Source organism: Tigriopus californicus, chromosome 3 (genome assembly GCF_007210705.1).
Source record: "Tigriopus californicus strain San Diego chromosome 3, Tcal_SD_v2.1, whole genome shotgun sequence".
In the NCBI taxonomy this organism is placed as follows: domain Eukaryota; kingdom Metazoa; phylum Arthropoda; class Copepoda; order Harpacticoida; family Harpacticidae; genus Tigriopus; species Tigriopus californicus.
Window position 1 is genome coordinate 9,852,913 of NC_081442.1, and position 140,303 is coordinate 9,993,215.

Consider the following 140,303-nt stretch of genomic DNA (forward strand, 5'->3'; position numbering starts at 1 on the left):
AATTATGACCAAAAAGGTCAATCCCCCATCCCTCCTAATTGAATAGGGGTCAAATGTCAGGTCGATCTCCAAGCTAAACAAATCATCTCACACACATTGGAGACACATATTTGTGGTGGCAAGGGTTTATAGAACGAGAAACTATTCCCGACCTTGGTCCTAGCCACTCTCAAGCGAATGATGACGGTGATGATCATCTTGCAGTCGAGCCGATTTTCTCATGGCTCGTCGCTCTTGAAATCAAAGGAGAACCAAAAAAGTGGTCAAAAGTTCAAGCAACGAAAGGATCAAGGGGTACTTGGATGATGGTGGGAAAAGAAGGGGGAATGGCTATATTGTATCCAACTATGCATGAGTTATAGCCTGAGTGACCCCATATCGGGAGAACAATGGCCAATTGACGGAAACATGTGACATACAAGTTCAGTTCCTCAAAGAGAGGATCCTCGTTGAGTTACGAGGCTTTAAGCCATATTCCGGTCACACGACAAAGCACCTAGAGTTCTCAATGAAAAGGAGCCACTTTTTCTTAAACCCTGGAGCAGACACGCTTTTAACGCGCCAACATTGTAGAGATAATTAGAAATTCCCACCACTCATCTCTGGTGGTGTTGTATCAAGCATCTTGGCTGGCCAAGGTATCACGACATGGGTTTAAGTCGCCCATCCAATGAGGGTAAGAAGGTAACGCTTCTTTTGGCGTTTCTTTCTAAGACAGATAGATATGGGGCCACGACCTTGACTCATTGGTCATGCATCCTCGTGTTAAGGGCCAAGGTGTGTTTAATGACCCGTGGATGGGTTTGTACTAATTGGGCCGAAACCGTGAGGGAACCATATTTGCTTATGAGCTTGAAGAATGTCAAGTGGGATCTGCACGATCTTTCTAGGGTAAGCGGCCAATCAAGGCCATGATGACATTCGTTGATCGAGGGAATGAAGTCTTTGAACAACGATAATCTCTGGCTTGCAATCAAAGCTTTAGAGCACGAACGATTGAGGGAAGGTGGCGAGGAGCATTCACTCTTTGATGCCTGGCCAGGTGATGCAATTCTGCAGCACTTTCTTTTCACATCACCACTTCAGAGCCACCAACCAACCATCCAACCAACCACTCGACTACAACTGTGATTAATAACAAGTTTTGACATTCCATCACGTGGAGTTGCCAAACCTTCTGATACACAATCTGACAGCTAAGACTTTGTTCCAGTCGGCCAAAAATATTCAGGGTGATGAGGCGACTTTCGAGAAAACACCCGAAAATAGCCGGATTTGATGCGCCTAACAAGCATCATCTGACTAGCGGGTCAAAAGGGCCTAGATAGACAGCTTTAATGATCTTTGGCATGAACGAGAGCCACGATCATTTATATTTTCGTCCCATCGCAATCCCTGCTCAACCACTCCAATACCAACCACCACCCTGAGCAATTGAGACGTCCATTGGGAAGGCGTATGTTTTTATGTCCATCATCTCGGAATCCCTTCCATTTGAGTTTGAATGGCTTGTGGGCCACAAGGCACACGGTACACAGGGGTGGGTGCAAAACGATAAGGTTGGCAAACGAGTTGCCAGCTATTGGCGTTAATCAGGAAACATTTAGTTTGTTAATCTGTTAAGAAACGGGTTCTCCACACCACCGAGGCATCAGATGTCCCTGGGAGGACGATGGATAGATTTATTGAGGCCATTCAAATGAAGTGGATTTTAATTGGGTACCAAATAGTTTTCGGTCAGCTTTTTTTACCCACCTTCTCCATCAAGATATCGGAAAAGGGACAGCTGCAGGGAGAACTACTCACTCCGCGATTTTGCCATTTTGCCGCACTCTAGTGCAAGGTTCCTTCCTCCCAAACCTGATCCCGAATGGACTTCATCCCCCGAAATGCTCGTCGGGACCGACGTAAGTGTGGATTCGGAAATTTCAAATTCACTTTCGGTAAAAATCTCTCCCTTTAAAAGGAATGACAAGCACGGCCCAACTTCGTAGCTAGTTTGCTCACTCACTCACGCACTCACAGACTCGCTCACTTGCTCTGTCGATGTTCATAGTGGATGGAGAAGAGGTTTGTGACTCGGGAGCTCATGACGTTCTTCTCCGACAAAGAGAGTTCGTACATCCACATCCAGAAGTTTGATTTCACTAGACGATAAAGATATTATTCAGCTCCTTTGGCCCCCGACTTCATGCCCTTAAAAGAAATGTTTAGTTGTAATTTCGAGTGGGGATGAACGTGCACGACGACAATGAGATGGCATGAGCCAAAGGTGTTCAGGGAGCAAGATTTCGCGCTAGAGAAAACCTACCGGATGGATGACGTACTGTTGGTTGTTACTTTAACTTTCCAGAGCAATGGATTGGTTTGAAGGAGAAGTGAAAACGTCCAAACGGTAATTGATGTAATCTCGGAACATTGGCACAAACAAAGCATGAAGGCTCGAGCATTACGATCTTGGCCAATTCACAGTTTGCGGTCCTTCCAATCCTCATCGATGAATCGCCAAAGACAAAAAACCGATTGCCAGCCAGCAAAGATTGGCATTGGAAATATTTACTAACCAAACTCGAGTCAAGGTTAAACCATTCGGCAAAGGATGATGTTGGGTTCCCTCATGTCTTCTATTCCCGGTTTTCCACAATGTCATCTCGATCAAGCCAAACATTGCATTCCCATCAATGAGCCGCACAATCAATTCACGCTCCTAAAAAGTCCACTTCGCTGACATAGTATGACGCTTACCACACAATTTGATCTTCTTAAAAGACCCTTTCCGCTTGTGCAAGAATCTAGCTCCGAGTATAAGAACATCATCAAGCTAAAACAAAACAAACTAACCCGTCCAAGCCGTAAAGAATGAGTAAGATAAATAGGATAAAGATCCTTTCCCCGAAGTTCGTACCTTCCAAAAAAGCTGAGCTAGAGTTTCATAGCGCTTTCAAGACATGTCTAGCGGAGGTCCAAGTGATAATGCATGTGTACATGTATTAGACATACCTACATAAGTGAGTGAGTGTACGTGAATGGACAGTGAAGTCCCTCCCCAAACCGGTTGTTTCAACTATCCATCATCGTGACCGGCTTTAGGTCTTCCAGTCTCCTCCTTCATCCATGATTCAAGGAGGGGAAGAAAGTACGCACTCTTCCGCCCTAAGAACACTGTTTTCGCCCCTCATAATAAATTCACATTCCCCAAAGTACAGAGGCTCTTTTCGATTGGATTGATATTAAGGGCCATCATCTCCCCTTCTTCTTCTTCTTCTCTCTGTCTCTCTTTCTCTCGTTTTCCACGTGGATTATATATAATCTTCGAAAATATCCCGCCTGTCTGATGCCTGAAGCCCGAAGGACCTCCATGAGAGACAAAGAAAGAGTCATTGGGATCAGATTGAATCACATATCATCAGTGCTATTCTTTGAAGTTCAAGCACAGGAAAAAGGTGAGATCCTTTCAGAGGAAGTGCAAGATCTTGATTTTGACTCGCAACTCTCAGGTCCCAACTAGCCAAGAAGGTAGAGATGATAATGTATGGTAGGCAAGTTTCCACATACATTGTAGATTCTACAGGACTGTTCTGATTCTTCTTGAGCAATACTTGTCTGATGATGTCACGGAGAGGTTAGACGAGGCTCCTTTTTTCGAGGAACCCGTGCCGAAGCACACCATCGTTTTGCAACATTTTTGCACGATTTCAATCATGGAAATGACATTACCGCGAGAATGCATGAAAAGAGGCGACGAAAGGGGAATCGAGCCCCAAATTACCGAACAACTCAAGGAAGATGAGAGGGGAGAGGGGAGAGGGGAGAGGGGACTGCNGGAGAGGGGAGAGGGGAGAGGGAGAGGGAGAGGGAGAGGGGAGGAGATGAGACCCGATGACATCCAGTTTGAAAATGGGCTCACCTTACAACTTGGAAACGCACACAAGGGCCAGACGCATTAGACACCACCAAGGAGCAATGACTAATTGATTCCGGACGTCAAAATTTCGGATTTCTCCTCCCCAGAAGTGCTCTTGTCGGATACTCTGTCATTTATTTACCTCCCCTGTCACCCACCGAGAAGTGTCATGAGCTCTAACAGGCCTCGACGATGAGCATGATTGGAAACTGAACTCCAACGATGAGAAGTGCAAGAACAGCTCCGATGTTATTTTTTTCTTCTCCTTTTCTACCCGGTTGATTGTGTAACATGCCCAAAACGTCGATCCGTTAAGTTGGGAATTTAATTGTGGGAACGCCACTTCCAACGGATCTCTTGGTGTAAGTGCAACGAATTGAAGCTCCCTTTTCTAAATAAGTTTTACTCAGTCTGAAATCCACATCCACTTCTTTTTCAGAACCTGTTCAGACCTCATCCGGAAATATTTGAGAGCCCGAGCTCGATTGCGGATCGGGTTCGAGGATGAAAATGACAAGGGCAGCAATCGAGTTTTCTTTTTAAAGGTCCCGAAATGAGTTTCCGACTTGAGTGCAAGTGCACACGAGGTCAGTCCAGTCAAAGAGGGGAAACCGAATTCTTACCTGAGTCAATGGAATCTCAAGTCGCTTGCAGGAAGCCTTCTTCTCACTCAAACTCAATTAGGACAACACACTGAACTTGAGCTTGGACGATGGTTTCACTAGCACCATGACTTGTGGGAATCCATTGGGAGCAAACAAATCACTGCTACTAGTACTGGTCTCCCTTTCACAAAGTGAAGGGAAATGGATTGCGATGAAATTCGAACAGACACAATTCGGTGTCTTTTCAGGGGGCGGGATCCAATGGGTGCACAATATAGATGGCACAAATGTTTCAGATGAACGTGAGCACAATTGGAAATCTTGTCAGAGCACTGGTCAGAGCCGAATCTCGCTTCAATCACACACGCATCTCACCTGAACGAGGACCAAAATCCAACTGATGAACACTCGGCCGGCCTAGGTGAAGCTTGCGCTCTTCGCTTATTCAGTCCAAGATGCGGTCATTGCTCAACCGGCCTGTGCGCCGCGACTCACCGTTAGAGGTTACCTTGTCGTCCCAGAACGTTCGAGACTTGGGAATATTCCGTGAACGAACCAGCTAACCTCTCTACTCGGTGTATATAACACATCACTTGGTATATTGGGTGAGTGCGAGTGCGCAGTGTGTGCAAGGAGGGATATCGCATGCATAAGATGCAATGGATGCTGCGGTGGGCGAGAAGGAACGACTCAAAAATGTCCGGGGAGAAAATAGTCGTCGAGTGAAAAAAAACTTCATATCCAATTTTCTTTGAGGTGGTCAGGAGGAAAAATGAATGTTGCCATTATGAGTGTACATGGTAATGGGTTTGTTGCCAAGTTGCCCCAAACTGGTCAAGGTATATGAAGTGCAACGGCCGTTTCTGACAAAAACGTGCAAAACGCTCGGTTTAGAAATAACCCCCTGGCCCAAAACAGTTTTCCGAGAGAATGCGAATCATCATGTTTTCGAGCTTTGACACAGGGCAATGTTCGCTCATTGGCGAAAAGAAATCGCATTCACATCTCGAGATAAGATGCGAGCGAGATGTAGAAAATCGGAAGATTGACTCAATTGCATCGGGGTTGAAAAAAATCACCTTGTGTAGAAATTGCAGAAGTTTGCACGCAAGTCTTGGAATGTTCATTTTTCCATTCATTCCCAGTGATCTCTTCCCAATTCAGGGTTGCCAAGAGTGCAATTGTTGCCTTGACAAGCTCAGGAGATCGCCCCAAGTGAGGTCTGTCGCAATTAAACCTTAATAGTCTGTCTCAACCCACTAATCAATCCATTCTGGCCATGCCTGGATCTGCGAGGTGACATGAGAAATGACCCAGGAAAGTCTAATTGACAGATTTTCATCTCATGGCATCACTTTGAGGGTGCTGCTAGAGGTGGAGGTGGAGGAGGAGGAGGAGGAGGATTAGGTTGGCTGCTCTTCTTCATATGGATTGCCAATTGCAGATCTCCAAGTCCCGATTTGGAATCTTGAATCGGGTGCACCTCTTAGAATCCCAGGCCTCTCTTGAATGGAGAAATCAGAGCACAAGGCGTCTTTCCTCTTGATATCTTGGCGACGACTTCAAAGAAGAGAATGAAGTCGAGGAAGATGATGGCGATAATAGAAATGTCGAGGCAACTGACTTCGTTTTGGGAATTCTTATTTTTTGAAATGGTGGCTGAATGAAGGTACTTTCCTTGTGCATTGAAAAGCTGTCTACCGGCCTTAGAACCGGGTAAAACATCCCATGGAAAACATTACCATGATTTTATAACACTTGCAATAAAATGATAGAGGCTTGACCTTTTCGGTATATTTCTGTTGCTTGAAAATGGTCGCAAGCTGCAAGCTTGGGAATGAAGACAAAAGAAAGACAGGAAAGTTCCGAGGATTTCAGGAGACGTTCACTTTTGAGAATGAAACAAATTCAAAAGGGACAAAAGGATCAGAAGTTGAACGACACAATGGAGTTCACAAAACTAGTCAGTCACTCTTACCAATGGATCCAGCACCTTCTCTAGATGTGGCAAAGCTTTCGTTTCATTATTGCAATGTGGATTATGAATGTCGATTTTAGAGCGTTTTTGAGGAAGAGAATGTTCTTCTTGGAAGCTCATATTCTTACCAAATGGTGTTGTTAAAAACGTAAAATTGCAATTAAGGGAATAGGTAAGGCATCCATATTGTATCAAGATCAATGCCAATACTAATTGGATCACCAACTGGACTCAAAATACCATTGATACAGCCTACCCTTAGCTTATCTAATGTTAAATCATCCCAAAATATTGGACATTTATTTCCAGACAGCACAAGATTTCATTTCATGGAGTCTGTTCTTGCCCAACTGGAATTCAAAATTTCCCAGTGTCCTAAGTCACTATCGAAAGCCACTCGACCAAAAAGAGCAGGCCATAAACAAATTTTTGCCCGTCTGCGTCACTTTACAGAATGAGCTTTTGCAATAATTGCAAGTTCCTTTGTTCTTTTTACACAGTCACGGTCGCCAAACGTTTTTAATTCTGCATTCTATTTTCCGTCAGTGGTCGCTGCCGTCAAAGGCATCCGATGACCCATTAAATGAATAGTAATGACACACATACATGCAAAAAAAATCCCACTCAGTTTCAGTTTCCGACATGAAGTATGTGCTACTACCTTTGTCATATCTGGTCACATGCTTGTCACCAAATTGACCCTCAACGAAATGTTTCAGTTTAACAGTCCTGATTCCAACCCGTTGAACTTCGGAAAGCAAACCCAGTTTGTAATGACAATTCCGATAGTGTACCACTCCAGCTGTTCAACATTGGGCATCCTAAGATTTCAAATGGGATGGTTGGTAAATCGTTGGTGTTGTCCGAAGCTCTCACTTCCATGCCAGCTCTTCGTATTGACAGAGACCCTGGACTTCCAGCTTCGTCTTCTTGAAAACGTGCCAGTAGGCTTGAGTGCCGGAGAATAATGAGCTGCATAGATGGTTGTTGTACATTGGATAGTGAATGTGATTGAAGGAGGTGAAGGAGAAATTCCATCGTACGTCTTCCGTAGAAGGGAAAATAATTACCATTTTCACTTATGCGGGACACCTCATTCCTGTCAAAGTGAGGAACCGCGGCAACGATCAGGCCGCTTGAAAAGGGTTGTTGCGTGGCAGTAGTCCCCAGTTTGAGGGGTTTGACAAGAAAAGTGAACCCAATTCCTGGTTTTTGAGGAAGCCAATGTCATTTGGAAGAGAGCGAGGTTGACGGTTCTTTATCGTTTGCGTGATCTACAATTAAAGATGGGCTTGCCCCAGATTTAAAGCTGAGCGAGCGAAGATATCTGTCCGTGTTTTGGGTGGCATTTCCTGGAAGGAGGGACGCAACCCGTTCTCTTAATTTGAGGGTCTGTTGTCTGGATTTCTATTAATGATGTCCAGACCTCTCTGGCCAATGTCCGGGTGTCCATTTCGGCTTTTGTCATTCCTAAAATACTACAAATTGCAACCTCTTTTGTGGAAAGAACCTGTTTTCCGATCCATCACTCCACTACATGTATGGTATCTCGTACAGTATACTAGTACAATGAACGGAGGAAGGATTTGGGTGGAAGAAGAAGAAGAAGAAGAAGAAGAAGTGGTTGCCGCGGTTTAATGGTACAGTAAACTAGGATGTTTTTCCAATCCACTTGTCATTGTATTGTCTACTCGGGTCGGTAAACTCCTATTTTGGACATTCTTTGCAACGAAAAAAGGGAGACTGTTTTCCAGATCATCTAGAATTGTAACACGTGTGTTTCTCTGAACCTGGTCGAGCCAAATTCAAACTCTGCATAAAGTAAGGTTCAAGTGCATGTCGTACTACGAAATCTGAGGACAAAGGTCACTTCCGGGTTCTGAAATTATACTGCAAAGCCATAACATCCAATCTCATCTTTCTATCATATCATTTTGGCCATGATTGCTTATTTAAGAAATATCAAAACGTCGTTAGAACGAAAAATCAAAGAAAACTCAATTCGTCAATAATAGCATTTTCTTTTGATAATAATGCAGAGCAATGGCTTAAAAGTTTCTGACGTGTTAAGGAAGAAAAAAACCGGCTTGTTATTCTTAATGAATCCAATTGATCGTTGTGAAATAACCAAGATGGTTTTGGTGTTTGGTGTTCAAAGTGATCAAGTTTCAGTCTTGTCTGATCATGTTTGGATGAAAAGCTTGAGATGCATGTTGTTGGTCTGGAACTCGATTCGAATACAGGAAAGGCCTACCACGTGACGAACGTTATGGTAGCTGAGCATTAGAAGAGTTTGGCATTTGAACACTTGAGCACTTTCACATTTGGACAAGTCAGCATAAATGACCAGGATCTTATTCCACTCACTGTCAGTGGCATGTCAGATGGGGCCTATCTTAAGCTTCAATCCAGAAATAATTGTGTAATTTGTATTCTGTCTGGTCACACACTCGTTATGATGCGGGTTGCTTCTAGGGACGCACGTAGTAAATCAAATACAGGGTGCATCACATAAAGCGTCAAACTCATTCAGTATCTTATTTTATGTCCTATTATAAGACAACTGCTCCATATTTTGAATTTCTTATTTATTCTTATCGTTAGTTTTTAATAGTAGTTTTTATTTATTGAGATTTTGTAAACACGTTTTTGATATTAGGAAATGGCTTGATAGACAAATTCAGCCTGTTTAAAGTGATGGTCAACATTGATGTATTTTTCATGCAAATAGAGACATGTTAAAAAATGGCCGGCTCAAATGTCTGAATAAAATGAGCAAGCCCGGTATGTTTGAGTCTGTTATAATTAGGGGTGGGGAAAAATAAGTTATGATTTTGACAAAATAGTTTGTTTGAAGACTACGATTATTTTCCAAAATCAGTTACAAAATCATAGAAATAGGCACAACAGGCGGAAAAGTTATAATTTGGTTGGTTACTGGAGTATTTTAGTGAATTCACTGGGCATAGGCTATTGCATTGTGTTTTTCATGACCATAGTATTGCCCAATGGGTGGAAAAATTCCTGCCTTAACTTATAAACGATGTATGAAATTTCAATGCAGGCTGATACCTTAGACTTCTAAGTTCAAGTTCATATTTTGAATCGTTCTGATATTCTTATCTCTTTCAGGAAAAATCAAATAAATGGTTTGTAAAACCAGTATCGTATCGTCATGTAAGACATTAGAGTGGATATGCTTTTCGGTATGCACTAGTTGAAAGGAAAAAAGTTTGATACGCCCTCAGTTTTATATAGTGCCAGCCACTAATTTCACAAAGCCCTTAAAACAACGAAAATTCATCAATTTTCTCCATGAAATATTTTAGTATGGTACAAGGTTGCTTTGACCAAAAACGATCGAAATAATTCAAAACTTAATCTAACTTAAACAAACTATGTTTCCGACCCCTATCCGACCCACTATATGCCAATTGATGAGTTTCTTGCTTCTAGTCTTGTCTAGTCAAGCGTTCTATTGAAGTGAAAGTGCCCAATATAAAAGAACTGCCCATGAGGACATTTTTCTCACAGTGCGCCAATATCTGGATGACAAGAAACCCATAGACTCATCCTGTTACGACGTGGAAATGAATCAAGCAAAAACCACTCAAGGCCCTTTTTATGAGCATTGTTAGCGGTCTTATCTAGATCTCAAGGAACGGATGGGGCCCTGCAAAAAAATCAATGACTACCCGAAAACTCATCCTCTTTGATTTGGAGTTTGAAGTCAAATTGAGCCCCAGTATCTAAGCGAGGAATAGGCTTTGGCAATAATAAGGTCCAAGAAACCCATCGATCACTAAGGAAGTTAGACCCTTCTCCCAGTTAGCACAAGACAATCCGTTTGAGGAACTCCAGCCAATGTTTTCCAACTTCATAATTCGCCGGTTTTGGACTTCCTGATTGGTCTGGGTATTGGAGGAGCATCGAAAGGTCAATGATTGCCTAATCCATTCGCACCTGTTGTCAGCACAATGAGACACTGAGATCGAAGTTCAAGGAATGGTCGGATTGCCAATACAATTAACTCATCCCTCTGTGTGTACAGGGAATCAGTCGTCAATCAAATCAGAGGATCTAGGAACGAAACGGGCCTTGGATCAAAATTCAAAATGGAGCCGAGCCGGATATTGTTCAATTTCTCAACGCTTTGGATTGAAGAAGTACGTGAGGCCATCAAACATAGAGAGGGTAATAGATCACGAGTTTCCGTCCACAACGTCATATTCAGGACTGAGGGGAGCAGTACCCACCTTAGAAGGTTGGTTAGCTCGCTTTGAAAGGATAAGTATGTGCACTTCTGGATGAGGGCACAAATTGTTTCAAGTGGCATTTTTTTGTGACATGTCGTAAACATTAATTAAAGCAGAATAACATGGTGCCTTGAGAGGTGCTCACAACTCAACTCATGTGGAAACACTGTTGAAACACACGATGACGAATGATTGTCACAGTTCAATGAAAATGATGGCCAAAGGTGATTGTACGTATTGTAGTTCAAGGGATTGACTGAGGAGAGGATTCTAGCAACAATTTGCAAAACTCCAGAATGGCCTCAAACATGGTCTGATTCTTCAAAATAGAGTTGTCCACCCGACACCCGACCCGGCTCTTTGGAAGATTCGAACTGGATTGAGCAATTATTTTCAAATTCGGATTTGGATCGGATTGGTCATTTGAATGGTGCGACTAAAAACCGGATCCGAAAGCCAATTCGAACTTTTGGATGTAGATTTTTTTTAACAGTCGTTGCTTTGAAAGCAATTCAAATTCTAGTCAGTGAAAATGGAAGTTCAAAATCGGGAGTTAAAGTGCTATTTCAAAAGACTTCTTAACGAATGAATGGCTTTTAAATACGAGGAAAATAAGGATTGAATTCGGATTTCGGATCGGATTGGGAGACTTTGTCGCATCCGATGCGCTCCTCTTATTCAGAGAGGTTGCCTGAATGAGCGCGAAAATTTGTGGGAACTTTCCACATGTTTTTTTTATTTTATTTATTCAAGTAAGAACTGAGAGTGAGTTCAACTCATAGTACTCGTTCAAAAGTAAAGAAAATCAAACATTCAAGCACAAATCATTATGACTTATATATTTAGCGAAAATCTTATTACATGATAAATGTAGATTCAAATGACTTTACTATAATATTTAAGACAACAAACAGATCGTCACTCATAATAAAGCCTTGTGCCTTGATTTCGGGTTTAAAAAAAAGTGTGCTCATATACTACAGGGACATTTTGCTTGGCAAGACACATCTTTCATTTCCATCTGGGTGTATGTATTTCAAGTTCAATTTTGTAATGATGTAGACGATTGTGCCTTAACCAAAAATAAAACATTCAGTCTGCAACAATTGATCTGCTTCCCAACCGTCATGAGCTTCTTCAGACATTTCTTTTCTTCAACAGATATAACGAATTTTGGGTTGAGCCATTTCATCTTTCTGTTTTCAAAGTAATGCGGAAAGTGATAGGGTATTTATTTGGTAACTCAAACCTTCTATTGAGAAGCCAGAGTATAAGGTAAAATTTGCCATCTTGTAATCCTGTTGGCCGACAAATAATCATGTAACGTAACAATTAACAAAAAACCTTAACGCATAATATCCACAAAAAAAACAAACTTTTGTGATATTTAATTCAAAAACGTATCTCGAAGATATTTTTGTAACCCCTTTAGTGTTGAATCAATTTTGCTCAATTTGTTTTAATGATATATGAAGGAGGAATACATCTATCATCTTCCAACACAACTCAACACGAAAAATGTTCGACATGGTTCCTGTTCAAAGTAAAGAGGGCGCCTTTGTTTTGAACTTTCAAACAACCAGCTATAGAAGCGTTACCTAGCGTCGAAAATAAGACATGTGAATATTTGATATAACAACGGACTTCTAGAGATGTGGATTGCGAACGAAAGCAAAAATTTCTTAGCTCATAAACCGTTCACATTGGACGAAATAAGCACAAAACACAATATAGACCACAATATCTCGTTAAGATGATGAACTTGGCCAAATTTGAGCCCAAAACTATACTTAGAGAACTCAGGAGATACATCTAAGGTTATGTGGTAACACTACATTAAAACCGAATTTTTGCCCCGCTGTTGGTCAGCTCCATAAACCCTCTAATAACATAACTTTGAAATAATCGCTTTATGATTATGTAATAGAAAAAGGACCTGCCTTCAATCCAGGAGATCTATGTTTCTTATTCTATTCCTTTTATTCGAAAAGTGACTCAGGTTTGCCATAATCAAGAGCAGGCCAATTTAGCGGGAACCTCGTTCACAGTCCATATTTCTAGAAGTTTGTCGTACAGCTGACCAGATACTTACTTGGTTGTCCCAAACTCCTTTTATGAGACATTAATTTGTAAGTGAACTTAAATTTGGTTGTTTTAAGCGCCAGTCAAAGAAGATGTGATTTACGCCACAAATGAATCATTTATTTTTCTTTGGTATGCTATTAGTAACAGTGCATTAGTAAATCGCTCTCATTGGTTTGATTACAGGTAAGAAAGTACATCATTTTGTTATATTTGATTAGAACGGAAGTTAGTGCTTTAACAACCTACAAGGGTCAGAGGTTTGTTTTGTTTGTTTTGTTTTGTTTGATACAAAGTCAGATAGCAGCTCTCTCACTTGGCCTCCCATCTGAATGATGGATGTCCCAATGTAGGGAGCTTCTTCATCATCACAGCCAGCATTAATTATTACCTCACCCTCAAGAATGACCGCACGTTTGCCCATTTTAGCTGTTAAAATAGCAACTTTTGCTGTAATGAGATATCGCAAAGAAGCTTAAACTCGGCTTCCTTGGGATCAAACCAGGATTCTCAAATTGGAAAGTGGTTGGTCTGTCAATACAGTACCCCAGCAAGGGCACAGAGGATTCCATCCTTGGATTTCAAAGCAGTGTCTGATGAGTGGTGACTGAATTCATGATTGAATTGAAACAAGCTCTTCTAGAGATTTGAACAAAGAGTTGAACAGAAAACTTTGTATTGGCTGAATCATTCATCTGATCTAGAGATAGGATCAAGTGTGATCAAAAGATCTAGCCAAATGAATTAACTGTGTCAAATATAGGTCATCAACCTGGCTTGGGGAACTCAGGAAAGGGTCTCAAAGTTGTGTTGAGATTTTTACATTAAGTTTCAATCCTTGATCTCCTCTATAAGTTATTAACAATCAACTTTGAAACAAAAATTGCTACAATAAGGGATGATTTTGAAGGCTGTTTGGCTCCATGATCTTTTTACTGCCACAAGCAAAAAACGTGGCAAAACGGCCGTTTGAACTGTTCTGGATGGCTGGGACTAGTTAGGGCCATTACTTGATTTTTCCATTTTTTTTACTACTGCCAAGGCCTGAATCATGAATGTTATAGATTTGATTCAAAACATAGGTGCCTAGGTGCACATTTCATTCAAAATAATATCAATTGCTCGTCTGATTTTTTGTGTGCTTCAAGTTCTTAAAACACTCGTTTAAGGCGATGGAACTGGTGACCGAATTGAGTTGGGCTTTGCTTTTGAAAATAGTGGGAGCTAGAAACTTTCAGACCAGTTAATTTAGCCTGACAACTTAAACCTGAAATGAAGAGATTTAGCTGATGAGCAAGCAAATAATATCTTTTGAATGAAATGTTTCCCTAGGTTCAATGTTTCCGATTCAAAACAAAAACATTCATGATTCAGGCCTTGACAGTGCTAAAAAAAGGAACAATGAAGTAACAGCCCAAACTAGTCCGAGCCGCCTAAGAGCCAAATGCCACCCATGACATGCTTTTACCGCTGGTGGTAAGAAAACAATGGAATCAACTAAACCTTCAAAATCATCCCTTATTGATTGTTAGTTTAAGCGGCTGGTCTTGAATTGTGACTATCTAAATTTCTTATTACGTTATGAGAAAAGGTACGGATAGCTTTAACATGAGCCTGTTTACAATCCATTACTCCAGAGGTCTGTTTTTGAAGGCAATGTCCCTTTCGGCTCTCCATCATCGAAATATGTTGCACGACATAAGTTTCATTGCAAAAGTTCATTGTCTCACAATTTATAAACGAGGGACCATGAAGGATAGTGAAGCCGTAACGAAATAAAGACCCGTCTTGGACCCTGAATGCAGAGACCAGAGAGGTTGAGTATACGTCATCAAATTTGTGCGATATGATTGGCTGCCAATTGTCAACGAACATGGGCTTTGTTTGGAAAATTTCTCAGCAGGGAGTCAGTCGCTTCCAAAAAGACCTAACATGTTTATATTGCATAAGAAGGCAAAGCTTTGAATGGTTTATGACAAATTTGATTCACTTTGGGTTCAACCAACTTATTCTACAGCATTAAAGTGTCTTTTGCCACTGGAATTACATCATTATGGTATTTCTCATTAAAATATAGTTGTCACGCTAATTTCTTGCATGCTGCCACTCTCAATTTGGAGTTGTAGCGACAGTTGCAGCGCAGAAAATCGGATCACGTTGGTCCGCCAACAGAGTAATACGCTTCATAAGACAGAGTACAACCATTTTAACAAAGTACATTGCTCAGTCTAAAAGGGACTTGTTTCTTGAGAGACTCAAGATGTTCACATGCCATAATGTTAATTTGAATAGTGGAATAAAATATTTTAGCAATCTAATCTTATGAAAAATGTTTTCAGAAAGTATTTAGAAAGTATCAAAACAATTCTTAATGATCTGAAATACCATATCTATGAATCAGCTTGTCATTGAGTAAAATTTCGCAGTGTCCTTGAGAAAAAAATTCAATGGTGCTTGACATAACAGTACCCTTTCTTATACAGCGCATCAATTAAAAATATGTTTGGAAACTTTTTAGTTAATCTGATCGCTTCTTTTGAAGTGTAGCCCCTTGGCTAACCTTGTGCGTCTCTGAATCCAGGGTCTCTAGACCAGACTGATTCCTATATCTAAGTCTGAGTCTGATTTAGCAAGTGTCTTCCGCATATTTTGTTTTCTGCCTTGGTTCTAGAATCGACGGTAAAGAGACGTGTAAAGTACTGAATCGGATTTCAAGTGTGTGAGCTAGTCAGGCTGCGCCACAATCGCGGCAAGAACTACCATGACTTTACCACTTTACCACTCCAGTGCTTCCAAATTTTCAATGACAAAATTGTTCGCCATCTTAGGAAATCGTTCGACTTCATGGTAGATCCAGAGGGCGCACTAGTATGAAATCCCAAATCTTTACACTTCTCTAAAGCGGTGATCCCTTGCTCTTTGTTTTCCATCCGCTGGGATGGTTGTGACCCCTATAGATGTTCAAGGCATAGATACGCGAGGTTGAGTATACGTCATCAAATTTGACCGATCTGATTGGCTGCCAATTGTCAACTAACATGGGCTTTGTTTGGAAAACTTCCCAACAAGGAGTCAGTCGCTTCTAACAAGAGGTCACACGTTTGCATTCCATAATAGGGTAAAGCTTTGAATGATTTATGACAAACATGATTCACCATGGATTTAAACAACTCATTCCACAGGGTTAAGAGTGTCTTATGTCATTACAATGGTATTAGTGTGTTATTTTCAATAAAATGTAGTTGATACACTGATATTTCGCATGCTGCCAGCCTCAACTTGGACTAAGCACTTCAAAAAATAAAGTACAACCATATACTCATAAGGCACTTGTTTCTGGATAGAATCAGGAAGCTGTCATGTGATAATGTCAATTTGAATAATCTCTTATAAAAAATTATAGTAATCTAATCTAATGAAAAAATGGGTTCAGAAAGGATTTAGAAAGTAACAAAATAGTAGTGGAGCTACTTTTCAAACCGCGCGCGTCTCTGAATCTAGGGCATCCAGGGTCCGTAGTGACCCCTCACAGGTTTTCGATTTGGAATGGGGGGAAATTCAAATTTTGCTACATAAACCTAAGATTTGCCATTCCTCTTTTAGATGGCCCTAGAGCGATATTGTTGGGCCTGCATCATGAATATTGATTGTTGATTATTGTGGAATTCTTTTTTCATCACATTTCATCCCGTATCTTTATCATGATGGGCCCTTATAGAAGGCCACTTAATATCTAAAGCATTCCAAAGGTGAAATTTACTTTATGGCTAATGCCTCCTCTGAACATGAACAAATTCATGATATGCCTGATATGTGAATTCAACAAGATGGTCAACCCTAGTGTTCGACAAACCCCTTGTTCCAACGAAGCTGACCTCATAGTACCATGAAAGAAGGGTCAGGCTTTCATGAACTTGTTTGAGACCCCATTTTGCATCACTCACTATTTGCACCAACAAACAAGCGAACCAGCCACGGTTTGCCAAAACGTCCCCGTTGGGCCTCCTACTGAATGACTCAAAATCCTATTTTCTAAAGAAAGTTCAAAATGATAGGAAATATTAGAAATCGATCTTTATTTGCAATGAATGGCTTCAATATAAAATGCAAGACTACTTGAATCCGGTTATATTATTTGCTGTCATCGAACAAATTCTTCACATCTGTCAAAGATTGTCCCAACATTTCAGCAAAGCGGCTTGAGCTCTGAAACCCCCAAAAATAAGTGTTATTTTTAATTTGATATGCCCTAAGTCATTCCGGCTTTGATTCTTACAGTGGTTGGGCAACTTTTTTTCGACGATACGTGGAAAAAGATGCGATCTTCTCCAATGATAATGTAAGATACGCCGTATCCGTCATCAGCCACGGGCCCAAAACCTCCACCACAAGAAATCAGGTCTGGATATTTCCGAATGTCCAGAAATTCCCCGCGGACCGCAGTTTGCGATGTGCTCAACCGCCACGGCTCACTTAACACTTTCTGTAGCAGACCACATGATTGACACAATATTTATTTAGCAATGTATTTTGGACTTTCACTCACCTCAAGGAATGGCGACTTTTCTTCCAAGTACTTGGACACCACGTAGAGACAAAACAGATGGCGATCCACACCTTTACCCGTCATGCAATCTTGGTAACTCTTTTGATGCTTGGCGCACGCCAATTTCAGCAGATCAAGTTTGGCTTGATTCTAAAATTGAGCATTTAAGTAATAGGTTGTCCAATCTTCTGAGTTAAAAGTGAAATATTACTCACATCTTTATTGGGATCATCCATGGCTCGAACCCAAGCAGCAGCCTCATTTGTACAAGGTCGGACGGTTTCGGTGCGGCCATCACGGAACAATCGTGTCATACAGGCTTCATATGTTTGGCAAAATTGTCCGGCATTGCGAAAATAAGTCAGTTGGAGCGATAACTGAATGAAAGCATCTGGACTCAAGTTGCATTTCTTGGCCGCGCCTTTGCCAAATTTGAAGAACGGCAAGATGTACAAATCCAAGTCGTCGATCATAGCTTCAGCGATCTACAATATCAATAGGTTTTGTGAGCTCTAAGCTAAAAGTTTCCGTATATTTTACTGTTTTGAACCTTTCCAAAAAATGAAGAAATTATGCTTTGTTTCGAAAACTTTTTTATCAAAATGAGGCTTTTTTAACCTCAGGTTCCATTTTTAAAAAGGAATAATGACTAATTGGAAGTGTGGCGTTATCAAGAAATGGAAACAGAACAACTCTGTAATTAAAGTAATCACTCACGGTCAGTGACTTTTCCATGACGTTGATGGCCTCCGTTGGAAACATCCATCGTAACTTAATGGCACTGGGAGGTGGAGTACAGACAACTCCTTTGCAATTGCCGTTGCCATCATAGCCTAAGACTTGTGAGTCGTTGACAAGTATGTACTCCCACAAGTGCCCAACAACTGGAGCATCAGCCCTGAAATAGTGGTCTTTCAACGTTTGAGTTATTCCCACTAACAAAAATAACTCGTCTAGATTACCAAGAATGCTCAGCGTTGAGTCCTACTCTTCCATTTTGTCCCACAATCAGGCAAAATGACTTGTCAAACCATCGATCATGGCCCTTCCCATGAAGCATCATTCGGCCAAAGTGGTTCAATTGGGATGGATCCTCCTATAAAGCATACACATTTTTCATTAAGAATTAGATGCAAGCAAAAAAGCAAAAATCTACCTACCGGGTTATAATCATAATCATAATCATCCAAGACCACAACAAAAGCTGCCGTGTCAATCACTTTTAGTGAGTTCTTATTGACTCCTAGGCAACAAAAATCCGACCTGAACTTGGCCCAGATCGTACGATTGGAAGCAGTCATGACCCCAAGTAACCTTTCCCCATCATCTTCATGAATCTTATCGTTTAATATTCCTCGGATCTGACTGAAAATTGATCATTTGCAATGATAAGAGGTTGCGTGGTAAATTGAACGAAAAGTACCGATCTCAAATTTCCCGCCCTACTTACTATTGAATTTCTGCTGGATCCAGCAGACGACCTTCATGGTAGCATCCCACCCGATAATAACGGCCTTTGTAAGCAACGACGACGTGCGTGGAGTCATCGTAATGCACTAGGGTATCCGCGACTTCACCGGGGACTCGAGTTGTGTTGAAAGTTCTTTCATATTGATTACTGCACATGGGTATAAACTGTTGTACCATCAGCGGGGCAGGTGCTTGTTTTTGCAAAAGCCGCCGGAAGGAGAAGGCCGAGTGGATCACATTTGCAGCTCTTGCTGACTGAAAAATAGCCGCAAAGATTAGACTTGGGTCCAGTGGGACCAGTATGTTCTCTTACCTGGTTGGTGGTGGGTTGATTAAAGATGGCATCGACAGCGTAGTAATTAGAATTGATCATTAAAGGCAATCGTCCCCTGAGGTAAACATATTCTTCCCACCAATCCGAGACATAGTTATCAGACCAGAGCTTCTTAATCCAGAGGTACTTTTGTAATCGGGGCCCTAGGGACTCTTTGAAATCTTCGGCCAAGGCCTTCATCTCTCGGAGTTCTTCAGGGCTCAATATTGGCGTGACGCTCTCCAAGTACCTTCAATCAATGTTGAACATGAGGTACAGTCTTGCGAATGGATCAAAAGCCTAACCCAAACCTGGAGATGGTATCTTGAACAGATGGAAGAGGTAAAGATGGTAAGGCTCCTTGATAGCTGCGTAACATGGCATGTCCCGGACTGATTTCCTTCCCAATCAGTCTGATCGAGATCAACCCTTTGATAATCAACATCCATAATTTGATCAGGATTGGAGGATTTCGCAATTGATCACGGCTCATGTATATCCACCCCGTGTAAGAGAACAAAAGCCTTAAGAGGAATCGAACCACACTCACAGTCAAGAGGGATCCCAGGATTGCTGAAACGAGGCAGGACACTAGCCAAAGAACTCCTTGGCTAATGTCAAATGGACAATAAGGATTATTTAATCTAGTTTGTGGTCCACAAAGCTGCAACTAAAACTATTTATGAGTCACCAAAACATGAAAATTACAAATTCAAGTCCCTTACAAGTTAAGTCCCTGGAGGATGGTTTGCGTGATGCCAAAGAAGAAATCCAATCCCGCCAGGTGGAGCACCGTGAGAACTAACGTGTTCCCAATGAGGATGTACGGTCCAAAAGGAAAGATCCCATTATGCAGCGAATTCAGGAGGCGGGCAAAGCGCTTTTTGTAACCACGTTCCACAGCATGGTAGATCAATTTCAAGACCTCTCGGTCAAAATTGATGTTCAAGTTCCCATCATGGGTCACGGAGAACTGAAATCCCACGGCTTGACGCGCTTCAGCCATTATCGATAACAATGTACGTCACTATGAACACATGACCTTGGCGTCTTCAGGGATAAATTTTGCGGAATGTGCTGGTTCAAAAGTAGCACTTGAGATGGTTGTCTTAAATAAAACTTCGTTCTAACAGAAAGAAATATCTTTATATTCGTTGCCACACTGCGTTAAAATCACTTTTGCATTGCAACCACATATGAGGTGGCATGAGAGTTCCTGAATGAATATCTTCGACCACTTGGAGGGAGATGCTGATGATTGGAGCCATGGTAAGCAGTTGATTTTGGTTGTGGAAGTGCAGGCCCCATGATGGTATCGCAAATGAGACTATACTTTCTGAGAAGCGACATTGCTGATTTTGCGGAAAACTCTTTTGTTGGCCCTTTGAATTCTGAACTTCGTCCATGTATCAAGAAAAATTCGTATAACCATGCATATTGGTTTTAAAAACATGAAATAAAATGTCATAGACCAAGGCACGGACTTCTAGAGATGTGGACCACAAGATCTTGTTGAATGGATGAATTTGGTCAAATTTGAACCCAAAACTATGCTTAGGGAACTCAGGAGGAGTGGTCAAAGTAATGTAGTAAACACTACATAAAATTCGAATTTTTGGCCAGTTGATGGTCAGCTACGTAAGCTTATGACAACATAGCTTTGAAATGAACCACTTCACAAATAAACAATCTAAAAATGGTCTGCCTTTAAATGAAGATATATACGTTTCTTATTTTATTACTTTAATTCGAAAAGTGGCTCAGAGAGGCAATGACCACGGGCAGGCCGATTTGGCGGGAAGCTCTGTGGCAGTCCATATTTCTAGAAGTTCGTGACCAAGGATACAATCTTGTTTTTGATTGTGAGGCCACCTTTCAATTCAAAAAATCTTATTCTAATATGCGCTTCAAATTATACATACCATTCTGAAAAGAAAGGATGCAGTAAATAAAAAATCCCGTTGATGTTGCTTTTTGAACGAAGTTTATGGCCACTAAGTTTCACATGAATTTGCACGACAATTCGGTGTCTTGTATAAGAAAATTCTTATGGCTGTCGTTTGGGAGTAAGGTCGAAACGTGTAAAAAGCTTTTTTTTTTATCCTAAAACACGTTTAAAAAGAGCGCTATATTGTCAAATTTTGTTAGCTGTCCGTCTTTCCCTATTCTCACTTGCCGCTCTTGCCCCAAAATATTTGGACAACACTATACCCTGCAAAATGTCCTATTTTTAAAAAAAACTTTGAATTTTGAACGTGACATACAAGATAAAATGAGGGTGAAATGACGTGTTCGCATTGCCAGCTTGAAAGAGAAGATATTCATAAAATTAAAATAGGTAATCTTGTAGTTCAGATGGTTAATTTATTCCTTTCTCTCTAGAGATATCCATCCACCAATTCAAATTCACTTTATGAAAAGTTTAGAGGTTCTATTTTCCAGACTTATTAATTTATGTGGATTTCATTTACGATAGTCTTTGGCAGTTGTTGGTGTTTCATCCGTTTCTTTCCTCAGAATGAGAAAGATCGCATTAGCCAATTAATGTTTTTTTTCTGTCAAATTTTATTGATAAGTTTATGCAAAATGCCAACACATTTTATCCAATAATCAGGAAATACGAGTTTTTCTCTGGTAAATCAGGACTAGAATTCCAAAGCCACTTTTTCCTTGTATGACTTGATTTAAGAAAAAAAAATTCACAAAGTCGTTTTCCTTTTTTTCTAAATATATGTTCAATTTATCTACAAAAGTCCTTTTTTTCCTGTCTATGTGAGTCAAATGAATCGTTTTTAAGGCAATTTGAAATTCTTCTCAGCAGCAATGACTTCGAAAATGTGTCCTTCATGGAAACCATTACTAAAGCTCCAGTTGCCTGAAATTATCTAACATAGTTTCTCTTCAAACATAGCCTTGCACTTGGTCTTGCTGCTGGTTCAGAATGCGATACAGCAGAGTAGGAGATGGCTGTGACGCACTTTTCAAGTCAGAAGAGGGGGGATGGATTTGACCCTGAATGTTCTCAAGTCAAGTGTTCAAACCCAAATACCTGTTCCTGAGTATCTTTATTTTTGTGAGGCTCGAAGAAACGCATCCATCGAAGCTCCAATCCGTAGGTTTGAGACAAGTAAGGACGGCTAAAACATTTGGCAGAAAAGTTTGTTGGTTTATTACATCAAGTCTATAATACATTCAGTTATTGATCCACGTTGTTAAGGTTCTTGGCAAGTCCCTATTGTTGGATCAAAGTAGTAGCTCCCTGGACAACCGAGTAATCTGGGAACAGGCTCTCCCGTGGAATATGCTCTTTCACTAATCCGGTCATCCTCTGTCGTTTCCGGTACGCAGACCAAGAAGTATTGGTCTGAGGTTCGATCCGCAGGGATCCCATTCACCTCAAAATCCACTGGCTTCAAATCAAAAGCACCCAAACCATTGCAATTGGCGTTGTATCCCAGATCTAGGGTATTTGGAAAGCACTTTTCACGTTTTGAAGATATCTTGCATTTTCTGTGACACCAAACCTTGCAGAGAACAACCCACTTCATCAGGCCAAGCGCATTGGTCCAATTCGGCATTGTAAACCAATCCCAAAATCCGGGTACACGGACCGGGTTGACAATTTTGGGCAAAAGCTAAGCACCGTTAGGCAATTAGTAATTCATAGTTGTAAGATATGGATGATGGATTGTCTTACCAAAATGTACAAGGAATGAGATTAAAAGGACCCTCATTTCGAGCTTGTTGGTGGGACAGCGGTCTAATCTTGAATGGGTGAATTGAATGCTGTAAGCCGTTCTTGAACGGTTGCCTCCAAACTAGTTTCCTGCTCATCTTCATTTCCCTAAGCAACATCTTGACCAATCAAAGCAAGGTCAAGCAACACTCCAACGACGTTGACTTCATCCCATACCTTCACAGTTTTATAGCCAGTGTTTTTTGTTCTGCGTAAATGTTGGAGTTTTTAAAATATCTACAAAACGTTTTTCTTGGAATCCATGAGGAAATTACAATTGAACCTAATTAACTTTGAGTACATCTTTTTTTACTGTATCAAACAGGGCTCATTTAATCAAACCCATAAATGATGCACAATTGACTTGTTTTTTATGAAGTTCTTAAATTTTCTAATCTTTAAGTGAAAGTATTTGCGTTTTCGTGCATGCAATATTCGTTACAAATAATCCATAATATTCAAGTAGAAATAAACAGTCAACATTCAGAGCGATCATGATTCCTAGATAGGTTTTGCAAGTATTCGAAATCAAAGACACTGTAGTAGGATAAAAAAATTGCATTCATTTATTCGATTTGGTTTGAGGAAATCTTTGTTTGGTTCTTCTTTTATGACACGCTGGAGTTTTAACTCTGACTAGACGTAACTCTCTTGTTTGACGCTGTATTCTAAGAAGGAGTCCACCAGTTTCGGTTGGATCAAGTCCGACGCGTTCAAGTCGTCGAAAACAGCCTTCATCTCTGGATTGTTCAAGTTGGCCTTCAGCCTTCGGAGGACGGCCAAGCATGCGACTAAGACAGCATCGCTATAATTTCGTTCACTAGTGTCCTTGCATAGCTCTACCAAACGGTCAATCCCACCAAATTGGATCACTTCCATGCACACCTCAGGACTATTGCACAATCTAGAAGGATGAAAAAAATAATATAAATCATTGTTACCTCTCTGTTTGATCTGCATCAGTCCGAATTAATCAAACACTCACCTTGACAAAGCAATGGCAGCCTTCTTTTGCACCCGTTCAGCCGCAGCTTGCTCGGCTTGGTTCAGTTGGCCGTTGACTTTGGTATCAAGCATGGATAGAAGGAACTCTACTCCACGAACTGAACAGATGTCGTGACGACAATTTGAATTTGCCGCCATATTTGCCAGCACTGTGACAACCTGTTATGTAGGTATAAGTCAGTTTTAAGCGTGGCTCTTGAATTCTTTTCCTGTCTAAAGTTTAATGAGCGATTATTTACCTGATCTTTGGCGAATAACGTGGTGAATGGAGAGGCTTCCACAGCTTTGACCAATATCTTCACGGTGGAGCACCGTTTCATGGCTGCCGATGTCATCGGTGACATGAAGGTCAGATTCGCTAATGCCGCTGTTACCAAAAGGAAAGTCTCCTCTCCCCCATTGATCCTAGCAAGATCTAAAAAAGGGAGTAATCATTAATAATTTGGCCATTTCAAGATTCTTATATAAGCGTTTTACCACTGAGAGATGCCACCATGTCAAGGGTGAACGAGTCGAGGTTGTTAATCTTGTGGTTGTCACTGATCCACGGGGAGGTGATCTGAGCTAGAACTCCTGCACTTTCGATACGGTCTTCAGTGGAAGACTGTCGCGTGCATAGCAGCTCATGTAACACATTTAAACCTCCGCGCTAAACAGAAAGCCATTGTTAGTTGATATTTGATGGTTTGCAATGATTCATTATTACTTTATTAGGCTATAATTACCTGTTCAAACTCTCGGATGCATTCTGCTACACAACAGATAGAGCTAAGACCGCGGAGAGCTAGGATTCGAATTTCATCGGCTGGAACCGTGATGGGACTAGATTGACTCGAATTGAGATTGGTCATGGATGGCAACGGCGAATATATGAGATGGCAATGTCTCAAGAGACATCTAACTCCACCTTCCCGGGCCAATAATGAGCACAAGTGGTTGGATCCCTCATTCCCTAGTAGAATGACAGTGTTCAAGGCCGAGCGAAGGCCAATTTCTGACGATGGTGTATCCAGTTCTCGGATGAGTAGCTGCATTTCTCGGGAAAGCATCATATCCACCAGGTTATTGAAACCTTTGTCTAAGGCAGCTAGAATGCGTTTGATTTCGGCAAGAGGTTGTTGTGGAGTGTACTGACATCGATGGGCGCAAAGTTTTAACCGGTCAACAATCTAGATAAAGCGAAGAGATTGATAAAATAATGACACTTCACAAAAGGGTAGGTTTTTAATGTGCATTTTACCTGTAGAACGGTGCGTTGTTGGAGTAAAAGGATTTCATTGAACTTCTGAGATTCTTTGGAAAGTTCTTGGTTGGCGATCAAGTTCCGACGATTTTTCAAACCTGGGAAATCCCAGCCCACATTGCTCGAGTTCCCATCCATTTTGTCCGAAGGTAGACCATTGAGGTGGGTCAAAGATCTCTTCAGATTGTATTCAAAGATGAATTCTTGCACTTGGGTCATCAAGGTGGAGAGCGTTTTACTGATCTGAATCAGGTTCATGGCACAAAAGTGACTGAAAAAAATGGATGCACGTCGCAACGTTACAGAATATTCTCGCAACCTACTGTTTACTAAAACCAGCCCGGGAATAATGTCTACGGCATTTTGAGTTCATTTTGAGCGTCAACTTACTTGCTCAAAGCATTGAAAGTGACATGCACAGCCCGAGCTCCCCGTTGAAGCTTGCGAATGATCTCAATCATCTGGTTCGTGTCAAGAATCTGGACCTGATTGGTTGAAGAACCTGGCTGTTGGGAATTGGCTTCTTGATGAAGAATGGGCTTGCTCTGAAGATATGTCATACACTCGGGTTCACACCAAATGTGAAGATCTCGCCACCACTCGTCCACGGGACTCGAATTCAAGAAGCTGCAACAGACCAACCAACCACGAACGTTAAATCAGTTTGATATTATAATGAAAGAACAACCCATGGACTTGCTTTCCATGAGCCCCTCATCTGCACTTGATTGATCAAGTGCAGGAAGCGTGAAATGCTCTCGAGCCGCTTTGATTGAAAATCTGGAGAATCATGCAAGCAATCGTTAACTCAAAACCGCTTGAAATAGACCTCATTTATTGGGTGTCAAAAGTTGAGAGAGAAGGAGGAGGAGGAGGGGAAAAATGATGCTTCTGAGATCTCCGACCACGGTCCTAGTTCCAATTCTAAAGAACTCTTTTCAAAGCTCCTCCGAAAAAAACGAATTTTTGAAGGATGGCCTTGGACTGATTAGATTACGGCTTCATTGAATCCGAACTCTCCCAATCATTAACAGACTGGTTTTGAATAAATCCATTGGATAGATTTTTGCATTAACATTCCAAGTGCCCATCACCCTCCAATACCCCTGGAAACCACTTCATCCATCCGGCAGCTTTAAGACTCGGCTATTTTTATCAGGTTTTGTTTTCATTTTGATGCAATCTTCCTCTTCTCTGAGAGGATTAAGTTTTGTCTCTCACCCTGATGAGATCTGTCTCTAGATACCACCACGTGCAATACTTTTCCTTCAATCGGTAAACAATGACCACACCATATCGATTGAGAGTTTGTCTGGAAGGATAACGGTCGTTGGACGCAGTGAATGGGACACTTCTCACACTCTCTTCAATGCAAAACCAACCATCGTCACATCACTTTTAATGAGAAAGAACGGCCTCTGCCGACTCAATTAGATATCAGTAGGCGTGAAATTGTCCTGGAAAATGGTTTCTAACCGACATTTAGAGTCCAGCTGCTAGCAGACTCCTCGGATCTCTATTAGTGGCAAGGCAACGTGTGCCATCTTAGAGCCCTAAACCGACGGCTTCGACTTCCAACTTCCAACTTCTAACAGCTCCTAAGGGTTTCAGTTCTGTACCAGTAGAGTTTAAAAAGCTTTTAGGCTTGGGGAGATCAAACCTATTGTAGCGAGAAGGCAACTCACCTACCTATCAGTATGCTTGAATTGGGGGAGGAGGGGAACCTCAAACAACATCTGCTTCCCAAAAGAGTGAACCTGGGTCTTTTTTCAGGATCACAATGAGGACTTTTAAACACCTCAACATGTAGTCGGACTTCGGACTAGTTTTGGCATTAGCATGACTCTTGGTTAACTTGAGCTTGCGGAAAAAGAGTAACCTTGTTTTGTTTTTGAGTGGATAAGCAAATGATAACAAGTTTTATGAGGAGCAGGTGATGATGAGATGTTTCGGAAAGCACCCCGGACATCTGTCAGCGGACACATTGCCACATCAAGGTGTTGCCGAGGCTTTTACATGGCTCACTGAGGGTGGGTCTCTTCTCTTTCTCTCATCTACGTAAAGCTCCATATTTGATCACAAGCACTAACTTTACTCGAAGACATTGAATTTTCATGATTTCCACAAAACGTAACATAGCATGTCGATGGAATTCTCCCTCGCTCATGTATGGTCGGGAAAAGCTGAATCCAGGAAGGAAGTTGTATTCCCGATCTTGTTAAGGATCGGCAAGTTAATACCTCCCAAATGACACCCGCGGACCCGTGGCAACCAACGACAACTATCTGAAGAGTTACGTACATCACGCAACATTGGCATTTCTAAACATAACTTAGGGGTGTGTTTCACTTCTTCTCGTTTTATGAACAGAGTCGAATTCTCAAAGGACGACCTAAGCTTGAAGTGTGGCACGTGTTTCGAGCGGAAGTTGTCATGACCAAAGCCACTCCCAGAATTGACAAGTGACTTGAAAGGCTTGTATGATTGGTGCATAAGTCATTGATAACTGGTGACACGGAATGATGAACAAGTCTTGACGAAGTCAATTAGTCAACCAAGAGGATCTCATTTTCAATCTGAACAACTTGTTTTTGCTTTCCCGCATGTCTTTAGAGCCCTGGGAGTCAAAGAAAGTGGTGCTTAAGATTGTTGGGAACCTGTTTTAAGATGGTTTCTCTCCCGTAGTTCTGGAGATAACCAAGTCCATGATGAGCACAATTTGTTTTTAGTTCTTCCATGGAATAAGTGCAGCATCACCTCAAGAATTCCAATCGTGGAGAAGATCATCTTAACGAGATGAGGAGGATGCTCAATCTCCTCGTCCAAGTTAGAATTCCTTCATATTGCTTGGGTGCTTGAACAACGCGAGTCGGTGATTAGTTGAGAATTGTCCAAATATTCCAAATTACTCAGTAGTCATTACTTAACACACTTTCTTTCCCTTCCCCTATTTATTGTACTGTTCATTGCTACAAAAGATGATGAACACGAAGATGATAAGACTGAATAGGAATTGGCCAGTCATTTCACGAAATTTCACTTGCCCCCCCCCCATCTCCTTCGGTAGTGAAAAATGGAACGCATGAACCCCCCAAATGTGGTTAGCAGTGCAATAATGGGATTCACGTAAATGGGGTTGGCAAAGTACAAAGCAGCTGGTTTCTCTTTGGAGATTTTTAAGCGCAGATGTTTGGCGTAAAATGTTTATAAATAGACGAATCAGTCTTAAGCACAGCAATGTCAGTGATGTAAGAGAGGAATTCAAAAACCCATGGGCATCTGCCCCTAGCTCCATATGTCAAACACCCCATCCAAATTTTGAGCTCTGCCTCCGGACTTCCAATGAGTCAATTCATTACTTGTCATCAATCACAGGGTGCGGACAAACAATCACAACTCGACCTTCCCGACATCAAAATCGAGAGTACACAATGAAATTATTTCGTTATATGTTGTCAGTGAGATCAAAACGTGAAGATGAGTCCCAAATGAAAAGCGTGTTGTCGTCGAAAAAACTGGATTGCAAGGGGCTGTGGTACATGATCATTCAAGATCCCCCTCAAAATTGTCTGAAGAGTCTTGTTGACTGTTTTTTTTTCGAGCGGTCAACTTGGAGTCTTATCATGTCTTGAGATCAGGAGGTCTTTTTCGTGTTATCCCCACGTGCAATACTGGCATTGTCTTTAAAGCACTTTATAAGTTCTCCCCCACTCCACTGAAGAGGAAGACTAAAAGTGAGTACAATTTACAACTACACTGTCAATACTTATGCCTCTAAAGCACTCTAAAGCCGAAACAGAAGACGAACGGCTCGAAGACCAAGAACAAAAACACCCCGTGGATGAGATGATATTTGACAAGAGTCCTCGGACAGCCGAACAGTGAGAGAATGATTCCAACTGAATGGAAGAGGGTGGAGATAAAACGCTCCAGTCTCCTAACAGCCACTTTTCAACAACCATTGGGGGAGACCAACTGGAGGGAAACAGTCGCCAAATTCCCTTGTCCCGTTGGACAAATACAATTTCCATATCAATACAGGATTACTGATACTCCCTCTTTAGTTTCGACTTCATGACAGGAGCTTTGGGTGCCTTCTTGGACTGATTGAGATGACATCAGAGCGCTAGACAAAAGTTCGTTACACTCTAATACATTCCCTTTGTTTGATGTTCGCAGAGATGATTATTCTTGGGGGACCCGTTTTTTTGTGCGTGATGGTGAATTACGATTAGATGCCTGAAAGATGTCTTTTCGTAGCTAGAAAAATGCTAGGCATCCTCGAAAGACTCATTCGCTGGCCTGTTTAAGAATTGAATCTTGAACAACCTTGTGATTCTGTTTGGCAGCTCTGAGAAAATCGTTTAAAGTGCAAATTACATTTTTCAACTTGGAACGATGAAGATTACCCTCATCAAAAGGATACTGCCATATTTTGGCTGTGTCTCCAAGAATTCTAATTCTAAAATTACACCTCGTCCAAAAGGTCTTAAATCGTTGTGAGCATTTGTGTGAACTCAAGTAGGAACCGAGATAGCCATGTTTGTGTAGGGTAAGCCCTCTTTTGAGTCTGAAACCCTGCTTAAACAGAGGTATGATTTCACTTGGCAGCCAACCTGAAGAAAAGAGCATCATTCTCAGACACTCTGAGAGAAGAACCAAAACATCGGTCAGGTGGAATATTGTCGTCAAGTTACCCTCCAAATCCCAATACTGCACCCTGTGTGCAAGTTGTGTTCTGCAAACGAAGAAGTTGCTACAGTTTCTACTTTCTGAGTCAGCTAAAGAGGTGTGACTTTTGTCACTATTGTTTCTGACCCAGCTTTATGACCGAGCCATCACCCTGCCGTCCGTTCTGGTCAGAGGGAAGATTCGTCCAGACACTTTTGTCCTGACAACTTTCCAGACTTTTTTCTAGAACGACTCTCATGAGTAGTTTACGGTCATGAAGTTGGACTGGGTTGCATTGGTTCAGACTTTGATGATGTCTTGCTAGCTAGTCGCATGTTGAAATGTTTGGGAAAATCCAATCAGCTTAAAATTAGAGTGTGACGTCATTAAATATCGTGACCTCAGTCACGCTTCAGAGAGCGTTGAGATCTCGGCTTCCTAAACCCCCATTTTTCGGGGACAATTACACTCTCAGTGATCTCGATTTTCGCTCAAAAAAAGAAAAGGTCCAGAAGACAAATGGTTTTAGTTGAGAATTTTCTCTCTTTCCTGAAAAGATGCAATTACAAAAAGGAGGAGTCTCTGTCCAGGAACCACAAGACCATCGGCCATCACATCACCCGGGTGATCTGTGGATTGGACCCTGCAATTTCGTGCAACGAGAATCGAGCTGGAGTCTCAAATGACACTCCAAGGGTCATTAACTTGATAACACGGGGGTCTAAGTGAAGTTTTTGCATGTGGATGGTCGATCCCTCCACTGATGAAAAGATGTCGACTTTCAAAGATCGATAACACTCATCCTGGCCGGCCATTGTCAAAGTCCCAATTTCCCTTAGTGCGTCGACTACACCCCATTAGGACTTCTGCAAGCCTCAATTATGTCAATGGAGATGTGCTTACCTGCTAGCTTCCGAAGAACTTTGAGACCTGGAATCCACCGAGGCAGAATAATGATGTTGAGTGATTTGCTGAATGTCCTTTAGGTATTGAAGTTGCTGTTGATGAAGACTTCGATTGCTACTCCCACTGCTGCCACTTGTCTCCAGTTCAATGATTGCCCCATGTCCCACTTGATCCGTGGTGGAGAGAAGAGTGCTCTGTTCCACAGGAGCCAGAATCCGTCGTGGAAGAGCCGACGTGTCTTGGAGTTGTTGGTTGTTGAATGACTCCATCATAAGTTGGGTGGTCGTTCCATCAACGGCCGCACCCGGTAAAAGATTCATTTGTGAGATATCTCGATCGTTTTGGGCGCGGCTGTAACTCTTTTGGAGCGACATGTCGGTGAGGGTGGGCTCATAGTTCATATACTGACTGTAAACCGCAATCAAAGACGGCTCGATGCCCTCAGGAATTTCGGATCGGTCGCAAATCCGCGGTTCAGAAATCATGGACAACTCTTGAGTCGCTTTCCCTGGCCCCACATGGCCCATTTGGCCCATTTGGCCCATCTGGCCTTGAAGAGCAGCCATTTCGAGGTTGGACCATCGTCTGGAGGCACTGGACGGTCCGTTATGAATAACTTGATGCTTGGCTTTGACCTCCCGGAGCCGAATCCGGGAATCGATTTTACTCGGTGTTCGAGCTTCCTCGATCATGGACCGGGGTCTACGTCGAAATGAGGCACGGACAGGGGTTGAAAACATGGGACTGGCATCGTCCAGTGTCTCGCTCAGTTGTGAGCTCTCCAAGTGGAACTCTTGAGATCGTTGCTGTTGATGAAACTTGGTGATTTCTCGCAGATAGAACTGCTTGCTGGCTTTATTGCCCTCTTCTTCCTCATTGACATGTTGAACAAACAGATTTGAAGCGCTGTGGGAGAGCAGATGTGAATGGGGATTCCTCTCTTTCTCGGACTCTTCGAAGATCTCTCGCTTCATTCGTAATCCTTCTTGGAGACTAGCGATGTTCCCTATTGAACTTTTGACATGTGCCACTGGACTGTTTTCTTCCTCTGGCAAAGAGGATGACGTGCTGGATCGCGGTCCTCCTTGAGGTTGGCTATGGGATTCGCCCGAATCGGAGAAGCCCGAATCCTGGCTCTTGGTACTGTAACTCGGCGAGCATCGTTTGACCTCATTTGGCGATGACGACGAGGAGGGGGATGAATTGCTTTTCTTTTTGAAGGACCAACTCCGACTTCGAAACAAACGGAAAGAGCCTTTCCTCTCACCCATGATGCCCGGGTCTTGGGTAGGAGAATGAGAGGACGTCTCGCTGGGCGAAGGACTCTCATTAATATCAATCTCAAGATTGTCCGAGTGGGGAGAGTACTGCCCACTGGACACCCTAGGAGAGCCGGGACTATTGAAACTATGACTGCGATTGATTGTCCCGTTTGGAGAGCTCTTTTTCAAAGAGGACGACGAGCCAAAATTGTCAGCATACAATCTGCACATGGACTGGACAATGCCATTGGGGATCCGGGGACTGGCACTTCTGTCCTCTTGCTTTCGTTGCAGGATGGCTCGCTCCTTCTCGGTGACAATTGTGGACATACACCTCGCACTTCGGAGGGTCTTCCGTTGGTTATTCATGCGCTTGAACTCTTTGGGCGAAGGCGTGAATGTGGTATTCATATCCCGGATGAGCCCGTCTCCCAAATCAAATCGGATTTGCTTTACAGGCTTGGGAGTCCTTTCTTGAGGGCCTGGTTGGGCGGGAGAGCCGGCTCCGATCATCCGTCGTACATTCTTCTCATAGCTGAGAGGCGACATCTCTCGTTTGTGGTCATGGATGTTCTCCATGCTCAAGTTGTTCTTTTTGGTTAATTGAAACTTCCTCTCTCGTCCCAAGGAATTCGCTCTGGAACGCCGTCGGCAAGTCAACAATGGTTCGGAATCGGATTCGTCAACCAACTTTGGCCGGGAATTGTTCATAAGTCTAGAATCAGACGCTTCCGAGATCTGGGCGCTTCTCTCCATCACTCATATTCATGATAATTACAAACGCACCCGACTCAATTGGTTGGTCCAATTCAAAGCCGACACTCCAGATTCGGCGCCTTATACGTTGGGGTGCATTCCTGAAATCAAAAGAGATGAGGTCTTTTTTAGGCACGTTTATTGCCATCAATGGTCTAAGGAGCAACAATGCCAAAACTGAAACCCGACAAATTCCTGAGTAGGTGGATTAGGGATCCGGACCTGGGGAAATTGGTGTTGTGATTAAATTCATCGAGATCACTGGTAATGAGCTCCTGAAGCATCAGGAACGATCGGTAGTCGGAAGTACGCATGTTGATCACCTTCAGTGACCTTGAAGTCCATTTACGTTTTACAATACGTGTACCTACTGTTCGTACGTGCCTTGTTCGTTGAGGGAAAAAAACTCCAAAATCCAGCCTCAATTGGGCCTCCTTGGGAGTTGATTAATGTCGAGCTGATGCAATATACAGTGCCTTCAAGTAGCACGCATGCACACACACATCTGAGTTATTTCGCTTCTACCGATTCGTGACTGATACACCATCTTCCATTTTCCCAACTAATCTGCTTCCCGATCTCACTTGTTCAAGGTCCAAAAGAAAATGGGAATCGGGTTGAGGTCTCGATCCGAGATTTTGGGTGCTAAAAGCAAGTCCACCTTGTGACCTGGAGTTACATCACTTGGCGGGTACTCTTTTTCTTGAACAAATCGCTTACGGCCAAGGGCAAAAGTCTCTAGAGTTGGTCACGACACCAAAAATAGGATAAGCTCGCGATTCTTCAGCCTCCCCAAAAAACTGTCCTCGACAGAAAAAATTGTAGTTGACAGGCCAATTGATCTCTACGATAACTTTTTTCGACAAAACCACGTGAAACCTTGATTTCACACTAATATCGAGGAACTAAACTTCGGATTAGCCGGACTTGAGTTCGCAGGTGATTTCAGGTAAAACTAATCAATTCTGTGGAAACCCATCGCAATAAATCACTGGCAGTTCTGGAGTTCAAATTGAAACCACGACAGATTCATTTCATAGCATGATGTGATTTGCAGCTTGAAAACCTAGATGGTTTTAGTGGCTCTTTGTTGAAAGAAAGGAACTCTGGGGTTGGAGGTTAATACCTAGACGACTTTGACGACCGACGAGGTTATCATCATCTTGTTCACAATTGATGAAGGCCCACTTGGGAGAGCAAAAAATCATCCAGATCACCAATGCGGTCACGGAGAAAACTCTCTCGAACTATTATTGTGGATGGGAAGAAACATTCTCCTTGGATGATGATCGGATGAAGGTTTCAAATCCGCTCAAAAAAACGGCGAAATGAAATGCAGCTCAATTCGTGAGCGAGTAGGGAAACTCGAAGCCGAAGACACATTGGGAATGAAACGTAATACATCATCAAAATTGTAGGAGTGGGAACTTGTTGCCCCAAATATCATGGGAAATTGGACCTCGCTTCCTTATCAGGATCAAAAAATTCACTCAGGCCTGAAGAGACCGACATTTTTGAACTCCCGAGGTTTACGTGTAATCAAGGGAAATGATGTAGAGTCATAAACTCTCCTCTGGCGGGGTCTTATTCAATGATGAGCTTTTAATGACGGTTCCAAACAATGTTCGAATCAACCTTTGAAATGCGGTAGGTCCTCCTTTGGAAACATCGCCTACTTGAGGGAGAGCATCTCTTCATAAGGGCGAATGAAAACTCGTGAATGTTGTGACATTTCGACACCAATATTGGTTAACCCAATTTGACACAAAGTGATCCGATGACACGTCTTCCGCCGAATCTCTTTGTGTGAGTAATGTGTACTTTGGACTCCCTTGAGGTCGATAGACAATCGTAAATCTGTCCAAAACACATCAAGAACTCCGAGAGCCTCTCCCAACCCCACGAGGGATGAAGATGAATGAAAAATTTCAATTATCTGCTCGCTCATCACACGCCTCCCTCCATTATTTCTTCCAAGAGCTCTCCTCTGGTAGTGAGTGCGTCAGCCAGTAGTACTATGATCAAGATGATAAAGGGAATAGAGCCCGGGATTTGAGGTGAATGTTGAGAAATCGAGACGTACGACAGTGGAATCCAATGGGAGATGAGAGTGAGCAACTCCGATATACTGGTTGACAACTCAAACTAAGATTATTGATCATTTCTCGCCATCTTGCGAAACATGCTGTTGCAATAAATGGTTTTTTGCGCAGAAAAAATAATAATTTTCAACCATGATCATGTCACGTTATAATGTTGAACAACGCATTTCTTGAAGTGGTTTGGTTTTTGAAAAAAAGCCAAGAAAATTGGAAGTCAATTTGCACTAAAATCCGTGTTCTAGAAGAGGCCGTCTTCTTATTCTTCTTCCTCCTCCACTCACAACATGTTTAAACCCCATCTCGAACCTGGATGGAACGAGGAAGATTTTGATTTTTTTTCAATCTCTCATGATCGATGCGCTTTTTTCCCTGACGGAGAACATGCCGAGCCGATGGACAATGACTCCGTGATTTAACAAGACCATCATAAAGATTGACTTTTTGACTTTCATTGCCATCTCCAAGATTGGCTTCGCTAGGGCACCTACCCACCAACCAACCAACCAACCAACACAGCACCTCTTTATGGCATGAGAACAAATTTTGATCACACCGACCGGAGTCGTGGTACTCGTTGTCGGCAATTCATGGACCTTTTTATCTGCAGCGGCTTATATATGATCAATTAATGTGGAAATGAGCCAATGGGACCCTAACGAATTATTCGCATGTGCTTCCATGTCATGATGAGGCCAAAATCAACGACATTTTCGGTCTATTAAGGCAGGAAGGGGACCCTTTGGCAATTAGTAGAGAAAGGAAATGATTCGAAGAAACTGAAACCAATAGACCAATATGGTACTTAAGTGCCAACAACCTTGATGACTTACCTCAGGTGGGGATTCTGAAGTTTACACAACAATCGTCGTTATTCGATCACTCCTCGATTTGTTTCTTTCGTTTTTCGAATTTCACCTCCAATCTGTCCTGATCGGCTGGAAAAAACTAATAACATGTGCCTACACTTTGTTGACACACGGACTGAACTTGTTCAACGGCTTTTTCGAGAAGGACACACACAATCCAGTGATATCGATTAATAACGATCCTCATTCAAACACACACTCGCTACTCAAACGAGATACGAGGAGACGAACTCTTTATTCCGCATAACCGTTATCGCTCGCCGAACATCGATAATTTTGAGCCACTCTTTCTCGCTCTCTCTCTTCTGCTCTTCGGGGATGATTATACGCACTCTGTTCGTTCAAGGCTTCCCCCAAGGGAAAGTCCTCTCGTCCCAAATTCAAACTGCAGCTGCCCTTTGGCCTCTCTCTCGTCCGGGTCCCAAAAGAGATGAGGACATCGGACACTCTCTCACTTACAGCTCACTACACGGCAGATGGATGGATGGTGTTCGGGTGCTGCCTTTTTTCCATCCCCCGCGAAAACTATAACAATCCTCTTCTCTTTCTTTCCGGGTTTGTTGATGAGGTTCATTCACTTCACTTGGTTTCGTTTCGTTAGCGCGAGATATGTTCTCCCTTCCAAAGCGCCAGATCAACTGACACACAACTCGCTTGGTGGTGGAGAAGACTGGTCGACGAGCTCTCGATCGAGCTTCCAAACCAGGATCGCACGAACATTGGGCGGGTTTTGTGGAGGGATTCAACGGCCTGAAAACGAATGTTGAGCGAACTCGGAACGACGGAGAGCTTCTCTGTTGGAGGTATTGTTCGGGTGTACTTGGGGAGGAATAGCCGAGTTTTAGAGCCCTTGAACAAAAACTTGCTACACATTGCCTTCGTTTGAATTTTGTATAGAGGAAACTCAAAGTTGAATTGTTCTTCAATTTTTTTCTGAGACACTAGCTTTGAGTCAACTAAGCCTAAAGTTTTAAAAAACGTGAATTCATTTTCTTTAATTGGAATCCAGCGTTTTAATTCGCTAGAAGTTTCATCCACAATCGAATCACCATTCATCCATAATTGAGAATTGTTCAAACAATGACCACTCATATTGTTCCTTTTGTACCAGGTTTAGTCTCTCATAAGATAACTCTTGTTCTAGAAGCCTTTCCTGAATGAAGTCAACGCTTTGGTAGTCTTATTAGCAGCTGGTTTGCGAGAAATTATCATCGGGGCAAAAACTACACGTATTTAGTGAGAGTAATGGCATGATGGATTTGAGTGGCGATGTCCGTAATTTGCAAGAGCCACCCAAAGAAAATTTCGTTTTGTAGGAGGTGCAATTAGAACTCGGTCTTGTACTTGGCACATGATGGTCTCAAATCCTCCGGATTGAATCCCCCCCCAAATCCCTAGACATCACTAGTTTTTAGGTTTTATAGGTGCCCCAGAGCGAAGCCAGTCCATCTCCAAAGAGATGTTGAACTTACCGAACATGATTGGATGGAGCGAATCTCCGCGATCAACATCATCCTCGGAAACCCAGGATGGAATGCTCTGAAAAGGTCTCTTCGATTGTGGTTAAGCCTCAATTAGGGGTGGTCGGCCATTTGTGCACACACTCTCTATTGAGACATCCGATTGAATCCAAGCCCATTATTGACGATTCCACTGTCCGGGATGAAAGTGGATCTGTCAATTTTCTGAGAATGAAAGAAAGAAGTCTGAGAAGTGCTCGTCGAACGAGGAAGTGAAATAATGTGGGGCTTCAGATTTGGGAAATGGCCAGATTGCCTCACTCACTTCACTCTCGCAGAAAGTCGAGATTGAACCCTCAATTTTTGACAACGGATTGGTAATGCTTTCCCTCCAGTTCCACAAGATGGCCGCCAAAATGAGTAGAACGGTAAAAAATCTAAGCCTCCCCTTGTTGGGGATGGGAAATTCGATGGTTGAGCAACTCCATTCCTTATTGTTCATTTAAGCTCAACCATATCCCCCTCCAAAATAGTACGGAGCTCCCCGGGTTTCCAAGAGCATAATTCATTCACTACATCTAACTGGTTTTCCATTCATATTCAACTACCCAAGTTTCCAAGTGATCACGAATAGCCTCTCGTGTGAATGATCATGAAGAACGAGAAGAAGTCAGAAAACTTCCAATGGAAGCTTGTCCTGTCAAGAATCAAGAGAGAACCAAGAGAGACGATCTTCACCGTTGAAGAATTATGGTTTGAGAATTCCATCAGCACGGTCTCGTCGAGCCATATTGCTCTTCAACATGGGTGTCAATGGAATTGCACGATGATGATGCACCCAGGGTATTGGCATGATAAGAGTGCCCTAAAGACAGGGCTGAACCGTCAGTCAAAGCATTGGACACCCTCACCTTGGCTCCTCGTCATAGTAGAGTACAGTGCACAAAAAACGGATAATCCAAAGGGCCCCTCAGGATAGAAACTGTGAGGTGGGTCCCCTCTCATCGTGGATTCTCGGTACAGGATGGTAATGTCATTGGAGCTCTTTAGTGCTCATCCTATTGTGAGTTTTTAGGGCCACTTCATTTTCGAAGCACCTCTCCGTGAATATGCACGTACTAGTACGGTACATGCTTTTAAGAACTTCAATCGCTTGAGCTTGCAAACTTTGGGCTCTGAAGTATTCGAAGCAAGGTTTCCATTCATTTCGGAATATGAAGTTGCTGACGGTCGATCCACTCTCAGGACGGTGTTTCATAGGTGGGCCAGAAGTGGTAACATTCTTACAGCTTATAATTTGGATTCTTCTACAATAAAAGGGACCGCCGTTGTAATGAACTTTGAGAAACATCTTATTTTAAAGAAGGCACCTAGTGGTTTGTCTCTTAAGTGGGTCAATATCATGCAAATCTAGTTTGTCATCGCCCTATTCAATTGGCAAATATTTTGCGTGGCAGTCTACTTTTATGACTCTTGCTGCAACAACTATCCTTCGAATGATGACTCATTTCCCAATTGAGATTGGAGATTTAAAAAGTTATCGGTTTTTTTTTCAAGTGACCACTTAAGTTTCCACAAATGTTAGAATGAGCTTTTTAGTCAATGACCAAATGTTTTGAAGCAAAACAGTAAAATAAACTGCACTATCTAACGGGCAAATACAACCTGAACGAAAAATGGAAAGTACTGTTCACAACCTAGACTCTTTAATAATTGCCTTTGTAAATTATAGCCAACCACCAACTTGTTCCTTAAAGACTGGCGAGACCAAGATTGATTGAATTGAATTCCACTGGAAACCCATTCCAGGTTGGAAACTAGCAATTTACAATTTTGCCTCCAAGCTTCTCTCCTCGCCGCGCTTACCTTGTGAATTGCACCTGTAAGGTTTACACTTAGATCGAGGGAGGCTCTCTTTCGGGTCCTTGGGGGCTCTTTTGTTGCCATTTGAATGCCGGTTGGAAGTCCTGAATGAAGGAGGTCTTTGACTTACACGTACTCACTGATGAAGCTTTCTGCTGACCCCAAGAGGTTGTGGGCAGTTATAAAGTGCCTTGTTTTTATTCAAGTATGCCTGGCGGCGGAAAACAAGTTCACGTTGATAACAAGGTGCAAGTTTAGGCCTCGACAACGGTTACATTGATTTACTCAAAATACTAGACCCGAGGCCAGATTCGTGTTTTTTTGGGCATCTTGTATCTTGATTCTGCCCTCTGATATCAGAACCGTCTGTCTCATTAATCAATAGCTATTGCTGAAGGGAGATGGTCTCCCCTGTATAATGTGTCTTCCATCCAGACAACTCACTTGGTTTCGGTGGAATCCTAACGAGCCTCATTGGGGGACTTAATCCGCCTCTTGCGTGCTTGCAAAAAACAATCTCATAAAATTGCTTGAAAGCCATGATTGAAGACATCCCTGCACTCCGTCCAACCATTCAATAACTATTCATCATGAATACCGCTTTCGGGAACTCTCCATCCAGGTCTATTCCGGGCATTCCAGCTGTTGCAAGCAAGGACGGCGCCCCTCATATTGGCATCCCTGACACACTGATTGTTGTCTTTTCGACGTCATTGACATTTTCACATGGCCGGTGATTAAATTATCATGCAAGTGGGAAATACCAGTGACATTCACTAAATTTATGGTTGTATTTTTTGCTAGTCCATCATTTGTACACTCGGGTAAATCGTGTTGGGAGTCAAGTCTTTGAGATAAACTGTTGGAAGATCGATAATGATCTGCAATCCAAGGTGTCTGGAGTCCATCTTCCCAAGTCGATTTGTCGTCGTTTTCTTGACTTTTGGGCATATCAGATTGCATTTCAAATCCGATTCTGGGGTGAGTTGCGTGCTCTCCTGGCAACTGACAAACGCCATTACTCAAAGTTTTCTGCTCAATCATGTCCGAGGGACTGAACCATTACTGTTTGTCTGCTTCACATTTCTTCCAAGATTTGGACTGCCACCTTTGGAAGATCCCTTGGTTGTTATGACATGCTTGCCAATTGTCCAAATTGGAAGTCATTCGACTCAGAAATCATTCTGGCTCCGGAATCAATTCCAGCACTCCAGTGCTCCAACCGTCTTTCTCAGGCCCTGGATCAGTGCCACATTCTTCATCAGCACCCTCATCGCCCTCCATAGAGTCTTCGGTGGCTTCAGTCGTTTTCCGTTCATTTCCCTTGTTTTTTCAAGCAACTGCAGTGAGACCAAGCTTGAGTTCAAACAGAAGCTTTTACATTGAACATCAACAAGTGCGACTTGCCATTATGGGTTGATATGCAACATGGAGAGCTCCACTTTGCAGTCATTTGGTTAAAAAGGATAATCAAACTCTATGTTGAGTGTAGCTTTTTGGAGAGTGTTGTGCTTAGGATCTTGGTGTGTGGGAAGCGATGTCATTGTTGGGTGGTAATAGCATAATATTAGATGTCACGGTAGATATCCGGTCTGAGGTGAATCAAGGTGCATTAAGGGTGAGAGAGAAAGACCAAGATTCTCTTCTTCACATTGGAGAGTGGCAATAGTAGTAGTGGTTGTGGTGGTGTTGCTACTGAAAGGGAAGCGATGGAAATTCGTTGGACAATCTCCCAAAAGCAACCTGATTCGTTTTAGGGTGAAAGGAAATGAAAGTTCTACTGATTACTTTCTCAACCTAAAGCAGTATGTAAAGGCAATTTCTTCATTCACTTTTGATGTGAGTAGTAGCCGAGTTGTGGTGGATCATACAATGACATTGAATTTCCGCTTCAGTGATTTACATGGCTTTTTCATCAAGCTTGAGACAATTCCTGTCATGCAAAGGCATAAACAAGATGATAAATCATTTTGGAGTCATCAGATCCTGACCACGCAAGGAGTGCATTGACATCAAAGGTAAAAAACTGAATCCCTCAATAATCGTCGGAATTGAAAAGTTGAACAAGCTGTCCAAATCAAGCCATCATAAAGGTTTTGAAATCTCTGACATTCAGTAACGTCTAGTTTCATTCCCTAGCCAGTTATCTCCTGACGATGTATGTGGTTAGACATCTGGCATCTGGCCCCAAGGGGGTGTTGCCCGAGAGTTACTAGTGCAATACTGTCTGTACATACGCAAGTACGTACGTTCATTCAGTTTAAGAGGGTACCGTTCGTTATGTGAATCATGTGACCCCATGCCTAGCCAGCGTTTCTATGGAGATAAGATGACTTATGCCAAGTGAGAACACTGAACGTGGAGTTAGACGAGGATCAATTAGAGCCTGGGATTGAATTTCATTCCTCAAAAGCAGTCGGCTTCTTATGATACTGACTCAATATTCTAGTCCAGCCCGTGACAATACAATCGTTCATGGCGGTAAACGTCCACGAGGAAAAACCAGATTTTATCTCAACGTAGTTTTGCTTGTTTGCCAAAGTCTAGCTACATGAACGAATTTGGCTATTTTCAGATGCGTCTAAAGATTTTTTTGTCGCTTAACGGACTCCTTCAGGAATAAAGAATAACATAACATACAAAATTCATACTGCTTGAAATTGAAAAGTTCAACTATCATGTGGCAGTAGTGATTGTAAAGATTTCCGCAAAAATATGCCGCTTTTTGGCAGAAACTGTTAATCTCTAGGACGCTTTGAAATTGATATAACAATAAATGTGCATTTAGATTTTCATAGATCAACCCTCAAATGAAAGGGATAGCCTCTTATCTTGTTCTTGTCCGGTAAGGGAGTCATCTTAGTGGGCATTATTCTGTGCTCCCGGTATGCTTCAATGTTGATTGCTCGACGACCTCCACCTCAAGTGTTTTTTTTTCGCCCGAAAGCTATTGTCTAAAGCAATAAATTATGATCACACATCACGAGCTGTACAACAGAAATGGTCTTAATTAATTTCGAAGCCAATCCAGCTCCCCCTTTGTTCCAAAAACAAGTCGAAGAAAAGTAATTTGTGTGCGTGCACATGTGAGGGGGAGAAAAAAATGCCTTACTCCATAAATAATGTTGTTCGAAGATGTTCTCGTCGCCAGATTAGGAGCATCAACTATATTGCTTCTCGTTCTTCTGCCACCTTTTGACTCACCAGGGGGTTGTAAAACATTCTTGTTACACACAGACGAACCATCTTCGGCCTCTTAATATGTATCCCAAAGCGATGGGGTTGACCTGTTACGTTAGGTGTCCGTGAAGGAACACAAAATGTTTTTGGGGGAAAATCCTAGAGAAGGTGTGGGAATGATTTTAATCTAACTTCTGTGTTTTTGACCTGTCCAATTTGATGCAAAATGGTCGCGACAACTAACTGCGAACTGAAGATGCCCATCCCGATTCGCTTTGGTCAATTTGTTGTGAAAAGAATCCTTTTTTTCTCATTCGAAGACTAAGCCCTCAGCCACACTCTTACATTCTGGGTTACTCAGAAACTCATTTACGAAAGAAAGGACATGGATTAATCATGAAAAAAAAATATGTTTTATTTCTTTTGAAGGTATATTTGCTTTGAATGGATCAGTGAGTGAAGGCTAGCTGCATCCCACTGTCAACCATTTGAAGATAGACTTGCCCATTACTTCGAACTCTGGCCTATCCCTAGCAATTCACTTCAACAATCGACAACTAAACTCCTCGCCTGCACTTTATGAAATAATCATAAAACGTTTACGTAACGTAAGCTTTTGTGGGGTGTGGTGATATTTGTTCTAAAATTGTCTTCCATGATTCAAAATCTTACGCCCTAATAACAACCACAAAATATGACATTTGAATTGATAAAATCATAGTTTGTTCCCATTTCTATTTTTTGAAGAAACTGGATGTAATGACAAGCTATCAATGCCTCTCATTATGTGACAGTGGAGCTCAAGCCAATATTTTTGTTGAAAGGAACGATTTGAGGTTCAAGAACAACAATGTCTCAAATAGGTTTTGTCTTTCATGTACAAAACCAAAAGAACAACAGTTTTCACACCAAGTGTAGCTGGCAATCAAAACTCTCCAGGATGAAAGCGCTTGGAAGGTCGTTTGTTTCATCACCAGAGAGATAGAGAGAGCCTTTGGCCCCTCTAAATGAGAGTAGCAGCTATCGCGCCTCCTAGGTCTCGTCGAGATGAACCTATACTTATCTGAAATCTCTGCAATTTGTTGGTGTCAAGACTTTTGCTCACCTTTTGTTTTCAATGAGACCTTCCAACGAACGTAGACTGCCATCTCAACCCAATGATGCCACCGAACCTTGAAATGTCGAACAATTACCTCGTAAATGATTCATAAACCCATCCAGCTTCTGCCCACTGCAAGTCGGGCTCTAAACGAAAAGGATGGATTAGTATAGCTTCTGCTTAATCATTCGAGAATTGGAGTTATCGTTGAGAGAAGAATTGGATCAGCGACTGAAAATGGGTCACAGGGTTAAGACGTGCCCATTCAAATCAAGTAAAAATGGCTTTCAACAGTTTTGAGCCCAAAGTCAAAGAAGCAACGGACCGGAGTCAAAGTTTGGGAAACATTCCTTTTCAGCCCCTTTCAGAGCCCCATTTTATAGGCATTCAGGATGTTACGAATGGGCAGATTTGAACAGAATGGAATGAATAAGTCTAGAAATATGTTTCCTGCTCTCTCAACGGCTAAAATATTCAACAAGTTGCTCAAGTGACAATGAGATTTCAAATGGCTATTTATTTATTTATACATTCATTACCAGATCCGTAGATGTCTGTCCGTTGTACCTCAGATATGCGTTTCTCTTCGATCCAATAAAACGGACAATAGACCTACAATACCTTTGTAGACAAAAAGAAGACCGGGAAGCTACTAATTTTGGTTTTTATGCATACAATGAAGTATGCTTGGTTAGCTCAAAGCGACCCGGATTGGTTTTTGAGTTGGCGGTTTGAGGAAAAGTCTCCCCTGTGTTGGAACAAGTGTTGCCAATTCGTCGCAGTCGGTCATTGATACATTTTCCGTTTCAGAACTAAATCACATTGGACTTAAAATCTATGCAAAGCCTCTGGCTCATAACAGCAACGTTTGCGGAGTGAAAACATTCAAAAGGCGTCAACTCATTTTCAATTTCATTCTTTTGGTTCAATATACATCATCAAAGGAAGAAATGTAAGGAATCCGTTGTAAATTTGCAATTCTGATTCAAGCAAGTTGGCAAAATCATTTCAAGTTATCTCTTTTATTTTTCTTGAACTGATTTTTTCCACATCATGCGAACAAAAATGATGGGAAATATAGGGATTGATTGATCTTTCAACTACATATATTCTAAAGCAGTTGAGGAACGGCAACACTTGATTGACAGACTCAACGAAGGAGTCATTTGTATGCTCCCTTTGCTACCGCTACTCCTTTTAGATCCTTTTGACATGACACAATAAAAGGAGAATCCTACTTACTGAACACAATCTGGTAGGACATACATGGCCATTGCCACACTGGAGGGGTAGGGAAGAAAACTGTTGAAATCACCAGTGACGGTTGCAACGAGATCGCCCATTTGCATGACAAGAACGAATGAATGGAATTCTCACACGGCAAACCCAGATCAAATCCTAATAGGGCAACACTTTCTCGGTTATCCTCATTTGCCACTGCATTCGCAGAGGGCCTCCAATGATAACTAAACTATTGTGCATTAAACAAGTCTTAGTTCTTGCTTGGGTAACATTTGTGTCTATTTAAGGTCAAAAGGTCAACATCCGTGTTTCGGCAATCTTTCTGGACTCTTAGAAGGAACTTATTGCCATAACTCATTGTGGCACCAAAAACCATGTGCTCGTCGTCTAAAGGGCAAAATTGGAATGGGTTCTACGTAGGCGGTTGTCCATAATGGCTTAAGTGATTACTTCCAAGTTCAGAGAAGAGATAAAAACGCCATACAGCACACTCCCTAAGAACAGTTGTTTCACACGGGATAATGGAATTTTCCCTTATATATTGAGGAGTCTTTGCTGCCCAATATCACCAATCTCTTGGACAAGTTTCAGCCTAAAAGAATCGTCCCAAAGAAACTTGGCAGTAGAAAGTTATGTTAGTGGATAAGAGACCACTAACTGACAGTGATGGTGGTCCATTTCCAGCCGTAATTGTTTGCAAATGGGGCTATTACGAGTTTTTGACGGACTCTAGTACTAAAAGATGGTCTTGACGAGTCAGAAGCTTAGGCACACGACTAATTGTTGTCTGCCAACCATCTTGAGATTGCTCTTTTTGTCTGTTTATTTCCAATTGCGAAAAAGCAGGGTGGCTGTTTTTACTTAATTTTCAAGAACTCGAGCAATGTGTTTAGTCCATCTTTAAAACTAAAGCTACCTCTTGCAAATGTTCGCTCGAGCCAATAATCCCTCCTTGAAATACAATTGGCTTCTATTTTTTTGACAAGCCCAATTCGAAACGGGGTCTCGGCTCTCTTTTTCTCTCGAGAGGGTTAAGGGGGGATAGGAGTTTGATGAAGAGATTGTATCCTGTCTCAATATACCTGGGAGGTTTATGGCAATCAAGGGCAGGTGATAGAGGGATCTTGGCGCCCACTTCTCTCTGGAAATATATACAACAATGGAACTCATTAAAGCCCGAACAAGCTGATTTCACGAGTTTTAAGACTCCTTGAAAAATTAGCTTCCACCTGTTGAAGCGCTTCAATTTCCTTGGCCCTATAATCTGGTGAAATGGCTCACCTTTGCAAGTTGGGGCTACTATGGTCGGCTACTGCTGTGGTGGGATGAGGTCTCTAAGAAGTGCCCATAATTCCACCCTTTGGGGTTGGTGTGCTTGAAAATAGGGACCTCAATTTTTATGGTCTGGCGAGATCTTAGATTCTCTTCGCTTTCCAGGGAGAGCTCCCCATCTTTCCCTTGCCTTCCCCAACGTCTTGTTGAAGCAGACTTGAAGTAGCGCCCATATTTTGCCGAGTCTCTAGGAAACGAACTTGTTGCATTTCATACACGGTCATGTCAAGAGTTAGGGAAATACAATGGCTTATACCAACGCTTTGAGGTATAAAAATGCTGTGGTTCATCCACACATTTTGTATTTTTGTCAGATATTCACAAATTGAGCATAAAGGGCCCATGTCAGGGTATCTTCATGTGCACTCTAACATTTTGACCATGCTCATGTCTGAAACCTTGAATGAACAACGGCTGATTCGTCCGTAAGCACGCGACGCCTTCTCTTTTCAGCTACCATTGAAAAAGTCTAGGAGCTTGAAGATCCCAGATATGCAATCTTTTCCATCCACCTTCAGAGCGTACAAAATGATTCGGAGCCTACTCAAAATGAGCCATAGTAAGTGCACATAAACGGAGCAAAATATTCCAGTTTATGGTCCCCCCCATTATGTACCATTTCCCAATGCCCAGAATATCACCTCTATCCTCCATTCAAAGATGGCTAGTCTACGGTAGGTAGTGGTGAGTTACATAATGAGCTAGTTTTCTTGGAAACGAAACGAGGCGTGTCATGTTTCCACATAAATCATGACTTTTTTGAACTCATCAGCCCGAACATTCAGATGCGTCTGACCATCGAATCAAAATTGCTCCCTTTTTTGGGCTGGATGAAAAAAGGAACATTTTTTTCCACTCCAGAGTTACTCCCAATGAAGAAGATAATCATCTCCACATTTTAGGTAGTGGTTCGTTTTCGCTCTGATGGAGAAAACTCGTAAATGAGTGCCAAAGAGATGGGTTGATTAAAGCCATTTTAGGATGGGATTCAACGGATATGACCGACAAATTCTAGCTGGCCATCATGATACGGCTGCATTTTCAAACCGAAAAACTAGGGTTGGCCAACCATCTTGGAGAGAAACTAAGCTTTTCTTCCCCCTCCCAAATCGTCCGTCTCCCATCATTCTTTCCGCTCCAATTGTCCTCAAGAATGGACTCGTGTTTAAAAGTTCATCAAAATGTGGTGCTTCAAGTCAAAACAGGTGTCGAATTGCAGTTTTTTCCTCTGGAAGTAAAAAAGATCCAGGACCTGTTCCCGTCTTCAGCCCCAAAGCCCAAGTTCGGACAAATAGCCCCGAGATCCAAAGATTGAAGGGCAATGACTTCAATTTCCTCCTTCCCGATATGATAAGTCTGGCCGTTTTTGCTCGAAATCCCTCAACCCCTTGAAATTGATTCATGGTCCTCTTCATCTTATGCACCATGAATAACGAACTTTGATGCCCGGGAGCGAATCTCCTATGCTCAATGATCAACTAACCACCCGGGTAATGGCAAAATAGAGCGAGAGAGGATCCTCTTTTTACGCCCTACCTCTATCACGATCAAGGCTTCTATTATGATTGAGGACGACTCGAGTCATTAAGGATCGAAGATACGATACTCACAACTACAGAAAGGAAGGGAACGTTATCCTGGAGTGGTTTTTATTGGAACCTTTCGATTTCTCTTTCGCACTGACCGATTAAACTCGTTTGAGGAGTGGAATGCCTTGTCAATCGTTCAAGCTCTAATGATTCGCCTTAAATAAGCATGTACGAGATTGGGGATGTCTTAGCAAGTTCTTGAAGTTGGAATCGTATTTGTGAAACGTTTCCAATTGAGAAACAAGTGTTTAAGTTACTAATTGCTAGTTCGGATGGGGTGTCTTTATCCCTGGTCCGCCCCATATAATATTGTCGGGTCTTTCTCAAGCAATGAGTTGAAGGCGAGCAAGATTTTGTTCCTGGACAGTTTTTACCAAGAGCACCAAGGCAGGATCCTAGGACCGAGAGCCAATTCCCAGGGAAATAAATAGTTCATGTCAATCCTCAAGCTCTTTACTCCACTGTCTGAAACACGATAGGTCGTGCTGATTAGTTTCACAGTTCTAACTTGTTAGTATATGTAGCTGGCAACTGTCTTGAAGACGTGAGTAAGTACGTACGTTTGAGAAATACCACCACCACAAAACAGGCTCACCAGGAGCTCGAACTTACGTCAGGTGTGCTCCAATTCGTTGGCGCAGATCATTGTATAATATATTGCACAGTACTGAACATAGGCTTGAACTATAACGCAGTACGACGAGATTTGGAAACACATAAAGATTGCCTTTCGAGAAAGGAAGAGTCTTAATCTTCAATTTGAGAGTAAATAGTTCGGAGGTTTTGTCTTAAGTCTCGGAATGTTCCAGCCCACACGTGGTGGGGTGTCAGCCACTCAAGCAGTTAGTCAGTCGACGAGGGAGTAAGCAACCAAGTACAGTTCTTGTGTGTGAATGAGGCAGTCAGTCACTCAGTCAGTCGTGCTTCTCCGTCAAAGAGTCAAGACCTCCCTAGCTCAAGTCTTGGATTATGACAGAATTTTGAGCTCTGTGCATGTGGCGATCAGACACCTCACGAGCCCAACTTTAGCCCTCCAAGTTGGTTTTATTTTCATTAGGCGACGACATTATTTGTAGAACCAACAGAAAAATTATTCCAATTTATTGGGACTAACATTGACAAAATATACAAATTATGCAATTAACCGCACGTTCTGCAATGTATTTTTCATTAGTTAGTTAGGATAGTTTCTCAACATTGAGATATGAAATAAGATACATTGATACATCCGCTTATCAAAACTTTATCATACCTATATTTGATCTTACCACAGGTGTATAAAAATAGGAGCATACCAAAGGCAACATGAAATTGGCTGTTTTTTGAAATAGGTTTGACGAGCTTTGAGAAATGCATGTTAAGGTTCAAAAACTTATCAAAAACTAAATGATAAATATTGTAACCGTTTGCACGTTACTGACCTTGCCCATGTCAGCAAAGTAACGACCCAGTTCCCGTCATATGTCCACTTTCACGCAACCTCGCCCTCAAAGCAATAATCACGACATAGGCTAAAGTGTGGCGCAGATCATTTCAAAGTAGCTGTGGTACCCCCACTGGATAGATGGACCGTGTTTGAAGAAAGTCTGCCTAGGGGTGAGGGGTGGTTATTAGACTGACAAAATAGCCTGAATTATCCTTCGTCTGTGTTGCTTGAAGTGCTTCATGCACCATTTCTCGACATTCACTACCCGTTCACTTGTATCAAGCAACACTGCGACCAACATTGTGCCAGAGGTTATTAAGGTGGAGAGTACGAGAGTTCGAGAGCCCGGGTATCATTAGCATTTGCCACTGGAGACCATCTCCAACCCTTGGCAACGGGTCTCATTCCTGATTTGCTACAAAGTCTGATACCAAGAAGATGATCGTGAGGAAAGTCCTCCTACTCCGCTTTTGGAAGCAGTGAACATATATTGCACGTACAAAAGACGAGAAAATGGATCCCAAATATTGGATTTCAAAGTGGGTGTTCCGGATCAGAATCGTTAGCACTTCGTTTGGTTAATCTCTTTTCGGAGGATTTTCCCTTTGATCTCGAGGAATGTCAATGTTCCTTTTGATTGGGGAAAACTGAAGGTGCCTGAGGATAGATTTCTTGGATTTCCGTCATACTCCTCCCATTCATCCCAAGGACAAAACTCCAAATTCAACATACTCGCCAATGCTGGCAATTAAACTTTTTTTCCACCCGGATCGAAATCGATTTTCTCAAGCTCATAACTCGCCTCGTCTTGAGACTTTTTTATTCCCCAAAGATTTCTTTTATGGTGGCTTGGACCTAAACATCTGGTTATTCCGTTACTTCAACATTCCTCACACACAACTGAAAAGTTCACAGGCATTCGATGTCTCAAGGGGAAAGAAAGCCAGTTGAGGCTCAGCTGGGATCTGGAATATGCAACATGCACTCCGGAAAAAAACATATTCAATGATAACAGCCAAGTGTTACGAAATTTTGAATTATGACCGTTGAAGTTTGGTCTCTTGAGCCTATTAATTGTCAATTAAAATCCTGCTTATTGCAATCCAAACACGCCACCTTTGTAAATAAAGGAGATGTCCATTCCCTCTAGTTCAAATCCAGCTGAGTCATTCATAATTAATGAGGTGTCTGAGACAAGCCAGGATTTGGAAGGGCAATCCAGTGTGATCATATCAATCAAGACCTCCCAAGCATCTTCAATCCTCCATTCCTGACGCCTTCGATCCATTTTTAATTGGCATTCAAGGTGACAAGGCACATAAGCCTTTCAAGGTCGAAAATTAATTGTTATTGAAGATGAGGACTTTTCTTAGGATAGGCCAGCAAAATTGGGGAAAAAATATTTCATAATTTGGCTCCTAGGTCTCCAGCTCAACTAATGAAGCTAAAGGTGTGGTAGGGGAAGTCTAAATCAATGCCTAGTTTGTTCACATGTCACACAAATGGAATCATTGATCACGGGAATGCGCCCCAACCACTACCACTAATATTATCGGCAACATCGTCATCATCCATCATTACAGGCTGAGCTAGCAAGACCTCAAACAACTCAAATCACCACCGACTAACTGTTTGCTCTCAATATTTTTGGGCCGTACGTTGTTCAAACAGAAAGAGAGCATAACCTGAAGAAGCGACACGAATGTTTTGTTGTGAAAGGACACTTTGTGACATTTTTCAACGGACTAAAAAATAGCCGTCATTTACGCAACCCCTGTCCTATTTGGAGGTTGCTAATTTCTCTACCCGTATTAGTAGGTTTGGTGAACAACTTCTCAAACATATAACTCATCGATTTTGGAATATCTTGCAAGGCATATTAATTGACTTAGCTTTTTTTCTTAATCTACCTGCACTGTGCGTTCCAGGTTTTGATACCTTTTTACCTTTTTTGGACAAATGTAGGACAAAACGTCATTTAGGAAGAAAAAAAAACTCCAGTTATTTTTCCTTTTTCGAGTATTTCATGCTAACTTGATATAATAAAAGAATTGAGTGGCATATCTATTTTTGCTAGTATGTAGTCACTTGCACTCAAAAATGAACTTTAAGTTAGTTACAAAAGTGAGCAACATTTTTTTGACAAGAGACATCCAACCTTACTTGATAGAAAAATGATTGATTGAACTTTTGATTCCTTATTGATTTCAATGTTTCGCTCTTGAAAACAAAACACAATATGCGTTAGCCTTGCCTGCTTCTTGGGAACGATAATATTTTATTAAGCAAGATACTCTCATGAACTAAGCTGCAAAGGTTTTTTGTCAAAGTCTTTGGCAAGGATAAACACCATTAAATAGCTTTTAAATTGTATTTCTTCAAGTAGATTTATAATTACCAACCTAGGGATCCTATTTTCAAATTTGATAAATATCAGTTGATTTCTTACATGCAGTTGAAATGTTACTCCATTCTATAACTTTTTAAAACCACTTCAAATGATTTGCTTTGATAATTGGATTTAACATTAAAGCAATCAGCATCTGTTTTGTTTCTGGATGGATTGATTTTGCATCTTGTTTTTTTTATTTGACATAACTGTACCAAAAAACACATATTCTGACTTGATCAAAAGCTTTACATTTCAATTTGGGCTTTCTTTGGCCAAATCTATTGTCACAACAGTATTTTGTTTAAATAAATGAGCCAAAATCGGCTACCCTTTTGGGCAAACTTTAAACCATATGGTATCTTTTTAAGCCTTTTTTCCTGTTTTTCCTTGGTTTAGGTTTGGAAAAAGGACCTAGTAAAATAGTAAAAAGTCTAGCTTGTTCAGTAAGTCCATTCTAAGTTTGGAGACATGCTCACAAGCAATAGCATACAATTACTATGCATTACAAACCAAAAATTGGCAAAATTTCATTTATCAAGTGAATCAAAATACACCCCATTTCCAAGTAAACTTCAGTACTGTTGTCAGTCAACTTGCGCTTGACTTGATTTCATCGACCTAAATAATTCCTAAAAAAACTGACTTCTTATTAGAGATAATAAAGACCTTACTTAGTATTCCTACCTCTTTTACAATAACAACTTGCTTCTGTGTATCATCCTATTTGATCTCCTCTCATTAATTTAATGAAATTGCGCCAACCATTTTAGTCTAACAGATTGAATTCTGAATGACACGATTTGGGCATAATTCAATTAAATTTACCTTATGTGCTCAAAACCATTCTTGTTCCCTCCTCCCATAACGGAACTTTAGAACAGCCCCATCTATGTACAGGTAAAGCCTTTGAATGGGATCCATGTTCATTATGGTGGATAAACTCGCATTCATGGTGCCATCTCGGGTTTCCTTTAATCAAGGTTGGATTGGTGGCAACGGCTTTTTTCTGATCATTGTGAGCGTGAGCAAATGAGGCATATTTACGTCCTCAACCATTAACAGATGGTCAACGGGACCCAAACCAGCATGGTTTTCCCTAGAAAGGAAGTGAGAAAGTCAAGATCAGCTACCCTTTTTCCAGTTTGAACTTCGTTGTTGGAGAGGTCTTATTTTGGAATACAATCGAATTTGATACCTGCCAAAATTGGTACAAAAAAGCTCGGGGAGACTTCACAAGTGGGGATGGATGAGATTTGGATTACATGGGCGGCGATCCCGCGTCGGTTGGTGACTCCCAAATGTGCTAAGGTCACAGGGCTCCCAAACAGTCCCATCGCCTCTGCAACCGGAAATCATTGTGAGCTTTTTCTCAAGACGCCTAAAGACTAACCTGCAAAGTTGACTTGATTGTCTCACACCATCTTGGTCGGGACTCCATTGAGCCTCATTTGTCAGTTATTTGACTTTTAAAGTGGAGCATTCTTGAAACACGACATGGTTGTTTTGGATAGAAAAAGGTTTTGATTCTATTCTTTGGGGGATTTTAATTTGAATTTGGGTTGCATTTTTGAGACTTGACTTTTTAAATGAATTAATCTGTTAGATAGAAAAAGGGTTTGATGTTAGTCTTGTTTCTTTTAATTCTAATGACTTGTAATTTGATTTTGAAATTTCTTGGTTGTCTGATTACAGTTTGAAGTCATCTACTTGTTGTATTTGGTTTTGGTTCTATCTTTAGGGTATTGTACTCTATGTAGTTTTTGGAATTTATGACTCGACGAATACATTTCAGTAACAGTTTTAAAGTTCACCGCCAGGGGAAGGTTGACCGCGCCCGAAAGAGAAACCGGGTTTCTCCCGCCGGCAGCGCCACCTAGTGGGAGGAAATTCAACAAATGATTCGTCATTTTAAAAGAAATCAATCCCCCTTCAGTTTCGCAGGGAAGACAATTAAATTGGAGTGAATACAATCAAAGATGGCCCATTTGCAAAGACCCGTTTGAATGCACTTTTCATGTAAGATTGTTGAATCAATCAAGCCGGGGACTTGATTTTGAATAATCGTTCAACTCAAGCGGAAAAATTCAAATCAGTCTCCAACGGAGGAAACCACTGCAATGTGATTAAATGCCCTTCGAATTCGTCTATAAATCAATGTCGTGCAGCTTATTAACAAGTCATCAACTCGGACGTAAGAGAGGTGTCGGTCCAGTTTTAATTAGTCCGCTATAAAATTCTCTCAACTTGATTTGAAGCTGTAATTTTGTTATCACAAGGAGCTGCATTCAGAGAAACATAATGATGGCCTGAAACTTTTCTGATGAGTAGACCTCGGAAAAAAGGTAGACAAAATCGACAAAAAAGATAGCAAAAACGAATTTGATTTTGACTTATTCATTGAAATGAGTCACTTTCATGGCAATATAAATATGCAAGCATGCTCCCAGGTTTCATTTGGTTCAAAATTAATACTGATTGGATGCAATTATGGATGGTATCCAGCCGGGATGCAAATGAGATCCACAGAATCTGCATCCTATATTTTCAAATTTGATTATTAATTCCCTGAACAAGTTTGCCTAAAAGCCGAAAATGTTTATTTATTGAATGTGGACATATTGACTCTTGAATCACGTCATTGTACCACTTGAAAAAACTATCATTTATGTGCGATGAACAAAAATGAAAACAGAAACAAGTGCTTGATAATCGCTTATCAATATGGAACGCATTTACTGACTCAAAAGGCATCATTGAATAGAATAAGTATATTTTGGAGCACTTTATAAACATAGTTTCAAAAATGATCACGGCAGTCAAAACAATATCTAAATCCGGACCATTTGTTCAAGTTAGTGAAAAAAACTTTAAAAAAGGTACATGAAAAGTTACATTTCAGGCAATGTGTCCAAAGTTTGACATAAAATAAAAAAAAACTATAAAAAACAAGGGTTTTAAGTATTTGCCTTTTTATCCTAGGTCTACTGATGAGCCGTCACATGCTTATGTTGTAATCAACACGGCAGATCTATGCAAAACTGAAGGTTTGGTACATTTCCAGGACACATGTTGGCTTTGGTCGTCACTTCACGAATGTCAGTCAAAGCGATCTGGTGGACGGGGAAGAACGCATCACTGTAGTGGATATTTGTTGCTTTGAAATCATTCACCAACATGTGTTGATAATGATACTTGAACGGCATTTGTTCAATGACTTTATTTTTGTCCTTATTTTCAATCATCATGTTTACACGCAATGAAGAGATATATCTTTTCGGATACATTACTACTGCATATATCTAGAAAAGATATGAAAAAAGTGCATCGCATTTCTTGAGTGTTGGCTTGAGCTTTGAGTGGACAAAAATGAAACATATAATACCAGAAAATGAAATCCTGAAAGGTATTCTACAATAGTTTTTATCTCGACTAGTCTGATGTATTTGTTTCGATTCCAGTTTGGTTAATCAGGGCCTGGATAGATAGCACAAACAGATGGGAATGAAAAAAAGCATTTTGGTAATGTTGAGGTAATGATTTTTTCATTTCGGGAAACTAATTTGGAATAGGAAATTGTTCAAATTTATTTCACGAATAGGTAATTGCAATCGCCATTGCTTATGATTGCCATAAATTTATGATTTCACTCTAAATCAATAGGATAGTCTTCATTCGCAATGTTTACATAATCCAAACCGAATTCGAACTTCTAACCCCACCAATGTCCAATTATCGAGTTTATGTTTGGTTGTGTTGATGTTTTGTCGAGTTAAAATCGGTCGATCTGATGTATCCGAGTAGATGTTGGTTGAGTTCATGAAGATTCCCTTTTCTTTCAGTTATACATTTATGAACAGGCATTGTGTCTTTGTCGGAAAATCTTACGCGATGAGGTCAAAATCATTTTTCATTTTTCTTTCTCCTTTCCCTCCTTTCGTCGTTGCGGACAAACAAATGGAAAATACAAGAATACGCTCTAACGTGCTTGAGTTTAATAAGGTATTTTCTGCCGAACAGCTTATTGCTGATCTACGTTAACACCATAAATGCATCAACAACCCTTCTGAGAGACGGTTCCAATCTTATAAGGTTAATAATGCGAACTCTTTGTACATCCAAATATTGATAAACATAATGTACATTTGTAGCATACCAACAACTCTTTATCATCATTTTTTTCCATAAAATTGCGCTCAAAAAGCTGATGATAACTTGAGCAAAAGATAATTTTTTTTTTAAATAGTCACCAAAAACTTTTGAAACGGCTTTTCCTAGGAATATTTAGTTGGAAACGATGATTGCCAAAGTTTTGACGAGTTGTCAATCTTACAGTACTTATACAAACTCCCGTAAAATGATGATTTATATGTCATATTTGAGAATTTTAAACATCTCCCAGAAGAGATGATGGCTTATTCATTTTATCACAGTACTTGGGCTATGAATTGTTCATTTGATAATTTGTTGATAAAGTCTGGCATCTAAGAGCGTATTTTCTCGTTTCCACGCTTGTTTGTCCGCACCAAGACAAGGCAGAGGGCGCTTCCTCCGCTCAATGAACAGGACTACAGCCTACTGATGGGATCAAATAAATAATCACGAGAGGTTGCGACTAGGGCTACCAATTTACACTTTCAGCGGCATATGGCATCACTAGCAGAATATTGGAAAACCGTTAGTTAGTCACAAAAGTAACCCTGTTTTTTTGGATCAAACCTAATCTTTTACGTTACGTTTGCAACGGCTAGTGCTTTGATTTTCTTAGCTTTCCAGCAATCCTGACTTTGAAAATTTATTTGATCCCATCACTACGTACAGCCTCAACTATGGGCCATTATGAATATTCTCCCATTTATCTAAACATCTCCATCTTTTACAAACACATTGCGGTAGATACTTTACATGATTGCGGACTAATTTCACAATCTCCATGCCAATGTTCAAGAGCAGGAAACCAATTGTTTTGGGTGATAATAGCTTCCAACCAACATCAATGGCGTTCATTTGGTTTCGAAGATGAAACAAATCTTTGGCAGTGAATCCCGTGGGTTCCTCTGGAAGACCGCAAAGCTTGAAGAACTCATTCACATCTTCCGACACGACCTGAATCAGGTGAGGTAAAAAGACCTTTAGGTGCTGATGTTGGCGAGGCTCACAAAAAGTGGTTTTCCACCAATCCAACCGAGCCTTGATGAGGGGAATCGAAACCGACGGACCATGAAGAACTGCTCCCTGATCAGAGCCTCCTTTTTCTCCTCCCCTCAAGCCAATCGTCATCATTTATTGGTTCACCCATGCTAATGGATTCAAAATATGCTTATCACCACAAGCTATACAAAGAATTAAAGGGACAATTGCTTTGCTCCTAACATTTCTCAGAACGATCAAATATATCGATTGTGCCATCAAACTTGGGCTTGGATCTCCCAAGCCAGTGCGGTTTCTCATTAAGGTGTCCACATTTTTTATTTGATGTATAAATCAGAATGAATTACAATTGTAATTACAAGCCAGATTCGTTCAATCACATGTCATTTAGAATTTCCCCATGAAAGAGCCCAGCATTTAAGCCAAAATCATAAATCTTTAAGCTACTGCTAGGCATTTTGTGGTACGAATTGTGGAATAATAGTATGCGTATGATTTGATTACGTGGAATTTAAGTTGGCTGTAATTATTGGGGAAAAAATCGATTTCTATCTAGCAATAGGCCCAACACAACAATCTAAAAGGCAAGGTTGTCAACCCCTGACGTTCTAAATAATAATCGATTTGAAGCGAATCGTAATCTAAAAACTTTTTATGCATGATTAAAAATGTAATTCTATTATCAAATCAAAGAATAGCACTGCCTTTAAGAAAATCTCCCTTTAGTCTTAAAATTGAGTGTCACGTGGGGGTATTTCGATTTTGAAGGATCTTTTTTTATGTTTTCCCCCAATGGCGTTCAATGGACATTAGTCCAGGCCTTATGTTCTTCAAACTCGTAAAAGGATAGGTCTTTCCTTCTCATGGAATGCAAATCTCATACCAGCTCCAGAGATCCAACATCGATGATGTACTAAATGTGCTCGTAAGCGATCAGAAGGGTTAGGTTACCCCTGACAATAACATATTCAGAAAATTTACGACTTTTATGCACTTATAATGAAAATGTCACCCAGGGTGACCTTATTTCTTTGTTTCTATTGCTTCCAAAATTTAAAAGCGTTCTCACATATATACTTACCATTCTACTTAGATAGATTTCAATTTGGCTCAAGCGTGAACGATAAGCTTAAAAACGTAAAAGTACGTAGGTAGAAAAATTCGTGAGGTAGTCTTTTTATTGTCAGCAGAATTTGACGTAATGACAATTGACATCTGCGAAGCTAAGTACGTTTTGACAACTCTCGACAGCTTGACCATAAACGCACCACTTCGCTCTAATGCCGAGTTCTAGGATGAATGTGAATGATCAGTTTTCGTTTAGAATACCATACCCTTCTAAGCATTTTGTTATTGATCGGAGTGGAGAGTAGTTAATGTGTATGCAAGAAATGTCATCCTGAGGCAAGGTGGGCAGTAATCAGATCGATTAGTTCGGGATGAATAGGTGGGCTCGCAACCAACAACTGACAATTATCAGAGTTTCTTTTTCATGCCAAAGGGCAATACTGTTTTGAAGCTAGAGTCGTCCAAACAAGAGCTACGGTATGGTACCTGTATGTATGTACTGTATACCATCTGTGACCTCGTCCAAAACAGACTTATTTTTTGTTCTGTAAAATCGTCCAAATATCAACTAGAACAGAGCTCTAGAGGTAAAAAAATGAATGGTGATGAAATTGAACCAATTGGGATTTCGCTTGGAATTTAAGCTTGGAATACCAATGGTTCTTGAGTCTGGGGTGAAAAGCGTACCAATTGTTTTCAAGGTCATCTTCGCCAATTTTGGAAAACTTGAAAAAGCTTTCAAGAGCTCTCTTGAACTGATAACACAAAGAAGACGACAATAGGCCATTTCATTCAGAGCTAGATCATCTAATGTTTTATGCACACTGATCATCTTTCTTTATGCACTCGCTCAGCGGGTAACAATCTTTATTCTGTTCAGTAATTTCTGGAAAAAAAGTATTAAATATGTACTCTTTCAAAAGAAAAATACTCACGAATTCGATGCACAAATTTAACCGATGCATTTGATTTATAGAATTGTAAACAATCCACAAGATTTGCCTTATGCATGTTTTTCAACTTCAACTTTGAAAATGAAATTCACCTCGGTAAAGACACCCGAAGAAACTCTCCAACGTCTGTACGAGTATATATCATCTAACCAGCACGTAAACTCAGTCACAGTCTGTTTCAAGCTGAGTGGAGGGTATGCAATTAGAAAAAAATTCAACAAATTACCCTACCCGCCCCCTGTTCTCGACAAGTTCCCCTTCCCTAACCAAACTCTGCGGCCATTCCAAAGAGGGTTTGTTGTAATGATGAGGTGAGCACAGGCTCGAGTCGCGGTGACTCGAGTCTTTTATTTGCAAGAAGCTCGAATTCAGCCCTTTTTCAAGGGACTCGTTTCATAACGTGGTTTGTTACAAGTTCACTTTTTCCTTTTTTACAATACAATTTTTTCTTTATTACTTCACACCTTGTAATATATACATATACCTTAAAAATAACCAATACCGGCGGTTTTGGGAATCGAAGCAACCGCTGGACGGACTTGCGATTCGAATCATATGAGTTTTTTGGAAACTTTATAGACTTGCGAGAGCTAAGATTTTGCTGGACTCGACTCAGCACTAGTTTGTTGACCGGGTAGATTGTTGGTGCCAAAACTCTCGGTCCAAACATTATTACAGACTTCAGAACACCCATACGGAACTTTGAGCTTGGTACTATTTACGCTCTAAACTGGCTTGGCCAACAGGCCCAAATCTGGAGATTGCAGAGGGGTTGTGCTCATATTACCATAAACACTCGGGGAGATTCAAAACAATGCCGCTTGCTTGTTAGCTGAGAAAGTTGTAAAAGAGACAGAGGGAAAGAGTTTCCAACAAGATCCAGGTGTTTCAAGATCACATTCAACTTCCAAATGGAACAAACATTGCCAACTCAGAGATGCATTCGAAGTTGGTATTGGCTTGAATTGCAGTCAGAAGTGCAAATTATGCAGCAATCACGCAGGAATAAAGCTCTTTGGAAACCTTCTTGTTTGGAAGAACTGTTTCCCGATATGTTTGTCGTTTAACTTATTTGTGCTTCTACTCAGACTTGTGTTGCAAATGGCCATTCCAAGGCAAGGAAACGATGGAAAACAATCTCGGACTTGCTAATAACGCTTTTGACCTATCCAAAAACTCCATGAAATTACCTCTTCGTTTATTTAGCTGCTATTTTATTGTTTTAGACTTTATGACACTGTATGCTTTAAAAAAAGTGCCGTCGAAAGACATGTAAATTAAGTCTGCCCACACAAGGAAAGTGAGAGGAGAAATCCCTGGGTGCAAATTAGTCAGTTTTGGTCGTCTCCAAATTCGATACCAATGGCATTTGCCGCATTTCCATTTGAGACAAAGCATCGTCCTTGAGTGCCTTGAACTTGTGTGGTTCCATGGCATATCTTTCAAAAAAAAAACAAATCATCAAGTCTGTCAATCTGAAACTTAAGACTTGACCCTCAGACGGGGGACCCTATTAAAGTAGGTCCTTCTCGATTGTAAAATGCAGTTGTCAAGTGCTGTTTAATTGCACCCTAATAGAATGTCAGACAATCCCATTGACCATGGCCACCCAAAGAGCGAGAAAGATGCAAATCAGATTGGGTTTCGACTAACCTTCAGCGTCTCATTCTTTTCACGAAACGAATTGGGATCTGTTATGTCTGAATGGCATCAAAAGGGCAAAGGTGAGGAAGTTACCTTACCTTTCAATATAAATAGTATACCTACCTGTCTCAAAACGGGGTATCAGAACTGGTCCCTCAGGTTTCGATAAAACATTTGGGCGTTTTCATCTTGGATGAAAAGCCCATATCGGGTCAAGCGAGTTATCCATCCTCCTCTAGAAATATCTTAGATCAGTCCTTTTGTCCACGTGTTACTCGTACGTGTTCCCTTAGTTCAGAATCCCCTTCAGATTTATGGTAAGTCGACATTCAAAGACGTAAAGTCGGCAATTTGAATTCTACAAGTAGTTCACGTTACAGTTTGATTTGAACTGAATGGCTCGCCAAACGGACAAGTAACAGCCGTGTCAAATCTGGTCTAATTCAATGCCGTCAAAGTTATTTATGAATGTTGTTCAACTCAGATGGGTTCTCGATGGCTCATTGTTTTCGAACCAGTTCTTCTCCATTTCCACATGTCTGGTTCTTCGATTCAATTGACCAATGTACCCACTTCGTCCGCACGCACTGTAAGCCCAAGACTCTTGATTTGATTCCAGATGTGGGTGGTTCCACAGAAAAATTAAATGAACCAAAGGGGTTGGTTGAAAAATGTATAGCCCTCTCGCAGTGAGTGTCTCACTCCACTATCAAATACCTGATTCCCCAATGTTGATTAACGTCTTCTAAACGAATGACATGTCGGACATCATTAACCGCAAACAAAGACGCGTTGTGGGTTGGAGCTCTTGTACCCACTTTTTTAACCCTTCTGGGAGCATGGTCCAAATGGCAATTTCGGATCCTCCACCCAGAAGTATTGGATGGATTGTAGAGCTCGAGAAAAATACATTCCTGACAGGACCATTGTTGTTCGTGAACAACAGTCAAACACGTGGCCAAGAGTGCAAAGGAATAGTTTCGGAGAGAGGGGAGTTTTCACGGCTGTACTGTGAGAATGGGGATTTCATGGAACTTGAGAAAGATGTAGAGATTTGCCTCAGTTTTTCGTTTGAATTGATGAAACACCGACGAAATATTCCTGTCGAGTCTCATCGTTGACAAAAGATCTTGGGAACACTGATCTCCGTGGAAGATAAAATTGACTCAAACAAAGTCGGAGAGAAATGAAACCCAAACAGATCGCTGAACGAAAATCATTTAGACCAAGAGAGGGAGGAAAAATCTGACAATTTGAAAAAAATGCTTTGCCATGATATTCAATGCATCTCAAAGACCCTGAAGGACTTGCGGTGAAACGAAATTCCTTGCATTTTCAATGGGGTCTGACATGCGTCTGAATGACTTTCCTGTCAGTGCCTTCCTTCATTTCAAGTTTTTGATCTGTACATAATCCACCTTCAATACCTTTGTTATTGTTGTTATGCCTTCATTCCATCTCCTCTCTTTTTCTCTTCGCAGCACAGGTTTTATTCAGAATCGGTCGCACCGTTCAAAACGTCAACACCCCCTGAACGACAACATGGGAGCGAGTTGTTGCCCCCTTGCGGGAGGCCAATTCCGGGCTATTCCCCATTCCACCCCTTTGATTATCTCTTTGGCCGTCAAGTCAAGACTCAAGGGGGGAGCATTCCTTTCAAGAACTCCCGAGACCTTGCTCACGAGTGAGCCTCACTCACAACAGAAACTCGCTTAATTCGTGTTGAAGAACAACCCCGAGTTGAGTAAAGCCCTGCATCTAGAAGAGCAGCGCTTGGATGACTTGAAACTGGTGATCAATGCTCACGAAAAATCATTCGAAAATATAGATAAAGTCTAGAAATCCAGTTCAAACTCCCCAAAAATACTAGTGGTGCACAATTGATTCTTCATCTGTTTACTTTTTGTGTTTCTTTTCTTCTTGAAATGTAACATTGCACGTCAGACTATTGCTCCATTTAACTGAACTCTTTACAGATCGGCCAGCCGTGCAATTTTATATTCAACCTTGATTGAGTCCTATTTATGATAAACACCAATATTGATGTTTTTGCTTTTGATCTCATACTGAATAGAATATGATTCTATGGTAGTATCTGAATTGACCTGAACAGTTCAGACAATAAATATGGTGCAATACATGACTCTGCCAAACCTATAAGGGGGGGGAGATAATTGCCTTTTTCATCAAGGCGACACACTCCTGGAAGCATATTTGTGTTTATCCTGTTGAACGACATCACTGATATTAGCTTGCTCTTTTTCGGCTTGTTTCCCAATTGTGTCAAACTTCATTCTCCCCGTTCAAAGCGCTTTAGAGAAGCTATGGAGATGCGGCCGTCCGCGAGTCAGAAAAGGGCCGGAGCGAGCGAGATGAGCACGCCTGCCATTCTGGTTCAGTTGTAAATAAGATTTCATCGAGGTGGGACGGTGAGATACGCAACTCTCTGCGATTTCATTGGAGATCTGTTACGGAATTGATTGAAGTTTTGTTGTGATTGCGGGACTGGTATTTAAGTAATGACGGGTTATTAGTGGGATCATCTCTGCACCAATTGTTCGTGTGATTTGAAGTGATTGCAGAACTGTGTTCGTGTTTGATTGTCCAAGGAATTATTGTGTTCTGTTGAAAGCTCTGGAATTAAGAAGGTAAGACAAATGCTTGGAACTAATTAGAAATCCCTCGGATTTAGCCACATCATTCATTAAAGCAAAACAAATTTTATAATTTTCAAATTTCCTTCGCAAAGTGCTCGGTCATTGTCTTCTGTCTTTCTTAGCCTCGTCCTCCTTCGTTTTCTTGTTGTATCGAAGCAAGGTGCTCTGGTTTTGGTTCATTAAGTCAGGAAATTTTGCCTCTCATTCCTTTCAAAAAAAAATATGGTCTCCTCACCTATCCACCTTTTTTCCATTTCACTGTGACATGGTATCACACAAAAACCATACACAAGTTTCACCGCCAGCTTCGAAGATGCAATGACACGCTCTGAATAACGGCTAAAAAGGTGGCATTTCACTAATCCCATTCATCTATGACACCATCCACAATCAAAGCCAAGCGAGAGTGCTCTATTAAATCCAAGCGCAAAAGTCCTCGCAAAACCTCTCCCTAAAAGGTCAAGTTCAGCACGGCCAAACGATGAATTTCGAGAACTCTTGTTTTTCCCATTCCGTCGTCTCTCAGCGGGATATTTGCTCAAAATTCATCTCTGGCCAAGAAATGATTGTCTCGAGTTCGGGCTTGCTCTGCATAGCAAATGAGCCAAAAACTCAGCGTACATATTGCCCGTACACGAAAAGTGGAAAGAAATGCCGTGGATTATTGGAAATTTCACGCATTCAAAATTCATGGTCGGTGACCTTAAGTGGTGTAACGAGATCACCTTCGCCTTATTCCAATCTCTCTTGAACTGTGATCCGTTTTTTGTTCAAAGAGTGGATACAAATTGTCGGAGTCAGTTTGAGAGATATTGAGGATTAGGACGAGGTCTCATCTTGTCTCAACACATCTCCACGAGATTTCACAATTGGCTCATCTCGCATTGTTTTGAAATGTCCGGGGACTGCTCGAAGTCCCGGTGTTCTCTTTATTAACTTATGTACGGGTTGGTGTGAAAACAAATTGGCCGAGTAGTCCCACGGAGAGAGCTCCGTCGAAATTAGCACATTTCCCATACATCTCCGTCTATGATTGACATATGAAAGATGGTTTTGACAAGTCTACTCAGAAGTATTGGTTCATTCTTATCGTTTTGTAGTTGGTGGTTAAACGTCGAGACAAGATTATGACCAAGATGCGATCCGTACTTGTTAGGAGAGAATTAGAGGAAAAGAAATCTAGGTCTTGTCCAAAGAGGCCACTGTTACGCATTAATTACAATTCCACGAGTTTCTTACCTTGTTGCAAGAAGATCTTTTTCCCAAAACCAATGGATAAAGAGTGCACATGGGAACGAAGATCACTTCCTAGGATGATGATTCTTTTGCGGAGGATTTCATTGTGGACGTCGCGTTTGAATTGTCGAGAAAAGAAGAAGCCCTTGGACGGGTGAGGATGGTCATTGGAAATAGGGCCCCACTTTGCATGTACTTACTCAATGGTTGAAGGCTTCAGCGAGGCCTATGCAAAGGAAACCTGAAACGGTGCATTTCATTCGGATACCTACGCTGAACTCTTGGAGTGACTTGCAGGTATTTGGATGGAATGAAATTCCGCCTTTGTGATGAGCTTGGAAATGGATGTTGTGTTGACGTTGTTTGTTAATTTGGTCAGCACGATGGCATCCAACCTATTCACACTCGTACAACAGTTATCTCATGTTCCCAATCTTCCTTGGATATTTGGTTTAATTGTGCTATTTGAACAGGAGAAACTGAAGAGAAAGAGAGAACGATCCCGGTCAAACACAGGAAATCCGCCGACCTGATTGATCATCAAGCCTTATCAAATCGGCTTCCTTGTCTCCAATATGTAAATGAACGTATCTCTCTTACCTTGTACAAACTTGTTCCAGTTAAACTTGAGTAGGCTTAACGCATCACTTTGAAAGCCATTCAGGATTGCCATTAATACGGCCTGTTGGCATTTTATTTATCTTCATTCTCCTTTGTGTTGGTTCACCTTGAACAAATCTTCTTTGAGTGTGAAAAGGTTCTGACATCAAGCTCACATCCTCCCATATTCTTTACACTCGATAATGTCCTCATTACAAGTGACAATGGTGATCTGACATGTCCTTTAGTCTGGTTTTAACTCAACGAGCTCAAGAATTCCAGGCATTATTAGCTTTACCAATTGTTGTCACAAACACACTTCCATACGGAACCACATTGAACCAACAAGTCTTGGCCATCCATCAACTTGTCTATGGTGGTTGCATCTTCTGAAAGAGCAAGCTCATCAGAAAAAGTGTCATTTACTTCTGCCTCGTTGTCTTTCCTTTTCCTTCCTGATTCGATATTAAACGGCGTGTATCCATTTTCAAATGATTTGAATGTGAATCCCCCGTTGATATGGACTTACGTTGAGCTTCAAGAGATGCCTTGGGTAGGAAAATAGGAGTAAATTTAGAGGAGACGGCAGTAGTTTGTCTCTTTACCCGGAGTAATTTCTGATGATTTATGAGAAGTGGCACTCTTTTTCCACAACTTTCGGCAAAGCTGGATCCCCCTCCCTCCTATTTTCCGCAACTAGGAAGCATGTTCGTTTGGCATTGAAAGAAACAATGAGTAGTTTCGAAAAGGGCTCTGTTCTGAAAATCGTTCAAGTCACTCTCAAATCTGCACTTCTTTCTTGGGCACCACCACTTGTCGAAGGTCTAATTACGGAAGGATAAAGCAACTGGAATGGCTAATTCTGATTTCTATCGCCACTTTGCAATCAAGTTCATTCAAAAAAACTGGTTACTTGAACGTGGTCAATCGTGGCAGTTGGCCATAAATCTTGGATCAAGAGAGAGATGTGCAGATAATCTTGGACTTGAAGGTCAGGGGTAACAATAATTTAGTGTGTCAGTTCGTGTTGTTAATATGCCTTGACAACGACACACAAGACTCCTCAGCTCAGTCTGTGATTAATGATATCAAATGGGACAGACTGTCTCGCATTAATTATCTTCCTTTTTGTCCATTTATCCATTCTTGCTAGTTCCATGCTTGTTTTGCCTCATCTCCACACACTTCTCATACTCGGCAGAATGACGAGGTGAAGGCACATTCTCGTGGCCAACTTCAAGTCGCCTCCTGGAGGACGGATGGTAGGAAAAATTCTGAAAACAATGATCAATTTCAATGAGATCAAAACGAGCATGTGCACAGCACACTCGATCTTCATGTGCACAAGTACCACGTACTTCCATCCAAATAGAGTCACCAGATATAATTGATTTTGGTCATGACGCGACCTTGCTCAAGCTCTGCATGAAACCAGAATTGCAATATTTATGTCACGACTGTCTCTTGTCATGCCACGTGAAATCTCCAAATTGAATGGAGGAAATAAAATAGGTAATATTATTTTGGATCTTTTAGCTCGAGGTGGATCTTTGCAAGCACATGGAGCCTGACTGTCCAATGTGATCGATGCTAGGGGTTGCATCAGATGTGCGATGGCTTTTGAAACGGTGTCGGAATGTTTGGATAGTCCACTTGAGGGACAATATCATATCAATGGTGGTAATGAAAATGACACCCCTTCCAAAGCCATTGATGTGTTGCCGTGGCGATGATAATCATTTATCAATCCTGTCCTATCCATCCCTGATATGATAGAGAGATACGTACACATGCTCGAGAACGCTTTGCGATTCGTTATTGGCCGTTCTTCCAAACTGCCCCGATGCCAGTGTCGTTATGGCCATAGATGTGTACACTATACAGCTTGGACGCATCCACGCCTTTGTTTTCATTATCCCAGGTGCATTTAAAAGTTTTAAGATTATCACCATTGGTGAGAAATTCAGGCCTTGTTCCCAATTGGAGTGATGGAACCGGGACGAAATATATTCGCTTTGGTGTGCGATATCAGAAGCCCTGATACCATGCAATAACCTTGACTTTGGACGGTCTACTCACCATTCGATGGAATCAAGTTCTTAGGAGGCCTACTAAAAGCATTTATTGAGTCGAGATATCGCGCCCTTGTTTGATGGTCTCCTCCCCACCAAATAGCTTGATATTTGCTCTGAAGAATGGAGATAGACTCAAGTGTCTGGATTTGACACGAATCAACTCTTAACTTTGGATGGAAGAGCCCTCTAAACTGAACAGATCTTGCCTTGTTGGAGCAAAACGTCAGGTTAGCGATCTCGTCCAGAATCGAAATAGAGAAAGATGATCCAAAAAATCCAACAAAAGTTCGTTTTTCGAGTTCCTTCCAATTATTGTTGATGACAAGAGCTCCTAACAATGTTTTGTGGTCAGGAATTGAAGCCATATTTAGGCAGCTCTTCGGTCACGTTCAAGCGAAAATTCCAAATTAAATCTTTCCAAGAACATAAAACCAGATTCGGTCATTTGGCTAAGGTTTCCATCCACTTTGCCACGTTTGTTCATTGAAAGTCGAATCCCTTATCCTTACCTAGATAAAATCTTGCACAAATTACCCATGGTTGACCAAATCTGTCACATATAATCCACAATATTTAAACTTGTTTGACCCTCCTTAAGGCCACGCAGCTTAAGCCAAGCTTATTTTGGCTTTAAGCAAGAGTTGCACTAATGTATGCTAAAAAGTTACGGATTTTAAATGGTTGAGATCTGATTCTTCACAACGAATTAACATTTTGATAATCCCTTTCAGTCGTATCGTTGATCGTATTAGACCCATATGGCAAACCAACGTGGGAGTGTCTTTAGGAATATTAATTGAAAACATACTGAGGTCAGGACCCAATTATTTTTTGGCCTCATTTTCCGTCTTTCAAAATACGAACCTGTTTCCTCGCAGAGCTAGAATTTCAGGAACAAGTAGATCAACTCTCAGCAGTTTTAACATCAAACTCAAGTGGATTGTGATCAAGCGGCTTTTGGAATGTCTAGTGGTCCACGGCAAATAATTAGAATACTTGTACATGTGGCCTCTAGTTAACACTTCTCTTTGCTGTGGAATGCTTTCAAGAGGATCTTTTTTGAATTCCTCATCTCTTCTGTCTGGTCATGTCATTTGGGATTGATTTCTATCTCAGCTTTTGGAGTTGTATACTTATCCAAGGCAGACAGTCAGCGAGAAAAACTAATACCGATGTTATCAGGATTCAAGCAGTCGGCATTGAAATGTGTTATTGATTCTTGAAAGGCAGATGCCGCCGAAGAATTATCGGTTTTAATGACCAACTCACTTTGAATCGGAGATGAAGTCAAGTCACGCCCTCTGAACCTGAATGAAGAGGGCACACAATAAGCTTTAGGCATTCTAAAGAACCTCATGAATGGAAACTTTTTTTAAAGTCAATTTCAAATAGAAAAAAAATCTTCATCGAAACAAATCATTGAACATTTAACAAAAAAAAACCCAGCCAATATTCCGACTCAGGATGGCTTGGTAATCCCTTTTCACCTTTGTGAGCAGTGAGCAGTAATGAGCTCCCTGAAATTCATGAGGGAATAATTGTTGTGCAAATTGCAATTTTCACCTTTCAGCCTGAGGAGTGAGAGGACCCCACTCAGCTTTAGCATTGAACCTTGCAATTGGATCGTCGAGTCTCGAATTCAAAGCAAAAGCACCAAATTGTAACCGAATTGCTTGTCTAGTGTGTTCGCAGATCAGGACGCAAGATTGCTAAATATTTCGTTCAAGTTTAATCAATTCCGACAATGAACATATTCCAGCACATATTACAAAGTTGTGACTGGCGTCCTTTCTCTAGCCTCACTTCGTCGCGTTGTAATGGGTCTCAAATGAAGCAGAGGGGGTGCTTCAAGGTACTTTCCTCGGTCCATTTTTGAGCGAAGTTGAATCGCCCAGGGTTGGAGGATTAGGTCGACGAACTTCTCGTCTGTTCCTTGGTCTTGTTCAAATTAGCCATACATTACAAAGAGGCTCCCAAACTAGAAATTATCGTTGGGCTGGAGATGAGTTCTGGGGAAAAAGAGGTCAAGTTTCGAATTCCTCCCGAGAAGTATTTCCATAGAATTCCAAACTTAGCTGATCATCATGTGGTAGAAAAAAAATGTATACCTAAACCACAACCAACAACCTCTGGCCCGCTCCATCATCATTAGTTTAATGAAGATGCTATTAACCTGACCAGCCTTGCCTTGATTAAACCCAAATCTGGCCTGAAATGAACCCAATGTTTACCTTGGCAGCGCTGACAATGTGTTCATGTTTATAACGCCCTGCCAAGGATTAAGGAGGAGTGCACTTTTCATTCTTGGTCTTTCACACCACGTTTTAAGCGACCCTGTGTGGCTTTGTGAATCAGTCATATCATTAAATTTTACAGCCACAAAATACCTCAATCTTCATAAAGAATATTTCCCCAACACAAATTAGCCACATTCTCCCCCTGTAGTCAAGGTATATAACCAATAGATTTATCATAACGAAGCGATGGCAGGACTCGAAGCCTTGTGGAATTTCCTTGGAACTCGCATCGTAATTAACAGTGATCTCAAATCAATTTTTTTATTGGCGAAGAGACATGGCGATATCAAAAGCAACTAAATTGAGGCTCATGAGTCAACGTGTACGTATTATCAAATTATGTTCATTGCTTCTCGTTTTGAAAAGTTTGAGATCACATCTTTTTTTTTATTCTAGCAAAGTACAGTGTAGTAAATACCTACAATATATATCCCCAATATCAGAAGTAACTTAATAGAACTGCAATGAATGTTGAATTAGATACGCACATAAAGCTCCGTCGGTTTGGAGATAGCTAGCAATAATCTTCCTTTACATGTCAAGACTGAGAGCAGAGAAGAAACAGAAAGAAGGGCTCAACCAATTATTTGCGAATCTAAAAAAGACATAACGCTGAAATGTGAACGACCAGCTTTTGGACATGAAATAGTAATGGGACAAGCTCAATAATTGCAATAATTGTGGGCTATCCACCAAAGCTAACCCGGAAATTATTCCTGGCTGCGCATTGTTTTAGGAACTTGATCTTTAGCTCCATCAATGTGGATGCTCACGTGTGGTTCACTATTTACTTCCCTCATTACTAATAAACCCCCTGATTGGGATCTATCTCTTTTGAGTTCTGGCAAGGTCAACTAATCAAGTCGAATAGAAAATAAATCCACCCAAAGCTACGACGGTGCATTCATTAAACTCTTATAAATTTAGATACGAACCCACGTCCCTGACCAAGCCTCCAACCTTTATCAACGACCAGTAGCTATTTCATTCATTTATTTATGGCTAACTACATCCTCTGTGCTGGATGCTCCATTCAAAAGCGATCCTAACGAACACTGCTTAAAAAAGATGGTCCAAAATTCACTCCTTCGGAATGTCTTTAGGAGACGGAGGTGGGTTGATGATTCGCGTCCGTGTTTCTAGACTTTGTTCTGCGTCATCCTTGTTGGTTGATGAGAAAGTTTGTTCAACGATGTCTCGAGGCCTAACCCGAAAAATGGTCATTAATTACTTGGACGCAATGCTCCAATCCTGGTCTTGTCCAAGAATAGCACCATTAATTGCTACTACATACATACAGGACTCGAGGATCGTCTTGAAGAGGTGATTAATTACAAACAATTAGGCGGGTCTTTAAAAGTGCACCCAACGTGATCACCGGTCTCCAATCCCAATGAGACATTTGGGCCCTAAATTGCTTGGAACCTAGCAGGAAAATGGAAGTAATGCCTTAAGTGAGGAAATACAAATTTACCTGACAAATAGTAGTGTTTGTTAATGAAGCGCACTCGCAAGAGGGATGATTGTCCTCCAAAGGTCAGACATGGGGCTTGAGCCACTCATTATTTGGCGTAGTCAACGTGTTCATGGTCATTTTTAGCGGAAACTAAATCATAAACTACGCTCAATTACCCACTTAGCACTATGCATGGAACAATGAGCATGTAACTCTGGGTCCGTGTTTGACGGGTTTTTTATTCTTTTTTTCTGGTGGGCAACCCTTTCTATGGCTCAAAGTACGCGACGTCCGGTCTCTCTGGCCCTCACCGAGGTTTTATGTTCTGTCACAAGCTACAATTGAATCATAATTTTTGCTCACTTCACACTTCACAGCAGGAAAATAAACAAGGTTATTTTTGAATTCAAAATGCGAATACTTTCTCCATCGTCCATCCGGAGCGCATTCAAGTGAAACCCCTCAAAATGTTACGCTTCACCTCAACGAGCAAGAGTCACATGAACAAGTGAACACGCAAACCAAATGATTAAACTATCCATAACTGTCCGCACTTGTCACGACACATCTCCCATCTCAACTTCATTCCACTCACTCAGAATTGAGGGGCAACCGCAATTGTTGGTCACACTGGTCATCCTTCAGCTGGTTGGTCATTGTTGACAAAATGATAAAATGCCTAGGGCCCCTCACACTTGAAGGTTGACCTCAAAGACATCCTGATTGTTTTTGGTCAAACCTCAATTTACCATATCTCTATGAATCAAGATCAAGGTTAGTTGAAGGGTTTGAGATTGCATTCCGTTCATACTTTCTCTCTACTATTGATAACGACAAGCAGGGTGATTAAGAGGAATTGCCTGGACCCAAAGGGTTCGCGTTTTGAAACATCCGTTACGAGATCGGATGTCTATTCGAGAGGAAACCCGAACTGTTATGTGGCTTGTCCATTAAAAATCTAGACCGACATATGTGAGTGAATCTAGATGTGTGAGTACAGTTTGCTATGTTTGTGGTATGTGTAAGGATTTCGATTTGCCCTGAGGATCTTGCTTTGGTTCTCGGGTGAAAGTAGATCACCCAAGCCAATGGCCGCGACTTTTAACCGTGCCCTTTTCAGAGCTGTCATTCATTTGAAAACACATTTTCACTCTTTTTGATGGAGGATTGTGGCATTTTCTAAATCTGTTTCTTTTCATTGTACCTCATCGGTTATTATTGAGCAAGGTTCTTTTTGTTTGTCTTTTCAGGTGAGACGAGCTCGTGCAAGCCATCAAGTGTAAAACAAGCGCCTCGAGGAGGCCCTATAAATTCTCAGGAGGTAAAATATGGGCCATATCAAACAAATACAAGGCTTTTTAGTGAGACAGAACACGGATTCCCGTTGAAAGCACGATGCTGGAGGCTCAATGTTTCATACATTTTTCCTCTTTCCTTCACTTCACGTGACACCTATCTTGGGCGTCTCGGTGAGGAACCGACACTTTTCCAGCCAAAAGGTCGCACCAACTTTCACAAGGAAATTATTTCCGAGCAAAAATCCTAAATTGGTTCAGAAATTACGTGGTTTCTTGTTCGTCGCACCCAAGAAGTCTCTCGCATTTTGAAAGTTCACTCACTCATTCTGAACGATGGCACTCAGCATCTGAACAAGTTTGAAACGTCAGTCCAGGAAAACGACATCCCCAAGACGAAATATTTTACCGACAAATCCGCTTTCGATCCCAGGGTTTCAGGCTGGGCTTTGCATATAGTTTGCCCACGTATAATCTCGATTTGAACAATGCTTAAAGTTTTGATGAACTTGATCAATTAGCTTGTGCCCTAATATGGAATTCATTTCAGAATTTCATGGTCCAAATTTAATTTAGAATTACGGTCTCCTGAGCCAAACGGGGTACTTTGATAAGATCAGCCGAATCATCAAGCACTGAAACATGTACTTAAGTTGAATGCAGCGGAAAATTTCTCTCGTGTCTTGAATTCTATTGTTGGTTTAGTTGACACATTTTTACCTTCATCATCACGATTACAGAATATTACCGTTGTCGCGGTTATGCTCCACAAGACAGGGTGGGCGTGTCCAGGTAGAAGAATGTGAAATTGTTGCATGCAGTTCGGCCACATTTGAATGACAATCATGCGAAACCATGTCTCATTCCACAAGAATATCTAGGACGTTTTATTTGCAGATTTCTTTCCGATCATGGCCGAGATTGCGTACACAGAACGGTACAAGGAAGTTTCGTAACCACCGATCTAGATCAATATTTAAGAATTTTGAAACAGAAGCCTCTAATTTTCAAGTCGGTTCAATTCCCCCGGCAAGTTGCTTACTGATCGGGAAGAAAATGAGCAGGTTTGTCGATTTTTTGGCCCAAGCGATTGAGAAGACCCCAGGTATTTGAAGCTCCTACCAACTTCTGCTTAAGGACCTTTCTAAGGGTGATTATTGCTCCATATCAAGAAATGGTGAGGCCCATTTACCTATAAATAACTCTATGACCTCGTCCACGTACTCCGATCTCGCTCTTGTTCATCCTGGAGTTCGAAGCCAATGTTGATTGAATCTACCTTAAAAAAGGAAATAGACCCTCTGGAGTCAAACAACTCGTGATGACGACCTTGCACTGGATTTGCACTTTGAGAGCGGCTAATCAAGATCAAAGACAAAGTCTTCAAACAGAGTCCCCTTGAATTGACTTCACAGTTCAGATCCACCCATGGAATATCGTGAATAATGAACCTAAATGGCTGTCTTCGATCAAAGGAAAATGACCCATTGTCTCGCACCCCATATTTGAGCCACTCGTAGATGGGAATTTTCAAGCCATGACAAGGACACATGGGATATCTTAGTGATCATGAACGATTTCTTGAGCACGGTCCAAGAATATCCATAACCTGCCCAATCCAAGTGACACTGAGAAAAACGGTTTAATCCGTTTCTGAGTCATTCACATGGAGTACTCACGCCATCCACAACTCAACTGGGGAACAGCCACCAAGTTTGACTTGATCAAAGTAATGGTAATTCCTCGCAGTGAGGCAAGGAAACGATGACGAAGGTTTGGACAAATTGGGTGTCTGACATTATCGCTTACGAGTATCAATATCACACTACGAAAGGATCCGTTTCTGTTATTGCAGCAATTCATTCAAATGGACATCCGAATCTAGAACTTCCTCTATCGATGCCCACTCTTGATTGAACTCGTGACTGGCTTCGGAGGGATGAAAATCGAACCCTTAAGTGCACATGTAGGCGGTAGGGACTCTTTTCTTCGTCCGATTGTTTAAAGTGAATCCCGGGAAAGACTGTTGGTTTTGGGGACCCAATGATTGACGGAAGGAAGTGGATTTGGTGGGTTAATGGGGTTGTAGGAATCTCTGTTAAATTGTTAATTGGCCAGGTCCAAAACTGGAGACCTTTTTTTGTGAGACAAAGATCGTATCCATCCGAGTTATAAGCATCAAGCCTAATCTATAATCCACTTCCGACTGCAACACCACGGAAGGCGAAGTATGTAGGAGAGGGGTCTCTATTCATTGAATTCAATGGAGATGCTCTTTTATCCAATGCCAAATTTGGATAAATTCATTAGTCGAAGGAGAACCATCTTCTCTTTTTTTTTATCGGCCCTTGCCATATCTGATGGATTCGGCTCAAGAGTATTAATTTACACCCTTAAAGAAATACAAGGACTTTGATTTCATGGTATCCTTTCACTCTAAAGCGACCATAAATTTATTCCAGTTTGCTTTACAACCCCTTTGACATTGACCTATTCGAAATCCCGAAGAAGGCAAAGGGGCACTCCTCGATTTCTGAGAGGCGTTTCAAGTTTCATCTTAATTCAGCAATGAACTTTCTGATCTTAATGCGATAGCCATTTAGTTCAATCACGCTAATGAATTGGGAACCACCCATAGGGATTGTATCCTCTGGCATTGAACTTGACTTTCCTGCATTGGTAACAAATTGGAATGACAACTCTAGGGCGAAGATTTACGATGGGGTCTTCTTTATTGTTGAGATCTCCCCATAAAAAGAGATACTGCGTGATCTTCAAATGATTGTGTGTATGTATGTGTTTTAAGGGAACACTCGTGAGGGGAGAACTGCAGTTAAGACAAATTGGATATGGTGAACTCGCTACAAATGAGTTTTATTGAACCTACGCCATTGTGATTTGTCTTCGTCTTGGGGAATGAATTTTACGACTCCTAAAATATCCTTAGAAAAGTGGGTCGTCAAAGGTTAAGGATGAATCAACCACCTTCTCACTCCCTACCGCAACTGCCAACAAAACCTAAACCTCTTCCTTTTAGAATGAGGACAAAAAAAAGAGAAGGCCAAATGAAGAAGGTTATTAAAGGAATATCATCCCTGCATCTTCTTATTGACACATTCAAATAACGTAAAACCTCAAGTTACTTTGAGCATCTAAATTAGTATCTGTGGTCGGACATGTACGTCTGGCAGAATCCGACAAGATATAGCAATCAAAGCCTGCTTTCTCGTCAATGTCGATTAATTTTGTGTCGGAAATGCATATGCAGATATCAGAAATGGAGAAAAACCTGCGTAACGGGACGGGATCTGGCTTCCAAATTTGTGGTTTTTGCTCCGAGGACTTGCTTGCATGAAAACAGAGGACTAAATTGTAATGAATTCGTGCAAGATCCAGTTGGATTTGATTACGCCATTGATCCCTGAAGCTAAGCATTATGGCTTTTGCATGACGATATTTGGCCCTTAGTAAGTCACCTCCCTGAAGTGTCTATTCAAAGTCATTTCCTAATTTCTTTTTATGAGTGAGTGGTTTTCAATTGACTTTGCCACAAGCCACAATTATTAAGAAGGCCAGTAGCCGTCTTCTGTATGTACATGGAGTAGGTAGGCAGGTTCAAGTCTCAAAAAGTGTCTTGCAATGACGGCTTGATTCTAATTCCTGAATGAAACAAGAAATGGCCAATTGAGGAATGCAAATGGAACCATTCAAATGCGGACCTTCTGACTGACTTGAGGCCAAGTACTGAGTATATGTGCTTCTTTTGTCCGGATTTTACGAATGTCATGGGTAGTTCGAGGACTATTTAAAGCCCATCTGTCTTTCTTCGGCAGCACTGACTTTCCGGGATAGATGAATGTTCATTCGATTCAAGTCCACTGGATTGAAAGTAATCGTAAATGAGGGTCCGAGGAGTCGCAGATGTCATCGCTTCAGGATTTAGTTCCGTCTTCCAGCTTTGATTTGATTGGGTCAATTTCTCGTATCAAGCCCTCTCATCTGGAGTTCATGTGGTCTTCAATCACTTTGTTTCTTCACAGATAAGAAGAGATCCGAGATCCGAGCCCCACTGCTACTCCCTTGTCTTAAAAGGAGGCGAAGCGGGCACATGGCACGAGAAATCCCTCAATCCCTCCCCATTCATTGCACAAAAGAGGTGTTACATCATGAGAGCTACTTTCTCAAACTTGAATCCCTCGTTCGCGACCTGGACCAGGCATGGCGTCGATCTTCGACGACCTCATCCAGGAGCAGATTGGATACCCAATGGGACCAGTCATTCAAATCTTGACAGTGAAAATTGGAAAAAGAACAATACCCCGATGTTATCTCGAAATTGGGGCCTGCGAGCCTGCAAAGCCATGAGAATCCGATTTCTAAGGCACTCGCATGTCCCATTTGCATCCTAGAAAACGTCTGTCAGTTCAGAATGCAGTTTCGCTGCCAGCTCTAAATTGGGCGTCTGTTTTGAAGAACACGGATGGCTAATGAACCATTTTTGTGGAGATCTAGGGTGGGAGTTTTGACTGTAAAAAGGTCCATCGTGGCTGTCCATCTTTCCAAGCTGGTCGGCTCTGATTAATGTTCAGGTGTCAAGATTCAATTTCCAATACCCCCTGACCTTATTCAAGAATCCCCAGCCTCATAACTTCTCTCCTTTTCTCCGTGGGTGGATGACATTCACGCCTATCTCAAATGAACCCTCAAAAATCGATGACTGAATCAAAACTCAAACAAAACTCGCTCACAACGAGGTCGCCAAAGTTGGTCAGGATTTCAAGAAGCGAATGAAATATTGATGAAATGTCGAGCACATCAAGCTGATTCGACACAACTTGGCCAGAAACGCCATTTTACATGCGATAATGTTGTTCAGACCAGATCACCGCTCTGTAATCAAAAAGGCATTACAAGTGACAAAATATTATCGATCTTGGTTCCAGATCCTCCGATTTATTAATCATCCCCAAACACTCATTGGTTTGACAAGACTTGAAAGGAAATGAGAGATAGAGGGTTCGAAAAATGCCAAGCTTGCCAATGCGTTTTAAATTTGCAGCACTCGCTACAAACTCCAACACATTTTCATGACAGCAAAAGGCTATCAGGTCTGCCATGGGGTCAGAAATGGAAGGCGTCTGTGCCACGCCCAATGCTCTGACGGGACTGTTGGTGGCGAGTTCATGAATTGGCATAATGGCACTCAAGCCATTTTAGTTGCCCTGAAGAGCATTACCGTAGCCTTTGTAAGTGGATTACTATTCAAGATCTGTATTAGGCATACAAAGTATCACCACCACCATTAGACCATTGTTTCGACGGACCATGGTCTATCCGGCCATCACCACGTGCAACCATTCAGAATAAGGTATTGTGTCAGAGTGTTATGAATTCCACATGGTTTATTGACTCGACACGATAGGTGTAGTCTCGTAAATGAATAGTTCCACATACGGGGGTTAGGTATCGCTAGTACAATCGCAGCCTCACTTCTAAGTAGTGACGAGGATCTTTGAATATGTCTCGATTGCAAAACCTGGGAGGGTCTTCTTTACTTATACTTCTTCTTCTTAAGCTCCCTCTCAGTGTGACAAGTCTCCTTTGAGGAAAATTTCCATTCTTGTCTTCCTACACAGATGTTGCACAAGGATCATGTGCTGAACTTGCTACAGGTCCTCCCAGACTTTTGGCTCTAACAAATTCTCATGCAAGCAAGTGGTGCCTGTTTTTTTAAACGAATTACCTCAAAAATGATGGACGCGGGGCTTTGCTTCGAACGTTAGTGTTGGTCAAGCCAGCTGTCTGGAACTTGGGTGAGTACCTCTTCACTTACCAGAGGACACGAACCACTTAGATAGGCTAAGATTATCGTGATGGTTGTAATTGTGGCGGCTTTGAAAGGTTGGACGAGAGCAAAAACCACGCCATCATTATTTTGCTAAGGACTTACCAAATCTCAGATTGTTTGTTCTCAAAACCGAAGCCAAGGGCGATCACCCCTCCCTGCAAACCATTTCCAAGGATGTGGGGTGCTCCAAGATTTGGAAAGGTCTTCGCCAAAGTTGTCGTTTCACCTTCCAAACTCGATATGGGCAGTTCATTCAGGGATTCACCACTGAGCCGTGTTCGGGGACATTAAGTTGTTGCCTTATCAAGTTGGTTTAAGGGTGACGATGACTGGCAATTTCGCTTTTATTCTATTCCGGTAAGGGCTCATCTAGCTAGCGCTAGATCCATTTTGACTCCGGAGAAGCGTGCAATTGCTTCTTTTCCTCCATTTTCGATGCTTCCTCTGGATTTGCATTTTCCTTCGAACTCCATGATTAGGTAATTGATCTATTGCAATGGTCAGAATTGGGGGTCAAGAGGTCTAGGCTATAAACACTATCTCGAGACGAGCAAGTGAATGCCTGGTCATCGTTGTCGTGCCATTTTTGGGAGCGATGGATTCACAGCATGATTTCAAGGTGATGTGCTTAAAAACCTAGTGGGAGTTACGGTATAGAACTGTACAGATGTCGACAAAGAAAGAGATAGAGAGAGAGGGATCGCTTTTTTGGGGGCCCGAGAGGGCAAGAAGAAGAAATGAAAGCTGTCCCTCTTCACTTCATTTCCTCATCGCAGGATATGTCAGTCAAGCTCCCACCGACATCTGGCATGACGACGATGCTCAAACCCGAGCTTATTTCTCACTTTTCCCACTTGAAAGTTCAACGAGCTTCTCTCGGGAGGTGTCAAGTGCAATTTTACGTCGGGGTGGAGCCTTGGTTGATGATTGGCCACCTTGATGGGTCTGGCCAAGCCAAGAACCGGATTTCATGGGAAAATAACATGTAAAGTTGCGTAGTGGCTTGAATGCACATACACAAACCCCAGGTGAAGACAGACTAGAGGGCAAGTCATGTAGTACTTCTCGTGCCTCCTACGAGAAGCGATTCAAAAACAATCGAACTTTCAACAGGAAGAACAACTCACTTTTGCAGAATCATCTCGCCAGGCAAAAGGCATTTAGATCTCGACGCACCTGGAAATCCATAATGACATCAGGCATTTCTACCCATTGAGCATGGCTCAATGAGAAAAATATGCCAGCCCCCTCCCCCCTTTACCAAATCTGAAGCAAGTTCAAAGCTTCCTCACTTTTTGATCACTCACAAACAGGTACAAACCTGGCCTTGTTATAAATTTGCATAAAGCCTACGGATGGATCTAAGACTTGATGATTCTTAGACCTTTTTTGTTGAATCCCCTATGACAAGTTAATTGCCCCGTTAATCCTGCTGAAAAGGCCTTGTTCCCAATAGCCTCAATTCGAAGATGACCCCGAGAAGAGGTGAAGTTGGTACGTGGGCAGACTTCATCGTTTAAATGTCAGGACCGCGAGTGGATCTCATGTCTCGAAGGCAGGGGCCATTTTTAGCTCCGACTCACCACTGGTTCTGGCAACCCTGTTGGAAGAAAATTAATGACAGCCTCCTTCAAAAGCGAAAAGAATTGACGATACCCGCCGATCCATTGGCATTGGTACATTCCAACAAAGCGTAAAAATCATGACTGCGGACTGTTCCATTAGGGCTCGTCAGATCTGGATGAGTTCTTTAACTTTTGTGAACCGTACTTTGTATAGGACTGAACCATCCATACCTCCTCCATGCTCTTTGACCAATGCACTCGTAGAACAAGACAAGATGGGGAGTGTGCGGAAATGTCTTCCCAATTCGTGTGAGCGTTCCCATCCATATTTTGGAGTCTAAGGGATCTCCTCCATCGCATTTCAATTTGGCATCTGTACACTCAGCACGGGTTCGAATAGGCGGATGTACGGTACAGCAGCGGGTTCGAATTTATATTCCTCGACCATGTAGAGTACGTCGTACACGAGGCATGCCTCGTTGGTCTTTTTTTCTCTTCAAGTGGATGAATCTCCCCATTCAAAGGATAAACTGCTCACGATATGAGGAAGATGAACTGGATTAATGAAGATGCTTGTATATTGGCCTCCATTGTCTTGGCAGACTCATGCCATAAATCCTTATGGTCATTCAGGGTTGACAAGGTCACCTGCAAAACGGCCCCTACTTTTTCAGAGCATTCTGGGTATCGAGAACCCATTAGGGTACACTATCCTGGCGACATGGATGGAGAGGATCTCCACGAGTCTTCCTGAAACAATTAGGCTTGATATCAGTGAGCGTGTATCCGGGACCCAAATGACTTGGATGTCCTTTGAAAGGGTCCGGATTGATCAAGGCATGCTTCCTTTGAAAGTCGCTTTTTTGTTTATCTCTATTCCAAGAGCCGAGATTGGCAATTTGAGTCCACACTTACGAACCGATAACCGACACTCAGGCAGTTCCTTGGTCCTCCCTCACTCTTCATGTGCTCGGTCCGGTTGATGGGTGCGTAGGGTTGATTGGAGAATTCTTGAAGCTTTTTTCTCTGGCCCTCACCCTCTTATTTGTGGGCTCGTGAGCGCATCTTTTCCGGTGTCAATGATGCTGTCAAGGTCAGACTTTTAGGATGGCTATTCATCTGATATCCCTTATCTCAAATCACTTTGTTTTGTTTCCAAGTTTTTGCCCAGAAAAAACGCTAGGGTGCCAAAAAAAAAGTCGAAAACAAACGCATCTTCTTCCTATTGTGACTTGCCGACGACGAATACCGGCTTTTGAGTAGATTGACGTTGGGCCGTGCGGCCACGTAAGGGTCCGAGAAATGGGTTTATTGTTGGGGCCAAGGCCTCACTTGCCCTTGAGAAAAGTGCAAGCCTAAACTCATATTTTGAAAATCATGACTCCGCTTCATTTTCCTCTTTTTATTTTCAATTAAGACTCGTTGGTGGAACATGTCATTTGGGATAATTTAGCTACCTTAAGCATGATACCCTTGGCAGAGCATGCACCCCTAATGGTAAATGCCGTCGTCGACGTACTTGAAATAGTAGCAGTAGTATTCTGCCTCGTCTGGCCAACTAGTCTCTATCTTGCATCAATTTAATAAGAACATTACAAGTAAATGGGCAAGGCACCAACAAGTTCGGTCTGCATTGAATGCATGGGCTTGTAAATTTGCCAAAAGAAGGGACGATTTCCGTATCCTGTTCGCTTCCATCAGAGTGGTATTAAATCAGGATGGAGAATGTGAGTGATGGTTAGTGCCCATTGATTGGTTTGAATAGTGATGCAGGTGCATATTACCCGATGTTGGATGTGAGCGGAGGGATCTTCCTTATTGACTTCGTGCTTTGGAAACAATCCCAGAAATGCTGGTAAGAGGTTCATTGTGGGCAAATTGGCATTTCGGGTGGTTTCCGCGAGAGGCCAACCAACGTATTGGAAATGCTAGGACCTCTTTGCATGTTGCTATTGACCTCTGAGAACGAATTGGTATTTAATCGGATTGGAAGCAATTCTATATTAATAATGATAATGATGATTACTTGGCACCTCCTGTATTTCAAGAGGAATTATAAGTGACCTTCGTAATTCTGATTAGTTTATCCCTCATCAGTTGAAATCCACTTCTTCAATCAAAGAAACGCTGGAGCCCCATAACTTGCGCGAAACAAGAACGAATGAGGTCTTTAGGCCAAATTTGAACTTTCATTCCCCCATCAGGATATTAAACTTGGTCAGATTTGCTGGTCATGTCCAGTCGAGTTCAAATACTGGGGGCTACAGTAATTAATTCTCAAAGGTCGACCAAATAGGCAGCGATGCGAGTTGGGGCCGACTTTGTCCCTTTGATCCGTGCGGATAAGATGGGGCATCCATCGAGCGGTGTTTTTGATGTTCATTTTGGCATTCCTCCTCCTTCCTCGATCTTCATGGCGTAAACTGGGAGCATGGATAATTTTTGCACGTGTTGTGGTTGTGCTTACCTTCATTAGTCTCTGAGACTTCTTTAATCTTGGACAGGACTCCAATGCATAAGATAGTAGTATCCTTCAAGTCTGCATTGCTTGGTTACCCTTCGAGGCAATATCGGATCGTTTGAATCAATTCCGGTTTAGCTTGTTCGGATCTTGAAGTTGCCATCTCATCTAGGTAAGGTCACTTTTTGGGGACACTCGAATTGATGGTCAATTTGGGGCTCGGGTAATGTGGCAAGCAGACATTCCTTGCCTACCATCACGCCTTCCCACGACCGGTTCACAACCCTTTTTGTGGGGTGCAAATAAGCATCTGATAATCAGTTTCGAATGAGCTGGATCTCCGTTGGGGAGGAACGAAATGCGAGACCATGAGTCATGGGCAAAGTTGTCGTTGCCGTCTGATAACTTTCAAAATTGATCAACCCTGGAAAAATTGAAATTGGATCAGAAAAAATTTCTTATTACTGGGCAGCAAATAGCTCCTGGTAAGAGTATTACCTTTTGAGATTGAAGCCCTTGGTACCCCTCTCTTCCGAATCGGTGGTTTTGCATGAGAATCAAGTATTAACAAGAAAAGAAAATGATGATATTACTTTATGCATAAACACGGATTCTTTCGAATTTCAAGACCTCGAGAAATGTTTGCCTTTTTTCCTCTTCAACAAACCTTTTGTTGCACTTATGGTACAAGGATAGAACAGACATATTTTTAAAACAGAATGAAACATTTTCACGCTCACATTTTGAGTACACAGATGATGAGGGTTTTCCCGAGAAAATAATCTGATCGGCTTCTAATAGCATTAATTTTGGACTAATTCTCTGTTAACATATTAAACTAGGAGGCTTTTTCTTCTCGAGTCATCTCGAAAGTTGACAAAAGAGTCATGGATGCAACGGCAAACACCTTGAACCTGCTGTGTCAGACCTCGGCGAGGATGACCTTCTAGAAACTAATTATTCACGGTGATCATTATTCTTAGGCGAACCCGGGTGACCAAGACTATTCAATCCTACTCATGTTGCACAATTTTCTGGTTGAGAAAACGAAGAAGCTCTTTCTTTAGCTTTGTCTCCCATTTCCCACACAAGATCATGAGAAGATGGGAGCCTTCACCCCAAAGAAAGTTTGATCCTTCATTTCATTCCTGGCGCCCTAACACGCCTCTTCGTAAAATCCTTCAGAAGCTGATTTGGTCATGCTTTGAGATTTATGAGCAAGATGACACATCAAATGCTGAACTTTTGAGTTGTAACGAAACTTTAAAGAGTGTACCTTTGGAACTCAAAAACGAATTTTGTTAGCGCTCAAATTTCATAGTTTTCACGCAACGGTGAAATTTGAGCAGCTTAAGGAACTAATAAGAGGTCGTTTTTTGGATTTAGCAAAGAGGATTAAGGGTCAAGTGTTGCCACGACGCTCGCTTATGGATCTTCATTATTGGACGGAGGAACTCATCGTGATGGGATTGCTGTTGGTGGAATACCAATACAAAGATCTGACATTTGGTATGCTAGACTGAGGGTAAAGCCGTGCAACCCATTATTAAGTCATGTGCACCATAAATTGTTGACAAATTGTCTCGGCGACCTTTACGGGACTGTCGTACTTAAAGAGCCGTTCCCTTGTACCCTGCATAGATGATGATGATGTTTTGATAGATTCCTGATCATAGATTATTGGTCTTCCACGTCATATCCAACCGCATTCTTTTTTGAGAAACCAAGTTTTGTTCAAGGCTATATTCTATAGTTTAGTTTATTCATGGTAGATATCTGAGGCTTCCATAAGTACGTCTGGTCTCTTTTGAACTTGGATATTCGCAACCCTAAAGTCAGATCTCGTTGGTGCAACAAAATGTGAGGCGGACTTTGTCGTAAATTTGTGAATAGCATCTTGTAATGATGCTCTTTGGGATAATCCCAATTTGTCGTCCAATTCAAACATAACTTTTGCCTTATCAAGCTCGAATAATCTGCGGAATCAGGTGGGAATTCAAGATTACTCAAGATTTTGATGTCTTCATAGCCTTTCAATGAATCTGCGGACCCGCCCAGACATCAATTCACTTTGATATCCATGAACTTCTTGACTCGTCGCCTGATTTGAATACACATCTCCAAACCCGGCACCCGTTTAAGTGGTCCATGGTCCACCTACGGGGGTCAGCATACCGTTTTTGCAAGACGATTGAATGCCAGAGGAGGCTAGTGAGCCCAAGGCATGAGCTGTAGGAACGATTTGGCCACTTCTTGTTGATCAAATCAAAGAATCGTGGTGATATTTACGGTTTCATTCCCAAGTGCCGACCCGACCGACTCTGTTGTAGGATCCTCTGGAACGAGTTGATTAAGCAAAAAAGAGGTTTGGAAAGGGGTGTGACGACATCTTGATAACATATTGCTCGCCCACTTGAGTTCATGAGCTTAGATGGATGGGGATGAGGGTTGAGAAAGAAACCTTCTTCATGGGTTTATTGCATTGATTTCATGACGTTCTGCGTAAAGCAAAGTCGAAATTTGGCGGCAAAGAAATATTCAAGCTGCGAACACAGATCCATTTCTTTCTGAATAGGCAATTGCCAGTTGAAAGTTGGAAACGTTTTCTTTTCCCACCTTAAAAGGGATCTGGGCCCACCTCTAAAATAGGAGAGAAATGCACACTTGCAGCCAGAGCATTGTCCATTTTATTTTTCGAAGAGCAGGCTATCAGGGTTCATAAATCATGAGCCAGAGTATATGTAGATTATTTAGACATCCGAATCCACCCACTTTTAGTTTTGACTGTGGTAAATAAGTTCGTTTCAGAATTCAATTGTGAGAAACTTTCCTTTCTTTCCCTTAATGAGCTAAAGAGATTTGGCCATCTAGAGGTGGAAAGTGTACAAATTTAGTAACCAATATGAGAGATTGAAAACAATTGCTTTTTGGGATTAAAAAGGGTTATTCCATATTTTCATCTCAAAACTTGCCTGAAACGAGATCATATTCCTGAAAATGGGAATTGCATCTTATCAAGGACGCTAACCAGAACCATTGATCAAATAGTCGTAGTTCAAACTTAGATAATCAATTTCGAGCAAAATGTTCAAGGTCATCAATTACATTCGAAGCTGATTGCTTGTTCCGCATATTTGTATTGCATTACGGAAACCAAGGCGATTGAACAATCTTGGGGTTCTTCTCTGTGGCTCTATGGCGCTGTGTAACTACTTACGCTATGGTTTTCGCGTCAAGTGTGGTCAAAAATCCGAACTCGCCATCTGACACGACATTGCCTGCTTTGAAATCACATATGAGCTTGAGTTTAATTGGGGTGGGAAAATGGTTTGAATTCAGATGAAAAATCGAGTCCCTCCTCCAGGTAATACGCTTTCCAAGGATTCAGCTACGCCACCGGGTGTGCAGAACAATCGGTTTTATTTGAAAGATCCTAATTTCGAGATGTGCCGAATCTTTTGGCAGCTTGTGATACGTAAAAGTTCAAGTTCATGGGGATTGAGCCTTTTGCCAAGGTAGTCTGATAATCATTAGGATGCTCCTGCTTGGATCGGGATGAATCTTCAAAGCGAAACATGCCATATTTTCGAGCAAACCGTCGATCAGACGCAAGACGATTCATTAACGATATCATCAGCCACATTCTACATGATCCTAACTGTAACCGAAGTTGTGCTTCCAGCTACCAGATTGTTCCTAATGAACAGTCCTGCTTAAGAGGATTGCTCCGAGCTACAAGGAAATTCTATAAATGTGACAATGCTGGATATGTTGTGTCAATGGATGTCCTCTGTACATAATGGATGGTCCCCGTGCCCCTGGCACTCGAAAAGATCGGAGGTTAATTGAACTGGCCTAATCCATATTGCCTTTGGAGGACGTACATAAGCCACCCCAAGCGTTCGCTCCTCTTTGAACGTGAATGTGTAGACAAGCCACAACAATGGTGCTTTAAATCTTGGCTCTAATTGCATGCATTTTTGCTCTTTTTCGCCAAAATGACTCTCACCGTTACCCTTCCAAGACATATGAACGCTAGAGTATGTCATTAACCATTGGTAAAACAATGAAAGCCTCCCATTTGGAAGCCCAGTTTTGGGCATTTTACGTCTGCTGATAGGTAGGAAACTAGGAAAGCCCGCCCACCGTTGGTTGCTTTTAAAGAGTCGCCAATGATTGAATGTGTCATTGTTTGGGGGAAACGCCAGAAGAGACCATCTTCGTCTCAAGTGATTTGGTGGTGGGCACAAAGGTTTCTTCATGGAGAAGCTCAATGGCAATGCACTTCAATACCACTTCATTGACCATTCATAAGAGCTTGAATGGCTTGAGCAAGAACAATATTATTAGGGGATGAAACTTATTGCACTTGGTCGTCGTCGTCGTCGTCCCTCCTCCTTCACTTGAAAGAACCAAGGCCACGGACTCGACCCGCTTGCGGCAGGGTTACTTACTAGTTACTACCAATGTGGCTCCAAAGTGCATTTGAGTGCAGATCCATGAATGAGCAATGATAAGATTTTGATGTTGCGAAGCGCCCATTCTGATTTTTGATGGAACGCGTGCCGATTGAAGGACGGAAAAGCTTGGAGCGATCAGATCCCGTGATCGAGACTGGTTTCGGCGTCCCTGAATGAATTTTGAGCTACACTGCTTGCAATTCATTCCGCGATAGCGGCATGGAAATGAATAATTGTTTTGGGGATGAGACCTGAGAATTGAGGATGGGTTGGGTCGGAGCTCTTTACGATAGTGAGTGGCTCGTGTTTAATTATCCGAGCCATTATTTGACGAGCAAGCTTCGGCCGCAGCAAGGCAGTAAGCCCTCATACTCTATTACAATGTCTTAGGAAGATGAAGAAGATTCCTGAATGCTGCGTACTGACTGCAAGGGAGATGATGTAGTGGGCTGTTATAATACAATTACATGGAGGCTCATTGAACTTATCTGGTGTCGTCATCTTGCATTATTTTCCTCAACAAGACCACGATTCACTTTTATTGTTCTTCTCTTCCCTTTCATCCGGAGCTCATTCAAAGCAAGGAATTTCATTCACGACCCTCTCCTCTCCTTCCTTTCAGGCATGTCAACTTGAATTTCCCGCACGTTTCCTACTCGAGCGAAATTCTGGAGGGAACCGAAGGACCAGCCCGGTTTAGACCGGATATGAGCAATTTTCAGCGTGGTCCAAGTAAGATCTTTTACGACTCTCAACACACGTGGGACCCCGGCGAGACGGACTTGGAAGTTGAAGAGGCCATCACTTCATTTAGTGCTCAAGGAGGAGATTTCCCACCTCCCACATTGGCCAAACCTGTCCCTCTTTTAGGCCATATGATGCTTCATCAGCGGCTAAACCGCTCTGCTGAGTTGGACGACATTTTGGAAGAATCTTTGGACGAAGCGGACGATGACACCACCATTCATCACCTTTCGTCCCCTTCACCGCCAATGATGTCAAGTCCGGCCTCGTCCAACTCTCCGGAGGGCTCCTTCCGACTCCCAAGAGGCTATATGACTCGAAGGAGTAAAGACTCTCAAGAATCCACAGATTCCTCCGAGTTCTCCTCACCAAGAATGTCAGAGTCGAAGAGCAAATCTTTGGCGATCCCGCTAACTTTGACAAGTCAACATAGGAGTCAAGACTCGGGCTTTTCAGATTCAGGAGATTCCAATCAAGGTACAGGGTTAGAGGCCAAGAACAGCCGTCGGGCGCAAGTGCAAGAGGTCCACTCGGAAGTGGTTCACGAGACCAGGACCAATAGTTTTGATCAGAAACCATACCACGTGAGCAAAGTGTATTTTTACTCAGTAAGTGACATCCTTTCCCAAGAACACGAGGAGCAGAAAAGGCGTCGAGACCACGCAGGCCATGTGTCCGTATTGGCTTGCGATGATTTCCGGGCTTCCTCGCCCTGTTTGCCTCTTCTCTCACCGCCAAGGTCTCCCCCTTTGCCCCCAAGGGATCCCAGCAACCCATACTACGACTCGTTTCATATGGAACACAAGCCGATCATGCCTTCTCAAACCACCTCCACCCAGACCAATCTGGGGGTCAAACGTCCGCAGTCCTCCCCGAACAGAATTCACACTGGCACAAGCTCTTTGGGCCGATCAAAGAAAAACGCCAAGAAGTCAGGGATGACGGATGCACCCATCCCAACTAGTTTCCCAAAGACGAATGGATCTCTCTATGAGAGCCTGAGCCTTGGTAGGCCGGACAAAAAGACCGAAAGTATGAAGAGACGATTGGCGGATGTTCCCAATGCTCCACCCTCCCCTAGTCTCAGAGGCTTGGGCTCAACTGGAAAAGGTCCACTTCCTCTGCCGTCCCATTGTGCATATGACGGTTTTGATGACCCACTCTCGGTGTGGAGGAATAGCATCAGATCATTGAATCAGAGCGTAGAATCCATGGAGGAACACCTTGGCATCCGGAAAAGCGACCTCGACCTTGATAGGTAAGAACTCTTATGAACGCGATCGAGCCACCGAATAGCCAACTCATTATTTATTGGTGGGTTCAGTTTCATTTATTCCCACGACATACAATGCTCCGTGAAAAGAAGAGAACCCCCAATTCAAGGGAGTCATTGGTTTGTGTGACTCTTGCTTCTCCTGTGTTTTTCCCTGACCCCAATTTCCTTCCTGAAACCAATGACTTGATGAGCCTTCTCATCATAATTGTTGGGCTGTCCAAACCAATTACCTTACAAAGACAACTGAGAAGAAATAGGAGCGGTGGTATCTGTCATTCTACTTGAGAGCTCTGTTAAGGTCATGAGATGGTGTCCATTTTTACTCTTTCCCAAGGTAAAACCGTTCAAAATTGGGAGTTAATGGATAGATTCTGCAGGTGTGAAATCCACTTGAATCTCTAATCGCGGATCCCACTTCATTACCCAATTTTGGGCCCTTGACCATGTAGGACTTTTTCGGGAAAGAAATCGCGTATTTGGTCAGGAGTCTCCCTCTCTTTCGCTTTTTCTGAGCAGATCATTTAGATCAGATGGATCGTAAGTAATGAGATACCACCACCCTGATGGGAGGATTCGCCAAATAGAGTGGACATCATCGACGTTTTAGGACATCCCTCCACGACCTTGATCGGTCAATCCATCGAGGGTCTCTGCTTGCTACAAAAGACATGCGCTTTTGCCCTACAGTTCGCTTTTGGCTAATGGTCATCCGCCAGAACAGTTGATTAAGATGAAAGAGTGTTATCGGCACTAAATGACCTCACAGTAGCTGCCATCGTTTTCCTCGGGAACTTCTGCATAATTATTGGGTTTGGGCTCGAAAATTGTGCCTTTAAAAATGTCGGGAGGGTAGAAATATTTACCACGGTGAGTCAGAACACAACAGTTCCCGGTGGTCAACCATACTAGGTTTCAGAGAAGGGAGTCCTTGAGGGATAAATCCTGAGACCCATAAATGGCAGGATGATCAAATTGCACTTATCCATGGAAAATTAGATATTGCCGAGAATCATTAAACATGCAGGTGGAAGGTCATATTCTTCGCAAAGTACAACAATCGGGTGTTTAATGAACTCCTCGGTCGGTCTGAAAGGTCTACAATACTGATTATCAAAGGCTGATCATTCAATCTTATGTTGCCTCATTAACTTTTAATACCACCTCGTTCTGATTTTTGAGACATGTTTTCCTAATGGAATGCTATAGTAGTGGGTGGATTTGGCTAATTCGCGGCAACATAAATCCTTGAAACGCGCTAACGACCCATCATTCAGGAGTGCTGGGATGAACATATGAATGTTTTGCAGTTCTTTTTTGTGATTTGCCAAGACCTCGGCCTCCATTTGTTCTCCATTCCGATAACACTTCACCCAAATCTGAACCCCCACATTATCCATTGAAATAACGCGCCATTTTTTACCCAGAATTTTTGCTCATTAAATCCATGTTTCCATGTCCAGATGTGTGTTTGATCAATGGCGCCTTCATATGGGCTCAAATTGGTCTAAAAAATTCGCGATTATGACAAGCCAAGTGGGTGAACCGATTCTCTCAATTTGCACTCTCTTCTAATGATCAATGAATACTATTGACCAGGTCTGTGTACCTGGTTTACTCGTACTCGTTGAACAGCAGCTGTAGGTTAAGGCGGTCGATTCAAATAGCTCTCACCCTTGATGCCGTCATGGTAACTGCATATGATTAACACCTCTCACTGAAGTTTGCACCCCGTAACATGTTGTTGAACATGCTTCGGATAGTGGTAATATTCTTGGCCCTGGGTGTTCAAATGTTGGGTGGAGTTGCAAGAATGGATTTGGCGGAAAACACGCAAAACGGGCATTGAAAATTTGAATCGAGCTTCTGATGCAATGAAATTATCATCAGAGGGGAGACCGTTAGTGTAGAGAACTACAGATTGTGTTGCCGAGCAAAGTTGGCGTGTGGATGTACATGTATGTGAAGTTATGAATCTGTAAATTATGGCCAGCATGAGTTTTTTCCCTCGGACTCGAAGTGAAATTGTAGCCTTGAGCGAGCAATGCTCCAGTTGCAAAACTCCTTAACACAGTTTCTGGAACAGAGATAAGAAGAGGCAAAGCAGAAAATTGTTTGGAGGGAATTTTCATCTTCGATCAAATTCTTGTCATGACCTCAAAGAGCAAACAAAGGGAACCAAGTCCCCCACCCTTGACCTCATTTGTAATTAAACTCAGTCCCCTCTATTCATTGGAAGAGCTTCATCAAGCCAAAGCCAAGGACCAATCGATTTTTATTCAATTACAACAACTTGTACGAAACATGAACAAAAAGGCCTCTTGATCCGCTTGCTTCTTTTAGGCAAGCCAGTCCACCCTCTCATCAAATATCCATTCCTAAGCTAAATAATGAAGTTGATAAAGGAAGAGACCACTGGATTTCTATAAATCAAATGGTCTCGAAAAGAAAAAAAAGTTTATCCATCCGTAAAGACCCTAGACCTCATTTTTCACCGACTAACTTCCAACCTGTTCAATAAACAGCGACATTAGAAAAGAACCTTCTCAAGTAGTTTTGTGTTAACCAAGGACTCGGTTCAAGGAGCAGATTGTTGCACCTGTCAAGGTTTTAACCTAAGGTCCAAAAACCTTCAAATTAATCGGTGTTTTGCATATAATGTATACCAAAATGTCAAAGCAAAAGCAAATTCAATCAAAATTGGGTTATGGTCATAGTTCAAGCTCAAAGAAAATGACTACTCTTTGTGTGCAGGAAATTCAATTCAACTCTGGTTCTTTCTTCTTCCTCTTTTTTTTCAATTGAGCATATTGCGTGTTGATGGTCTTTTGAGGCATGTTTGAAAAATCATTAATTATATTTTCTCCGGCAGTTGCACTCCTCGGTCACAAAATCTGTCTCAGAATCCTCATCCATGAACGTAATTCGATTGGTGTTTTTCTTGTCACGGTACCCAGAAGTCATTCATAAATATCTACCCATGTAATATGAGGCGGAAGAGGATTCTGATTTACGCGGAGGCTCAAGCCTGTCCAAGAGTATTTGGGACGCAAGCGTTTTTTTCTCATGGTTTTTAACCCCCATGGCTTTCTTGGATGTTCAGTAGGGACTGTCGAATGGCTTGTTGGGTCGCTTGCGCATAAATTTCCTCGTCAAGGCGTGTATGATTGCAGCCTAGAAGGGAGGGTTGGGAGGATAAGGGTCAGGCGGGGTCATATTCGGAAGAAATTCGGAGAAAACCAGCTCTGATTTTTGCCCCCGAGGAGAATGACAGATCACCACAACTTCATTTGAACATTAATGTGGATTATGAGTGGGGAGTTATGACCCCGAGAGTTCTCATCTGAGAATGTGGCATTTCTGGGGCGCTGAAAGAGTAGCGGGGCTGAAACGGTCTCTCTATTGTGATGTACAGTACGTAGATCAATTGGTGGGGATCTGGACTCATGTCCATTATAGCTTGACATTGGCTTGTGCTTCGGTATACGGTTAGAATCGATGGATCTGAATTCCGTGAGCCACTCAATCTCTTTAGTTGAGAGACACATCATGGCAAGAAGTGGCAGTACAGAAACAAGTTCTTGACATTTGGTCCGAAGGTGCTCTTGATTTTGTACACTGCGCACCATTGCGTTTTCATGTAGAGGCCATTAATTATTGATCAATAAATCTGACGCTCAAGCTTCCCAATACGGTCACAAATAAAATTTGTGGCGAGGAAATGCAATTGGAATGCATCTCATGTTAGTTCACAGCTGTGTCACATCTATCCGTTCACTTTCAGCGCTGGGTTCGTCAAAATAACTACTTTTTTATTCTTCTTTAAATTGTAATTGTTAGGGAACGCCAGACCCTTAACGATTTGGATGGCGCTTCTACATGCGTTTTACGTAAGGATTTTAACGTGTTGGCCTCAATTCACGTATGGCTCATCAGGGTTACTATAAGACTCCAAAGCTGAATGAGATCATTGTCAGGCTTCAATTGACTCAAAATCAAATGATTTAATCATCAAAGCATCAAAATGGAAGCAAAATCATTACAATGTCTGCCCTATTTTGTTCATTGTTTGCCTCTGTCAGGGAACCACCTATTGCTTTAATGTAATAAATATGATTTGACTCCATAATTTGAGCAGTTTTCCCAATATTTCTACTTACATTTATCAAACAAATTCGCTTGCTTCGTAAGTTTGTAAACATTTGAATCTGCTTGTTCTACCATTTACAGGTACCATAATCCAGTCAAACGATTTTACCCGTATGTCATGTAAAACATAACTTTCCAAAATTAGGTCGACAAGATGACTTGAAATGAAACAAAATTTTCAACCAAAAACAAAAGGCTTCTGTAGTTCATACTTTCTTAAGGTGTCCGTGAATGCGTATACTGTGTGCACTCGCTTATTTGTGTCGACCCATACGAACAGTTCACGCGCTGTCTTCTCCCACATTGGACATGATAAGCTCTTTTGGAACTTGTTTGTAAGATGGCCCACTTCAAAAAACAAACAAAAACTTGCATTTTTCCCACAGACCCTCAAAGTGGGTAGGTAGGTTGTTGGTCAGATATGGTACTTGAGTTGGTGGGACATACTGCTGCGAACTTGGCGTAAGAGAGGAGCTTATTTTGGCTCGAGGTCTGCTGATCAACCGGGTTTATCCATTTGTATACTAATGCGAACTAATTAAAGGGCCCCATTTACTTCAAATGATGCTCGGCGCATAAATGTAAAGAGAGAGAGAGGACCACGTGTGCTGGTATGCGTTTTGATGAATCGATGATTTTGTAACTGGCAAGACGTCATCAGTGTCTCAGCAGGACATGAATTCGATTTCCAGGCCTCTTTCCCCACTTCTCTAATGACCACTAAATGACACGAACAGGGGGCCCTTCGAAACAAAGTCAACCCTGATATCTCTGAAGATATCCTAAAAACCAGCTCCGCGAGCCAAAAGTTCGCCTTTGTCTTTAAAATGATGAGAAACCATAAATAGGATTCTGTGCAAATCGCTGAATGACATTCTTGCGGCGACCTACAATATGCATGTTGTGAGTGGGTGTGGGTAGATATACCTGTAGAGAAGAGCGAGCGGGAGCAGATTCGTTTTTGATGTTGTTCCATTTGCTGAGTCATTGTTTTGGCAGCTAGGTGAGTTCCAATCAGTCAAATCTCCTCATTCATTCACATTTTATGCCAAAGCTGCCTCGCCTTAATTGAAAGGTGTCACTTAAGCAGCAACTCACTCGAGGGAGTCTTGTTCTCAGGCTCAATTGGAGAGGTTCGTTCATCGGGTTTTATCTGATGTAAATGAATTTTTTGAATGATTTAACTGTTTCTACAGACGGTATGTACGCAATGTGTAAAAAGTACTGTTCAACGAACTTTTGGACCCACACATGATGGGGACTTTTACGCATTGCTCCGAAGAACATATGGGAAGCAAAAGTGAATTATGAAAGCGAAAGTTCATATTCGTCATGTCACCATCAAGGAAATGCCTGTAATATCATCTTGTTCCCTTCTATCGCCAAGAGATATGGACAACTTGGCTTCCAGAGAGGGCTAAACAAGTCACAATTCGCCTTTTCATATAAAACTAACTTCTCTTGAAAATTCCATGTGAGACTCCTCTCAAAAACAATATAGTGCCCAAAGGCGGAGAACAAAAAAAATTCACGTTCATACGAAGTAACCCAGAGGTTTTTTAGCCAACCCAATCTCTAGATCGCAAAAGCTACTTCCAGGAACATAGCGGTCCAGGTGAAAACGTTCCATTAATTCATATTTACCTCGAGCTAATGCGGTTTCTGACTCGAGCTCATTTGAGCGGAGTCATCTCTAGTTGTCTTCCACGACGTGAGCTCGCTAATGAATTGGAAAATGGGTGTGAAAGTCGTGCCGAGTGTGAGGAAGCCAAGATGATGCTCCCAATGATACCCCTGACACATTGGGAGTGCTGGATGATCTTCAACTTTAGGTTCTTTTTTATGCTCATCGAAATTGAATTAACACGCGAACCGTTCAAGACGTTGAATATCGACAAAGATGAAAGTTCCATCGCGTGAAGGAAGGGAAGAGCTCTTTATTGACGATGAGGATGAAGATGACTTGGAGCAGCCGCCATATGAAGATAGATCACTACATTCACACTCATCTATGTACGTACAAGTGCCTGTGGTACTCAAGCGAATCCAGGGAATGATGCTGAATGCGGAATGTGGCGTTATAATGGTAACCAGTTCCGCTCAAACAATTTCCGCTTTGCGGTGCAGCCAAGTGCCGCCATTCCGAAAGTAAATTCAATCATCTTCCAAGACAACTCACTAACTAGAACTTGAAAAAAAATGGCCACAATTTGACCCCTAAAGGGACTTTCATCACCTCACCTCAACCATGTATCCTCAAAGCTTTCCCCCTAAAACCAAAGGAATATCGAACGGACGTTAGTCAAGAAAAATGAATCGGCTTTTTAAAAGGGTCCTTGTCCTTTCTTTGAATGACTTTCCTGTTTCTTGACGACCCGACAAGTTATTGAAACACGGGAGGGGGGCCAAAAATCCCATTCAACCTGCGCAATGACCAGCTAATCTCTCTTGACGAAACCAATCCAATTTTCAACGTCTCTCGGCTAGGTCGAGTGATTAATTGCATTATTCGAGAGTCCTGGTCCTTCAACTCAAAGGCAAACGCTTCTTCATCTCTGGAAATTATAGGGGCTAAGGAATTCTTGAGTCTCGGAAAGAAGCCAACATCCATCATCCAGTGTCTCTCTCCGTTTGTCTCACGCGTTTTCCAAGTGGAAAGCAGGTTTTATCTTGCTCTCAAGGAATGCAATGCAAGGAGAGAAGAGACTCTATTGTGTTCGGAAAGAACGGGCCCTAGTGCAGTCATTCTCAATTCTAAATTTGATACCCCTTTCAGGGCTACGAGGGGCGTTTTCCCGTTTCTTTGTTGGCGCTTTTTGTTGGGCCGATACCAGCATTTTTTGCACGATGTCAACGGTATTCCCATAAACTTTGAAGAAAAACCGTCCACCCTTGGTTTCTCGACTCTCCGAATAGTTGGGCACTTTATTGCCCCAATTTTAGTGTTGCTGGAGGCCAGACTGGACTATTTTTTCGACCAAATTCGTAGAAGTCTTGTTGCTTGGGTGTGAGTTCAATCAGATTCGAGGGGTAGGCTAATAACGTCGAATGGCTATCGGGTGTGCAGAATCCAAAAAGTGCTGCCGCCCACGCCTCAAATGAGGGAGAAACAGACATGCAATCAATTTAGACACCAAATATTCTGCCCATAGATATTAGACAACCAAGGATAGCCAGGAAAAGACACCTGAGGCCAAACGAGCTATGAATCATTCATTTGTAAAGAACACGGTTAGACTCGCCAGTTTTACTTGGGCAATGACGTCGTTTTGTGCTGTTGTTGTTACTAGCAGAAATGTGCCTGAGAAATATATGTACTTAGTTTAAATTCTTATCCAGTGAACACGTCGCAGATTTTTTTTGGATTTGAAGGTCTTCGAGTCGGATACACATTCCACAATACGGACTATCTTAGATATTCAAACCAATTATCAAATAATTTAGATAGGTTTTCCCCAATTAAAAAAATCTAAACCGCAGATCATGACGTTGAAAAATCATCAAAACTTTTTATGCACATTCTAAATTTACCATTTGCGATTTGCTTTACTTTTGTATAAAGAAATCATGACGAAAGGTCGTTTCGATCAATCACATATGTTTAAGCGTCAGACGACGTTTGTTCACTTGGTCGATTTCAGCCATTCAGTTTCCATCACCTCCTCTTGATGATTGGTTTCTCTTTGGCGAAACTATTGATGATGGGTTTTAGGTTTGGTTGCCCAGTGAGGGGTGCCCATAAGTCACAATCGTTGTTGGACACCGACTAACGGATGATGCATTCGTGAGAAGGAAAAGAAAAAAACAAGTGGATTCTTTTCCAATTTCTTACTTGAGATTCGAGAGTCATCGGATTTAACGTCCTTTTAGATTCCTGGATGATAACAGACCAAATGATTTGGGAATCATGATTTCCACCGAGTTGCTGTTAATTCTAACCACAAATTAAGCTAATTTCCCCCGAAGCTCTCCGAGTCCCTCAAAAGGCAGAAGAGCGGTGGTTTTCTTGCCAAGTAAGAGTTTCTCGCTTGTCACACTCATAAACAAAAAGTCAAGACGGCGTTTTTTGGGACTTATTTCTGGTTCTGAAATGGGAGCAAGATTGCCTGCAGGAAGGAACATTTAAGACCAACACTTGAGACCAGATTCAACGAGAAAGAACCTGATATTTGGCGCCTGTTTCTGTCCACAAAATGAGCTTATCATCTTCGAAATTACATTTCCAACCACCAGGGGGCGTAGTGATCAATGTTCTTGATTATTAATGCCCCTTTTATCGAGATCTACGTTAATAAGTTCCTGCCTTATTCATGGAATGATGACATTTTGGCATCAAAGCGGCTTTAAAAAAACAGTCGTTATTCCTTGAATCGGTTTTAATTGCGAATTCCGGTCTTTTGTGTATCGGCGGGAATCCATTCTGTGATATTTCCTTGATCCTGAGTCATGACGAGTCAGGTCGGTGGCCGGTTATTTTCGGCTTTTAATTAAGGTCAGAAAAATTCATTTTTCGATCAAACCTATTATGAGCTCGAGCGAGAAGTCCTTGGGTGCTTCCTGACGACAAAAGATGATGGCCTCATCACCCTTGGTGGCATCAGGCTTGGTCAGAAAAAAGGAATCATGCCCATTGCCCACCCAAATTGAACGTCAAACCTTTTTTAATTTGGGCTTTTTCGCCCTTGATCTGACACAGGCAGAATAAAAGTCGTGATGGAAACGGCATTCTGGACATCGATTTGTGAATGGGTCTGGTCTAATTAATCCCAATTTCTATTCATGCGCCCTTGAAATCCATTGTTTCCTCTAAACTCCCTCCCATCTGAACCCGGAAAGTAGCACGGAGCACGGAATTGACTTCTTCATAGGTCGAGATGATCCCAATTAGTCTGACTCAAATAACAATTAGTTCATCCGCTCCAATACAAACATGGAGCCGGCGACATCGACTTAGAGGCCATAAAGCAATTGGCACGTCAAGGCTAAGCAATCACATTTCCAGAAGCCCCATATGAGATTGTAATATAGTACTCACAATTGGATTACAACCTATCTAGCCGCAAGATCAAAGAGAGTGAAGTGAGAAAGAGGGGGGGGAAAAGCATCGTAAACACGTTACATTCCTTCTTACCGGCTTGTTAGCTCAGTGACCCGAGATGTGATGGCTAATCCGGGCTGATTTGTGCCGAATGGACGTGAGAGTAACATATGTGAGAAGGTGACAGGTTTTGCAATTTCTCCACGGCCCTAAATTAGATTTGAATTTTCATGTCTACAATCTCTTATCTTGTAAATTGCCTTTTTGCCGCCGAGTTGGACGTTGGATTGCAAGACGGGTTGAGTGGAGGATGGTGGTTGTGTCCTTGCGAGGAAGGATTATGAACAAACCCAGTCGGTGCTTCTCATCAGGGGCCATTTGCACGAATTTAAATTCAATTATACTCAAAATCGTCGAATGTCAACGAGGCTAACCGTAGAGTGGAATCAAGAGAAGCCGATATTAAAAGATGAGGTAATCATCAACGATGCAATAAGAGTATTACCTCTGTGCCTTCGTGCAATGGCCTGGAGATAGATTCAAATCTAGTTTTCAAGTGTTCGTTTACGGAGTGAAAAAAAGACGGTCGGTTGCATATCTGCTTCGGAATAATTGGAGATATAGATTTTTACGATGTTTCATCCTGGAATGAAGTCGTTGGATAGACTTAGAATTGGGTCGGGAGTGAAGTGGGCAAGTTTGGGAGGGGCTCCAGATCATATTTTGCAGGTGCAACAAGTCGGAAATTATTGTTATGTTCATTCGTGTCAGTTTGCATGAGTGAAATACTACTTTGCACCCATTGTAGGCTGCTGGGGGTACTCCAGGGGTTACTCTTGTCTCCATTTCAGGGGCAGACTAGCTGTGGCAATGACCACACTCTTCGGGGAAGAGTGAAATAATTAAAGTCAGGCCAAATGGCCATTAAGATTCATGATAAACTCACTTTTCGTACGGGCTAAACAGTTGTTTACAATAAAGGACAAACTAGCTTGGGATATTGAATGGCAATCCTCAAGATTGGAGTTAAACCTTTTCCAATTTGTTTTTCATAAGCGCGCCAACCTCCAACCGCTTGGAAAATTGGGTTGGATGAAGTTCTGGAAAATTAATTTATCGATCCGTCACAAGAATGTGAGATATTGGTCTTCCCAGATGAGGCCCAGAATGAGGCAATGTGTTGCTCAAAAATCTCCAGGATCTCTAATGGATGATGCTTGGATCTTCTTGGACTGGTGGGGGAGGAAAAAGAATTCCGCATTGTAGTCGTCACGCTAGATAAAAGATGAGGCTGCATTGCCGATAGACCCTTGGAATCTTGATCAAAGTGTGAAAATCGGGATAATTCATCTTCAAAAATTGAGGAAGAGTTTCCGATTCCCAACAACGTTGTTGACCTTATACAACAGCACTTGCATTTTGGATGGACTCAAAATTGAGAAGCGTTCAATATATTGAGGAGGGGTCACACTGACGTAACTCGTTGGATCAAAGAGGGTAACTTTCCAGAATGGAAACAATGAGATCTAAGAACAAAGAGAGAGAGGTAATGCCTTCCAAGAATGCAAACAAGTGCCAAGCAAGAGCAAGGGGACCCAACAACATGTTACATTCCATGTAAGGCTATCCATCAAGTCACAATCACCGTGATTATGTTTCAAGAGCTTGTTTTGCAGAGTGCTCCCTTGACGAGCATGCTATTGAATCAGGTCTTGGATGGATGCAAATTAGGTTTTAATCAAATATCTGTTGTTGAAAGCCGTATAACCGCGGGCCCTTCCCCTTTTGCATGATATGTCTCCAAGGCCACGAGCAAGTCTTTACCCACCAATTGTTTCAAAGTCAGATGAAATCATGAGTAAATAAAGTACTTCCTCTCTTATCACAGTTTGCCTTAGTCCATATTTACGATAGTCCACATAATTTGGCCGTGTGGCTCGCCGGGGGCCAGGTCAAGTTCTAGAATATGCGATTACTTAAAGCAACCCATGGCGTCCTTGACCATCTGAGTGATGATCAACTCCTTGAGTTGATCCAACGGTTTTATCCTATCTCATGATTTAATTGATCATTCAAAGCAATTAGTGCCTGTGATTAGTTTTTGCCTGGAAGTACCTAGGAACTTCCCCCAAACTCAGGGTACAATGCTTGCTCCATTTGTCGAAGACAGATTCCTGAGTCCTACCAAATACACAAGAGTTGCCGCGATTGTTTTTGTGTCCAAAAAAATCTGAACCTAAATGCTTAGGGATCTTAAGCGTGATCTTAATGACTCAATGATAATGAGTGGTAGGTTTGACAATTGTATCTGGCCAATGTCACGCCAATAGTTCCAAGACATTAAATCAAGATGATTGGTGGTTGGAGGGAGGCATGAGTGTGGAGGGTTCTTTATCTCTTAATGTTGACGTCCACTTTGGAATTTTGGGGAGGAAGAAATGAGTAATCGTCACATATTCTGGGCCTAAATTTTAGCCATATTTGACAAAGGTTGCTCGAAGATTGTAGGGCCAACCTTGGCAAGGAAATGGACGCTCATCCGATTTCCATCTCTTCTAGCATAAATATGCAAAATATATTCCATTCGTATGAATGCGGGAAATGATTTCCCCTTAGATAGGCGGCTTATAAATATGTTTTAAGGGCCCAGGACAGACCCATTGCAGGGTCGCCGCCATGTCATTGTTCAATTCTTTCAAATTGCCCAGGGGTCTTATCTAAGAAACTATTTCAATCCAATCATCTCGGACAGGCCCCATTGAATACACATGTATAAGCAAATTCAACTTGTCTAAGGAAGCACTTAGTTTCTCCCTTGAATGACATGTTTTAATTAGAGAGATCATGGTTGATGCTCAAAAAAATTGAAAAGAGTGGCCATTTTTGGGAATCTATTTCGACTAGTACCACATGAGTTGAACTAGGTCTGTATTCAGTTCGTTCCTTCTTGATTTTTTACCTTGTTGAATGGAGCTCTTTTAAAGTTTCAAAGCAGTGTGTTGGTTCTGACTAGCTTTTCGCTGTCCTGGACCCAAAGAGTAAGTGAATTTACATATAAATGTCAAGCCTCAGGCTTCTTTAACCATCTAAACTACCCGAGAAATATGGTCACTGCCCCCACAACAGACATGTTCTCACTGGTTTTATCGACCTCAATCATGGTGGTTTGGATGGTTAGATGTACTTGGGACCGACACGTTAATTCGGCAAAAGATCTTGAAACAAACCACGCGAGTTGAGTCATAATTTTCCAAGGCTTCGTTATCTTCAGGAAGTAACAATTAAGTCATTCATTTTCCATAAATTACGGCCTTCTCATCTCTTCAGGAATGGATATGTTCTTTCCGTATCAGATTGGGAGAAAGATCGATCTTTTTCTTATTATTTCGTTAGATACCCCAATTCTTCAAATGAAACCCAATTTAAATGCAACGACATGATAGAGCTCTATGAATGTCGAATGTTTGGCGAAATCATTACTATCCCATTCCGGACACACATCAGGGGGTAATAAAATAGGATCTCCGGTAATCTCGTTTAAGTTGGGCCCCCCCTTTGGGCGGCTAATAAGGATGATCCCACTTGGAAGACGAAACAAGCATGGACAAAAGTAACAACGCTCTTTTCTCATCTATTACCAAGTCTGACTTGTAGATGTCTATGGGGGTAGATCATGAGATGACACCTCGTTCAAGTCTCTAAGCTCAACCGGCATTCAATAAAACGTAGAATCATCGTGGTGATAAGCAAAAACACACTCACCTGCATCGTTCGTCGAGCTCCAACCCCTTTTTCTTGTAGTGACTGTTCTGGAATCCTGATCGCCGAATCGCTGGCCAAGATTCATTAGTGATCGTTCGTTTCTCATTCTCATTCCAGCCTGACCACGGATCCCGTGAATTTTTGGCTCCGAGAACTGAGCATGGTTCACGAGGCGGAATGTACGATCATGTTGCAATCGAAACCAGTGGCTGGTCCAGAGGTGGACACGGGTTCGAATCCCCGCGATGGAAGAGAGGAATCGCCGCCCAATGGAATGTTCTGGGCGGGCAACGTTAAGGATACGATTCGAGCCATTCAAGCCCGAGCTCACTCCATATCAGCTGTTTTCGCCAAGCTTTGCCGGTAAGTCACAGAACAAAACAAACCAAAGAGGGATGAATGGCTTCCTTTTCCAGCTGGTTTCTCCTTCAAGGCGCTTTTGTTGTCGAATGGGGAGAAGGCAGAGAAAATGCGTACTAAAAGTGCACGAATCTATTTTTCCCATGAAATGGTCTGGAATCCAAATGTATTGTGTCAGTTGGTTAACGTGATGTGATGGCTTTGCCAAAAGGTCTGTTGAAAGAAAAAAGTGAAACTGGAGTAGATTCGTTGATCGATTTAAAAAACGCTTCCATTTGCCGTCTGGCCAGACCGCCAGAATTTCTATGTGTACGTACTATCTGTACGGATTTCCTGTTTTCGCCGCAAATACCTATTTACCATATTTGCATTTTCAATCAAATTCACAATCTCGGTTTTCGAAACATTTTAATGAATGAGTGAAACAAGATCGTGTCTCTCAAGGCCATGCTCGGATTGGAGGTGTTCATCAATGGCAAATGATAAGAAGGAACATTTCCGACCAAATTGGCAAGGGTGCGATCTCTCCGATTCAAACGCGGTCCTAGATGGGCTCGGGATCTGTTTATGAGCGGGCAACTTGATCGTGTTGCCTTGAGTAATGCTTCACTGTCCTGTCGATCAGTTGAACTGATACCTACCTCTCTTTCAAGGAAGTCAATAGTTTTGAAGCGAGGTGTATGCATTAGATAGTGGGTTCGAAATGTTCCCATAGTTGGTGTTGAAAGTTCAGTGTCAAATTGGATCTAGTTTCTCGGTCGAGCAATTTCCCGAGTCGTGGGATCCCTGTCAGATTTTGCTCATTATTTCACAATAATTTTCCACTTGATCCACAAAGCGCCCATCGTTTTATGTCTTACTGATCGATCTGGTGGCTCCCATTGTCAAAAGTTTTAAAGGACACCCCATTTCAAAAGTCTCAGGCTTTGGAAGTTTTCTGTAACCTACAACCCATTTCAAACCAAGACAAGGTCAAAGGGGAGTTTTGACCTCATCCCCAAATGCTCTATTGATCTAACTGTTAGTTATACATACCTACATTGATCATACGCTATTTTTCTAAATGCATAGGAAAACAAATGAACAGTACTGTGGATGGTTGGTGGATGGAGAAAAAACAGCTAATTTTCTGTCTTATAAAGTTCAAAACGTGCTGATCGAAGTTTTATACTAAACGAAATAAGAAATGTTAACGATTGCTTGAGGCGCCTGAAAAAAGCAATTACACTTGTTTAGCAATCAAGTTGGATACATGATGTTTTATGCTCCGTAAAATGGTCCCAATTGGATCTGAGGTGATGTCAAATCACATGTATTTGTCCAGGGGCTCTAAAGTGTCCTTGATTTGTCTAACACAATCCACATCAAATTTACAAGTATATCAATAACTTGTTAGAAAACTGTTTTGAAACTCTCAAAGTTGTTTTCTAGCATTGCACTTCCGAGTCCGTATGGCTTGGTGTGATGTGAAATGTACATCATCATCTCTGTGGAAAGAGGCATAAAAATCGATGATGCGATAACAATTTGCACGACTTTCAAAACGCAAAATATGTCGACGTACTTGCTTGCTCTTGAGCAAGACAGGAAATTTGTGAGTGAGTTATCTCATAAACGCGAGGTTTTGACGCGGTTGGGATCTCTCTCCTCTTTTTTATCACGTTCATAGACTTTTATTGAATCACCTCTGCCACGATAGGACCAATGTAAATGCATGCATAAGTGGGGAAGTGGACAGTCCAACATTGGATTTAAATGGTTTCTCTCCATCTTCTTGGACAGCAGAATCGAAGCACCAAGGTCGCATGAATTAATGACCACAACCCGACGGTACTTAATCGAAAATGAGTATCGTTTATAAACGCATGTACAATTCGTCTATCAAAGCATGGATCAGACAGTTTTTCAAATCTAAATGTCCCTCCAATAATGGTTGCTCCACGAGCCAAAGTTCCTCCGGTTCCTTCGGTTGGTCTATTCAAATTAGTCAAGGCTGTTACAACTGATTGCATTCATTCATCCTTATCATAGGCACAGGAAATTGATTCTCCGATGAAGAAAGAACCCTCGTGGATGTCATTTTGAATTCAGCTATGTCTGGCTGGACATGGTCATACATTCAGGATCGAGCATCTCGATTGTGAAAAGTAATCTCTAAAAATAAAATCGTCTGTTCCAGTTTTTTTAAAGCGTACTACGCTCAAGATATTGAAGCTACTGCTTTGAAAATATCATGGAAAAAATCGTGAAACTGGATAGTGTTTTAACTAAAGCTCCATCGAACACCCTTTGAATCAATTTGACGACAGTGAATTCAGTCAGGCAGGATGCACTCGCTCGATCGAGACCAGGGTCTTTTGAATTTGTAAAAAGGCCCGCAGGTCTTGCCAAAGCATGCACACAATTCGGTCTCAATGGTCTGTTCAAGCCATCTACATAGTGCTTATATTTATGTTATTGGCTCTATCAGAGTAAATGTGAGGTGGAATAGCGAATGGCTGGATGATGACGGTATAATTCAAGAGCGAGGAGCAACGCTATCACACCACTAACACATTCAGTACCCGTTTGGATATGTACATGTGTATGCTATGTATGCTATGTAGCATGCTATGAAGGGAGAACGTGTCTGTCCTTGTTTAGACAAGTTTGGCTGACGTGCATGCGTGGAAGTAATTCTTTGGCAAGCCATGAAAAAGCCCTACAAAGGCCTTTTGACATCTTCAACCACTTCACATTCACCAATGACACTTCAAAAGGATCTTTTGTCCACGGAAATTGTTCGGTAGCTCAAGCAAGGATACAACACATCTATTACTGCTATCATAGGTTTCCACTCCAAAATTCTCGTACTCAATGGTGGTGGTGATCACATGTGTGATTTTCCTGAAACTCGCTCGACATAACAAGAACATGCTTGGCTGGCATTGATCAAGTTGCTGGGATTCATCAAGGATTTGGTAATGAATCCAGGGAGAATTGATTTTGGTAGATTACAGCAGACAAGCAAATTTGGCATGCTTGTCCCTCGGATCGTCGAGGATTTCGAAACCGATTTTTGGACATGAAATTGATTTTCCTCCTATATAAAGACCATGGATGGGCTATTGTTGGGAGAAAATGGCTCAAACCATATTTGCCGTACAATAACTAATTGCTTGCCCGTTTTTCAATTTCCAGCCAACTCGGCCATCGAGGTGGTGTGCAGAAGCTGGTGCCTCTAGTCCAAGGCCTGTCCCATCAGGTCCATTTGTTCCTCGTGGAATACAACAAGTACAACCATCTGCAAGTGAGTCTGCCCGGGTATCGGCCTCGTAACTCGAGCAAATCCCCGGGCAAGACGCGAAAGCCTCTTCGCTCGAATGGCAGCAGTACCTTGGAGATCCCAGAGGAGATCCTTCATCAGCAGAGATTGCTTCTCCAGGCTTGTGACAAGCTCAAACTGACCATGAGCCGGCATCAAATGCAACAACAGAGCAATACCTCAATGAACGAGATCGTGGATGTGATCACGCAATTGGGTGCTGTTTTCACCAAGCTCATTGAACTCATGTTAAGTAAAGAGATCAAGGTAAGTACAGAGCAAACATCCTAATACGGGGGTAATTAACCTCTCTGGCTTTGATGGATTTTACGCGGGGAGATGGTTGGATGATTGTGGCAATTTTGCTTTTGGGGTGCGAAGAAGGATGAGGAAATGAAGTCGGAAAATGTGTCTTTTTTGCCGTTCCGCTAGCGGGGCCGAATAATGATCACAGGCTCACGTATTAGTTTCTATGTCTCAAGTTGTGATGATGATACATGTCTGGAAGCACTCTTTATCCATCCCCAAGCCTCCCCAAGGTCGTCTCAGTAAAGAACCCCCTCTTGTTTTCTCTCCATCCAGTCCAGCGTTGAGGCCTTAGATGAGCGCTCCGTTTCCGATCTAGTCGTCCTCCGCCAATCTGTGGATTCCATCATCACCCTGGCCCTTGAGGGCAACCATCTCTGTCGGCTCATCGCCAAGCATGGGGGTGTGAGATCCCTGCTGACCATTGCGGTGGATGATAGGCTCCGCAATGTCCGGGTCAATGCATTCCGTGCTCTCGGCACCGTTTGTTGTGTCCTCGAAGGTATCATGGAGCTCGAAGACGCCGGAGGTATCCAGATCCTCTCCGATACTCTCAGGGACAGCAATGCAACCGAGGAGGAAAAAAGTGAAGCAGCGGGTCTTCTAGCGCAAGTGACCTCGCCGTGGATTGAAAACAACTCCAGTATCGAAGGACTGAGTCGACATTTGAGCCAGTTGGTGGACTCCTTGACCTGTGAGTTTTGTCAACGTCAGATCTTATGGATATGTTCTCGTTCAATGGAAGAGGCATCCTCGTGTGTATGATTTATGTCTAACTTGGGCATTACCAGGAAGCTCTATTCAAGAAATACATTCGGCTTTTATGGACTTAACACAAAAGTGCCGAAAATGACAAATTGAAAAAAAAAAGAATCATAATGGAGCAATTTTCACCGCAAGTCAATTTAAAACTCAATTAAGTACCAATTGTTTTTCCCCTTACGAAGTACACATATTCGTACGTACGTACACATGAGCGTGAGTCAATTGTGCGAAGTAAAAGATTCATGCCTGTACAATTTCGGGCTCGCATGCATTTGCAATTACTTCTGAAAGTTCGACCTTAACCCTGAAAAAAAGGCCTGACTTATTTGCCATCGTCCGAGGCAAACACAAAATTCAACCGAGAAACTGTGAATGGTTCACGACTTCAGAAGTGGAAAGCATGCCGCAATGACCACGCTTGCCATTCAATTAGCATTAAGAAAGGCGTTTAACAAGTTGGCTACACGGATCAGGCGTCTCCTCTTGCAATTCATGGCTTTTTGCGGCTGTGCTGGTCGTTGTCGAATTGCCTTGTTAACTGGAAAAAAATGAATTACCACATAAAATACATGAAAACTAAAACTCATGGTTTCCAGGTCTGTCCAAGAACACAAAATCGGCCGAAACGTTCCTGCTCTCATCGGCTGCTTTGGCCAATCTCACCTTTATGGAGCCCTCTGTGGTTCACCTTATCCAGAAACATAATTCAGTTAAGGTTCTGGTCGACTCTGTTCGGGAGCAAAAGGCCATTTCCATCTACATTCAAGATCAAGTGGCGGCTGTTTTGGCCAATATGGCTGCCAACGTGGACAGCCGCGAAGAAGTTGTCAAGCATGGAGGCCTGTCAATCCTATTGAGGTTTATTCATGCCGAACCACCAACCAGACCTCAACGACCCGAGGATTTCGCTCAAATGGCGGCCACAGAGCGAGTTCAACAGAAGTCCGCCATCGCACTTTCCAGGTAACCAATAAGGCATGATAGAGAAAATGTGAATTTAAGGTTCAACTTGGTTTTTGGATAGTAACGTGTGACCATTGTTTTTCACCCCGTGGTGAGACTAGTGCATACTTTTTTACTGACTACATGTGAAACGAATAGTTGACCTTCTTGTGCTCAAATTAATTATTCCGGATAAAAATCTTGGATAGAGTGAATGCAAGTTTGTTGACGTTTCACAGCACGAGCAAAGAAATCATGATTTTGTTCAAGGGGTTGATGAACCAGGCAGGGTCTTCAGCGCAGCAGGGAAGAAACGTGTAAAACACCGAGGATCATCGTCTGCCAACAAACATTCCCATGTTGCCCTCAACCTAACTTCCTAGTGCAAATTTGACTTGGAGCAAGTGCACTTAGATTCTTGAAGAACAAGTTGTAGTGAAAATATGCGGCTATCTTTATGGAACAACAGTTATTCAGAAGTCTGTCTCGGTTGGTGGGCCAGTAAATTATAGACTAGGCGTTAGTTCAATATCGTAGAAATCTCTGCCCTGGAGTCGTCTATTGGGTATGAAGCTCTTCATTTTTGCCGCTTCAGGCGTAGCAGGAGAGAATTTCCTGCCAGCCGAAGAACCAAATAACCGATGGAGATAACTATTCAATCACGCCGTTCGCCATCCATCAAAGCTGGACTCTCTCAAGCCTTTGGCCATCATCCAACTTCCAATCTCGCTACTCAGACATGCGCAGTTAAAGGGCAATATTACCATGAGGTCTGCTGTCCGGAAGGTATTCAATGCCATGTCATATGATTTGGGCAGGGATGAAATAAACATTGAACCTGTCGAGCTTGTCATCACGGCGGCTTTGGTACCTTTTGAATCCAAGATTAATGTGCGGACGCGGTTTGGTGACCAAAAACAATCTCGAATGACACATGGGACATTGTTCAACACCGGTCTCTATCCGTGTTAAAAAAGTGCCGACTTAAGTGAGATGGCCATAACTCATGTCCAGGCTTCCGTGAGATGCGATCGAATCAGAAATATTTGCCTAATGGAGACAAAATGACCATTATATTCTTCTCGAGCTTGAACATGGGCTCGATTCGATTTTTTGGAACCATTGGTTCACTTGGCATTGCATTCGAGATAGGGGAAGTCTCGCGGGTTTGCCGAGGTTGTCAGATGACGTCGTGGATGAAATATTATACCGCGGATGTCATTTTGATATTTCATCGGTGATACGGTTCGGACCTTGGCAGGCGGATTTCTTCCCAAACTTGAACCCATTCCAAGGCGTTGAAGGATACTTATGTACATGCCGAAATGAGCGTCGTAAACGGCCGTATTCAATTGTTCAATACTGGTTTCCCCTTGACGCCTTATGACCACTCAAACAGTCGTACCGTATGTGTCAGTATCTCATTTGAGCTAGCTTCGTGATGACCCTATCTCATTACAAGATCGTGAGTGAATTAAATGCAAACTGAGATTCACTTTGAGATTTTGCGTCACTGTGCGAGCTGGCTGCCAATTTGGCGCTTTTTTACTCACCCGTTTTCCTGTCTGTTTATATCCATCAAGCCAGGTTGGCAGGGTTGCCAAATGAAAATAGAAACTTCCGACTCTTCCTGACAGATTCTGAGGTCAATCAATCAGGGTTTTTTTGTTTGCCAGTGTGGTGGTTGGTTATTGGAGAATGATGGTAGGACCAAATGGGATTGGTTGGGATGGTGTTGGCCGAGTGGTCACCTTCTAATATCTCTAACACAAAGAGTTCCTCCTTGTTCCCGGCCAAGCATCGGTTAAAGAGCTGTCAAGTTGTTAATTGTTGCTTTGCACGCATCGTATGTTAATCAAGCAGATAAGATGGACGATATCTCATTTTGTGTAGGAATATCGCATCATTTGAGATTAAACCGAGTCCTCCAAATTGCTTGTCATTATTTTGGTTTGTCTATTTGAGGGTCGTTTCGTTGGCGGATTTTTTTTTCACCTTGGCCTCGCTGGGTCAGCAAATCTACTGCGTGAGATGCCAATCGACGTAGCTCCATGAACAGAAACGTCGGACATGTCGGACATGACTTGGTCAAATACATACAAATTGCTTTTCGGTAATGATTTCTTGCACACATGACTCATTCAGTCTGCCCAGGTGTCAAGTTACTCAACACTGTCAATTGGTAGTTCTTCTTGGTAGATCCAAGTGCGAAAATAAAATTAACCCTTTTTTCATCTTTCCAGATTATGCAATGACCCGAAATTGGCCGAGCAAGTGGTCCGATTGAATGGTTTGTCCCGATTAGTGGAGCTATGCAAAAATGAATCCGCTCGGGTTGGTAGCGATGGTGTTCTGGTCTCGTGTCTGGCTGCAGTCCGAAAGATCTCTAGTTCTTGTGGAGCCAAATATTTCGAAGAATTGGACGCGGCCGAGCTCGTGGAACCCCGACTTTTGGATTCCTTCCTCATCTTCTCCTCCAAGAACGAAAGCTTTGTCTAACGTTGACAAGATATTTTTTGACATTCTGCCCTCATGCCTTTTCGACGGGTTTATGGCGAACCCCCATCTTCACCCCATTGTTTTTATGTCTCCTTTTTTGCATTCAATAAATATTCTGGCTCTTCCAGCTATCAAATCGCGTACTTTCTTCCCTCGTAAAGACTAACTTTATTATCTCTTTTAAGGGTCGTGTCCATCATGGGACATCCTTGAAATGATCACCTGTCAACTAGACTGCAAGCAGACTGGTTTTTTGAATTTTTGGAGGCGGCGACGAGATAGCAGGAGTTTTATACTGGACAGATTAGTGGTCACTTTTGGATTCTTTTGAAACCGAGATGGAATAGTTTATTCCCTTGAGACTTGGTGTGGATTTACTTGTCTGTAGCCTGTTTTTAGTGCGATATTTAGAGTTTGCTAATGCACTTTTTGAAGAAAAGAGATGAAGGAAGTTATTGCTTTACTGTGTGCGCGCTATGGAACAGAAAAGTGTTCGACACGCAAATAAAAATAAGGGAACCCAAAAATTGCCGTGAAATAAAGATTTAATGATTACTAAAGACGCAATTTGGCACTCGGAACATTGACCTTGCACTTTGGTGAAGGGTTAGATTCCATCTCTGAGGTAAAGGTTTCTGCACCTTTTCTCGTTCTGGATCAGTCCTCTTATTCAGCGACAGTGAGGTCTTACTAAGTTGCTAATCTATTTGCCCCTTTTGAAAGAGGCTTGTCCATATCTTGCGAAATACCCAAGCAAAGTATTCAATTATCAAATGTTAAGAGCATTTTCAGAGTATTGTTGAAAGTGATTTCAAATGGGTTCCAAAGCAACATTGTTCTAATTGGAAGGAAAAAGGAACCGGAATTTCTATCAATCAGATGGTCAATCAAATTCTGATGCAAGGCAAATGTAAGCAAATATTTCTTTGAAAAATATGTTCAGCTGAATTGTTCATGGTTGAAACATCAGCATGACTTGAATGAATAAAATGCATTGTTGACTTAGTAAGATTCATCCAATCATTAATCATTGTTTAATTTAGTGCTAGTCCATATTTTGGTAAGAGGTCGGTTTTGAGACATAGAAAATTTGCCCTTTTATCACATCAAAGTACCGCCATGTTGTAACCAGAACTTTAGGTAAATTAAGCTTCAAAAAGACAAACTCAAAAGAAATATTATAGCAAAGGTGCCATAGTAACATATCATCAATAACATAATGACTCAAGGAATCGATTAACACATTTTTGATGATTCATGATTTGATGTGATCAAAAAGCACGCCATATTTGGCCACCTCTGTGCAATTGCCGGACTTGCAAAATGTGCTTGTTATTTTATCATGGTCTTCTCTGCCAATATTAAGGCTTGAAGTGATGTCTGGCATAAGATTACAACTTTGCACATGAATTGCGCTATTTCAGAAGTCTGGATACATAATGTTGACCACTGAGCAAAATACGTTTATGTGGTATCAAGCTACCCATGATTAGGCCTTATTCAATGAGAACAACTTAAGCAAAAAAAAGGATTTCCAAACCTACTGACATTGTTGAATCAAACCACTCTTTCAAATGAGCATCATCTTTAAAGTTAATTTAAGAAATTTCTTCATCGCTACAATCAAAACAAGTATGGCTAAGTTAGTTATTTCAATTAGCAATCTACCAAATGAATTTTTAGCAAAGCCAAAACCAAGGGCCATTTGACCAAATGTTCAACCATTAATTACAAACATCATAATGCTAAATGATCTCACGATAAGCAAATAGGCAAGTTATGATTTGATTTGGAGGGAATATTGGTTCAGAGCAAAAAACGAATGGTTTCAATTTTGACAGGGTTGACTGAAATCAAAGCCAATGTTGTGGACGAAAAACTTAATCTAATATACCATATCTATGTTGGGGATTTTGTTTCCATTATTGGATAGTTTGCAAGAGCTTCACTTCAAAAAACTCGCAAATCATATATTGTTGTATAGATAGCTACTTTTTTTGAATCATGATCTTTCTATTAATGAACACCTTTCACAATCCGTTATGATGCAAATGGGTAAAAAGGGTCATTTGTATATGAATATCAATCAAATGATAAACTTCCAACCTCGGGAATATATGTGAATTTGGTTTTGTTTTTAGTAGGGGTCAAACATGTGGGATTGTCAGGAAATAACACGGCCTTCCCATCGACCTCTTGGCACTTCCCCTTGTTTTATTCTGTTACAACATGAATCAAGTCAAACTCCAGGGCTTACCTTAGCCCTTCCTTCCCTTACCATTCATCACAACTTAGAGGAGTCAGTCTGTACTTGGTATGTCGTCAGTTTCAGCCAATGATTGAATAGAAATAAGGAAAGGATTCTTGGTGCGTTTTCGCAGAGTGAATGATGCGGTTCGCCAGGGATCCCAAGTCGCCTGATTTATTATGCAGATTAGGCAGAAGGGTTGATCTCTGAACTCCTGACCTTCTTGTAGTTCCAGCATCAATATAATTTTACACGTGTCTAATGAAGGCCCGGATTTATGAGCTAGTCATACTTGAGGACGTAATGTCTGCAGCGATGGACACACTAATGCTTCCACGTGCTTGGAATGGGAAATAATCTATTACCGTTTTCTTCCGACTTGAACGATTGGCTTTCAACTCCTTATTGAGTTCGGCCGCAAAGTTGCCAAGGATGCGCCAAGCCTTGACCAATTGGCGTGACGTTGATTTAATGATCTGCTGGGCATGCAATTTGCGTACGCAATACTGCAAATCCCCACTGTGACTCGCCGACTTTGGGCCAATCTATATATTGAGAAATCAGCTCACAAACGGGAATCCGATATCATGAATGGCCATTTCTTGGCCAATCGAGGGATCTATCACTTGCACTGACTTTAAATGCAGCATGTTGACAGACCTAATGGATCAGTGAGAGGCTTGGGTAACTACATTGCTGCCTTCGATACGAAATGGATTTCAACAAGCATAACGAAAAACACTTTCACCAACAGCAAAATGACTAATGGTGTTGTCTAAACAAACTTGAAAGTGAAGAAAGACGAATTTCTTTTACTTTCAATTTCAATTCTGGCTCTGATTGTGTGGAAAACTGGACGACCTGTAGAAATTGATGAACATTCCAAAGCATTTCAAATGTCCTAATAGAATATTAACCGATGGATGAGTTCAAACAAAGTCGATTTCTTCACACTTTGATGACGAAGGCATATAAATGAGTGAATCTGAAAATATCATGAGGTGTTATCGACGGTCATTTTTATTGCTTATTGCTTTCTTCTCGCTATTCTGAGGCTCATCTACTTATTTCAAAACCTTATCTTAGAGTCATAACCAAGGAAAACAATGCTTGAAATGAGAATGATTTCTTTGTTATCTGTCTGTTTTTCGGCCAATACTTATTTCCACAGGCTCAAGAAAATACAAGAAATATGGTCCATTATGCTATTAAAATGTGAGATCGGATTTTTCCATGTTTTCTCGCAAAAAATGCACATTTATTTTGATCTACCGAAAGTTTTGATTTGGCAGATATGGTTAGTCTTAGAGTCAGGTGACCACATCATAAAATATGCCTTGGAAAGTCCAGTCAAAGGATTTTTTTGCACTAGAAAAAGTTATCATCACATTCACAGCTTCAACTCTTAAGGTTTAAAAAAAAAACTAAGTGTCACTATTGATGGGTTCAAACGTATCAAAATTTCATGTTTCCGAGTGTTATGATTGCTTAACGATCAGCAATTAGATAGACTTAACGATGCTTTCATGACATAGTAGATTGAACAAAGATGAATTGATTTCAACTGAAGAATACAGTTATAATGACCATAATTTGTTCAAATATAATGATGATTCAAGGCCAAGCTCCATAAAAAGTCTTTTCTGTTTTATTACGGTGTAAGAACCCATCCAAATTTTTGTCTCAATATTTTGATACGTGAATCCTGAATAAGGCGATGCGATCATGACTGGGTTCTAAGATGGTGGTGGTGGTAGATTGATAGATTGCCTGAATTGGAACCTCTTTAAATGGTGGTCAGGGACTGTTTCCCCTCCTGAGGCCATAGACTATTTTCTACGAGCTCGTCCATGGATCGTTCGTCACATCGGGTTTTCTTCTTCTTGTCAGGCCCCAGGTCCGAGATGTGGATGAAATTCGTTATTGATCACCTTCATTCAGGTTCTAAATTTGAAATTTGAATCACATGTTGTTGAACAACGGGTAGGAGTGGAAGAAAACACAACGGGATTGTAATCCTCGTAGAGGAAGTGATGAGTCCGTTGCTTGATGATGAAACATGTGATTTCCCGCAATTAGACTGTAATTTAAAAAAAAATGACCGATTCCGATTGATACAAGAACATGATTCGGCCTTCCATTTTACCTCATTTGGCATTCAAGGGCATTGATAACAGACTGAAGGAAAGATAGCAAGGTTTAAGAAAAGGTTTTTAAACCAGTGATCAATAAGTCAATGGCAGGAGAATTGACATTTCGGAGGCGATTTTAGAACTCCTCAATTGCTGATATTTCTGAAATTTGGTGAACAATGTTAAAAAGGATACTCCTTGGAGATGGCAACATTAATCGAATTCCCCACCCCTGTCTGCATCAACGCGGAATGCTTTTCCTTTTGATGGGCGACATTTTCGTTAAATCTTCACTTTTCCATGAACTCTTCATTGCAATGATCAGCACTAGTAGAAGTAAAAAATATGCCACCAAAATTATAGGAATTCCCGCCATAAATCATGTTTGGTCGGTCGACCTGCCTGATCTGCGTTTGATCTGAGCATGAGCATGAACCACTGTTATATGGACGGGGATGCTAGGATCGAGAATTAGTATTTAATGCATTGCCATCATCTTCAAATGTCCTAGGTCGCTCAGACTTTGTTTTTCAATTTTCAGCTCAATATAATGACTGACTCAAAAGGTATGCTCCCTCAATGCTCACTACATAACTCAACATAAATTTATGAGTTAAACCCCTTTAGGTAATTGTGCTATTTAGTTTATTCTGTTTTGTGCTATGTATTGTAATTTGAAAGGCACAACTTCTCATACAATTGTTCGATCAAGATGAGAATTAAGACATGTCATTGCAACAACCTGTAGATAAAGATATCTGTTCGTTCTGTTCCACAACAATAATAATCTACCCCAGCATCCCCGTCCATATTACAGTGGTTCATGGCATAAGCAATCACTCTGGGCATTCCTTCATTCCGACGACCAGATCAAATGATGCGGTGGCTTGTTTCACTGTGGGTGGTGCACCTCAATCCTGGTTTGATGAGGTATGGTCACTACCCTGAGAGCTGAGAGATCGGGTTGTTGGGCGTTGAGGACGGAGAAATTCCAATCAAATTGCCATTCTCACCAAAGGTGGTGCATCATGTCAGGAACTAGGACGATTTAAGTAGATTTCTTTCCTCTCAAAAGTGTAGCCAGTGGTTTCAAAGGTTCGCCATTTCCATGAAGGCACGATCTATTATTAAGTAAATCTTTATAACTGGTGTAATAGAATAACACAGAAGATATGCTATCAAGGCTCTAGATGTACGTTGGCGTTTATGGATCCAAAAATGGTGTTTCTAAAATAAAAATAGGGCTATTTATCACGCATTCTTTACGTTGCAAGTTATAAGTAATGAACCAAATATAGTCTGATTATGATTTCGGTTTAATTGGCAATTTTCTGCCTTGTTTCACACGTTTGTGTTAAAAGGGATGATGGCCTACAGACACGAGTGCGTGAACTAACGAGCAAGATAAAGATTAAACAGTGTTAAATTATTGTAAGTTCAAAAATAAATGTTTTTTTTATAAAGTATGTGCCATATCATGCCAATTCAAATTTACGTCTTAAGGATAATTCTTTGACGATTGCGCTTTAACTCGTTGATTTGATACTTAAGGGAATCGCTTTCAGACCATAAAATACCGTTGTTTTAGGCCCATAAGTTAGCACTCTAGACAAAATAAATCTCAATGTCTTGCATTTTAGTAAAATCTGTAATTCTCTCACAATTTGTCTCATAAATGCTAAAGGGTAACTTGGTTTCTTTTTTCGATACGTTAATTGACCTTATTTAGGCCTCTGTTCGATGTTTGTTGATTTTTTGAAAGAGGGGGGATCAAATGAATACATTAAAACTCTTTCAATTATACTTTCAGTGGTTTATCATACCGACTGATTTGAGCTACTTTTTAGTTATTTCTTTTGTTCTTGTGGCAATCAAAATTACTCTTAGAAGTCTTGGAATTTGAGCAAACTCTTAACAAGTGTTGTAGTTACCAACATATAAGGTTAAGTCATCAGTGTTACGTTACTTTTCTTCAGATTCAACGATTATCAAAGTTAACTTTTGAAGTAAAGATTGAAGACTGTCGTTACTAACTTTGTAAGTAACGGATTAACTGTGAGCATTAAAGATATTCATGACCAAAAGTGCATCAGATGGTGCAAATTGAGATGAGTTAATGGGGTTGTTTAAAATTTAAGTTCAGAGGTGGCACAAGAACTTCCGTGACAATCGAATGATCAGTTCTAGTGATGCTGGGGTGAGTCCGCCTTAAGTCAGATTCGTCCGAGTCATTCGAGTTTTTACTTTTGTCGGACTCACAGAGTCCGGGCTCGAGTACGGCAAAAGACTCGAGTCTGGCCGAGGACTGGAGTCTTTTTCTTGTGCCAGGTCATACAAAAAGACTTTTCTTACGAAAAAAATCACAACGTTTTCTTTAGGACGAGTCCAGATCCGAGTCCTTTCTAAAAGACTCGAGTCTGGCCAATTTCTCCAAATCAAGTAAAAGACTCGTGTCCGGACTCGCCCCAGCACTAGTTTCTACTACGAATGATTGTAGCTTTCCAGGTTAAAACCTTGTTTCAGAGAAATTTCGATTTTTCTTCGCTTTTTGTAAAATAAATAAGTATGATTATAAGTGAGATCTTTGTCATAGCCAATGGTTCTTAAAAAATCGGCAAAATCGCTGAAAAATATGTTGTGAACTGCTGCAGATGACATGGAAGTTAAAGGTTATTATGTCTCCTTCAAAGATTTATTCATTTTGATCTCTGACGTAAATAAGTCAGTATCAATCATGATTTCAAAATGCGCTTGAAAGTCAAAAGTATCTTTTAACAAGAATCTGCATCAACGTCTTGAGTGTTACTACACTTATCCTGCAAATACAAACGTATGCTCATCAAGCTAACAAATTATAAGATAAGTGCCACGTACTTCTTACTATGTCTCTTGTAACGATTAAGTTGTTCATTTTTAGGCGTTTAGTTTTAAATGGTGTTGGAAGGTTCTAGTTGAGCAAGTTTGTTTCTTGATTTACGTTCGGTTTCAAAAGTATGGTTGTCTCAATGAATGTCACCCTGGAAGTATTGCTCGTCGTGTTTCAAGAGGTGTACGAACATATTGATGTCAGTTGTCTGTCTAATAACCGATGTGTAATTTCTGTTCCAATTCAGGGATTAGTGGTGTTCCATCAGAAGTTCAAGTTTCAGTCTAGTTTGCAATTCAATGGTTTAGATCCAGTAGCAACAGCTTTTAATAACTATTTCATTCTCAATATTGTTTATACATCATACTTCATCATGTCATTCCAAATGCATTTTCATCACGCCTCCAATTCATTTGTTCAAGGAATGTCGAGAACCAACGACAAAATCTCGGGTCTTAAAAAACCAGTCCAGAAAGCAGAGAGATATTGGAAGTAGAAGGAAGAAGGAGGAAGAGGAGAAGGCTAAAAGTGGGTCTTTTGTTTCTTTGAAAAGCTTCAATTACTGATATATCTCTAACAAAGCTGTTCTCTATGGTAAAGAGCAATAATGATGCGAATAGTGATGCTGTTCAACCACTTCAATAACAATAATAAGCAATTTAGGTGGGCCTCACCATTTCCCCCAGCGGGAAAATCAGTAGTAATAGTAATAAACCTCAAATATCCCAGGCCATGTGATTGATCAAAAAATAAACGGGAGTCTACGGAGTCTTCTTTTGCAGAGAGACGATAAAAGAAAATGGATTTATGAAGCTGATCAGGTGCTTCTGGTTTAGAATTGATCCGCGAGGACTTCACACATGTGTTGGGCCACGGAATCCTTACTTGACCGCACTGTCAAACGATACATCTGGAAATTGAGCACAATTTGAGGAACAAATGAGGTGTGTTCCCTGTAACATTTGGGTGAGAGTACAAAGACAACTTACATGGGCTTGACTATTAGGCTCGAGACGGAGAAGACATCCAATTTGTAAAGATCTCGTGTGAACGATTCCAGCGCAAACAAAATTCTCCGGATTGGGATCCACGTTTTCCAACAGGCTGAACCCATATCCGATCAGTTTGGTCTTGGTTTGAGTTGGATCCATGGGCAGTGAGCCTTTGAATATCTTTTGCGACTCTTGCTGAGGCCTGAAAACCAACAAATTTTACTTATTCTCAGGGCAAGGAATTGTGTTCTCAGTTATTTATAAATGTAACTAGACAATGTTTTAACGATGATCTATTGATCATCGATTGTGAAAGCCAGCGAGGACTTGACCGAAATCCCTCAAATCAAAAATTCAAAACGGAATGGTCAAAACTTTGAATGCACAGCGCCATTCCCTTATGACAAACGAGAAAGTAAAGCATTCAAAATCATTTCGAAGTAAAAAAAACAAAACAAAAAGGGATAGAAAGTCAATGTAAAAGCGATCATTTCCTACTAGGAATTCCTATTCAAACCTACGTTTTTTGTTGCGTTTTTTTTTAAATCAATTTTTCACACATTTCGTTTCGAACAATAATTTAACAGTTGAAATGAACATTCATGTGAATGGATCTGACGTTAATTTTCTGATCAGGAGACCAAAACTGTAGAATGAAAGAGATATGTAATAAGTTTACTTACATGCTAAGGTTCTTCCACCTTGAGAAGAAGGAATCGCCATTCATCTCGGTGGCTTCCATGAACTTGTTGATCGAGATGGGGATCTTGCAGCTCACTTTGTAAGGCAGTCCGCTATTCATGAACGATACATTCAGATCTGGTTGAGATGTGAAATCAGCCACACACTCCAGGTTGACCATTTGCTGGAATTGGGCCCCAGCTTCAACCGTGGAATCAACGGTCTTGACTTGCAACACTAAGGCCGTGGCCAGCTCCGGCGAACAAGTGACGATGGGTTGGAAATTCTGGAATGAAGTGGGATTTTAGCCGTTATGGCGAAAGGACCCGGGATACCCGAGAGTCTTGAGGAGTCCTTACTATGAATGGAGTAGATGTCTTGTTCCCATAGAAGAGGGCCAATCGGGCCAAATTGGCCTTGCACTCGGTCTTGACGCCAATTTGAACGATCTCGTTCTCGTAGAGAATGCCATTATTCTTGCAATAGAACCTGAAAAATGAAGAGCAGGCGTAAAAGGTTAGTGTTAGTTCCGGCAGATGGATTTTGAAGCAACCTTACTTCTTCAGGTTGTCTGTGGGTTGATCGGCTGATATTCCATTGCCATTCATACTCGATGAGGATCCTCCAGCGTCTCCATTGCCACCATCGAATCCCAGACCCAAAAGATCGGCGGATGCACCTCCATTTCCGGCCGAAGGAGGCGGGATCCCGCCAGAAATGATAGCTTGCGGCTTACTCGAACCTCCTTCTTCGCCGGATTTGATTTCCGGGTTCTCGGGCACCCGTCCCGGTCGTTTCTTTTTGAGTAGGTTCAACAATCCGGATGATTCTTTCTCGGGGAAGGGTGGCATCTCTTCCAAAACCGTAGCCAGCACATCCAACGAGGTCACATTGGACAATTGCAGGTATTCGCTGGCTCGTTGTTGCAACTCGGCGTCGGCATTCCGCAGATTCGAGTCCTGACTCAAGACCTTCTGGATTTGCTCCTTGATCTCGGGGAACAAGTTGATGAACTTGACATAGGTGGTGAGAAGCAAGGCGCGCGTGCTCGAGGAGCAGAGGTGATATTTGGAATGTAACAGGCGGAACTGAACCGCGGGCGAGGAGCGTTGATCGCCCGCGATCAAATTTCCGAACTCGCCGAGAATGTAACCGCCCACCTTCACCATGTTCTCGTGGCACGCTGGAGCTTGTAAGGCCTATTGAACAGCAATGGGTTAGTTTGTATTTCTTATCTGATCTCCAGTGGGATTAGCATTTTTCTATTGAAATATATATTTTTTACATAAACAAGCTGGGGTTTTAAAGAGTCGAATTGAATGTATCTCCTCCTACTTCAGTTTTGCCTTTTCCTATTCATGAGAGCATTAAGAAGAAGAAGGAGCAGAAGAGCTTTCGACTATCATGTCGTTGATGTCCAAGTATCCTTGAATCACAACATTGACTTGATTAAGGATTACAGGAGATTTTTTTCTGCACAGTCGATCAGTTAATTGCGAGCTCTTAATTACCTCAAAAACGGTCTTGGCAGCATAGCCTTGAACATCATCTCGATTGATCACGATTTGGATGACTCTATACCAAACCTCTTCCGAGACGTAATCACCAGCCAAGCGAATCAAGTTCAAGATGACATCCACGTACCACTTGTAATCCGTGGCGTACTTCTCAGCCAATATGGCCACTTTCAACACCTACAGAGACACAAGAACACAATCCGATCACATCAAGTACTTTCTCCCATTCACAGTCCACACCCAGATAATTACCATCTCCTCGCGGATGGAATAATCGGCTGTCTCCAAATAGGTGAGCATCTCAAGGACAATATCTTCCGAGTTGGATCGATCACACATGGCGTACAACAGATCGACGGCCCGTTGACGCACGGACACGTCTCGCTCGGTTTTGAGGGCGTTGATCACGGTCTCTTGATGCTTTTTCACGGCTTCGTGCGAGAACTCGGAAGTGGCCAAGAGACACATGGACTCCAGGGCCAAATAGCGCAAATTCGTTTCGCGGTGACTCAAGAATTGGCCGAGTTGATTGCAAGCTCGCACTAGCAGATTGGGTTCACTAAAGCAAAAAGGATCTCGATTTGCCACCCGTCATCCATCTGTCAATATGAGCTCTTTCCCGCCAATCAATCCTACCTGTCATTGTGAATGATGAGTGAGATGGCCTCGAACAAGACGCTGTTCTTGGCATTTGAGTGCTGCACTTTCTTGGACTTGGGCGGCTCTTGGGCTTTGTTCAAGATGGTCTCCAGACATTCATTCAATCGACCCCGAACTCCAGGGTCCTCGGGGGCTGCGTAGTTTTGTAACAGTCGTAGAAGTTTCACGGACAGCCAAGGGGCGGGAACAAAGTAGTAAGTGTAGTCTTGGAAGTCCTGGTAGCTGGCGGTGACAATCCTTGACAGCCTCGAAACAGCTAGTGGAACACACCCCTTGTACTCATCGGGGTTCTTTTTGACCAGAGCGTCAATTAACGAGCTGGCAGCGGTCACTACGCCCATGTGCTGGTCGTTCAGTAGATGAATGATCCGAGAGGTCCATTCACCCCCGGGGATAATCGACGGATCAGTGCGGAACAAACGAAGCAAACAAAGAGCAGCCGATTGTTTCACTACGTCCAGAGTATCCCTGTGAAGACGAATATTGAACAACCAATTGGAGACATACAGTAGCTTTTAGTGTGAAAGAAGCTTGTCATCCTACCCGGAAACGAGGAGTTTGGGAATGTCCGGGGCAAAGACTTCGGCCATGTCCTTGGACCCAATATTGGCGATGCATTGGAGGGCCAGGCTGATATGGACCGGATTGCGCGAGGACAAGTCGTTCTTGATGCTTTGGTTGATGAGGTTGATGAGGTCGCTATTCTGACTGATCAACACCGAGATGAACAAGTATCCCTGGAAGAGAGATCATCATTAAGACCAGAGGGGCGTTCCCTTCTTTGGAGCTCTCCCCTTGTCTCACTTACAATCTGCTTTTCTGTGTATTTATTCGAGGACAAGAGATTGACGGCCTCCATGTGCCCGAAATCAATGTCATGACCCAAGAGGAAGATGAACAGGAGCTTGCACACGTATTTCTTCTTCTGATATCCGTCCAAGGTCTTGTCGCCCTTGAACTTGGAGCGGATGTTGGCCAACTCCTTGTTGATCCGCTTGACCTCGGCCTCTTTGGACTTGCAATTGCGGATGTCGGAAATGAACACGGCCAAGCCGCGCATGCCATCGCCTCTCACGGCCGGCATATTCGTGTACGAGAGGGCGAGCCCGTGATTGGTGAGCGGGTTCTTGGAATAATTCGAAGCAGGGCGGGCTGCTACCGGCGGGCCTGGGTTGGGAGGTGGACGCTAAAAAACAACGAGAAGCCAAAAAGGTTCATTATCGGGGCATTGTTTGGATGGCATGGGCGCAACAGACTTGAGGGCTCTTTTTTAGCTGGGAAAACGACAAGGCCCCGCCTAACATTTTGAGATGGGATGGGATCAGAAGGAACAGTTGGCTTAGGGACGAAATCGTCGTATCAGTAAGTATTTTGATGCTCATACTAGTACCTCAAATGTTCACTTAGATCAGGGGAATGTTACTCATGACTACTCCTCGTCCAATCTAGAACAGCGGTGACATATCTAACCACTGGCACCGACTGGTTCCAAAAACTATGAGAAGCGACATGGTGCAGGAGGGTGAATAATTCTCTCCCGTGTCATGTGATGCTGAAGTCTAAGGCCCCATCTGACCTTTCCTGCTTGAAAGCTATTCAAACTGTCCCACCAGCCTCAATCCTGTGGGGTATCAAAGTGGCTTACCCGTCACCACCTCTGTTAGTTCGTGTCAAGGTTGTAGGTTCGAAGCCCGTCGATGGGTTAGGTTTTCACCCTGGCCTCTTGTATCAGATCAGGCACTGAGGCGATGGTTGGCTGGCTGGTCCCCCTTCTCAGAAGACCACTTCGACCACTTCGTCCTTCAGCAGAGGCCAATGTAGTCACTCTACTACAATGTGGGAAAGGGAAAGATGGTTGTGGTAGGGTAAAGGCCGCTAAATGTGGTGGACAGGCCTGGCCTGACTGGCTGAGACGGGTGCAATGGAGTGGTGAGAACTGGATGGTTGACTCGGAGTGTCTCTTTCGGCCTGCTTGACGTGCTTACCCAGACCAGAAGGTGTGGATGGAGCACTGTCCCAGGCTTGTGGTTGGTGGTAGGAGGTTGTCGTTGGCGTCGAGGCAGTCCAGGGCGACTCCTCCTTCTCGAAGTTCACGCCTAGCTCACCAGAGGGCTTGAACCGCGATGAGGAAAAGCAGCACGAGGACGAGGAGGAGGAGAAGGACGGAGGATCTGGGAAGGAAGGTGGTCAGGGCGCTCCAAACACCGCCAAATTTGAAGCCAAGGCTAAAACCGGGAGTGGCGTTTTCCCCTAATTTTCATCTATTTGGTTTGGAAACTTCTCACTCTCTTTTGGGAATATGAAGTAACGCTCCCCTGGTGTAGATTTGGTCAAGAGGGCTGGAAAGTTTTGGATGTGCTCTCTTTGGTATGTTACTCAAAAACTCCATAGAACGTTATGCTGCACATACGTTAAGCAATCCGTTAATCTAAGATTTTAGTCAGAACCAAAGTAATAGTAACAAAATTACAGTTATTCGTGAAAGGAATGTATTCTCATGACATCATTGAAGAAGGGTTGATCGGGAATTTTAGTCAAAAACTGCTTTTTCCTCTTTTTTTTAGTTTGGTTTTTCAAGGGCTTTTCTAACCGCTATAGGGAATGTAATCCCCAGTACTGTTAAAATGAAAGGTTATAATTCGTCTATTTATCACTTTTCAAACTTTATTTCATATTTGGTCTACCAACGAGTTCGAGTTGGCAGACCGAGCTAGTCCTTGAATATATGGTTGATCAGGAATGCTATCTAGAAATGTGTCCAAGTCTGACTTGAAAGATACTACCGAATCAACAAGGCCTACATATTCCCTACGAATATTAAAAGGAAGCAAATTAAACAATGAAGAATTCCGAGAAAGAAGAGAGTTGGACTTCATTGTTTTAACTAGCCTGGATTCTCGAGGGCTTGAAGGTGCTCTCAAAACGCACATTAAGCCTCTACGGTCACTACAATTGACCCTAAATCCTGGGTTGGGACAAAGTTCATGAATGCTTTTGAAAACGTACAATATCAGATACCTTTCGTACCTTCTCTGAGTACTGTACAATCCCAACCTTTCTAACCTCTCCCAATACGAGAGCTCTCTCATATCTTCAATGTTCCTAGTAAAACATCTTTGGACCTGCTCGAGCTTTTGCAAACCTGCTGAACTAATTGGAGCCCAAATGGGCGAGTCATATTCAAGATGCGGCTGAACAATCGACTCGTACAGAGTTAGCATCGTGACACTATCTCTGGACTTAAACGTGCGATATATCCAACCACACATTTGAAAAGCCTTACCCACCTTCAGCTGGATATGCTCATTGAACTCTCCATTATCTTGGAGGACTACACCTAAATCCTTCACGGAGTTTAGTTGCACTCTAAGACTATCAATTTTGTTAGTACAGAAAAATGTTTCAGCGGTTAGTGTTCCTTCTTCGTTAAATGCCACAAATACCTCCTTTGATCAAAACCTTAATAGGAGCAATTCTTAATCTACCCATGTTCGAGTTGAGAACTTTAAAATTGCTTATGATGCAAGGCATTTGGGACAAGAGAACCGTAAAAATAATGATTTACCCCAGAGGAGTACTAAATTTAGACGATACGACTTTTATAGGGAGTTTATTATAGTTCATCCATTCGTCTGTATCACCCATGAAAGTTTTAATCATTTCCTAGAGGGTGGAGGGAGGGAAAGGGACACAAAATGTCACATACATTACATTGCTAAAGCATTTCCAAACAAATAACATCCATAAATTATAAAACTGTTCAAATGGTGGGCCATCAAAATCATGTGAATGACAAAATGAGACAATCAAACGCCAAATTCTATGAGATTGGGTGAAATCCTTCGCCTTCATTTCTTCCACACAATGATCTGTCCGGAGCTGTCGGCCGAGGCCAAGAAGTCCTCATTAAAACTGAATCCTAAAGATATCACAGGCTTCGAATGGCCTTGAAGTTTATTCACACACGAGTTCCTGCCCGCATTGCTGATCTTCTCCAGATCAAAGAAGGCCAAGGTCCCATCATCGGCCCCACCCACCACGCAAGTTCCTTCTCGAACCGACAGGATCGGTGCAAACAGCGAGCACATCAAGCTCGGCCTCAGATCTGACTTGAACTCCATTAGCGATTCCAAGGAGCCGAATTCATTGGTGATTTTGAACAGATGCAGATGATTGGTGCCCAAATTGACTAAGAGCACCGGACCCAGATGGAGTTTACTGACGGAGTTCCGCATGGCGAGCGATGTCACCGGATGATGCTCGCCCAACGAGGCTCGGGAGCCCTTCTGGATCTTGCCGCCTTTCTTGCAATTGATCAAACGAAATGACTCGATATTGCCCCGATCATTGCCCACCCACAGCAGACTGCCTTGCTGGTTGACTTCCACGGACAACGACTTGCCGAGCATGGGACTGCCGTCCTGGATGAACTTGCCCGTGGAGATGTTGATGAGTCGGACCGTACCCGAGCTGACACCGCAGACGATGAGATTGTTATTCAAGGGGAGGAATCGGCAAAAGTAGAGGTACGACGCGCCCCGGGAAGCTCCCTCGAAATCCCGGACGCATCGTAGTTGGGTTCGCTTAAGCAAATCCCAGAGAATCAGAGACCCATCCAGGGAACAACTCACTACGAACTGATTGGATTCGGATATGTCAAAGTCAACCACACCCTCACTATGACCGGGTAAAGTGACAAAAGAGGCGGTTTGGAGGTCGCAAATCGACAAAAGACCATCCATGGAGGAGCAGACGAACGTGTGGTCATCATTGTGCAAGAACTTCAGTCGAGTGATGGCTTCTCGGTGCTGATCGAAGATGTGATGCACTCCATGGTAAGTGTATCGGGTTTGATCCCGATGCTCGGGCAACAAATAGGGCTCATTCTCATTGATCATATCATGGTGGGACATGGCATGGGCATAGTCCGGAGCAGCCGCGGAAATGGACAGGCTTTTCAAGGACAAGACATCGCTTGGCAATCCGAATTGACGCTTCAAGAGCTTCACTCTAAGCGACAGATATTTCTTGTTCCGCATGGGACCACCCCCGCCTCCCGAGGGCGTGGTGGGCCTCTCCGCCATCTGATCTTGCAGAAGTTGGAGTCGTCGCTTGAGATACAACGGCCTCAGATCCTTGTCCTGGGCCATGATGGGACGAAATTGGGACAGTTTGGAATCTACTGCGAGCACCTCTTGCCACATTGGAGCGCTCGGGGGTGGATCACACACGGGAACACGTAATAATTCTCATCTAATTTGGGCATCAGTCAACCTTGTCTCACCACAGCTCATGTCCAGCCTTTCACCTTTCATCACCGACCATCCTACATTTTGACAGCCATCTACTACGGGACATGGGAAATGGGATTGCCCACAGCAGAGGCCTAGTTAGCTACGTACTGGCTAGTGACTACTGGCTTGCTCCCTGCTATTGACTTGGCCTGCTAAGGCCTTTCAAAAACGTGAGTGTACAACATCGTGCCTCCGTACGAGCATGGATTGCTGACATTCTACGGGTCTCAGAACGAGACCAACTGAGGAGTACTACGTAGGCAACGTCTATGCATGAACCACTGGATTATGGACAAGGAAACAAGGTCGAGAATTCGAAAATTTACCTTCTGGTAGAGAGTCAATGCACTGCATTCTTCAACTGAAATGGATAGCAAGTTTGTGTTTGTTTGAGTGTGTCAATTTCTATTCAAACCATACTCATGTGAAAACGAACGCAAGATCCTTTCCCTTGAGAAGGGAAAGGAAACTAAATAGCTCCGTCATTCTTTGGAGCTAAAATAAAGACAACATGCCCATGCCCAGCAAATCTGCGCCATTCATTTATTGCATTTATCATTTATTTCAATTTGCCGGCTTGTTGCAGCAAACAATACTCTGATATTGAGCCAAGTTGTTAGGGCAGTGACATAACTGGACAAAACATGATACTTTTGGAGTTTTGCAAGAAATTGACTTGATTATTAAGAATTCAATTGGATCACAAATCCAGTTGGCTTTGGTGCTTGCCTAAGTTCTCCCTCCTCAAAATACCCAAAGTTATGATTCAGTGTTAAATTTTCCTTGCTTAACATCTTGTAACTTAATGAGGTAAACATTCGGAGTCAAATGGATCCTGGCCATGATCCAGGGGGGTTTAGAGTCTCATAGTTACCCTGTTTAATCAATAAATGAGGTCAAATATGGGGCCAAAACTGTAAAGAATGTTTTTCTAGAGCTAAATAGATTTAATGGGCATGAATAGATAGATTTATTTCAGGAACACTTTGATCATGATTAAATAATGTCGGAATTTTATCATTGCGTTAGCATCTTGATACATCAAAAATTTCATGAGCATGTAATTCCTCAGGTTCTGGGTAAGCAAAAGCTTGTTTTCACCAGGACCTGAGCATGGATAAAGTTAAAAAGGCCACTTGTAATTGATATAAATACATCAGTTGGCTGTTTATTGTAAAATTTTGAAAGAATTCTTCAACAAATACAAATGGCGTCGTTCTGGGCCTAGTGTTGTTTAACAATCTCAATTCCGAAAAGTCAATTCTCAAACCTAGTATTCCCGTCCTTGTTCTAGAGGTTCAAAGTCTATTTAACTAAGCAATGGAGCAGAGAAGACGTACCTTGTGATGAGAAGGCACAACTTACCCGGCACGAAGGATCCGATCCAAGTCAAATACGATCAAGGTGATGCAGGCGTGCATAGATGTGTAAGACCAACCAGGCCCCTTTGCTAGTCAATCAATGAGAAGTAATGAAATTGAGGGTTTGAGACATGCTTGAAAGACAGCATAAGAATAATATCTAAGACATCTGGGGTCGATGAGAGGGAGAATTCAGATGGGAAATGAGGTTTCATGTCTGTGAAGATCGGACCGGGTCGTTGGCACGAGGTTTAAATAACCGAGGGAAATGCTCGATGGAAATGGACTTGATCGTGGCTCTCGTTCAAAGGTCGATGCCAACACATCTGGAACAAACTCGATGGTCAGAGGTCAATGCCTGATTATTGCACGACATTGGATTTAACGTTGAGTGAACTCAATTCGCCATGTGCTTCTCTGTGGAGAATCTCTGTTTTATTAAAGAAATCAGTCACACCTCATTCATAGAAATTCAAAGAGGACCACGGCAGGTATCCTCGTTTTCAATGAGTGGAAATGTGGATCGAAGGATGTCTATTTTTGAGTATATATCATCCAGAACCTACCTATATAAATTTAGTGTTACCTTGGGCACCCTGTGTGTTTTCCACGCTTGCGCTTTTTCTCGCCAGTGGCCAGGAGAGCTAGAAATTAGCGATGGCTCGAGCCAAAAAAGCATAATCAACTTGGCTCTCCGATTCGAAAATTAATAGAAATGCGGTGTTTTGGATTCAATTGCAAACTCGCAACCCCCTATGGTTTTTAGTATCATTAGATAGCTAACAAGCCTTTCAGTTCAGCGGTCAGCGATTTATAAAAAGTGTATTACTAATTCATATAGTTCTGCTGGAGTTCCTCCCTTTAGCCAAGAGAATATGCAAAGGCTGAAACCAAACAAGGTTTAGCAACGACATAAAAAAAACTTTAACCCAAGTGCAAATTTTCAAGAAACAAACCAAATCGCTATGTTCAGTGGTTAATTTTATTTTTCGTTGGTTCTCCCAATTTATATCAGTTGAAAACTTTTGAGACCTAACTTGATCAAATCTGAAATTGGGTCTTTAGTTCTGGTATTTTTACCGCTCATATTTCCCACAGGGCCATCGGATCTTTTATTACAAAAGTTCTGTAAATAGATGAAAAAAATTGGCCAAAAGGTAGCCATAGTTCAAAAAGACCCCATTTCCTTCATAAAATGTCGCGACCGTACCCAAGTTGTTGCGTAATTTTCAGTTTCCGATGAAGCTCTTCGCTATTAAGTTTTCTCGATCCGAGTGATCATAACTGGGCCATCACTACTTGGATCCACACTAAACAAGTGTGTCTACAGAAAGCGTGAGTTGGTGAGTGAGAGAGTGAGTGGATCGTCCATAGCACTTCTACTGTTAGTGTTCCCAAGTGTCTGAAGTGAAGTTGGAGCCGTTGGAGCTCTCTGTGGGAGAAGCCAGATTTTTGTGGGATCGATCGCCTATTGTCGTCATCGTGCTTCTTGTGGTGTCCCCGTGAACCCAAAGATTGACCAAGCTCGTTGGTTGTTCCTCCACTGTCCATCATTTCTGGGGTGTCTTCCGGGGTCAGATCCGAGATCTTGAACCTCACACCGAATACTTTCAGCTCCGCCCAACGGCGTCCCTTCTCTCACGACCAAGCCCAATCATCTCAACCCGACACCATGCCCAACATCAAAGTATTCTCAGGTAGACCATGGCATACATCCAGCTAACCATAATTCCTGTTGTGGATTCCATCCATGAAATCGCCCCTAGCGACAAAGTTTCCGAGATTACCGACTCTGATCATGGAGAAATTGAGAAGCGTCGAAGGGTCGAAGTGGTCAAGCGAGTTTTTTCCTGGGATTATTCAGGAGCTCAGGGGTGGGTGGGTACTGGAAGACTAGATACAGTATACAATAGAGGAGATATGGAGATGAGGTAGCCCAAGGTGAGGGGAAATGGGTAACCTGAGTTGATATGGATGATTGAATGGGAGACTAGACCAGATTGGCATTGAATTTATAACCTCACACTATAAAGGCTTTTGGTCTTTCCGTCCGATTATGAAGAAGAGCAATCTTAGACTCCGGAAGGAGTTTGAAATCTTGCGACTCGCTCATTTTCGGCAAATCCAGTAGTAGCTCAAATTTCAAACGTTTCGTGGCTGCAAAATGTAATTTGGACTGGTGAAGTAAAGTACGAAGTTGGCGTACCTCAACGAAAGAAGCGCAAAAATGTTGGGCATGATCCCGAGCATTTCTCTTATCAATTTTTCCAAGATTGCGTCAATGAGAAGTTTTGAGGGATCTCAATGAGTTGGTTATGGTATTTTTAACCATGAAATCCAATCTATGGCCTAATCGGCCTTTCCCTTTGAACTTGCAGGCTCTTCTCATCCGGATCTGACCCAAAAACTGTGCGATCGATTGGGCATCGATACGGGAAAAGTGGTCACGAAGAAATTTAGTAACCTAGAAACATGGTAAATCTTACCCATCCTTGCCCCTAGAATACCACCCTGTTAAACTATTCCCTTCGGTTTGCAGCGTAGAAATTGGCGAGTCTGTCCGTGGTGAGGATGTGTACATCGTTCAATCCGGCTGCGGAGAGGTCAATGACAATCTCATGGAGTTGCTCATCATGATCAATGCTTGCAAGATCGCTTCCGCTGAACGGGTCTCGGCCGTCATCCCTTGTTTTCCCTATGCTCGACAAGACAAGAAAGACAAAGTAGTAGCCATCAAGGGCCAATATAGAGGTTGCCGATGATCATCCGTCCAACTAACTCTTTCTCTCCCCTCCTCCTCCATCTATTCAGAGCCGGGCCCCCATCAGCGCCAAGTTGGTGGCTAACATGCTCTCAGTGGCTGGAGCCGATCATATCATCACCATGGATTTGCATGCCTCTCAAATCCAGGGCTTCTTCGACATTCCCGTGGACAATCTCTACGCCGAGCCCGCCGTCCTGAAATGGATCAAGGAGAACATTGTCGATTGGCGAGATGCCATCATTGTATCGCCGGATGCGGGCGGTGCCAAGCGGGTCACGGCCATTGCGGATCGACTGAATATTGAGTTCGCTTTGATTCATAAGGAGCGGAAACGGGCCAATGAGGTGGCCAGTATGGTCTTGGTGGGTGACGCCAAGGGCAAGGTGGCCATTCTGGTCGACGACATGGCGGACACTTGCGGGACGATCTGCCATGCGGCTGATAAGCTCATGGAAGCGGGTGCCACAAAAGTGTACGCCATTTTGACTCACGGCATCTTTTCGGGCCCTGCTTTGAATCGAATCAATGCCGCCTGCTTTGAGGCGGTGGTGGTCACCAATTCCATCCCACAAGACAAGCACATGCGCGAATGTCAAAAGATTCAAGTAAGTCAATAAATACTCAAGATAGGCGAGTGTTTTGATAAGAAAGGAACGTAATGCTTTATAAGATCTTTTCTGGTTTCCTGATTTAGGAGAGCTGCGTAGTTGAAAATGTTGGCACCCATTGGTTGGTAGTCACATGATGATGATACATTCTTCTTTGCTTTTTCCAGTGTATTGACGTGTCGATGATGTTCGCGGAAGCCGTTAGAAGGACTCACAATGGAGAGTCGGTATCCTACTTATTCTCCAATGTTCCTTATTGATGTGGCAATCTCGCTTCGCTCAAGAACCCAAAATACGAGCTAAAATTGATTATCAATGCAATTGGCCGAGTGAAATTTGGTTGCAATAAAAGAAAATTCCCAAAATGACCGCACAGAAGGAGGACGTAAAGATCTCTTATTGAACATCGTTATCGAGTACATCTGACAATTTTCCGATTTAACTCATTCTTTCCTTGCAAGGAGATCTAAATCGGTTCTTAGATAAATTCCGGCTTCTCAATGACACAAACCCCGGTATAGGAACGACCAATGCTCATGGTGGCATTTAAAATAGTCCAAGTATCCGTCTTGGGATTATACACTTCCACGGATTGCAGATTCGAACTCCCATCATCGCCACCCACCACATATAGCAGGCCGTTATGCGTCACGACGCCCGCATTTCTTCGACAAAAATTCATTTCCGACACCGTGGTCCATGTGTTCCGTTCTGGATTGAAGCATTCAACACTTTTTCTAACCAAAGGCCCATCGTGGCCACCAATTGAGAATAAAAGCCCATTCAAGACGCCCACTCCAGCTCCTGATCGACGAGCAGACATGTCGACCACTTGGGTCCAGGCATCGACCTCGGGATTGTAACATTCCACCGAACTGAGGCAGTGTCGACTATTGCCGTCGTATCCACCCACTGCATAAATCAGTCCGCTTAAGACACCAACGCCTACTGAGCTCCGTCGAGTGGACATACTGGAAATGGGGCGCCATTCCCGGCTAGGGGTCTCTTTGGGCAAAAGCTCGCCCATGCAAAGATTCGGAACCGACAAGTCCAAGACTTCAGCCGAGCTAAGTCCTGTGCTTCCGTCGAAGCCACCCACGGCGTAAATGCGATCGTTGAGAACGGCTACCCCCAGGGTCGAACGTCGGGCTTCCATGGTAGCTACTGAGGTCCATCGATCCTTTAATGGGTCGTACTCATCCACAGTCCGAACTCGGAGGCTGCCATTGAAACCTCCCACGGCGTAAACACGACCTCGTACAACGGCCACGCCACATCGACATCGGCGAGTGTCCATTTCGGTGATCGGAAACCATCGTTCCTCCTTGAAATCGTAGCACTCGACAGATCTAATGGCTTTCGGAGCTTGACCCCCAATGGCTAACATGACACGGGGTAATCCGATGGGTTGTCGAGGTCGGACCCGAGAGACGAGAGGATTGGAACAAGACATGAGATGATAGGTAAGAGCTTCAATAATGAAGTCTTTGCACCGGGGATTGGCCTCGAGCAAGGGTTCCTCCTTGACTCGCTTGATGAGATACTCCTTGGACAGGAGTGGTAACCGCACATGGTTCATGAGATCGGCCACATGACTTTGACGAGCTTCCGGATCATGCTGAATCCAAGTCAAAACGCTTTCGTATACTTTCTCTTCGGAAGGTACAGTAATGGTATCGCTGGCAATGAGGCTGATGACTTGTTCCGGTCGTAATTGAATGAACTCATCCGAGTCGAGCACCTCAGTAAAATGCGTTTCAATGAAAACCTCCGCCTGGGTTTGAAGATCTTGGCAACCGTGGAGATCGGCGAAATCTTTGATCCCCAAGCAGTTGGTGGGATGCAATTGAGATTGGAGAAATTCGCAACAAGCCTCTCGGACATCTTCCAGTTGCAGCAGATTGGCTGCCATGAGCAAGTTCTGTACATTGTCCTCCGACACCTCGACCTTGGAGGTGTACACATACTCCACCAAGCTCTTTAATGCCTCAGGATCAACCTCATTGAGAGTAACACAGTCCTGATCGCGCTCATTAAATGTGGTAAACATGGCCCAAAAATAAGGCGAGCACGCGGCTAGCACATTCTTGTGGGCTGGCACGCGCACATGCCCAGCTTCCAAGGTGACGTCGGTCAGCAGGCCCGCTTGGCGTAGCCGATTTAGACCAGCCAGGGCCTTGGGTGGGTGATGGGCCAAAAGGCGCACCGGGCGCGGGCCCGAGCAGCCCAGTCCTGCGCCGGTCAGCCCATAGAGCGCATCAGCGCATTTCTGAGAAGATTCATCCAAGGAGGAAATTGAGCAACGGCGCAAGAGCAAATGAGGATGAGGTCGGGTGGGCGGGTGGGGACGCTGGCCCTCAGGAAGATTATCCACTGGAACGATAGGCTGACCGCGACCCTCAGCTACGACCTCCTCGTCCAGGAGCAAGTTGTCCATTTTGGACTTTTACGACTTTTACCCAGGTATGATTGGGAGGCACGGTGAACGGATTGGACAAAGAGAGCGTAGCGTAACACGGTCGAATTTCTCTTTGGAAGGAGAGCGAGAGGTGACTGACGACCAAGCAGTTGACTTATTAAATCATGCTTGGAAAGAAATCTAGAGGTAAGCGTGGATCAATGCAACTTATCAAGTTCAATGTCTTCTCAATGCAATAGAGCAGTATCAATGATTGACAGCGAAATGATCAGAGACTTCTGATTAGCAGATTGAGGCTGAAAGTTTAACGTGATTGATCTATGATGAAAAGGCGTGTGAAACAAAAGAAGTAAAAACTAGTATTAGAGCTCTGGCTAATAAGGATTCCTAATTTGTTCAAATATTGTTGCTGGTATAGTGAAATGATGTGCTTCAATGTGTCGGTTGGACAAATTTAAAATTAGTTAGGTTCGTCTTACTTTATGGTACGAAAGATCAAAGGCGTTTTGCATGTCATGCGCCATTCCTTTATTGAGGACAAATGATGAAGAATGTCTCAGTAATCCCTTGAATTGGAATTCATGAAATGCATAGTTTCGAAGATGTTTTTATCGTTGTGTCAGATAAGACTTGATGTCATAGGAATCCAGTAAGTCGCCCTAATGCCTAACAAACATAAACTTATCATATAGCTTTTTTGACACAATTGCCACCGGCTCAATCCATGAATGAACTTACCCAAGCATTGTCAACTAATCCGTTCTTTACATGCTCATAAATTGAGGAGAGCCAGGTCTGTGATGGGGAAAATGGTCACCTCACCGAACTGAAAGGCTCAGCATTGATAAACGTTATTCTCCACCGATTAGTTGGCGGTGCTCATTTTTTAATTTGTGGCAAAATGTTAAAAGGTTTAGACAGAGACTTTAACGGTTATTAATATCGTGTTAGGTTAGGTTGGGTTAGGTTAGGTAAGGTTAGATTAGGTCAGGTTAAGATTTAAAAAAGTAGCACCGCCAACTAATCGGTGGAGAATAACGTTTACCCTCAGCATTTTCTACAGCTGCCGCATCTCTTCACTACACAGTACACACCCAGTCTGTAGTCAGTAGTCAGTGGAGTAGGCCTAGGGCTTTACTTACAGCTGTTGAGGGTACACAAACACACCAGCTGTCTTACTCGATCCAGGGGTTATGTATAGTAGAGTTAGAGCAGAGCATGAAAAAATACATCTGGCTGACTTTTTCTATTATTGCTTCAGGCGAGGCATACTATTAAGAGAAACTGCTTTTAAGGAATAATGAATTTTTGGCACTATGTTCATGATGTAAAAGAATGTCTTGGCTCAAATGCACAATGAATCGAAGAATTAGTTAATGACCTTATTTCTTCCAGCGAAATTTTTGAAAACTCGCCATGCAGAGTGTGTGTATTCATGAAGTGTCATAATATATAAAATATATGCCCAAAACAATAATCCAAATTTGGCAATGCACTAGGCTTTCGGGCGCCCTCTAGGATGAATGAGTTTAAAATCTTTGTTTTTTTTGGGGGGGGGGAATCTTCTAGTTCTTGCATCATCCTATTGGTTGGTTATCTTATTCTTCAAACACATTATCGGTCCTATCACACTTATAGAAAAAGAACCCCGACCAGTGGGTCAAATATTCAATAGATTATTGGAGGAAATCTGGCTCCACCACAATTTCCTGTCAGCGCTTACGTCAGACTACGGAAGGAGGTGGCAAAGTGGATTTCAGTTTCATACCATGAGAGAAGCCGTTGGTTTGATTTGCCGCTCCAATCTTTCTCCACAAGAAACTCAAGGGCGCTTTCCCAATTCACAGGTCTGACCCAAGACTTATGGGGACCAAAACAATAATCATGGAGGTTGGGACTTGGGCTACCACTTAACATTTTCAATGGCCTATGACATTCCAGGTGGTATGTCCAAAACCCGTTAGTTAACCTCAAAAGGTAACCCTGATGTCTTCTTCTGTCAAATCAGGGTTGCTTTTTGCTCAAACTTAACTTTTCGTATTACCATGGGATAGGCGGGTACTTTCAATTTCCATATTTTCTGGCAACCTTCAATTTGAAATTTGATTTGGTCCTATCACTAGCTTTAACCCAAATTCCTGATTTACCAAACATAATCCAAGCTAAGTTAATTCGCTGTTCGAAACAACATCACAAATCTCTCCTATTGGCCGTTAAGTAGCGGTCAAAAAGCTCGGGAAAAAATGTCGCTTGTCTTAAAGTATAGAGTCTGCGGTAGCGCGAACTATTTTAATCCCAGACAAATTCTTTCCTTACCTTGGCCGAAGACAAATACCTTAGTTTTGACATCTCAACTCATGCTTCGATCGAGGCCCAGCCTAAGCCTCATTTCCTGATGGAGGCCCATCCTGAGTGGCCATCACCTCATCTCCAGCGGGACAATCCACCCGAATATGCCAGTAAGCTTCATCTATCGATTCACTCCTATTCATTTATTTGGAGGTAGGAGGGAGGTCATCTTCTAAGATTCAAACCCAAGCAAGGTTTCGTTGTTGAAGAGCCTCCAGGGTGGGACAAAGAATGATGGCTGGCACGCATGTATCAGGTATTATGGTTAGGTGGGGTGCCACCATTTGAGAGTACCAACTAGCAATTAGGTAACTCCAAGGAAATCTTGGTGAACACGTGGATTATTTGATGTAAGCTTGCTCTTAACGTTGATGGAACCATTTGAACGCCAAATTTTTGCATTTAAACATTATCCTGATTAACCAACTGAGCATCACGGAAGGAGTTTGCGCGATTATCGCCAGAATTGGAAAAAATTCAGCGTCCACATCCAAAGCAATGGAACCTAGATAGAATCTACTCTTGGTTGTTGAGGGTTGTTGAGTAATATGGCCCTGAACAACGGAATGAAATTCCAATCAATGACCTTGGGGTCACCTTCGGACCAATAATTTCTGACATCATGAATCTAACATAATTGAGTATAATTCGGTAACCATTGCAATGATTGCTATCATACTTGGTGTGCTCCTTCTTCATACTAGTGCCATTATCCACATTTTTTTTGCTGCAATATTTAAAATACGTCGTAAGTTATTTCAAATTTTATATAAAAACGAGGAGGTTGCCAATAATTTCCGCCCTAACTGTAACTGATACTGTACGTCTTCAAAAGCATTGATGAGCTTTGTCCCAACCCAGGTTTTAGGGTTAACTCTAGTGACCGTAGAAGCTTAATGTGCGTTTTGAGAGCACCTTCAAGCCCTCGAGAATTCAAGCTAGTTCGAACAATGAAGTCCACATATCTTCTTTCTTGGGCTCCTTCATTGTTTAATTTGGTTCCCTTTAATATTCGTAGGGAATACGTAGGCCTTCTTGATGCGGTAGCATCTTTCAAGTTAGACTTGGACAAATTTCAACTTAGCATTCCAGATCAACCTTACATTCAAGGACTAGCTCGGTCTGCCAACTCAAATTCGTTGGTAGACCAAATATCATATAAAGATTGAAAAGTGATAAATAGACGAATTATAACCTTTCATTTTAATAGTATTTGGGATTACATTCCCTGTAGCGGTTAAAAAAGCCCCTGAAAAAAACAAACCAAACAAAAACAAAAAGAGAATAAAGCAGTTTGTCCTTGATGTGTTAAAATACTTTTTGATATCAACCACATTTGGGTGAGATATGTCCTGAAGTTGAGTTCTTTTGCACGTCCCTCTCTCAAAAATTGAAAATTTAAATCCGGTTTCGTCTTTGTTTTAAATTTTTTGAGATCGATCTCGTGCAACCAACATTTCATTTATTACAAGTAGAAATCAGCACTGGAGTGGTCCTCATTTCAAAGGCATATTTGTTGTGCTAAATAAATGATCAAGATTTGGGTTATTTCAGCGTCAATGTTTCCGGCTCATCGACGCAAGAGTCCGGAATCTTTGGAGGCCTTGGCATCGAATTCGGTGTTGGGACGGATTCGATCCACGGTACGCAGCGATCGCCACGCCTCCACGTGTAGGAGTGCCCCATTGTCAGAGCTGATACAACGGAGTTTGCCCGCCACAATTCGAACCCGCTTATTAACCCAAGCCATCCCCACGCAAAATGAGTGGCAATTTCCGTGTTTGAAAAAACGCGAGCACACACTCTGTCTCCATCATCGGGCTTGTAAATCCGTTTACAATTAGTAAGTGCAACCTTGTCAAAAAATTTTAAAAAAATGTTGTCATAATTTGAACTATTTATTCATAACTGTGATCTGGATGGAGGGGGCTGACCCTGTCTTTTTGTTCCAGCTGCGATTTGATTCTCAATATCCTCCTCCAACCCGACATCACGCGCGTCTGCTTGGATCTTCGTCGCATCGCATTCACCCTTCACGAGAGCGTGGTAAACTGGATTCACGCCAGTGTCGCCTCCTCTCCCCGTCCCAGTTCCCTGATTTGTCTTCAAATCCAAGGCGGCTCACCCCACTCCGACCACGTGCTCCCCATCTTGAATGAGCTGGCCAGCGCGCTAGTGGCCAGCGCCCCTCAACTCCGCGAACTCTCTCTGCCCGTGTGTTCCAATTTGACCTTGCTCCACGTGTCCAACATGCCCAAGCTGACCTCGCTCCAAGCCGAAAGGACGAAGAAGCTCAATCGTCGAGGTCTTTGGCATTTGTGCCATCCCGACTCGATCTCGAAATATCAATTGGAAGTGCTGGAGCTTGGTGTGTTCAAGCACGAGTTCTTTCGCAAATTGGACGTGGCCAAGTTCTTTACGTGCATGAAACGGCTCAAGAAGTTCTCTCTTCGGGATGAGGAGCGGAACTTGGTCCGGGCCAATCAAGCCTCACCCTCCGTAGGTGGGAAGATTCTCACCTACTCGGTGATCAAATTGGGAATCGTGGATGCGGAGAGCGGCAAACATCCGGACCTGTTTCCCCGTGGCGAATTCAAATGCCAACTCAAGGAGCTCAAGGTGGTGGATCGCCACCTGAAACCCGAGTATCTTCTCACGGCCTGTCCGGATTTGGAGAAGCTCACCATCGACTGGCAAGAAGATCTAGCTTGGGCTCCGTTTCGTGTGTTCAGTGTGGATTGGTTCTCGCAAATGATCCTATCCCCATCTTGGCGGGAGTTATGTCTCAAGTTGTCAGATTTAGAACTGGTCCTGCCCTTGGCCCACGGAGCTGAGCGCTACAGTCTGCCTTTGGAAGACTTTTCCGTGCTCATCCAGGCCTTGAATGGCCTTAAACGGCTCAAGATCAGGGGTGCCGGAGGACAAGATCCATTGCCTCTGTCGCAGATTTTGCAATCCTGCCCGGATTTGGAGCACCTTATTCTGGAGAGGACTTCGGTCACGGTGCCTCAAGATTATGAAGTGATCGAAAATGTATCTGTTTGCCAGAACTTGAGGGCTTTCTCCTTTGTGGAGAGCCTGACCAGTATGGCCACCAGTCGACGGCTGACCTCGTTCATTTTGTATTATATGCCCAACCTTGAGAGGCTGGAATTGCAGCCCGAGACGACGTTCAGTTTTTCGGGGCTCAAACCCCGAGAATTGGAGAAGCTGGCGGGTCTGCTCAAGCTAACTCGTTTGTCTGTGGCATTGTCACTGAAGGCGTATATTATGAACTTGCCGGAGATCATCTTTATCCTGCGGAAGTTTCCTCAGCTGAGATACTTGGTGATCTCCTGGGGAAAAGCGCATTCTGTGTTCAACGAAATCGGAAATAAGAGGATGAACTCTATGACGAATTGGCTGCATAGCGCTCTTCAGAGCGAGAATGCCAATATTCATTTGGAAATCGATTTCCTTCTCCATGGAAACACTCTCTTAACCTCTTGATCTCGTATTTGTACTCTGTTTTTAGCTATTGATTATCATGAAGTTAATGATAACCATTCATCAAACTCGACTAAATGACATATTATGTAAAAAAAACGCCGTAACCTGTGTTCCCTATTTTTATTTTCGGACGAAATGATCGATTCGATATTCCCTCACAACTTGTTTTTTGACTGCTCTTTCAAAGCGGAGAAGCGAACAAACCAATAATGGACGAAGAAGGGGTTTGTTAATATTTATTATTGGTGCTAACTATTGCAGAACTCTACAATGTCAATATGATCATAGAATTCTAGAGGAGACGGTAGAGCTGATGGATCGACTGATTGATAGATAAGCGGGAGAAAGAGAGACAAAAAACTTGCACAACTAAGTGTATGTATGTACATACAATGATCATGATGATTGTACCACGTACAGCACAGAGTTCATAGGTATATTCTTACAGATTAATAAGGGTAAGGCTTCTTGAACAGCTGATGAATGAATTCTGAACTACTCCTCCACTCGCATCCTTCTCAAGCACGACTCAAAGAAAGATTGATAGAAAGAAAGACAGAGAGACAGAGACAGGTCTCTGTCTAAGAGGATCCGGAGTAGTTGACGGGATTTTGCGATTTCGTGGTCACTACCCACGTCAAGATGGCCTGGATCATAAAGACCAAGATGACGAGACACACCGTGTCTCGGTTGATATTGGAATTCGAGTCCCGCTCCTTTTGCTGCATGGACATGACCTCAAGCTTGTGCTCCAAGCGGGACAACTTCTCGCTGTTTCGCTTGTGTTGTTCCAAGAGCTGGCGTAACAAGGTCTCGCAACTGAAAGAGGCGTTGATTTCAACGTTGATTTGGTCTCTTGTAATGTTATCAAATATCATTTCGTGGAGAAAACATTGATAAGGACCCGATTCATACGGATGTGATCCAATTGAACAATTCGCTTTCAAGTATGATTAAGACTGTAGCTCACAAATGATCTACAAATGATGGGTATTCAAATTTCGACGACACTTCAATCAACCTTCTCAGTTTTCCAAAGTGACTAAAATGTGGAAGTTTGTTTTTGATCTTTCAGAACATATTGTTGTTCATCTCGATTCTTTTAACAATTTCGATCTTGCCTTTACTTCATTTTTGGTCTGTTACTCAACAGACATGCATGCCATTGCGCCAAATAATGAGATGTTCAAATGAAGTCGTAATTGAAACGCTCTAACTTTCTTATTTGATCATACAATTCATTTTGAAAAGGGAGTCAGAATTGATCTAATCCGAAGCAAACCGCTTGAAACCCGTTTATGAAACCCGTTCATATTCGATATTACTACAAACCCATGATTTAAGTAAGCCAATCAAAATGACCACTTTCAATGCCGAACTTCATTAGTTTGACACCTATGGTACGGTTTCGAACTTACTTCTCTGACACGATGGGTGACGATGAACTTTGCTTGCCATCCACACCATCTTCGGACTCCTCCAAAATGACCGAACTGCCTGAATCCCGCCCACCGCCTTCCATAGAAGGAACTGCCGGGGTGGTTTTGAGCTTATCTGTCGCGTTTCGTCGCCGTCGCATAACCAACGACGACCTCTCTGACCCTGGAACAAATCCAATTCGATATGAGCTCCATCCTATACGGTGGAGAGAGGAATAAAGCAAAGAAATGGCATTGAGTCGCCACCAACCCAAGAGAGTAGATTGGTTCAACTCCAAACTTGAAACGAAAACCC

At 42.3% G+C, this 140,303-nt stretch overlaps 11 protein-coding genes and 2 long non-coding RNA genes across 23 annotated transcripts in view; 3 read left to right on the forward strand and 10 right to left on the reverse strand.

Moving 5' to 3' along the window:
• Positions 1–4,901, reverse strand: part of LOC131878215 (ras association domain-containing protein 10-like) — an 18,100-nt gene extending 13,199 nt beyond the window's left edge. The window contains exon 1 of the mRNA XM_059224136.1: positions 4,528–4,901. The gene's annotated coding sequence lies outside the window, so the exon portion shown is untranslated. The remainder of the gene's footprint in view (positions 1–4,527) is intronic.
• Positions 4,902–16,884: 11,983 nt separating this feature from the next.
• On the reverse strand, positions 16,885–20,418 carry LOC131878344 (carnitine O-palmitoyltransferase 1, liver isoform-like). The gene is made up of 11 exons (XM_059224294.1): positions 19,880–20,418; positions 19,466–19,765; positions 19,155–19,404; positions 18,822–19,096; positions 18,532–18,736; positions 18,334–18,467; positions 18,089–18,269; positions 17,587–17,856; positions 17,372–17,521; positions 17,102–17,308; positions 16,885–17,031 (listed from the first exon to the last, which is right to left on the reverse strand). The coding sequence occupies exons 1-11, from the start codon at positions 20,158–20,160 to the stop codon at positions 16,957–16,959; spliced, it is 2,328 nt and encodes a 775-aa protein (XP_059080277.1). The 5' UTR covers positions 20,161–20,418; the 3' UTR covers positions 16,885–16,956.
• A 1,881-nt stretch (positions 20,419–22,299) lies between these two features.
• On the reverse strand, positions 22,300–22,993 carry LOC131877690 (uncharacterized). The gene is made up of 3 exons (XM_059223439.1): positions 22,852–22,993; positions 22,679–22,789; positions 22,300–22,614 (listed from the first exon to the last, which is right to left on the reverse strand). Exons 1-3 carry the CDS (start codon positions 22,886–22,888, stop codon positions 22,367–22,369), a joined length of 396 nt encoding a protein of 131 aa, XP_059079422.1. The 5' UTR covers positions 22,889–22,993; the 3' UTR covers positions 22,300–22,366.
• Positions 22,994–23,433: 440 nt separating this feature from the next.
• Positions 23,434–37,302, reverse strand: LOC131878265 (uncharacterized). The gene is made up of 10 exons (XM_059224187.1): positions 37,174–37,302; positions 35,666–36,451; positions 30,713–32,834; positions 25,529–25,765; positions 25,136–25,409; positions 24,621–25,064; positions 24,373–24,544; positions 24,135–24,310; positions 23,876–24,054; positions 23,434–23,794 (listed from the first exon to the last, which is right to left on the reverse strand). The coding sequence occupies exons 3-10, from the start codon at positions 32,731–32,733 to the stop codon at positions 23,527–23,529; spliced, it is 3,771 nt and encodes a 1,256-aa protein (XP_059080170.1). The 5' UTR covers positions 32,734–32,834; positions 35,666–36,451; positions 37,174–37,302; the 3' UTR covers positions 23,434–23,526.
• A 2,490-nt stretch (positions 37,303–39,792) lies between these two features.
• Positions 39,793–77,858, reverse strand: LOC131877810 (uncharacterized). 2 transcript variants are annotated; one of them, XR_009372915.1, is made up of 6 exons: positions 77,664–77,858; positions 64,591–65,864; positions 63,994–64,469; positions 52,480–52,623; positions 52,110–52,380; positions 39,793–40,719 (listed from the first exon to the last, which is right to left on the reverse strand). It is a non-coding gene; the product is annotated as an uncharacterized LOC131877810 (long non-coding RNA). The 2 variants fall into 2 exon arrangements; XR_009372914.1 differs by having other exon boundaries at positions 63,994–65,864.
• Positions 62,480–109,325, forward strand: LOC131877809 (protein inscuteable homolog). 4 transcript variants are annotated; one of them, XR_009372913.1, is made up of 8 exons: positions 62,480–62,745; positions 86,670–88,049; positions 101,131–101,376; positions 104,554–104,944; positions 105,260–105,677; positions 106,345–106,711; positions 107,286–108,803; positions 108,934–109,066. XR_009372913.1 is itself a non-coding variant. In XM_059223610.1 (8 exons), exons 3-8 carry the CDS (start codon positions 86,755–86,757, stop codon positions 109,187–109,189), a joined length of 2,973 nt encoding a protein of 990 aa, XP_059079593.1. In that variant the 5' UTR covers positions 70,955–71,390; positions 71,669–71,739; positions 86,670–86,754; the 3' UTR covers positions 109,190–109,325. The 4 variants fall into 4 exon arrangements, 3 of the variants coding, with proteins under 3 accessions (XP_059079591.1, XP_059079593.1, XP_059079594.1); XM_059223610.1 differs by lacking the exons at positions 62,480–62,745; positions 107,286–108,803 and adding exons at positions 70,955–71,390; positions 71,669–71,739 and having other exon boundaries at positions 108,934–109,325; XM_059223608.1 differs by lacking the exon at positions 107,286–108,803 and having other exon boundaries at positions 108,934–109,325.
• LOC131877811 (uncharacterized) lies at positions 90,899–101,154 on the reverse strand. Its single transcript, XR_009372916.1, has 2 exons — positions 101,014–101,154; positions 90,899–91,238 (listed from the first exon to the last, which is right to left on the reverse strand). It is a non-coding gene; the product is annotated as an uncharacterized LOC131877811 (long non-coding RNA).
• Positions 109,326–116,744: 7,419 nt separating the features above from the next.
• On the reverse strand, positions 116,745–121,688 carry LOC131877604 (AP-2 complex subunit alpha-like). Its single transcript, XM_059223320.1, has 11 exons — positions 121,542–121,688; positions 121,094–121,471; positions 120,829–121,022; positions 120,262–120,753; positions 119,878–120,184; positions 119,620–119,802; positions 118,667–119,307; positions 118,468–118,597; positions 118,111–118,394; positions 117,425–117,629; positions 116,745–117,345 (listed from the first exon to the last, which is right to left on the reverse strand). Exons 1-11 carry the CDS (start codon positions 121,665–121,667, stop codon positions 117,268–117,270), a joined length of 3,018 nt encoding a protein of 1,005 aa, XP_059079303.1. The 5' UTR covers positions 121,668–121,688; the 3' UTR covers positions 116,745–117,267.
• A 2,190-nt stretch (positions 121,689–123,878) lies between these two features.
• Positions 123,879–126,005, reverse strand: LOC131878048 (WD repeat-containing protein 13-like). The gene has a single exon (XM_059223948.1). It carries the CDS (start codon positions 125,487–125,489, stop codon positions 124,134–124,136), a length of 1,356 nt encoding a protein of 451 aa, XP_059079931.1. The 5' UTR covers positions 125,490–126,005; the 3' UTR covers positions 123,879–124,133.
• A 2,257-nt stretch (positions 126,006–128,262) lies between these two features.
• LOC131878396 (ribose-phosphate pyrophosphokinase 1) lies at positions 128,263–130,690 on the forward strand. Of its 3 annotated transcripts, none has more exons than XM_059224354.1 (5): positions 128,263–128,637; positions 129,319–129,415; positions 129,480–129,666; positions 129,752–130,309; positions 130,480–130,690. In XM_059224354.1, the coding sequence occupies exons 1-5, from the start codon at positions 128,613–128,615 to the stop codon at positions 130,570–130,572; spliced, it is 960 nt and encodes a 319-aa protein (XP_059080337.1). In that variant the 5' UTR covers positions 128,263–128,612; the 3' UTR covers positions 130,573–130,690. The 3 variants fall into 3 exon arrangements, with proteins under 3 accessions (XP_059080337.1, XP_059080338.1, XP_059080339.1); XM_059224355.1 differs by having other exon boundaries at positions 128,268–128,637; positions 129,480–129,663; XM_059224356.1 differs by lacking the exon at positions 128,263–128,637 and adding an exon at positions 129,101–129,248.
• Position 130,691: 1 nt separating this feature from the next.
• Positions 130,692–132,876, reverse strand: LOC131878394 (kelch-like protein 3). Its single transcript, XM_059224351.1, has one exon. The coding sequence runs from the start codon at positions 132,747–132,749 to the stop codon at positions 130,791–130,793; it is 1,959 nt and encodes a 652-aa protein (XP_059080334.1). The 5' UTR covers positions 132,750–132,876; the 3' UTR covers positions 130,692–130,790.
• Positions 132,781–138,956, forward strand: LOC131878395 (uncharacterized). Of its 2 annotated transcripts, none has more exons than XM_059224353.1 (3): positions 132,781–132,917; positions 136,635–136,923; positions 137,033–138,956. In XM_059224353.1, the coding sequence occupies exons 1-3, from the start codon at positions 132,896–132,898 to the stop codon at positions 138,567–138,569; spliced, it is 1,848 nt and encodes a 615-aa protein (XP_059080336.1). In that variant the 5' UTR covers positions 132,781–132,895; the 3' UTR covers positions 138,570–138,956. The 2 variants fall into 2 exon arrangements, with proteins under 2 accessions (XP_059080336.1, XP_059080335.1); XM_059224352.1 differs by lacking the exon at positions 132,781–132,917 and adding an exon at positions 134,850–135,190.
• Positions 138,789–140,303, reverse strand: part of LOC131878392 (oxysterol-binding protein-related protein 8-like) — a 13,606-nt gene continuing 12,091 nt past the window's right edge. For 3 of the 4 annotated variants that reach the window (XM_059224348.1, XM_059224345.1, XM_059224349.1), the window contains 2 exons: positions 139,988–140,204; positions 138,789–139,388 (listed from right to left, as the gene is read on the reverse strand). In XM_059224348.1, the coding sequence (XP_059080331.1) occupies positions 139,151–139,388; positions 139,988–140,204 (455 nt within the window). In that variant the 3' untranslated portion in view covers positions 138,789–139,150. The remainder of the gene's footprint in view (positions 139,389–139,987; positions 140,205–140,303) is intronic. The other variant, XM_059224346.1, reaches the window with a different exon arrangement.

What these genes read in the sequence shown, in the direction of transcription:
- LOC131877604 (XM_059223320.1), bottom strand. Translation starts at nt 121,667, where the DNA reads ATGAGCATCAAAATACTTACTGATACGACGATTTCGTCCCTAAGCCAA. An exon ending in CCCAAACTCCTCGTTTCCGG is followed by an intron (nt 120,754 to 120,828) that starts GTAGGATGACAA and finishes TCGTCTTCACAG; the next exon opens with GGATACTCTGGACGTAGTGA. An exon ending in CTGCCAAGACCGTTTTTGAG is followed by an intron (nt 119,308 to 119,619) that starts GTAATTAAGAGC and finishes GCTGTTCAATAG; the next exon opens with GCCTTACAAGCTCCAGCGTG.
- LOC131877809 (XM_059223608.1), top strand. Translation starts at nt 86,755, where the DNA reads ATGAGCAATTTTCAGCGTGGTCCAAGTAAGATCTTTTACGACTCTCAA. An exon ending in GTTGGTGGACTCCTTGACCT is followed by an intron (nt 105,678 to 106,344) that starts GTGAGTTTTGTC and finishes CATGGTTTCCAG; the next exon opens with GTCTGTCCAAGAACACAAAA. An exon ending in TCCGCCATCGCACTTTCCAG is followed by an intron (nt 106,712 to 108,933) that starts GTAACCAATAAG and finishes TCATCTTTCCAG; the next exon opens with ATTATGCAATGACCCGAAAT.
- LOC131878394 (XM_059224351.1), bottom strand. Translation starts at nt 132,749, where the DNA reads ATGGACAACTTGCTCCTGGACGAGGAGGTCGTAGCTGAGGGTCGCGGT.
- LOC131878048 (XM_059223948.1), bottom strand. Translation starts at nt 125,489, where the DNA reads ATGTGGCAAGAGGTGCTCGCAGTAGATTCCAAACTGTCCCAATTTCGT.
- LOC131878265 (XM_059224187.1), bottom strand. Translation starts at nt 32,733, where the DNA reads ATGGAGAGAAGCGCCCAGATCTCGGAAGCGTCTGATTCTAGACTTATG. An exon ending in GCATCCGAGAGTTTGAACAG is followed by an intron (nt 24,545 to 24,620) that starts GTAATTATAGCC and finishes CTTTCTGTTTAG; the next exon opens with CGCGGAGGTTTAAATGTGTT. An exon ending in CGTTATTCGCCAAAGATCAG is followed by an intron (nt 24,055 to 24,134) that starts GTAAATAATCGC and finishes CCTACATAACAG; the next exon opens with GTTGTCACAGTGCTGGCAAA.
- LOC131878395 (XM_059224352.1), top strand. Translation starts at nt 135,127, where the DNA reads ATGGAGGCCCATCCTGAGTGGCCATCACCTCATCTCCAGCGGGACAAT. An exon ending in CAATCCACCCGAATATGCCA is followed by an intron (nt 135,191 to 136,634) that starts GTAAGCTTCATC and finishes GGGTTATTTCAG; the next exon opens with CGTCAATGTTTCCGGCTCAT. An exon ending in TGTAAATCCGTTTACAATTA is followed by an intron (nt 136,924 to 137,032) that starts GTAAGTGCAACC and finishes TTTTTGTTCCAG; the next exon opens with CTGCGATTTGATTCTCAATA.
- LOC131877690 (XM_059223439.1), bottom strand. Translation starts at nt 22,888, where the DNA reads ATGAGGGTCCTTTTAATCTCATTCCTTGTACATTTTG. An exon ending in CTCATTCCTTGTACATTTTG is followed by an intron (nt 22,790 to 22,851) that starts GTAAGACAATCC and finishes AACGGTGCTTAG; the next exon opens with CTTTTGCCCAAAATTGTCAA. An exon ending in AGTGGGTTGTTCTCTGCAAG is followed by an intron (nt 22,615 to 22,678) that starts GTTTGGTGTCAC and finishes CAAATACCCTAG; the next exon opens with ATCTGGGATACAACGCCAAT.
- LOC131878396 (XM_059224354.1), top strand. Translation starts at nt 128,613, where the DNA reads ATGCCCAACATCAAAGTATTCTCAG. An exon ending in CAACATCAAAGTATTCTCAG is followed by an intron (nt 128,638 to 129,318) that starts GTAGACCATGGC and finishes TTGAACTTGCAG; the next exon opens with GCTCTTCTCATCCGGATCTG. An exon ending in AAGACAAGAAAGACAAAGTA is followed by an intron (nt 129,667 to 129,751) that starts GTAGCCATCAAG and finishes CCATCTATTCAG; the next exon opens with AGCCGGGCCCCCATCAGCGC.
- LOC131878344 (XM_059224294.1), bottom strand. Translation starts at nt 20,160, where the DNA reads ATGGCTGAAGCGCGTCAAGCCGTGGGATTTCAGTTCTCCGTGACCCAT. An exon ending in ATCCTCCAGGGACTTAACTT is followed by an intron (nt 19,766 to 19,879) that starts GTAAGGGACTTG and finishes ATTTGACATTAG; the next exon opens with CCAAGGAGTTCTTTGGCTAG. An exon ending in AAAAAAGTTGCCCAACCACT is followed by an intron (nt 17,032 to 17,101) that starts GTAAGAATCAAA and finishes TGGGGGTTTCAG; the next exon opens with AGCTCAAGCCGCTTTGCTGA.